General features: G+C 48.7%; 7 protein-coding genes and 1 long non-coding RNA gene across 29 annotated transcripts; 5 read left to right on the forward strand and 3 right to left on the reverse strand.

The window, feature by feature from the left end:
* Positions 1-11183: 11183 nt before the first annotated feature.
* Positions 11184-19772, reverse strand: NYAP1 (neuronal tyrosine phosphorylated phosphoinositide-3-kinase adaptor 1). 3 transcript variants are annotated; one of them, XM_019422748.2, is made up of 7 exons: positions 19615-19772; positions 18189-18340; positions 16265-16620; positions 14276-15793; positions 13138-13353; positions 12816-12925; positions 11184-12236 (listed from the first exon to the last, which is right to left on the reverse strand). In XM_019422748.2, the coding sequence occupies exons 2-7, from the start codon at positions 18254-18256 to the stop codon at positions 11979-11981; spliced, it is 2526 nt and encodes an 841-aa protein (XP_019278293.1). In that variant the 5' UTR covers positions 18257-18340; positions 19615-19772; the 3' UTR covers positions 11184-11978. The 3 variants fall into 3 exon arrangements, with proteins under 3 accessions (XP_019278293.1, XP_019278290.1, XP_019278292.1); XM_019422745.2 differs by having other exon boundaries at positions 13138-13356; XM_019422747.2 differs by lacking the exon at positions 19615-19772 and adding an exon at positions 19380-19502 and having other exon boundaries at positions 13138-13356.
* A 3007-nt stretch (positions 19773-22779) lies between these two features.
* TSC22D4 (TSC22 domain family member 4) lies at positions 22780-33290 on the forward strand. Its single transcript, XM_019422741.2, has 5 exons — positions 22780-23289; positions 23707-24740; positions 26837-27003; positions 32165-32213; positions 32608-33290. Exons 2-5 carry the CDS (start codon positions 23979-23981, stop codon positions 32815-32817), a joined length of 1188 nt encoding a protein of 395 aa, XP_019278286.1. The 5' UTR covers positions 22780-23289; positions 23707-23978; the 3' UTR covers positions 32818-33290.
* A 303-nt stretch (positions 33291-33593) lies between these two features.
* Positions 33594-38443, forward strand: SPACDR (sperm acrosome developmental regulator). The gene is made up of 3 exons (XM_019422744.2): positions 33594-34598; positions 34780-35103; positions 37997-38443. Exons 1-3 carry the CDS (start codon positions 34545-34547, stop codon positions 38228-38230), a joined length of 612 nt encoding a protein of 203 aa, XP_019278289.1. The 5' UTR covers positions 33594-34544; the 3' UTR covers positions 38231-38443.
* A 607-nt stretch (positions 38444-39050) lies between these two features.
* Positions 39051-52290, forward strand: LOC109251287 (uncharacterized). Of its 8 annotated transcripts, none has more exons than XR_008419214.1 (7): positions 39051-39105; positions 42459-42587; positions 44190-44404; positions 45717-45845; positions 48285-49299; positions 49814-50620; positions 52106-52290. It is a non-coding gene; the product is annotated as an uncharacterized LOC109251287 (long non-coding RNA). The 8 variants fall into 8 exon arrangements; XR_008419216.1 differs by lacking the exon at positions 39051-39105 and having other exon boundaries at positions 39982-42587; positions 48285-48505; positions 49199-49299; XR_002073444.2 differs by lacking the exon at positions 39051-39105 and having other exon boundaries at positions 39982-42587; positions 48288-49299.
* A 2158-nt stretch (positions 52291-54448) lies between these two features.
* On the forward strand, positions 54449-55644 carry PPP1R35 (protein phosphatase 1 regulatory subunit 35). The gene is made up of 4 exons (XM_019422739.2): positions 54449-54756; positions 54837-55089; positions 55170-55306; positions 55393-55644. The coding sequence occupies exons 1-4, from the start codon at positions 54520-54522 to the stop codon at positions 55564-55566; spliced, it is 801 nt and encodes a 266-aa protein (XP_019278284.2). The 5' UTR covers positions 54449-54519; the 3' UTR covers positions 55567-55644.
* Positions 55645-56463: 819 nt separating this feature from the next.
* On the reverse strand, positions 56464-62328 carry MEPCE (methylphosphate capping enzyme). The gene is made up of 4 exons (XM_053894138.1): positions 59356-62328; positions 57495-57713; positions 57190-57316; positions 56464-57066 (listed from the first exon to the last, which is right to left on the reverse strand). Exons 1-4 carry the CDS (start codon positions 61024-61026, stop codon positions 57014-57016), a joined length of 2070 nt encoding a protein of 689 aa, XP_053750113.1. The 5' UTR covers positions 61027-62328; the 3' UTR covers positions 56464-57013.
* A 142-nt stretch (positions 62329-62470) lies between these two features.
* Positions 62471-95075, forward strand: ZCWPW1 (zinc finger CW-type and PWWP domain containing 1). Of its 11 annotated transcripts, XM_019422729.2 has the most exons (20): positions 62471-62976; positions 64756-64802; positions 65822-65869; positions 69505-69563; positions 70306-70529; positions 70949-71027; positions 72117-72204; positions 72714-72871; positions 73053-73175; positions 80586-80702; positions 81445-81565; positions 82325-82400; positions 82829-82933; positions 83016-83099; positions 84099-84182; positions 85028-85094; positions 85533-85633; positions 93329-93389; positions 93920-94054; positions 94583-95075. In XM_019422729.2, exons 4-20 carry the CDS (start codon positions 69536-69538, stop codon positions 94909-94911), a joined length of 1980 nt encoding a protein of 659 aa, XP_019278274.2. In that variant the 5' UTR covers positions 62471-62976; positions 64756-64802; positions 65822-65869; positions 69505-69535; the 3' UTR covers positions 94912-95075. The 11 variants fall into 11 exon arrangements, with proteins under 11 accessions (XP_019278274.2, XP_019278275.2, XP_019278273.2 ...); XM_019422730.2 differs by lacking the exon at positions 64756-64802 and having other exon boundaries at positions 65822-65906; XM_019422728.2 differs by lacking the exon at positions 64756-64802.
* An 803-nt stretch (positions 95076-95878) lies between these two features.
* Positions 95879-113430, reverse strand: LOC109251071 (paired immunoglobulin-like type 2 receptor alpha). Of its 3 annotated transcripts, XM_053893928.1 has the most exons (7): positions 112740-113415; positions 112030-112419; positions 101174-101368; positions 97226-97256; positions 96649-96698; positions 96387-96418; positions 95879-96217 (listed from the first exon to the last, which is right to left on the reverse strand). In XM_053893928.1, the coding sequence occupies exons 1-7, from the start codon at positions 112792-112794 to the stop codon at positions 96080-96082; spliced, it is 891 nt and encodes a 296-aa protein (XP_053749903.1). In that variant the 5' UTR covers positions 112795-113415; the 3' UTR covers positions 95879-96079. The 3 variants fall into 3 exon arrangements, with proteins under 3 accessions (XP_053749903.1, XP_053749905.1, XP_053749904.1); XM_053893930.1 differs by lacking the exon at positions 96387-96418 and having other exon boundaries at positions 96101-96217; positions 112740-113424; XM_053893929.1 differs by lacking the exon at positions 95879-96217 and having other exon boundaries at positions 96391-96505; positions 112740-113430.
* Between the last annotated feature and the right edge of the window lie 3618 nt (positions 113431-117048).

The raw sequence follows: 117048 nt of genomic DNA on the forward strand, positions 1-117048 counted from the left end.
ATGTAAACTTCAAGTGCCAGTCAAATGATGAAGGTTGGAACTTTAGGAAGGTTTTGTGTAATTCCTCATCCCTAACAGTCTGAATTAGAAATATGAAATCTTGGGGCACCTGGGTGGTTCAGTCGGTTGGGCGTCCAACTTTAGCTCAGGTCATGATCTCACAATTAATTCGTGGGTTCTAGCCCCACGTCGGGCTCTATGCTGACAGCCTGAAGCCTGCTTCGGATTCTGTGTCTCCTCCCCTCCCCCCTCCCGCTCTCTGCCCCTCCCCTTCTTGCACTCTGTCTCTCAAAAATGAATAAATGTTAAAAAAAAAAAAGAAAAGAAACATGAAGTCTTACTGGCACATTCAAAAACAAAAACACAGATTTGTGAACGGAATAAAGATGTTAGATTTTACAATAGAAATCTCAAGGTACCATGTTCTTTCTCTCTCTCTCTGTATATGTATATGTATATATAATATATACTTTCTATTTATTATTATATAATATATGCTTTTAATTTATGATTATATAATACATATATAATTTAATATAAAATATATATTATTTTTTCAATAAGCTCTACACCCAATGTGGGGCTTGAACTCAAGAGCCCAATATGAAGAGTCACATTCTCCACCTACTGAGGTAGCCAGGCACCCCTGTCAAAGTACCATGTTCAAAGTGTCAAGATACTCTAACTCAAGGCTTCTTGACCTCAAAAGTCAAGGTTTATCAACCTCAATGCTATTGACAGTTCAGACCAGATGCTTCTTTGTTGAGAGGGGCCGTCCTGTGCATTGTAGGAAGTTTAGCAGCATTTCTGGCCTCTACCTGCTAGATGTCAGGGGCAACCTCATCCTCAGTTGTGACAACAAATAATATTGCCTGATGTCCTCTAGGGGGCAAAATCGCCAAGTGGAGAACCATGCTCTAACTACTGATTAACACACCACCCGAGTGGTAGAGTTTTCTCTTGGGTTGCAATACCAGCAGCGTTGGGGACTCGTGTCCACTGGGCCCACCCAGGGCACCAAGCATCCCTAGGTCACTTTCTAGCCAACTGGGTTCATCCCACTCACCCTTGTGGGAGGGGCTGCTGCTTGCCTCCTTAGCAGGGCACTTCCATCACTGAGCCCTGTCAGTCCTCCTCTCCGTGCACCCGGTCCAGTGGTTCTGTGCTGCCTCCTCATCTGCACCTCCAGGAGCAATGGCTGGCCTCCTTGCTGTCCTCTTGTACCCTCCTCACCCCCAACACTGTAAATTCTCAGTGGTCCCCCCCTCCTGAGTATAAAGAGCGGTGGTCTGTTGGTGGACAGGGCAGTGCCCCCTCCCTCTCCTTCAGAATGGCAAAGGAAGGGAAATGCTCCATCCACGGCAGAAGGTGTGGGCTGGGGGGCAAGTCTCTTCCAGAGCAATGATGGAGGGTGGCAAGGTTAGGTGGAAAAGAGGTGGACGACTCACATCCACACCCCAGGAGAGAATTTTAGAAGCTGACTGTCCCTCCCCAGGTCTGATTTGTTGTCAGGGACCCCCTCCCACCCTGAGCATGTGGGTTTTTCCCCTTAAAAAGTTCCTGTTAGAACCACCTTTATTCCCTTACCATAGGGCCTCCTAGCTGGGAGAGATAGACCGAAAAATGGAGAGGGAGGGGAATACTTTTCCCCCATTGACTTTCTCACTCAGCCCCAACCTCAAAATGGGGGGGAGGGGGTATGTTCTTCACTTTTAGATTTACATATCTCTAAGTAGACCAACCATGACAGTTTTATGACCCAAATACAAGAATACATTTTATGTTACTCAACGAACAAAATGACTTCAGATCTTAACGGGCAGGGAAATCAATAACACATATAATTAAAAATTTCCCTCTAGCTTCTAATTTTTCCAGAAGGTTTCCCCTCATTACTCTGAAATTTCTGGAATGTGTACATTGCACCGTCCCACCCATCCCTGGGCTTTAAGGCAGGAATGTCACACACAATCAGCATAAGGTCACCACTTGGTCAGTGGAAATTTTTTTAGATGGCGGTGACACCATGTCTGGTGCTTCCTGCCCAGGGTTTCTGACTCACAGCCATTTTTTGGTGGCAGAAAATTGCCCTGGGGCAGATGAGTCCCCAGCCAACATGCTCCTCACTGCATCCTAGGGGCAGTTTGGAGATGGCAGAGGACCAATGGAAACTAGAGCATCAGAATGGTCTGCCGCTCTGAAGGCACATGCATTACGGGCACCTGGGTCTGACTAACAAGGGACAAGAGGCCCCAATCCCCAGGACTTGTAAACTGTAGAGGTACCCAGAGGAGGCATCCAAGCATATGCAGGGAGTGTGGCATTCTTTAATACAAATGGCCCGGGCTATCTTACAAGTCAGAGTTATGGGAGCAAAAGAAGCAAAGAAAATGTGACAAATTAGAAGGGAGGAAGAACCATAACAACCAGATGCAACTCCCAGGTCTGGATAGAATCTACTTCGATAATTCACACATTAAAGCCTTAACCTCTGATGTGATAGCATTTGGAAGACTTTTGAGAAGTGATTAGGTTCAGGTGAGGTCATGAGGGTAGGACCCTAATGATGCGATGAGTGTTCTCTTAAAAGGAGAAAGAGGGGCGCCTGAGTGGCTCAGTCAGTTGAGTGTCTGACTCCTGATTTTGCCTCAGGTCATGATCTCACGGTTCATGACATCAAGCCCCACATCTCGCTCTGTGCTGACAGTGTGGATCCTGCTTGGGATTTTCTCTCTCCCTCTCCCTGCCCCTCCCTCCATCTCCCAACTCATGCACTCTCGTGCACGTGCGCTCTCTCTCTCTCTCTCTCTCTCTCAAAAAAAAAAAAGGTTAAAAAGAGAGAGAAAAATCAGACCCTGCCCCCACTTTGTTCTCTCACTCTCTTGCTCTCTCACTCTTTGATATGTATGGATACAGCAAGAAGGTGGCTGTCTGCATGCTAGGAAGAGGACTTGGACCAAGAACCAAATTGGCCAACACGTAGATCTTGGATTTCCCAGCCTCTAGAGCCCTGAGAAATCAACATCTGTTGTTTGAGCCAACTAGTCTATGGCATTTTGTTATGGCAGCCACGTTAAAACACCAGAACACTTTGGGGCACAATTAGGAAAATGTATATATGGCCTGGGTACTAGATAAGATGAAAATCTATTGATATGGAGAGGTGGAGACCACGAATGGGGAAAAGCAGCTTTCAAAACAGCATGTTCAGGATGATCTTGTTTTGTTAAAAAACATATGCATAGAAAAAAATCCTGTAACATTATACAGTAAGCTGTTAAATGGTAACCTCTGGGTGGTGGAAATATGATGTTTTATTTTTGCTTTTCAGTATTTGATAACTTTCTACAATGAATATTGCTTCATAAAAATAAAAGGTTATTTTTAATTGGAGAGAGAATAAGTTCTGGGAGGGGTTTCCTAGAACATTGGCTCCCAACCCTCATTTTTTTCAGAGGAAAATTTTTGACTCATCACATTGACTTAAAACACACACACACACACACACACACACACACACACACACACGACTTTTTATGTGGAAACTTTCAAATAGACCCAAGTGCAGACAGAACATTCATCCAGCCTAACAATGATCACCTCATGACCATTCTTGTTTTGTCTTTTCTGGCATGTACTTTTTCCATTTCCGTTCTATTTTGAAGCAAATTCCAGACCCCAAAGATTTATCCCATTAATATTTCAGGATTATCTCTCTTAGGACTCTAAAAATATATAACTGCAATACACCAGCACACTTAAAAAGTTAATAATAATTCCTTAATATCATCAAAAATCCCAAGTGGTCATTTTCCCAATTGTCTCATAAATGCAAGGACCAAGTGTTTGTTTGTTTGTTTATTTGTTTAGGGTTTTTTTTTGTTTTTCTTGGGGTTTTTTGTTGTTGTTGTTTTGTTTTGTTTTTTTTAAGTTTGTTTGATTGAACCAGGATCCAAATAGGGTCCATAGATTGCAATGGGAGACATGTCTTTTTTAGTTTCTTATAATCTACAGCTTGCTTCTCCATCTCTTTATTCCCCTGGTAATATATTTGTTAAAGAACCCAGGTAGCTTGCCCTGAGGCGTTTCCCACAGTCTCAATTTTGTTGATTGCATTTTATGGTGTTCAACGCGTTCCTGTCTCCTCTGTTTTTCCCATAATTGATGGTGGCATCTACAGGCTTTGATCATATCTCTAGGCTAAGTTTTGGGGGGTGTGGGTGAGAACACTTCATAGGTGATGGCACATTCTTTCATCAGGAGGCATGTAAAGTCTGGTTGTCTCTTATCATGTGATATGGGATGTTGTCTGTTGTTGAAACTCAACATTAAAACTTGGGATCCATTACTTCATGGTGATATTCTAAATCTAAAATTCTGTCTTCATTTATTAGCTGGGATATTTCTGTATAGAGAAGCTTTATAATTCAAAATAATGAATTGATTCTCTAACACCCTCCAAAGGTGAGAAATTTTTTCGTGTCAATATGAGCTAATGAATTTAACCCTATTTGTCTTTCATTCCATTGTAGTTTTTATCCTTCTTGATGCTCAAATTATCCCATCCTTTGACCATTGGGAGCCTTTTCAAATTTGCTCCCAGGTCTTTTTGACATGACCCTAGCTACCTTTGATAGAAATCTCTCTTCGAGCTGAAATATGATCTCAGTAGGCAATATGGACCATGAGAAATAAGGTAGAGTATTATTTCTGAAGTCCTTCTTTTCTCTCCCCTGGAGTTTGAATGTGTTACCTCTCCAGTGGGGGGTCTCTCCATGCAGCTCCTGTCTCCCTCTTGACTTGAATGCTCCCGGCCCCTCTCACCTCTGGCTGTACTGTCCTAGAGTTCCCTGCTGTGCTGGGTCTCGAAGGGTAGAAAGTCAGTGTTGGAAATGCCTTTGTGACTCCTGGAGGGGACATGTAGTCCCAGGTGAGTCCACGTGAGTTTTACCAGGTATCAGGCAGGCAGGGCTGGGTCTGGGCTGACTACCCAGGGTGTGTTCATCCTTCTATCCTTCATGTGAAATTTATATAGTGCCAGCACAGCATAAGTTCTTGAAACTGCTAACTCTTCACAGGTCTCCAATCTTAGGTAGTGTAAGGACTCACATCAGCCTCAAGCACCTGCCGTAGCTTGAGCCCTTCCTACCCTAACTCTGTTGGTTCTTGCCCCTTCCTCCAGCTCTGCTGATGTTCTGATCTCTGTCCCTACCCCTCAAGGAGGCGCATGCTATCTGAAAGCAAGAAACTTGGCTTTGAGTGCTGATCTGGGATTTGAAGACTCACATGTCAGCTCCATGAGGCTGATGCTTCATGCCTGCCTCTGCCTCTTGTCACTGAGCACAACTCCCTCAACTTCATCTTTCTTGAACACCTAAAACTACTTATTTTTTTTAATGATAAATATATTTTCTGATTTCAGAATGGAGATATACACATAAAAGCAATACAAATTTTTTTTTTTTGTTTATTTTTGAGAGACAGAGAGAGAGAGAGACAGAGGTGAGTGGGAGACGGGCAGGAAGAGAGGGAGACACAGAATCCGAAGCAGGCTTCAGGCTCTGAGCTGTCAGCACAGAGCCTGATGCAGGGCTCAAGCCCACAAACCGTGAGATCCTGACCTGAGCCAAAGTTGGGTGTTTAACCAACTGAGCCACCCAGGCACCCCTAAGCAATACAAATTTTTAAAAAGTAAATTAAGCCCCCTATCTTCTCAGACCTCAAATAATCACCATCAACTATTTAATGTATCTTCTTCCAGATCTACACAAAAATTTACAAATGATTTTTCTAAAAATTTGCAACTTATGAATAATTTTTTCTTTATTCATTTACTAATTTATTGTGAACTTTCTTGTGTTTAGAACATCAATATCTTCTGCATTCTAGTTAACAGCTTCATATTCCATTGTTACCATAAGTTAGTCCATGCCATACTGATGAAATTGGGGTTGTTTCCAATTTTTTATCATTTCAAACAATGCTGCAGTTAGCACGGTTGTGCATTTAGCTTTGAATGCTTGTGTAGCTATTTCCATAGGATAAATTCCTAGAAATGGAATCTGAGTCAAAACTATGGATACTTAGAGGCATCTGCGTGGCTCAGTTGGTAACACGTCCGACGATTTCAGCTCGGGTCATGATCTCACCGGGGTGAGATCAAGCCCTGAGTTGAGCTCCACACTGAGCATGGAGCCTGCTTGGGATTCTCTCTCTCTCCCTCTCTCTCTCTACCCCTCTCCTGCTGGTGCTCTTTCTCTCTCTCTCAAAAACAAAAACCAAAAACAAACAAAAAAACTCCAACTATGTACATTTAAAATTTTGGGGCGCCTGTGTGGCTCAGTTGGTTAAACATCCAATTTCAGTTCAGGTCATGATCTCACGGTTCGTGGGTTCGAGCCCTGCATTGGGCTCTGTGCTGACAGCTCAGAGCCTGGAGCCTGCTTCAGATTCTGTGTCTCCCTCTCTTTCTGCTCCTCCTCTCTCAAAAATAAATAAACATTTTTTAAAATTAAAAATAAAAATTACCACTGAGATGCCCTCCAGAAATGAGCCCCAGGTCTGGCTCTGTGCTGACAGCTCGGAGCCTGGAGCCTGCTTCGGATTCTGTGTCTCCCTCTCTCTCTGCCCCTCCCCTGGCTCACGCTCTGACTCTCTCTCTCTCAAAAATAAACATTACAAAAAAATTTTTTTTTCATTTAGATTTCAATAAATAGTATTAAACTGACCACCAGAAAAGCTGTATTTATGTTTACACAACGAGTGCTTGTTTTCTGCATAATAACCGGAGTGATGCTATGAATTTTCTTCAGTTTTGTCTGACAGGCAAAAAATATTTGATTATTGCTCTATTTTGCATCATATACTGTTATAGTTGCACATGTGTGTTGGTAATTTTTGTGCCTTTGGTGAATTATCTGCTCGTGTCCTCTGTTTGGGTTGTTTTTTCCTTTTCTTATCAACTCACACATCTTTCTCACATACTGAATCAATCTGTTTCATGTGTTAGAAATCTTTTCCCATGGGGTGCCTGGCTGGCTCAGTCGGTATAATTCATGGCTCTTCATTTTGGTGTTGGAAATTTGAGCTCCACATTGGGTGTAGAGATTACTTACTAATAAAATCTTTTAAAAATTGTTTATATGGGGCGCCTGGGTGGCTCGGTCGGTTAAGCATCCGACTTCGGCTCAGGTCAGGATCTCACGGTCCGTGAGTTCAAGCCCCGCGTCAGGCTGTGTGCTGACAGCTCAGAGCCTGGAGCCTGCTTCAGATTCTGTGTTTCCTTCTCTCTCTGCCCCTCCCCTGTTCATGCTCTGTCTCTCTCTGTCTCAAAAATAAATAAACGTTAAAATTAAAAAAAAATTGTTTATAAAATTTAAATTTTTAAGTTTTATTTCATTTCATTTTTTAAATGTTTATTTATTTTGAGAGAGAGAAAGCACAGCAGGGGAGGGACAGAGAGAGAGGGAGAGAGAAAATCCCAAACAGGGTCCGTGCTGTCAGCACAGAGACCTATGTGGGGCTCGATCCCCCGAACCATGAGATCATGACCTGAGCCAAAATCAATAGTCCATCGCTCAACTGACTGAGCCACCCAGGCGCCCTATAAATAAAATCTTAAAAAAAAAAAAAAAAAAAAAAAGAAATCTTTTCCCAGTTGAATATTTGTAGTTTAGTTTTGCCAGATAGAAGTTTTAGTTGAGAACGTGTTTGAACTTAAAAGTCTTTCAGTTTGTTTCTGGTTTTCATGCCATTTTAGAAAGACCTCCTCATCCCAAGGTTATAAGAATGTTCATCCACTTTTTGCTTTTAATGTTTTGTTTTTACATTTAAATCTTTTGGCGTAATGAATGAAATAGAAATCCAGCTTCTCCCATTCTCCCTTGAGTAGCTAATTGCTCAAGAAACAACCACTAGGGGCACCTGGGGGGCTCAGTGGGTTAAGCATCCGACTTCGACTTGGGTCATGATCTCACAGTTCGTGGGTTCTAGCCCCGCGTTGGGCTCTGTGCTGACAGCTCAGAGCCTGGAGCCTGTTTCGGATTCCGTGTCTCCCTCTCTCTCTGCCCCTCCCCTACTCATTCTCTGTCTCTGTCTCTCAAAAATAAATAAACACTTAAAAAAGTTTAAAAAAACACCCCTGAATAATCTTTTCCCCCATCCTTAAAATACCACCTTTATCATATATATGCTAAATTCTCGTGTGCATTTGGAGCTATTTCTGGATTCTATTCTGATGGGTGTGCCAGTCCTGTACCAATCTCAGTACACTGTGCTTTTATTTCCACTTTTAATATTTGGTAGGCCAGGTTCCCTGTTACTTATGTTTCAGAATGTTCCAGTTTTTCTCATTATCATTCTGGATGAACTTTTGCATTGTTTTGTCAAGTTTCTCAACTTATCCTTTTGGAATTTAGACACTGCATTGCATTTATGGGTTTAGGGAAAACTGACATCTTTTATATTGTGGTCTTTTCACTGACAACAAGTTATTGCTCTGCTTATGCAAATATTCCTGGTTTAAGTAACTCAAAGGACTTTAGTTTTATTTATTTAAGAAAAATTTTTTAATGTTTCTTTATTTTTGAGAAAGAGAGAGTGCAAATGGGGGAGGGGCAGAGAGAGAGGGAGACACAGAATCTGAAGCAGGCTCCAGGCTCTGCTGTCAGCACAAAGCCTGATACGGGGCTCAAACTCGCAAACTGTGAGATCATGACCTGAGCCGAAGTCAGACGCTCAACTGACTGAGACACCCAGGCATCCCAGGACTTTAGTTTGATTGATTGATCAAATATAAGTTCTGCACATTTCTTATTAAAGCTACTCCAAGATATTTTATGATTTTCGTTGCTCTTATAAGCAGGCTGTTTACTTGCATTAATTTTCTAACTAATTATTAAAAAGGTATTGAGGGGTTCCTGGGTGTCTCAGCCAGTTGAGTGTCCAACTCTTGATTTCAGCTCAGGTTGTGGTCCCAAGGTCATGGGATTGAGCCCTGCATCAGGCTCCATGATGATTGTAGAGACTGCTTGGGATTCTCTCTCTCTCTCTCTCTCTCTCTCTCTCTGTCTCTGTCTCTCAATCTCTCTCTCCCTCTGCCCCTCTCCCTGGCTTGCCCTCTCTCTCTCTCTGAGATTAAAAAAAAATTTTTTTTTTAAGGTACTGGAAATCGTGACATTTCTGTCAACATGGATGGGCCTTGAGGGCATTAGTCAGACAGAAAGGCAAATACTCTATGATCTCACTTACATGTTGAATCTAAAACAGCAACAAAAAAACCAACAAAACTCACAAACATAGAGAACAGATTGGTGGTTGCCAGAGGTGGTGTTGGCCGGGTGGGCAAAATGAATGAAGATGGTAAAGAGTACAAACTTCCAGTTATAAGGTAAGTAAGTCCTGGAGTTGTAATGTACAGCATAGTGACTATAGTTAACAAGACTGCATTGTATCTTTCAAAGTTGCTAAGAGGGTCAGTCTTAAAAGTTCTCATCACAAGAAAAAAAAATTGTAACTGTGTAGTGATGGAGGTTAACTACATTTACTGTGATGATCGTTTCACAATATATATTCACAATATTCACAATATATATCTAGATCAAATCATTATGTCAGACGCCTGAAACTAATACAATGTTATACGTTGATATATGTCAATTTAGGAAATAAATAAAAATGTAAAAAGCTATTGCCTGTTCATATTTTCTTCTTAACGCTTATCTTCATCCACACTCTCCTGTATAAAACTCAGTCTCAGCCCTGAGTATTATTTCTATATTGATGACTCCTACTATCTACAGTTTTCTCATCTCTCCCGAACTATTGTCATTTCTTCTCTAAGTTGGTGTTTCCCAAATTCCAAAATTTCTCATACCCTGTCATAATTTGCCATATTCTGTATATCATACCTGTACCATTATTTAACATTCTTCTTTAAACCAACTCATTAGAAATAAATTTAGCCTCATCTTGTGCAACAATACCCATGAAATAAATACTTTCATGTGCCTGGTTATAATTTCTCTAATAGGAATGAAAATAAATAGAAAACTGTTAAAGCTTTTAAAAAAAAAATGTTCTTCTTGGGGTGTCTGGCTGACTCAGTCGGTAGAGCATGTGACTCTTGATCTTGGGGTTGTGAGTTCAAGCCCCACGTTGGGTGTAGAGATTACTTAAAAATAAAATCTTTTTTTTTTTAAAGAAAAAAAAATGTTCATCTTCAGATTGCTTAAAAACATCTCTTGTGCCATCCACCACAATGTTCTAGCTGGTAACAAACCTTTCAGCCTGGATATTAACCACTGCTTCCAATCCAAAATTCTTCCCTCAAAGGAATCTTGCTTTGCTCTGTCAAGGTGCTCATTACCCAATCATAGGAGCTCCAAACTTGGGCTTCAAGGATCCCCCTTTGGCTCCTTCATTCCCCAGCAGGGGCTGTTCTTTCAGCTGCATCTTACAAACTGTCCCTTGCCCTCCATTCTCCCAGACACTTTTTATCCTCTCCCGTGATTGCTTCTTGAGGCTGAGCATCTTGCTTTGATGCCCATCTCTCCAAACCATCTTCATCATGGTTGACTCATTGCGCGTTGCATTATTTACACACATTGCCTGCCCCACCTCCATCTCCTACTCTTCTGCAGATAATCATACTGTGACCTTGGGACGGTCCCTCCTCCCCCTGCTCATCCAAACCTTACCTGTCCTTTTAGGCTCACTTTCCAGGAAGCCTTAGATTACTCCAGGCACTCCCAGCCCCCTTACTGCTGTAGCACTGTCCGGTGTTGTCCCAGGTGTCTCCTCCCCCTTAGTAGACTAGAAGCTGCTTGAGGGCAGGCTTCAGTCTGAATATTCCTTCTGTATGAGTGTATTGCCAAACACATATCAGATGCTGGCTCAGTAAATGCTTGCTGAATCACAGCATGGTGGCATTCCCAAAGACTTACCTCAAACTCCACCTCTCCCTGTTACTTGCCACAGCCACTCACCCCTCCCTGCACCACCTCCAACTCCCACCAACCATGGGGCAAGAGGGAAAAGATACAGGTGTAAGAAAAGCGGAGCACACTGAAATAGAAGAAGCCAGTTCTAGGATCGTTAGTCTTTTAATATATTATTCTGAAAAGAAAGGAATTAAAAAAAAGTTCCTGACATCTCTTCTGATTTTTTAAAATTTAAATAAATACCCTACCCACCCCCCACCCGCTAAAATGTCCCTCCTTCCCCATCATCCCGCCCATCCCTGGTGCTAGACCCTCACCCCAGAGCTAAATAAGATGCCTGTTTCACAGCAGGCCACACTCACTACCAAATTCTGGCCATTGGTAAGTACTGTAATGAGTCTGCGGCCCTCAGCTCACCGGAGCCCCTCCCTCCCTTCTCTCACTGGGCTCCCCACTCCAGACTGATCCCCAGCTTGGGGGTGGGCGCGGATGGTGGGGCCTTCAGGCATTGGGGAGAGCGCCAACTTGGTTCCCTTTAATTGCCCACCATTGTCTGCTCCCTGCCCAGGAGTAGGTCAGAAGGGCCCAGAATTGCCCTCCCAACTAAAATAAATAATGAAATAAATACCCCCTCCCCACTCCCGGCTCTTATAAAAGAGCCCCTCTACCTCACACTCTAGCCCCGTCCTTCACTTGACCCGCCCTCCTTCCTCCCTTCCCTTCCCTCCTCCCCCACGCTGACTTCTGGCTTGGCCTTTGCCCTCTCAGGAGGAGGAGTCTACCTCGCCCGGCTGGGAGAGCAGCGGAGGCCCTCACTTCCAACCTCAAACAAACCCTCCTCCCCCAAATCTCAGGGGGCGCGGCTGGCGCCCCAAGCCCGGTGGGCCTGGCGCACTCCCCGTCTCCGGGGGTTAGGGTGGAAGGCAGGGGTTCTCCCTGGCTTTCTCTCACCTGGTCCTTCAAGTGTCCCTCTTTCAAGGCAAGTCTCTGGCACCCCCGCCCCGCTCCCCAGTCCGGTGCCCCGGCCTCCCGGCCTCCTCAGATGGCAGTGTCCCAGAGGACCGTGTGCTGCCGGCGGCAGGGTGGGGTGCCGGACTTGCGGGGCTCGGGCCCCCGCCGCCAGCTGGGGAGGATGGGCATGCTCTCCTGCTTGCAGAGGCCTCGGTCGGGGCGGTGGCGGGCCTTGATCTCCTTGCACACGCAGCGCTTGCGCTCTATCACCTCCAGCAGCTTGCCATCGCGCTCACGGGCAGGCTGAGGCGGTAGGGGCAGCGGCAGCGGCAGCGCGGGGTGGGTCTGTGCCCCTTCCTCCCGCCGCCGGCCCGCGACGAGGGGAGAAAGGAATGAGGGGGGGGTCAAGGACCTCGGAGTGACCAGGTCCTGTCCCCCACTGCAAAGACCGATGCCTTTCCCCAGAAACAAGTTCATGTCATGCCCCCCAAGGCCTCTGTCCTCTCCCCTCTAGCTGGGGGTGGGGAGTGGGTGACAGGAACCCAGCCCTTGCACCCTTGGCCTCACAGGGTACCGGCCAGGCTGGGCCTGTCTCACCCTGAGGAATGGGCACCTTTAACAAACTGCAGAATGCATTTTTTGAGTTGGTCCCGCCCCATCCCACCCCAAGGAGACACCTTTTCCTAAATGCACAGAGGGACACTGCAGGCCAGTGGTGGCCCTGCCAGGCTGTCCATCTGATTAATACAGGCTCTTCCCAGGATCACTGCCTCCCCCCCCCCCGCCCCAACTCTCCTCTGAACCCCTATTAGACTGTGCCAGCCCCAGGCTGACCTCCTACTTTTCTTTCCATACCCAGGCTTTCTTCTCTACCTGCTCCTTCACAAATAAAAGAAAACCCAACTCCGTCCTCCTCCTCCTCACCTGGCTTGGGGCATCCCTAGGCTGGCTGCAGGGCCGGGGTGTGTGGAGCGCGGCCTGCCGGACTCCAGAGGTGGAGGCGGAGCGCCCCAGGCGGTAGCCTCCCGTGAAGTCTGAGGTGGAAAATGAGAAGTGAGGAGGGGTCGGGGCCTCCAGGTTCCCTTCCCGAAGTTCCCAGAGGGCAGCCCCTTCCAGGCCGCCCAGGACTCAGCAGAGGAGAAAAGGGAATTGACATGTGGTGGTAAAATGGAGGGCCCGGGGCATGGACCCAGAGAGATTTCCCCCATCCGGCCCCATCTGTGTCCGGGTGTGGGAAGGGTGTCACCTCCATTGCGGTGGCAGGCAGGAAACGTCTGGCAGGGTATGGGCAGCGCCGTGCGGCTCCCTCCTCGGTCCCCTCCGTGGTGGATCCTGGCCAGCAGGCCCTCTGCCCCCTGACTCCTCACCGGGATCCCTGATGCCATAGGGCCCCTGTCCTCACGCTCCACCTTGCCTGGACCCTCGGCACTGCCGTTCCAGGCCCGGGCACCATCCTCGAGCTCTGCTGGGATGACAAGGGGAGCTCAGTGCCTACACATGAGAAGGGTCTTGCTGTCCCCCCAGCAACACACACCATGGCATGCAGGGACCAGAAGTAACTGCCCCTTTGGAAGTCACAGCTGGGAAGGCAGGGACGCTACCTCACACTGCCCAACACACACACACACACACACACACACACACACACACACACACACGAGGGACCCCATTACTGCCACTTTCCTCTCCACCCACTGGTACCATCCCTGGGCTGAGAATCAGATATTTGCTCTTGTCAACCCCTTTTCTGTGGTCAAAGGGGACTCCCCTGGCCCAGCTTTAGCCCCAGAGCCCCTCCTGGCCTGATAGGGCCAGAATGACCACCATCTGAAACAGAGACCAGGAGCCCTGGTCTTCCCCAGGAGGGGGAGATCCCAAATCCTGAGCCAGGAAGTGGGAAGGGGGAGGTTGTTGGGGGAAGGGCTGCAAGTGAACTAAGCTCAGCTCCGAGAGGAGGCCTGGCAGAGCATTGCGTTGCCAGGCAACGGTAGGGGCCTCCCTCTCCTCTCCCTCCTGTCTGGATGGGTTGCCATGGCAACAGCTGGGAGGCAGCTGTGTTTAGCCCTTCGTGTGCGCACACTCACAAACACACACCCCTGCAGCCTAGCAAAGGGAAGGGCAGGGAGTAGAGCAGGACCGGGCAGGAGGCTACTCTTGGGGCCAGATTCCAGCCCCTTCCCATTGCAGATCTTCCTTGCCCCTCCAGTGCACATGTGGGGACCCCCTCCCCTCAGTCTCTTGCATGCCCTTATTCTCTGGTCTCCTTGAAAACTTCCCACTTCAGGACAATGGGTTGTGGCTTCCAAATAACCCTTCCAACACTTCCCTGAAATCATCACGGGCATCCCCAGTCCCCCACCCCCAAATTCCTACCCCTCACTCACTGTCCAGCTCTTTTGCCTTCCTCCCTCCATACAGGACCTTCCTCTGTAGAGCCCAGCCTGCCCCAAATGTCGTGGCGCCCATCTCCTCTTCTTCCTCCTCTGGTGTCCCTGCACTGGCGATGACATGGGCGCAGGAGATGCTGGCAAAGGCACCCCCATCGGTCCCTTGCTCCTGAAGCTGGATCTTGACCATGGGGGATGGGGCCCCCATTCCACAGCCCTTATTCAGCACCCCCCCAGCCTTGAGGCTCTCATAGGCAGGGGGTCTCTTGAGCCCAGCTGCTGCAGCTGGGTAGGTCCAGAGGGGAGTCAGGGGGCCTGCGGTTGGGTCCGGAAGGCTGTGCGGGGAGGCCAGGCAGCCACGATGGTGGAGGACCCCAGCTGCTGCGCCCATGGCCCCACTGTGGGGGCTGGACTTCCCAGGCACTGGGGGCCTCGAGCTGGTGCACAGCATCCCATGGAGGACTGAGATCTCCTTCTCCGTCTTTGGCTCCCCAGCACCCAGGGGCGGACCAGCTGGCAGGACGGAGTGCGTGGTCACCTTGACCGCCGAGTACACCATGGTGTAAGACACAGCCTTGTCCTTGGGGGGGCCAGGGAGCAAGGCGGCTGGGGCAGGAGAGGCTGCCGGCGCCCCTGCCGCCTTGGGGCAGATCATGCTGTGGGAGTTGGGGAGCTCCCGCTCCCCCCGGGGCTGGCCAGAGCCCTGGGGTGGCAACGGTGTTGAGTGGCTCCGGGCCCGGCCTGAGGGTCCCAGCAGCAGCAGGTTGGCAGCAGGAGGCGGAGGCGGCGGGGGAGGCGTCTCCCGCTCCCGGGCAGGCACTTGGGGAGCTGGGGTGGAGCCCGCTGGCTCCTTCGAGTGGCAGAGGACCGGTAGCCTTGAGACCCCATCGCCAGGGGTTCGGGAAGCAGGCTTGGCTTGGGGGAAGGCCAGGAGCGGAGGACGGTGTTGGAGGAGGTTGGGGAAGGGTGGGGGGATGTCACAAGGAGTGGTCTTGGTAGGTGTCCCATCCCTCCGGCTTGGGAGGGCTGAAGCTGGCCGGCGGTGGGTGTGGGGCTGCAGGGCCTGAGGCTGGTGTGGCGAGGAGGTTGCGGTCAATGGAGGGGCCCCATTGGCCCGGCCTTCCCCTGCCTCCTCGGGCAGTGGGTACTTCATCTCCTCGTATATAGCCTCGCTCTCCTCCGAGTCCGAGTCGGCACCAGCTGGAGGGGTCGGGCCTCTACCCCCGAGAGGGGGCCCAGTCAGGCCCCCTCCACTTCGCCCTCCTCCCCTGAAGACATCCCCCACCATCTCAATGTACACGGGCTCCTCTTCCTGGGCACCCACCTCAGGGTCCCCAGCTACGCAGGACCCCCTACTGAGGCGCTGAAGGGGCAGATTCCCCCCTCGAGGAGAGGGAGCTGAGGGGCAGGACTCATCAAAGGAGACAGAGAGCTGAGTGTTGGGGCTTCGCCTGGGCTTCTGCGGAGGAACCTTCCGGCTGGACTCTCGGCCCTCTGGGGTTGGCTTCTGTGAGCCTGGGCAGAATGGGAAAGAGAAAAATAAACTGGGCTCTTATTGGGGGAAGGAGATGGGCAGACCCCCTCTCATCTCTTACCCCATCTGCAAGGACATATCTGCTTCTTTATTTCCCCCACGTTCCTCAACTGAAAGCACATAGGTTCCTTTGCTACCAGCCAGCTCTATCATCCTTCCAATGAACTCCCTGGAATCTGCAGCTCCCACCCTAAATTCTGTTCCACCTTTACGTGTCCCTTCCAGGCCACCCCCTCCCCAGGAATGGGCTTTTCAGGGAGCTTCCCCTACCCTTGAATGGTTCATCTCAGGCCCTTCCAAAAAGAAACAACCCTCCCCCCACTCCCTCTGAGAATGGAACCTTCCATTCCCTTGGTTCTTCCCTGAATGGACCCTCCCCTGTAGGCCTCTCTTGGCCTGGAATGGATCCTCCCAGCTCCCCCAGCTCCCGGGAATGGTTGGGGGTATCTCACCTGCTTTCTTGCCTGGGGGCATGTCTGCCCCCGACCCTGCCATGCTGAGCTTGGTGCTAGGATGTCTCCGGGGCTTGGCAGGGGGTCTTCGGGCACTGCTGTCCTCTGTGAGACCCCCACCTCCCCCCCCAGGCCCAGCCCCAACACTGTCCATGCTGCCCACTGAATGGCAAGAGAGTGAGCGTGGGGCCATGGCGCTGCGGCAGGGGTGGGGGGTGTGCTCCTGGGAGGCTGGCATTGTCATGAAGCCCATCCTGAGGGAGCGGCGCAGCGAGGCGATGTCCCGCACGCGGACCCCAGGCCCTGGGCCGGCCCCGGGCCCTGCGGAGCCTGCAGGGGCCACCTCCTTACTGGAGCTGGAGAGAGAAAGATGGAACAAAGGTTGGGCCTCAGGCCTGGGCCTCCCCCTCCTCTACCCTAAGAGGGGTGTGCAACCCTGTGGCCTCCAAGGAGGAGGAGGAGGAGGAGGAGGAGCCTCGAGGAGAAGGAAGAGGAGGAAGGGGCCTGGGGTGGGGATGGGAGGCTGCCCGAAGGTCCAGGGCACTAAACTAGAAACGTCAGGCAGAATCCCTAGGCTTTAAAAAAGACAAGGAGATTGGGGAGGAGAGGCGAGCAGGGATGAGAGAAGGGATGAGTATGTGTGCAGAGGAGTATCGCTGGAGCTGTGTGATCCCAGCCTGGGCATATCTGGCACACGGCACTCGTGTGGACGGCTTCATGCACAGGTAGAGAGATGCACACACAGGCAGCACAGCCCTGTCTGGCACATACACCTGCCATCACGGCCCTGCTCCTCCCAGGCTCACGCTGGCCCACACCTGGTCTCTGGCCTCCCGTCACGTCCGGCTACCACGGCCTGTGCTCCCACACCACACCGCGCCTCCATTCCCAGATGAGGGCCGTTCAGCCGCATCAGCCTCCTCCTGCTGATCCTTTTCCTCCCTTCCCCTCTCTCTTCCTCTCTCTCGGTGCTGTCCTTTCTGTCAACCTCCCAGGCTCACCTCCATTCCCTTTCACTGTCCCTGAGCTTCTGTGTGAGTGAAGGGAGGGGCGGCTGGCAGGGAAAAGGGGAGAGCCACTGTGGGGTGGGCTCTCATTAAGGCCCTGTCTACTAACCCTTCATTAGGGAGAGATCGCTGTAGTCATAGCTCTGATTAATCTAATTAACAAAAAGAATTAAACTCCACAGTTTCAAGGAGGGAGAAGGGAGCAGGGAGGTGGCTCTGACTCAGGCTCCAAGAGGCTGTGCAGTCAATGGGAATGAAGAGAGAGGGGAGCGAGAGCGGAGAGGCCAGGATCCAGGTCCCTGGGAGGGCAAGGAGAGAGGGCAAGCAGGGAGAGGTCCCCAGCCCTGGCTCTTCTGCAGGACCCAGCCTTCACGTCTCCTACCACACACACACACACACACACACACACACACACACACACAGACACACACACAAAACCCTGTCGCTTGGCCCCCTCATCTCCCCCAGCAGAGGAGGCTGGGAGGGAGGCAAATGGATCTTCTCTGGTGCCCCTCAAATGACTCAGTCCCTGGACCATGAGGGTAGCAGGGTCTGCCCCTACCAAGGTCAGGTGACAGGGGCGCCTGGAGCCAGCCCCACATAGACAGAAAGGAGACTACAGGCCAGAGGTGAGTCAGGAAGGGGTGACTCGGGCCTCCAGGGGTGGGGAAGAGCCAACAGGGTGCTCCTGAGCCAGAAGCCCCCCATGAGGCCAGGATGAGGGCTGGAGCCAGGAGCCAGGAGCAGGGTGGGGACAGGGTGTATGCAATGCCAGCAATTCTGTACTGAGCATAGACTCTAAGATCAGACTCATGACGAGGCTGTTGGAGCCAGGAAGGGCAGAGGGATGTGGTCCAGCCACCGGGGAAGCAGAGGTGTGGGACAGCCCAGAGGGCAATCTGGGTCCGCAGCCTTACCTCCTCTTGGCCTCCTCCTCCTTGTGCTGCCTCCACTCCAGCTTGGTTTTTCGGTAGAGGAGGTTCATGTCGTGGGGCAGGAGGTGGGGGCTGGGGGGCCCTGCTCAGCGCCACCAGGCCCGGGGGGCGGCCCTCCCTGGGTCCCGGATCCACTTGGTGGAGATGAGAAGGAAAAAAAGGAAGATGTGGGGTGGGTGGGGGCCAGGAATGAATGAGAGAGAGAGAGAGAGAGAGAGAGAGAGAGAGAAGCGGAGATGTGACTTGGGTCCTCAGAGAGTGGAAAACAGATGGAAGCACAGAAAACCCAACACTGCCTCTAGGACCCGTAGACAGACAGACATAGGAGGACATGTGTACACAGAGTCACACACCCTGACAAAGATGTCCAGAGCCACAAACACACATTCTGGAGAGATCAGCTCGACACAGATTCCCATCCTGTAAATACATCCTGATCTACCACACAGGCCCCACAAATGCACAGCAACCCCACAGCCACACAAACACACATTCAGACACACAAACCACCAGGCCACAGAACCCATATCTACAAACAGAGGACCAGACACATAGATCGGCATGGGTAAACACAACCTAACATCAGGCAGACACACACAGACATAAACACCCCCGACACACCCACAGCACACAGAGACCTCCAGACACACACAGATCGGCTACACAGAACTGGACATACCTACAGACAAGGAGTTATACTGGGGCCTATTTGCGTACATCGCACCCCACAGGGGAAGGGGGGACAGTCTGAATCCCCACCCCGTCTTGGGCCCCGAGGCAGGGGGTGTCATGAGGGCAGGGTGGGGATGCTGGGGAAGGGGTGGGGGCACTCCAAGTTGGGTATCTACAATACTACCCAAACATCTATTTCCATTCCCTGCGGGCAGGTTCCCCCTTCCGGTCCTCTGCCTGGGCCCGGGCCTCGGTCCACCCCTATTCCTGCAACACTGGCCCCTCGGTGACCGTCTCCACCTCTCTCCATGATGGCCCACATCACCTTCTTCCTCCTCCAGGATCTGGGAGGCTCCCGGCTTCCCTCTTCCAGTCCCTGCCCTCAATCCCACCCGCGGGGTCTCTAGTCTGGCCCCACAGCTACCTTCTGAGCTGCGGCCTCCATACCTGCTTTGGTTTCCCTCCCCCCAAACACACTCTCCTTTTCACCGTCGGCCTCACCTCTCCTCCTAGGCGCCCCTCCTCACTGCCGTCCTCTCCCTTCCCTGTTTGTTCCAAACCTGGCGGCTTCATTCCCCTCTCCATCCAAGGGCCCCAGGTTCCCGGGCACCCCTCCCCTTCCCCTTGTCCTGCTACCCTGGGTTTCTCCGTCTCTCGCCCCGCCAATCCTCACTACTCCCTGTCCCCCCATCAAACCTCCCCGCACCAAGGCTCCCCAATTTCCACATCACCGTACCTGGCCTGCCGGGCGCCGGCCCCCCCATGCCGGGCTCCGCCCGGAGCAGGAGGAGGGAGGAGGAGAGACAGAGAGAGACCGGGGGGAGCCGAGCTGGGCCCTGCCGCAGAGACAGCCCCGCCTCCGGGTCCGCCCCCAGACCCGCCCCCGGCCCCAAACCCACCCTTCCACACCCTCCAAGGACGGAGTGGGAGCGGCCGCGCCGCGCTGCGCCGCCAGGCTGGGGTGGGAGGCACGGGGGACGCCGAGCCCGCGGAGGCTGCGGGGGGGACTCGGAGAAAGGGCGCGGGGCGCGGGGGACCTGGCGCCGGCCCGCCCCCGCTTTGAGGCGTCCTCTCTTCGTCGCCCCTCTGCCCCTGCACGGCCGGGCGGTGTTTGGTTCGGTGTCCAAAGCCCCGGCGGAGCAAAGTGGGGCGCAGCGCGTAGCGGCGCCCCCCGGTGGCAGCCCGGGTCCTGCACCCCCGCGCGTACCCCGTGCGCGCTCGGCGCTTCCCGGGTGCGCACCCCGCGTCGGGCCGGGGCGAGGCTGCGGCTGCGTGGCCCTGAGTGCAGTGGGGTGACGAGGCCGGCAGGGGGTGCCGCTTTCCAGGCCGAGGGGCTCGGAGAGTAGCGAGCCCGACCCTCCGAGTCTCTGCCCAGCAGGGGGCGGGCTCCCTTGGCTGCACCCCATCTTCCTGCCGTCCTCCCCCCCCCCCCACCCCAGGTGCGGGGAGGGCACCGGAGCTGACTCGCCTATCCCTGAAGACTCCCGGGCGCCCGGACCTCGTTTCACCGCCTGAGCTCAAAGGCTTACTCCAGTCCGCCCCCGGAGCCCAAATCATCCTTCCCCAGTAACTTTTGACTCGGCAGCGGCGCCCGCCAGGTCCTGGGTGCCCCAGGGGTCGACCTTTGACTGGGACCACCGTAGCAACGGTCCGGGTGCGGACGAGGCGGCCGTTCAGGGTAGCGAGCTCGCGCCCACTTCCTCAGTCCCCCATCATATTTCTCTTCAGCTCGGAGGAATGCTCCCTCGGAAATCCCTTTGCCAACACATTAGCTGCAAGAAGACCTGGGTTCTACCCCTAAGTGGCTGAAAAAGGGACCCCCGAAAGATATCCACCCCTAATTTCCGGAACGTGTGCACGTTACCTTATATGGCAGATCTTTGCAGATGTGCTGTGTGGCTTTGGGCAAATCACACAACCTCTCTGAAAGATGCCTCATCTCATATTTACCTCCATAAAGTTGTTGGGGCAGCAAAAGAATTAATACAAGGAGCTTTGTAAGTCGTAAAATACATTAAAGGGCTATTATTGCCCCCCCCCCCCAAAAGGTAACCCATTAAAATACATAACAGCCCTTTCACATTTACACCTTAGTGTGAATGAATTTTTATGTATTCATGCAATAAACACTTGGCGCCGGGACCAGCAATGTCCCAGGGCCTGTAGACGCGGAGGAGTCCAAGTTGAGGCTGAGTGTCTGAGTTGGTAGGACGGGGAGCGTCCAAAGATAAATTTTGAATAGTTTGTAGCGAGTCAGCGCTGAAGGAAGGAGGATCTGGGGGCGGAGCAGCAGGGCGGTGTTCTGAATATTGCCAAAGGGGAGAGAGTTGAGGAGTGGGGGGTTTGTGTGGGCGGCTGCTTCCTGGACCTCAGGACTTGGGAGGACCTGGGACCTGGCTGTGGTAGCTATTGTTACCATGGAGGGATAGAGGCAGAGTGCAGATGCATTTTAATAAAGAAATACAGAATAAATATATAAACGTGGAGGCAGGAGGCATTATTTTTTTTCCCTAACCCTGAAGAGTGGTTAAAAATTTCCATGAGCTAAAGCTGAAGAAGAAGGGGATGTGTCAGCCAGTCCTAGTCTCCATGCCATCAAATACTAGCTCCCAGGCCTAGGGCAGATAACCGAATGCCTAGGAGCCCCAGTTACCTCCGCAGAAACACTGGAGCTAAACCCTGCAGCTCAGCCCAGGACTGTTTTGAAAATCCATGAGATAACTATGTAAAGCCGACCAATATGAGGAATTTTTAATGTGCTCAAGAATAGTTCTATTTGACCAAAATGATTCAGAATCCATTTCCTAATGAGCCCAAGAGTGAAGGCAGTTGTGGCCTTTAGACACTGCTTTTGCTCAGATGGTTGATTGAGGGTGCCAAAAAAGAGAAAATGGCGGTTGGGGGGGGGGTATTTTTTCACACCGAGCACTCAGTAAACCCTTCAAGCCTGTGTGAGGATTCTCCATGGCAAAGGAGGGAGGGGATGGGAGAGGTGGGGTGCTTTAGGTCCCCTGGGTTTGTCTTCAGGTGCATCTGTGTGGGTGGCTGTGTGTGCATACGCACACATGTATATGTGACCACGGTTGGAGAGAAAGTGCAAGTCCAAGTGGGCACCTTTCTGAGCACATCTTTGTTTCTCCACGTGAGGGCCAGACAAGGGCACACCTGAGTGTGCAGAATGTCCCAGCTGCACCACCCACAGCCTTTCTGAACCTCCAGGGTCTCAATATCCACATCCAAAAAGAGGAATACTACACTGCTTGGGGTTTGGTTCAAATACTCCAGCACAATGCAACAAAAGATATTGGGAGTATAGATGAGCAAAGGTTGGTTGTGAGTTGATCATTGTGGAAATTGCATGATGGGTACCTGGGACTTTATCACATTCTCTCTACTTGGGGGCATGTTTGCAGATTGTCATAATAATCCACTTTTTAAAATAAGGACAGAGAAGGGTAACGGGACCTTCCTCATACCGTTACTGTAGAAACCAGTAAAGATACATTAACAGCTGCAGCAGCACCCAAACACTGACTGGGTGCTCATGGGGTGGCACCCAGTAGAGTCCCGGGTAAATTCCTTCCCACTCTTCTGTGGATCGGTAGGCCAATGGCAGCAAGTGCCTACAAGTAAGGGAATCCCTGGCCTACCCGCAAGCTCCTCCCCTTTCTCTCCGCCCTCCACAGCCCCTCCCTCCGAGGAAGCGCTGGGCTACGGCCCAGCAGGTGTGGGGTTAAGCCGGTTCTGGGGGCCCCGGGAGCAGCAGCCGCCGCCGCCGCCGCAGCAGCAGCAACTCCACCAGCAGCGGTGCTGGCAGGCCTGGCCCCGGGCCAGCTGGCCAGGAGCCCCAGGAGGCAGTGAGGGCGGAGGAAGGGGAGGAAGAGGGGAAGGAGGAGGAGGAGGAGGAGGAGGAGGAGGAGGAGAGGAGCAGTCAGCAGGCCCGAGGAGGCAGGACTTCCTGGTGTGGGGGTTGTCAACAGCCCAGAAAGAGAAAGGCAGAGAGACAGAACCGACCGGAGCCGAGAAGCGAAGAGAGACCCAGCCGTGCCACGCGGAGGAGTTTTGGGAGACCCACTCGCCCCAACCACCCAGGCTGCTCCACCTGGAGGATCGGGGGCGGGGGGCGGGGGGGGCAGAGCCGCTTCTTCCCGCACCGGTCTGGAGACCCTTGGGGCTTCAGAGGCCGCGCCTGGGTTCCACCAAGGAGGCGGGGGATCCTTCTTTTCCGGAGAGCAAACTTTTTACTGAGATGCCTTGTGGGGCAAAGTGCGGTCCCCGAAGAGAACTGGACAGCCTCTGATTCCCGCCTGCGCCCCCCGCGCTGCTGGAGCCAAGAGGCCCCAGGGGAAGGACAACCCGACATCTTAGGCGGCCGGGACCCCCGGCCCAGCTCGGTGGCCGAGGCCGAGAGGTATGGCTCTGGGCTGGGCGGGGCGCTGGGGCAGCGGGGCAGGGCCTGCCCCAGGGATGGGGGAGCTGGGGTGCGGGGGCCCGGACACCCGGCAGAGGCCTCTCAGCGGCGGGGCCAGGCTGAAAAACTGCTTCACCCCTGCTCAACCAAGGCCCTGGAGCCCCCCGCCCTCGGGTAACTGGGTCTTGCGAGTTTGAATCCCAGGGAAGAAATGCCCAACTTTGGGTCTGGGCTGCCTCTTCCTACTCTGTGGAACGGCTGGGATCTCCTGGTCTCTTTCGTCTCTGTCTCTTTGTCTCTGGGTCTCTGGCGGTTTCCCCTTCCTCCCCCATTCTGCTCCCCAGAGAGGAAGCCCCAGAGGTGGCCTGCCCACACCTTTCTCACAGTCTCTCTCTCTCTCTCTCTCTCTTTTTCCAGTTTGCAAACTCAGCTCTGGAGTTGGGCAGCGCCAGTGGCAGGAAAAACCTGCCCCTGCCCCCACCTCCTGCCGCCTCCCCTGCCCTGTGCTCCCTTCACCAACCCAGCACCCCCAGTTCCTGCAGGGCCCTCCGGCCATGTCGGACCCAGATGTCCCCAGGGGCCCTGATGCCCCCGCCATGTGGCCCCCCTGTTCCAGGGGTGCCTGAGCCCCTTCGAGGAGCCCCAGCTGCACCCCCGCCCACCTTGGCCGAGTCCTAGCCCCAGGGACCATGAGTGGGGGCAAGAAGAAGAGTAGTTTCCAAATCACCAGCGTCACCACGGACTATGAGGGCCCAGGGAGCCCAGGGGGTTCTGAGCCCCCTGCCTTGCCCACCCCCACTGGGCCCCCACCCCGCCTGCCTAATGGGGAGCCCAACCCTGAGCAGGGGGGCAAGAGCACCCCCCGGAATGGCTCCCCACCGCCTGGGGCCCCTGCCTCCCGTTTCCGGGTGGTAAAGCTGCCCCACGGCCTGGGAGAGCCTTACCGCCGAGGCCGTTGGACGTGTGTGGATGTTTACGAGAGAGACCTGGAGCCCCCAGGCTTTGGCCGGCTCCTGGAGGGAATTCGAGGGGCCTCAGGAGGCACTGGGGGCAGATCTCTGGATTCCAGGTTGGAGCTGGCCAGCTTGGGCCTGGGTGCCCCAACTCCACAGCCAGGCCTGTCTCAGGGCCCCACCTCCTGGCTCCGTCCGCCCCCCACCTCCCCTGGACCTCAGGCCCGCTCCTTAACCGGGGGGCTGGGCCAGCTGGCAATGCCTGGCAAGGCCAAGGTGGAGACACCCCCACTGTCAGCCTCCCCACCCCAGCAGCGCCCCCCAGAGCCCCGGACTGGGGATAGCGCGGGCCCATCCCGGGCTGCCACGCCCCTGCCATCCCTGAGGGTGGAAGCGGAGGCTGGGGGCTCAGCAACAGGGACCCCTCCCCTGTCCCGGTCAAAGGATGGAGCCCTGCGGCTGAGGATGGAGTTGGTCACTCCAGAGGAGATGGGGCAGGTAAGAGCTGGGTTCTGGGGTGGGGGAGACACCTGAGGGGTGGTGCTTGCCCATCTCAGCCTGGGCCTTCCTGCCTCCACCTCCATGCCACCCTCTCCCCACCTGTCTGTCCCATCAGATAGCCTCTCTTTTCTCTTCCTGCCCTTTCCCTGGGAAGCCCATCCTTCTCCCCACACAGACTTTCTTTTCTTTCTCAGGCTCCTTCTTCCCCTACATTCTGCACCTTCTTTCTTTCTCTTTAGCCTTTAATTCGTTACCTTTGGCCCAGGTCTCCGTTTCCTAATAGCCCAGTCCTGTCTCTCCATCACAGAGATGTGGCCTCCTCACTTTGGCCCTTACCTTCTGTCTTAGTTTCACCCCTTCTGGCTTCAGGCATTGAGGGTGGAGGTCCTAGGTGGGGCTGGGTGCTTGGGCCTCTGGGAGCTGCCGAGGTTGGCAGGGAGGGGTAGAAAGTGGTCATCCCACAGTCTCCCTGGCTGACTTGTGTGTCTTGGGACCCTGCATCTAGGCCTCTCCATGACTGATAACTGGGGGTGGCCACTGGGGAATGGGAGAAAAGCAGGAAGCAGCCCAGAGAGAGTTAAATCCTTTGCTCTTTCTGCTTCCTGTCTCCAAAAGAGGAACAAGTCTGGGCTGGGGGGCAGGATGCTTGGGTCTCTGGGGTGGGGGTGGGCAGCCAGGGGTGTGGGGGATGGATGTGTCTGTCCTGAAGGAGAAAATAACACCTTGGACTGCAGAAGAAAAGGCAGGGAGTGTGAGAATGAGAACTTTTCCCCCTTCCTGGCCTTGGGCACAAACCACAGTATAAAAATAACCTGGGACTGGATGTCTGGGCCCTGTCAGGACCGGTCAGGACCGGCTCCCCCACCCCCTCCTGGCCTCAAGCTCACATCTCTCATGCTGCGCCCCCTACTTTTCTTGAGTCAGTTCTTACTCCAGGGGAGAAGATGCTGTTTCCTTTACTGGTCCCTGTCCCCATGCTGTTACAAAGCAAGTCCCCTTTGCCCCAGTCCCTCTGTCATTAAGCCCTGGCCAAGCTTCCCTTGGACCTGCAGACCCTGCCCATCTGTCCTTAGTGCCCCCAGACCCCTCTCCTCAACCCACATCCTGTGTGCACGTGCCCCGAAGTCTGGCTCCTCTCTCTCAGGAGGGAGGCTGGGAGAGGGCGGGGGGACACCACCTGGGCCCCCTTCCTCTGCTCTGTCCTTCTAACCACTCTGGACTCTCTGTTCTTGGCTTTTCCGAGAAGCAGGGGCCTCCTGGGGCCTCACAGAGGCGTCTTGTTCCTGTGGCCCCCGCCCTTTTGCAGCCACCCCCAGCGCCTGTTGGGCTGTGTGGGTCCATGCCCAGGCTCCACCTCCCCCCCCATCTCCGCAACCTAACCGCTCCCCCCACCCCCAGGGCCCAGTGCAGGAGCAGAACCTCACCTGAATCTGAGAAGTTTGAGAGTAGAGACTAGAAAAGATGGGGGGGGGGGGGGCGGGGGGAGGACCAGTTTCTGAGGATTCATTCATTCTACAAATAGTTATTGAACAAACTATAAGCTCTACCCTCTAGAGCTTACCTTTTAGTAGCAGGGAGGCAAAAATACTTTAACTTCAGATACTATTAGGTGCTATAAAAAAACAAACAAACAAAAAAACACACATAGAACAGTTCAGTGGAATTCACTAGTCCAGTGATGGGGAACTGCCTCTCTGAGGAAGTGACATTTGAGTTGCTTTAGTAAGTCAGATGACAGAAGGCCCAGACACTCTCTGACTAGCCTCTGATTGGGGGGTCCTGGTTCAGCTGGTGGAAGGGTACTGGAGTGCCTGTCAGACCCCCTCTCTAGTACTCTAGTACCCCGTGAGCCACTTTTTGGAAGCTGCTCACACCCAGTCTTAGGGATGCACACTGTTTCCCTTGCCTCTGATACCTGCCTAATGCCTCCACCAGACCTGGGCGCGAGAGAAGGGCTTTGGGTCAGGTCTCCTGGGTCCTCGGAAGAGAACGGATGTATGTGGGGAGAGATGAGGAAGACTACTAGGCAAGCTGTAAGGTGGCCGGTTCTTTTCTTGCGCTTGATGTGATGATTCCTACCTCTCTGCCTCCAGGTGCCCCCACTCGACTCTCGCCCCGGCTCCCCAGCCCTTTACTTGTTCCCCGATGCCAGTCTGGTTCACAAGTCTCCAGACCCCTTTGGAGCAGCAGCAGCCCAGAGCCTCAGCCTGGCCCGCTCCATGCTGGCCATCAGTGGCCACCTGGACAGCGATGATGATAGGTAGGTGGGCTCTGGATCTCCACCCAGCACCTGGGCCAACTGCATGAAACTGCCTGGTAGGTGTCCTTCCCCCAAGTTGAACTTGGAGAGGACCTCTTCAACAGTGAAACCTGGCCTGGGGACAACCACTGGGCAAAGTTGATTTGGGACCCACTCCCTCTCTGTGGAGAGAGCTGGGTGGGACTCCCTGGCTTAGGATTGTCAAATCATAGACTTTTTTTTAGAGTTTGAAGGGAGTCATTGTTGTCAAATTCCAGAGCTCTTGCAGATTTAGCGATCATTTGGCCAACCCTAAGAATTTACTGGCAAGTGCGCTGGAGAGGCAAATAGGGAGTGGGTCTCCTCCGGGTTCCCACCTCCTTCTCCCTACTGAGGAGAATGGAACGCCAGCCTTTGGAGGTAACATCCTTAGACACTGTGTACACTACTTTAGGATCCTAGGACTTCTAGTGCCAAGAAAGCACGTCCCTGAGGTTCTGCTCTCTGCACTCGGAACACCAGGAGGGCTGAGTCCTCCCTGCAGCCACCAAGCCAGAGCCTGGAGAGGATGGCTGTGGGGCACAGGGGAGGCACAGGAGAGCAGGATCTGCAGGAGTTTGCCCTTCAGGGGAGAATGTGCGTTCAGTTTGGCGGCACGGTGGGCAGAACTTCCTGTTTCGAGGGCCAGGTTTCAACATAGGAATGTCAGCAAGCTGAAAAGGGAGGAACGAAATTGCGAGTCAGATAGGCACGCAGCTCCCTTCTGGCTGGGGACTGATAGAAAGGCTTGGGAGTCACCACTTTTATTTTGGAGGGAGGAGTGGGACTTCCTGTTTGAGGCTCTGGGGGGAGGGACTTCCTGTTTGGAAGGAAATAAGGGGTGGGGCTTAGCCTTGAGTTTTATGGGTGATGGGGAGACCTATTCTAGAAGGGAGTCTCTCCTGCCTGCTTGCGTCTTTCATGGCGCCATCCCACCCCGAATCAGGGACTAAGTCTCACCAAAGAAAAGGGCTTGTAGCCTTGGGGAGAGGCGGGAGGCAGAGAGGAAAGAGAAGGGGTGGCCAGGAGCCAGTGGGATGGAGGGCGAGGGGCCTGGTGGTGGCTCCTCCAGAGTGAGGGACACAGTGGGGCAGGGCATTGCTGCTTCTGGGCTCCCCCGCTCTCAGGAATGTGTGAGGTGAGGTGTGAGGTTGGCCAGGGCCGGGGAGTCACCTGCCCCCATGGCTGCTATTCTCAGAGCTTCCCACCCTTATTCCCTCCCACTGGGAGGTTCCCTGGCATGAGGGCTCCCTGTCCCTCCCCACCCATGTTGATTTCAGAGCCAACCTCCTACTTCTCCTTCTTAGAGGGCTCTGCCTCCAGGAGCGTCCTCAGCTCTATTCTTTTGGCTTGTCCCTCCCTCCCTCTGTCCCACTCCCTCCCCACACCCCAGTCTGACCGGTCAGGCACCCAGGCTTCACTTTATCCTGCTCCACTCCAAGCCTCTGGGGCTCTGGCCCAGCCCAGCCCCTCTCCTGCCCCACCCTGCTGGGCCAGTAGGATTGGGTTGGGCCATTCCCCTTGGTCCCCTGGGATGAGCCATGTGGCCCCCACCTCACCTCTCTGGTGTGCCCAGAGCTGGCAGGAGAACAGGGTCTGAGTGGCATGGAATCTCCCTTTCAAAGAGAAAGTGGGCTGGGGAGTTGAGTGCCTGGATCTCAGATGGGGAATGGGGGACGCCTGCCAATCTCAGAATCTGGGGATGGGAGAACAGAGGGTGCCTGGTGAATTCAGACTGCTCATGTACTGCTGGGTGGCAAGAACCATCGTGTCCACAACAGGGCCTGGCAGTTGGAAGGTACTTGAATAAGTGGATAGATGGATAAATAGTTGGGTGGATGAGGGAATGTGTGGGTAGATGGCCAGCATGGGGATTCCAGGCATTATAGGGAATGAATCCCAGGGACTTGGGAAAGAAAAAGTACATTTATTTATCTAGTGCCTCCGTTGGGTCAGGTGCTACCTCTCACCTCACTAAAGCAACCCCATGATCCCCACTTTCCAGATGAAGAAACTGAGACTCAGAGAAGAAAGGTTTTAGAAACCTGCTCAAGGTCACCGAGCTAGTAAGTGACAGGACTGCATTCGGAGCCTGGGTCTGACCCCAAAGCCACATTCTCCACTCTCCTACTGGGATGCCTATGTCCCAAGAGAAGAGGAGGAGGCAGCCCTCTCTAGGATGCCCTTTCTCTCCAGGACAGAGGCAGGGACAGCTCTCCCAAGCTGGGCAAGGAGCCAACCCCCCTGCCCCCCCGCCCCCCCCCCCCCACACTCTGGCCTGGCCCCACCCCAAAGGCACCACAGATCCGGGAGGGAGTATACAGAGGGCAGCCGGATGCCACTTTGTTGGCCTCAGGCCCATCCCCTGCGGGCTCCTCCGAACATAGCTAGGGAGTAGAGCTGGCCCTTGTCCCCAGAATCAGAACCTTTCCACCTCTTCCAGGTGTCCCGCTTCTTCATCTGGTTCTCATTTTGAGGATGTTTCATTTGACCTTCAAAAAGGAAGACCAGCCTCTAGGGCTGTCCTTGCCCCAAGACCCAAGGGTCCCACAGAGCCAGAGTCCCCAGTTGTGCATACCATGCATGCACAACCCCAGGGGGCGCCACTCACATTTGAAATCACTGTCAAAACTTGGAAGTCATGTGAGTTTTCTGAAAGATGGCACTAAGTGTCTTGAAAAGGGGGGCATTTTGTTCTAATTCACACGGTCGCCTTTTGGGTTTGCGGTGGGGGCTGATCCCACCCAGCTAACTTCAAGCTTCCTGGTCCTGGCCCTGCCCAGGGATTCCGGCACAGTGCCTGCAGCTTGCTTGCTCTGGGCGCTCTCAAGGGGAGCGTTTGGGTTGCCGGCCAGAGTCCTGGTCCCTTGAAGTATTAACGTTAGAATGTGACAGTGGAAAGTGCTGTCAAAAATTCTCCTGCACTAGACAAACAGGAGATAGTCATCTATCAGCCAACAAATGTTTATTGTTGTATTATTCCTTTATTTCTGGCAAGAACAAACAACTTACTTGGCATCTTTACCTGAGTGTCCGCCAAGCAAGGCCAGGGTTCCTATTCCTGTGAATCTTCCCCTCTTTGGTCTCTGTGTGTCTTGTGTGTACTGGGGAGGGGGGCAGGGGGCGGTGACCTGTGGTGGCCCAGGCTCCACCCAGGTGTCTCAGATTGAAATAGCTTGAAAATTGCCACTGCTCTCCAGCTGGCTGGCTCACCCTCCACTCTTAAACTTGTCCTGTCCCCCCAACCCCAGGAGTCCCTGGTGTCCTTCGCCCATCCCACCCTGTCCTGCTCTCTCAGGCCCTGTCACCCCCTTGGTTACTCCACCTGTCAGCGCCTTCTGCACCCAGAGCTTGGACAGGAAATGGAAAATTCCCAGCTCCCTTGTGCTCCCTTCCTGGCTGCAGGGCCTCATCCAAGGGTCACCTTGAATTGAGTGCTAACTCCCCCCACAGGGAAGTGAGTTGGAACCGACCATCAGGAGAAAGGGGAAAGGGCTTGCAACCGGAGCACAGGAGTGCAGGATGCCGCATGTTGAGATCACCCACTCTGAGGGGGGCAAAGCTGAGGGCTGGAGGACAGGACCATGGGTGATCCTGCAGCACGAGGGGGGGCGGGCCTGGGTGTAGAGGTGGCCCCAGGGCTGAGGTGGCTGAGGGAGAGGTTGGTCAGGTGCAGGTCATGAGCTAGGGCATGAAGCAGGAGGCTGAGACCCAAGTGGTGACAAGAGGGAGACTTGGGGGATAGGGCGAGGCCGAAAGGCTTGTGCAGACTCTTGGCCTCCCTTGGCCTCAGAGGGGCAAGACTTGCTTGAGGGATCCTGAGGCCGGCCCTGGAACCGTTCGGCCGGGCCTGAGTCGACCTCTGGTGGCCGCTTAACAAACTGCAGCCGGGCCTGCTCTCCCCTATCATTGGCTCCCAAGGGCCTTCAAAACGCTTGCTCCAGTTCTCCATGTCCCATCTCCAGCCTCACTTTCCCACCTCCCCTCAAGTCTTTGTTCCCTCCAAGACCCCAGACCCGAGACCCCGGTTCCAGATCCATAGGCTGTGCTTGTTTATCAGGGCTCTGTTTTCATTGCTTTGGTAACCTTTCCATTCTTCTCCCTCAGAGACCTTCTGGCCAGGCCCCAGGGTCACCCATGATGTGGGCTTTGTGTCTGGAGCAGGGGGTGCTTACAAGTCCAAGGAAGATGACAAGTTAATCCGAAACACCACACCACCCACCCCCATCCCAGCAGAGTGGAGCTGAGGGCTTGAGGGAGACCAGTGTTAGTTCAGAGGGGATGGGATGGGTGGAGAAGTGGGGACGTCTCCCTAGGCCAGGCTGTCCCTCACCCTTCACACCCCTCTCTGACCCAAGCCTCAGGCCCCAGAGTCCCTCCCCCGACCCAGCCCACCAGCTGACTTCCCTCAGCCTGCCCCCTTCCCTCTGCTCTGGGATTGGTGCCAGGGTGAGAAGGGGACATTGGCACTGACCGTGTCTGGGAATTCCCGCCCACCATGGAGGTTGGTGGGAGGGGGTCCCCGTGTCCCTGAGGAGCCAATAGCAGCCAGGCTTTGCCCTGGGGGGCGGTGTATATCTTTCAGACCAGCACCCCCTAGGCACTGTCTCCTTTCCGCCTGCCTGGCACCAGCCAGACCCCGCTCTGCCCCGGGGGGCTCTGAGCCCCCCAGGCAGTCCATCTGATACAGCCCTCTCCCTCTGGGGGTTGCCTAAAGCCCTTTCCCTTGGGAATGGCCCAGCCAGGCATCTCTGTCAAGTCCCTGGTGTCATCGTATGAGACCCGAGTGGTGGGGATGGCTCCAGGGCCTCCCCGGAAAAGGGGCTGTGTCTCCTCTCCTTGCTCTCCTCGGGGAGCATCCCCCATCCGAGGGGCATCTGCACCCCCACCTCACCGGGGCCTGGGGGGGCCTGGACAGCGGCCCTCACCCCGCCGGGGGATGGACAAAACCCTCCTCTCCCTGATTCTCTACTGTCACAGGTACAGACAGGGGTGTGGGTGGGAGGCTGCAGTGAATGGGGCTTGTGGAGGAGGCCAGAGCCTGCTCTGAGAAGGACCCGGAGGGCAGCTGGCTGCGGTGTCCAGGCACCTGGTTTGGCACCTGCTCTTCCCCCTCACCTCTCATCTCCCTGTGTCTCCCCAGCGGCTCCGGAAGCCTGGTTGGCATTGACAACAAGATCGAACAAGCCATGGTAAGAGAAGCCATCTTGGTCCCAGGTGGTCCCAGCTCATGTCCTGCTGCCCGTCCTCTGCTGTCCTCATTAGGGAATACTAACTCCCAGCTCCTCATCTGACTCCCAGCTGGGTTCCCTTGGGTTCTTCACCCCCTCCTGTCTCCACCTGAACTCCTGATTTCCCTTGGTCTCTGACCCAGCCCCCATCTCTGTCTTTAAGCCCTAACTTTGTCTCTGTCCCCTCTTTCCGCTCAGTGCCCCCCGCCTTCCCCACCGCTTCCCTGCTTTGCTGCTTCTCCTGTGGTCCTTCATCATTTGGGAGCAGGGGCATCTCTCACACCCAGACCCTGGAGGCACTGGGCAATTGGGGTGGCCTGGGACCCCTGACCTTTTGCCTGTCCCGGGCCCCCAGGACTTGGTGAAGTCCCACCTCATGTTTGCGGTCCGGGAGGAGGTGGAGGTGCTGAAGGAGCAGATCCGAGACCTGGCCGAGCGGAATGCCGCGCTGGAGCAGGAGAATGGACTGCTGCGTGCCCTGGCCAGCCCCGAGCAGCTGGCCCAGCTGCCTTCCTCGGGGGTCCCACGGCTTGGGCCCCCTGCGCCCAATGGGCCCTCCGTCTGAGCCTCCCTTCCCTCACAATGTGCCTTTGGGGGCTCCCACAGCTGCCAGGCCTTGTGCCAGCTGCCTGCCCCCTCTTCCTATGCAGCTTTAATGCCTCCTGATCCCTGGGGATGGGAGTTGAAGGCTCAGAATTGGCCTGTCCCCGCCCCCCACAACTCTTCCTCAATCTCCCCCTAGTGCCCAGGGACTGAGCTGCGGCATCTCCAGGCCTTGAAGGAGGAGGGAGGGCTTCAGGATGGGGTGTTAGATGGAGCCCTCCTCCCTCCCGAGGTGTCAGTGTTCTGGGACCCCTGGCAGTAGATGGCTGGGGGCGTTGGAGTCTCCCTGGCAGACACCCCATCCCCACCTCATTCCCTCAAAGTACCCCCTCTCCTCTGCCCAGGGGAGGGCATATGGACAGTCTGCGAGTTCTGGGATTCAGGTTGTTATTAAAATAATAATTATAATTAAAAAAAAATCCGAAGAAACTTGAATCTGGAGGTTGGCATCTCGTTGCTTGTGTCCAGATGGGGCCTGCAGTGGCATTTCCACTCGTGGGGGAAAGACTGAGGCCGTGGGCTCCCTTAGAGATCTTGTGCAGACTGGGAAGGTTTGAATGTGGCTCAGACAGAGTGGTCCGGAAAAAGAGTTGTGGAAGGGGGTGAGGGGAGGGTGGGGAAGCCAGTGGCCTGGGTCCTGGGAAGGGGCAGGCAGGCAAGACAGAGGGAGTGGAGGGGGGAGGAGGGGGGCGTCAGCCCACGTGCTGGGGGGGGGCAGGGAAACAATGAGGCCTTTGGTAATTGTGCAGGATCCACCCCCAGCTTCCCAGCGTGTCCCCTCTGCGGGCTGGATCCCGGTGGTGGCTTGGGGGCGGGGCCGGGGGCCCTGAATGGGCCCCTTGTCTCAGCGCTGGGTGTGGGCCAGGCTCCCCGGGCACACGGTGCCCTCGCCAGGCCTGGCTGGCCCTCTGTGGCTTCCACCCCCAGCTGGCTGAGGACGGGCCCTGTGGGTGAGCAGGCCCCTCCCTGAGAGCCTGGGCTGGGCTCCCATCCCAGGCTGCAGAGACAGGTAGAGAGAAGGACCCCATCTAGTGGGGAAGGGGGAGAAGCAGCAGCCAACTGTCTCAGAGCACCCTGACCCCAGACTAAAGGGGACCTGTGGAAGGAGAGTGGGACACTGGAGGCCGACCCAGGTTGGACTTTCCACCCTTTGGCTCCCTGCATTTATGACCTTGGGCAGGTTCTTTGTTTTTTTCTGAATCTCAGCTTCCCTACGGGTAAAATGGCTCTGACAGTAATACCTACTGGAGGGTTGCTGTGATGATTGCATGACATCATACCTGGGAAATGCCCAGTGAGTATCAGGTGCTCAATAAATGTTAGCTTCCCTTCCCTGGACCTGGGGGAAGGAGAACTGAGGGCTCCGGGATTGGTTCCGGGGATCCTGGAAGGGCCTCGGGGGGTGGGGTCAGGGGTAGGTAGGCTCTCACAATGGGCTAGAACTCTGCCTTCCTCTGAGTTCTCATCCACTTTGACTCCTCTCCCTGTCTCAGGGAGGGGAGGAAAGGCTTAGGATGAGTTGTTGGTGAGAGTTTTCCCCCTAGATTCTCCATTTCTTTCTTCTTGGCTGCACTTGAAGCTTCCAAGAGACCCCTTAGGTGGTGGCCACTGGCCTGCAGCCTGGTCCCCTCCACCCTTTGTACCAAATGCTTGTCCTGCCCCCTACTTGGTGCTTGTGTATTGGGAGAAATGACGGTGGTTATGAGGTTCTTCCGATGGATTTGGCGAAAGATTACTTGCTGGGTGAGTTTCAGAGAATGCTCCATCCTCATGACATGCTGGGGTTGGAGGTGCTGCTCCTGGAGGTCACGGGAACCCATCTGGGGAGGAGGCCGGGACACCTACTGCCCCTTTCCTTCTGTGCTTGCCTTTCTGCCGACCACTGTGCCCCTCTTGTCTTTCCTCTCCCTGTCTTGGTTCTTAGGTTTTCTTCTGGAAACAAAAAGCTAAGTCAACCTTCTTGGAACACCATGATTCCCAGAAAAGTGTATTGAAGGTGGAGAAGACTCCCAAGGTGGTTGAGACTTTCAAGTTGGTTGAGCCCTGCAAAGAGGCTAAGATTTCCAAGATGGAGGAGTCCCCCGAGGTGGCTGATGCCTGCAAGTTGGCCAAAGCAACAGATAGGGCTAAGGTGGAGCCGGGTCATAGGGCCCGATCCCTGCTGCAGCTGCCCCGGACAGCTGTCAAGTCTGTCTCCATGCTCATGGTCTCGGCCCTGCAGAGCGGCTGGCAAATGTGCAGCTGGAAGGTTAGCACCATATTTCCCTAGTTCCCAGTGGTCCTCCCACCCTCCCAGAGCCCCTATGATTCATTCCTCCCTCCCATCACTTGTTCAGCATTTATTTTGTGTGCCTTTCCTAAGTGCCAGGCACTGAGGCAGGCAACCGAGGATACAGGGTGGACAGGACTAAGGGAGCCAAGGGAGCTACAGACAAGGTCATAGGCGTTGGGGGTTCAGTGTCTTAAGGGTGTGACATGGGAGGTCAGTGGTCTGCGGGAGCCCAGGGAAGGGACATCTCATCCAGACCTGGGAAGTCAAGGAAGGCCTTCCTAGAAGAAGAGAGGATGAAACTGAGGCCTGAAGGATTGGGCCTGCCTCAGGTGGGTTGAGGAGGGAGTGGGGGGAGCATTCCATGAAGACAGAATAGCAAGTGGGCTGGGGTAGGGAGGTGCTGGCCCAAGGTGATGGGTATGGGCAATCCTAGGGCCAAGGGCCAACTTGTGCAAGGCAGAGTGAGTGGCCATCTGTGGAGTTTGGCTTTGACCCTAAGAGCAATGGGAGCCCTTGTACGATCAGATTTTAATTTAGAAAGCTTGCCTGCTGTCATATGTGGTAGCTATTCTGGAAACGGTTGGATAGTTTCTTATGAAACTGAACATGTAATTATCTTATGCCAAGCAATTGTACTCTTGGGCATTTATTCTAGATAAATGAAACTATGTGCACACAAAAATCTCTACATGAAAGGTTCCTAGCAGCTTTATTTATAACAGCCCAAACTAACCCCAGTGTCCTTCACTGGGTGAACGGTTAAACTGTGATATATCCATACTGTGGACTACTTCTCAGCCATAAAAAGAAATAAATTATTGAAGTAGATGAGTCTCAGGAATTAGTCTGAGTGAAAACAACCAATCCCCAAAGGTTATAGCTATACTGTATAATTCTATTTGTATTATATGTCACTCTTGAAATAACAAATTGTAGAAATGAAGACTCAATTCCTGGTTTAGTGCTTGCCAGAGATTAGGGTTTGGCAGTGGCGGGGGGGGGGGGGGGGCGGAGGTGGCGGGGAGGTAGGTTGTTTATAAAATGGCAACATGAGGAATTCTTGTGATGATAGAAATGTTCTGTATGTTGACTGTGGCAGTTCGATAGGTGAACCTGTGTATGTGAGATAAAATCAGGTAGAATTCAACACACACACACACACACACACACACACACACACACACACACAAATGAGTACAAGCAACAGGTGGGGGAGCAGGTGTGTGAATAAGATCAGTGGACTATGGATGTCAGTATCCTGACTATGATACTATACTGTGGTTTCGCAGGATTTTAATATTAGGGCAAACTGGGTAAAGAATATTATGAGGACTCTGGTATTTCTTGCAATTGCATGTGACTATAATTATCTCAAAGTCAGAAACTTAACTTTAAAGAGGGAAGTGCCTGTGGGCGCCTGGGTGGTGCAGCTGGTTAAGCATCCAACTCTTGATTTTGGCTCATGTCACGATGTCATGTTTCGTGAAATCGAGCCCTGCATTGGGGTCTGAATTGATAGTGTGGTGCCTGCTTGGGATTCTCTCTCCCTCTCTCTGTCTGCCCCTCGTCCCCCAATAAATAAATAAAATATTAAAAAATAAAAAATAATAGAAAGGGAAGTGTCTAGATCACTACCAAACCAATTTATTTTGGCCTTGAATGAAGTATTACAGCATTTAATAATAATAATAATAATAATAATAATAATAATAATAAAGTTCACTTGGCTGCCCTGTGGAGAGAGCAGGTCAGAAAAGGACTAGAGGAGAGGCAGGATATTTAAGAGGTAGAACTGTTGGGGTACCTGGGTGGCTCAGTCAGTTAAGTGTCTGACTTTGGCTCAGGTCATGATCTCGTGGTTCTTGAGTTCAAGCCCTGCATTGGGCTGTCTGCTGTCAGCACAGAGCCTGCTTCGGATCCTCTGTCTCCCTCTCTCTGCCCCTCCTCTGCCTTGTACATGCTCTCTCTCTCTCTCTCTCTCTCCCTCTCTCTCTCAAAAATAAACATTAAAGATTTTTTTTGGGGGGAGCACCTGGGTGGCTCAGTCGGTTGGGTGTCCAACTTCCACTCAGGTCATGATCTCACGGCTTGTGAGTTCGAGCCGGGCATCGGGCTCTGTGCTGACAGCTCGGAGCCTGGAGCCTGCCTCAGATTCTGGGTCTACCCCCCCCCTCCCCGCTCTGTCCCTCCCCCACTCATGCTCTGTCTCTCTCTGTCTCTCAAAAATAAATAAACATTAAAAAAATTAAAAAACAATTTTTTTAAGAGGTAGAATTGTTGCACCAGCTGGTTGACTGGATGATGGTGAAGGGAGAGAGACAGAAGTCAGAGCAGGCTGGAGCCATTCCCTGGGATGGAGAATGAAGGAGCAAGAGCACACAGGGGAGCAAGTAAGTTTAGGGCATTGGGACAAGATGAGTTGAGATGCCAGTAGGACATCTGCACGGAGGTATCTAGGAGGCAGTGGGATATACAGGCCTGGAGGTGAGGAGGGAGCTCTGGACTGGAGATAGAGATCGGGTGCCATTCTGACCTTCATTTGAACACAATCCCCATGAAGCCCTAGTGAGGACTCCAAGGTGAGTCAGACATGGTCCCTGTCTTTCAGGAGCTCACATTGTAGTGTAGAAGGCAGACAGGTGCACAGAACAAATAGTGTACGAAATGCCACAAGATGGGCCAAACATAAGGGTGGAGACAAAGACCATCCAATGCAGTCTGGGAAGGCTTCCTGAAGGAGGCAGTTCCTGAGCGAGGTCCGATGGAGGAGGTGGAACTAGACAGGCGGTTGCTGTTTATCTGGCAGTGCTTCCACCAGCGGTTTCTCCCTAGACCAAGCTACTTATGCACATTTCTCTCTCTTTCATAGTCATCTGTGAGTTCTACCTCCATTTCCTCCCAAATGAGGTCTGGGTCCCCAGTGGATACGTCAGAAGCTGAGATGCTGCGGGAAGTGTACCTGATACTGTGGGTCATTCGGAGACAACTGCGACAGCTGGCCCGCAGGCAGGAGAGGCGGAGGCGGCGCCACATCCGGGCCCACACTGGCTCCCAGCCTGACACGGCTCAGGGCCTGAAACAGGATGCCCGGAGTCCCCTTTAGGGGGGAACCCCACATCCTCAAAAAGCCCCACCTCAGTCTTAGGTAAGGTTGATAGGAGAGGTTAGGACAGCAGGCCAGGAGTTGTGTGTGAGAAGTTTTCATACTGTCACCTCTCTCATCGGGAGCCTAAGCCCAGGTGTGGGGTCCCACTTATTCCCCTTCATTCCATTTATTCAATTTGTAAAAAAAAAAAAAAAAAAAAAAAAAAAAAAAAAAAAAATTATCAAAAGTTGGGAAATAAATATCAGATATTTCTGAGTAAATGGAGAGTGTGTTTGTGGATAGCCAGAAGCAATGAGGGGAACTCGGAGGGGGCACCTCAGGTCCTGCCCCAAATATGCCAGGGAGAAATTTGTGGGCTTGGGGGAGGGGGCTTTGGGGGGGATCAACACATCCAGGCCCTAGGCCCAAACCTACCTCCAGGGGCTGAATTGCCTTTGGCAACCCTGCCAGGCCCGGAGTGCAGCAGCACCCTTTACAGAGACACGCCACCTCGCATCAGGTCCTGAGCCCATGCTCTCCCGGGCAATCTTACAAGATGGGTGTTTTGCAGAGGTTAAGTGGCTTGTGTAAAGCCGGAGGGCAAAGATCTGCTGGAAACTGCCGGCTCCAACGGCCAGCGCACTGACGAGCCCCTCTGGCGCTCGAGGGCTCCGCCGCAGCGAGGGAGCCGGACAAGCGACGGTGGGGAAGGCACGCAGGCCCAGCTGGCCGCGCCCCGGCCGAGAGCGGCGCAAAACTACACCTCCCAGGGTTCCCAGCGGCGCCAAGGGCGGGGGGCGGGAGCGCGGGGACGCAGGGGAGACCGGGGGGGGGGGGGGGGGGGGTGCGGCCGCCGGGCAAAGGCGCCCCAGGGCCGAGAGTCCTGCTTCCCGGTAGGGTGTCAGCCTGGCGCCCCGGGGCGAACGGCCCGGCGGGAGGCCGAGGCGGTTGGAGGAGGCTGGTGGGGGGGTGGGGGTGGCGGGAGGCAAGAGGAAGGAGACCGTGGAACCGCAGGTCCCCTCTCGGACTTAGTCCGCCCTTTTGCTGGTCCACGCGGAGGCGCAGAGGTGGCTCCCCAAGGAAAAGCAGGGATATGTCACAAGTCTGCAAAATTAGGGGATTTCAGTGTTCACGGGCCTTGGGGGTGGCTTGGCGAAGGAGGAAGGGATGACAGCAGAGGCCCCGGGGCGGGGTGGTAGGGGGGAAGGGGAGGAGGAGGGAGGGTGCGGCTGGCTGTGTTGCTGGGCCTTGCTCACGTAGAGGTTAGTGGTGAATAGGCGGTGGGCGTGAGCAAAGCGGGGATTGGGGGATAGGGGGTGGGCGGGGGTAATGAGGAGCAACGGGGAGGGTTGCTGGAAGCGCCCAATTCACTAGAAGAGTCAGCAAACTACTCCCCTCACCGCTTCCCGATCCCTCACTGCTCTGGAGGAGTTGGGCCCCCTTGCTGGGAATCCGGGGCATCTTTCCCAAAAGTCGGGAACTGCACCTGGCTGCCCAGTCCTATAGCTCTGCTACCCTGAGCCTATTAGCTGTCCACCGCACCTCAACCTTTACAGCCACAGTGATACCAGCCACCACTTATTAAGTACCTATGGCAATTATTTTTTATGTCCTGTTCTAAGTAATTCTCATAGCAGCTTTATGATGAGGTATTATTGCTTCCGTTTTTTGTAAGAGAAACCAGGGACAGAAGGGTCATGTTTAATAAGATCATGCCGTTTTCATTGATCCAATTAATGAGTCCAGCTCAGAGGGGACATGTAACATACATGTTAAACATACACACACATACCTGTTACACTGCAGGCGTTCAGTGCATTAAGTGACTTCACTGGGAATCTGTCTTGAGTTTAGTTAGCACGAAGTCAAAACCTGTTTTCAGGTGTGGCCTCAAAACGGGCTGATACACAGTGGCTCATTTCTGGAGCTTTCAATTACCAATTATTCCTCACATCTCCCTATGTGCCAGGAACCATTCTGGGCCTGAATGGCATTGGTACAGGGTCTGTGTCCAGAGGTTGGAATGGTTGCCTCACTGTTTAAGATTCAGGATCAGCCCCTCCAAGTCCTCTTCCTACTGGGGACCTTAAGGTTTCAGTGAGAGGGTGGTGGAGCAGGGTTAAGGGTGCCCCTGAGGGTCACTGGCAAATAGCCTTGCAAGTAGCTACAGGCCCAGGAGCCATTCCAGCCTTGAGCCTGTGGGCTTGTGGGAAGGAATACTGCTCTCATTTTTCTTTGGCTTCTTTAACATCCTGGGAGTGGGAGGGGAGGAAAGGAAGAAGGTGAGTTCAGCCAGCAGCCAAGGGAGCTGTTTGCACCTCCCACCACTCTCTCCCTCCCCAGACATGATGGAGTCCTGTCTTGACTTGGCCAAACAGGGGAACAGAGACTTGCTTGAGAGAAAGGGGCGGGATGGAAGACAAGTCCACAGGACTTGCTTTTCCCAGATGTCTCAGTGCACCCAAGTGGCTTCCTTCCTCCAAATCCTAAATAATCCAGCCTAGAGCCCTGGAGAGGAACTTCCCAATGGGGAGGGAAGCAGAAGTAATCTCCTGGGGGTAGTGATTTGTGGGGAAGGATGCTTACTCACCCCAGCCCTCTCCTGGCAAAAAGAAGTGTGGGACAGAGTGACCTCCACAGAAATCGGCCTCCTGATGACAGTCTTGTGAAAAACTCCCACCTTGGACACCCTCCCCTCCCATCCCCATCAGACCCCAGGCCCTTCTCCTCCATCAAATCTGTTCCACCCCATGAGGCAGATGTGGTAGGACTAGGGATAGTCTGAGTTGGGACCACCGTCCTTCTTTCTTTTCAAAGCTTACCCATCCTATTAGAAGGGCCCTGGGAATTTGGGCAGCAAAATGAGAGTGCTGGTCCCACATGCTCTTGTTCTCTGCCCCATCTCCCCTTCTCCTCCGAGATCATCGGATTTCCTGAAGATTCCAAATCTTTTGTCCAGCTCCACCACACAGCAAAACGTGTCACACCCCTGCAGAAACCTTCCGGTAGTTTCCAATCATTCTTGGAAGAAAATCCAAACTGTTCCCTTTGTCTAAAATGCCCTTCTCTCAGATCTTGGCACGGTGGGCTCCTTGCCAGTCTGGATTCTGTACAAATGTCACCACGTCTTCAGGAACCCTTTCCCTGACAACCTAGAGATCAGGAGAGACCCACCGTTTGGCCATCTTCTGCCTTTCACCATGCTTTATCTTTACCTAGTACTTAACAGTATCTGAAATTATATTTATTTACCAGTGTACTTGCGAGGCAGCTGTGAAATGCATGGGAAGTGGTTTAAACTAACACTTCCTGGATGTGTAACCTTGGGTGAATCTGTTAACCTCTCTGAGCCTTGGTTTCCTCATCTGTAAAATGGGGAAAGCAGTTGTACCTGTATCACAGGGTTGTCATGAAGATCCAGGAAGTGATGCTCAGCACAGTATAAGGACTCAATAAATGTAGGCTGTTATTATTATAACAGTTAAGAGTGACAGTGTACGGTTACTATCCCCATGGCCCAAAACTGTACTGAATGAAACAGAAAGTAAACCTTCACCTATTATGTGGGAAGCACACTCCCACCAGCTGTCTTGTGGGCGCCATGCCATTTTGGAAATGACCAAGAATGCCATGTGCAGCGAGTACCAGGAAGAGCACTTGACAGAGAGTCAAAAGCCATTGGTGCTGGACTCAGTGTTGCTACCACTTCACCGCAGGACTTGGGCTGGTCACCTTTCTTCACTGGGCCTCAGGCTCTTCCAAGAAAATAATGGATTGAAGCAACTGATTGCTGTGCTCCCTGCCAGCTTCCAGGGGTTCTGCTTTGAGTCCTGTGCTCTCTTTATCCACCACATAGCCTTCAGGGTTGGGGAGATACATGGTGCCTTCAACTTCCCTCAACCTTGTTTCCTAACAGGCCAAAGCTGCCGCGAAGAGAGTTGAACTCAGGGAAAACATTCTTGGTTTAAACCTTTGAACCCAGAGACAAAAATCTCAGCCCTGGACACCAGATCTTCTTTTCACCCACGTCACTCTCCCTGCTTCACCCTCATCCGCTGTCATATCTGAGCCCTGAGGAGGGAGAGCCAGCCCTCACTTCCCCTACAGGCACGAAGGCTTTGGCCTCAGTTATTCTCAGACATGCAGACAGGGTGTGTGTGTAGCTGCATGTACACAGATGTGTGTGCCTGTATGTACTTGCGGGTATCTGTAGCTATATTTTCACTTGTTTCCATTTTTCCCTCAGGAGCGGCAAGACTGAGATTAACTGAAGGAAAAGATTGTACATCCCAGGGCTGAAAATGCTGTCTGCCCCTTGCTGGAGCTGCCTATCTGCCCCGTGGGGTCATTCTGGGGTGCTGGGAATGGCCTAAGGGTAGGAATCTCCTCTTCCCTTCTTAGACCTCTTTGTTTCACGAGTTGAGCCCTCCTGTCCCACACCTGTCTGCCCACCTCACCTGGGATGCTCTATCCCTGTGAAAGCTGAGTCATGGCCTGTTTCCCTTTCCCTCAGTGCCTCCTGCAGTGAGTGGCTGTAGAGGGGCGGGTTTTGCAAGACAGGCTCAATGTTTTGTGTTGAAGGAGTCTGTGCAAGGGCACAACTGAGGTGTGACAGTGGCTGGCCCAAGCTGGGACAGACGAGGCCCTAAGAAGGCTGGTCCCCAGGATGCAGGGGCAGGTCTGTACTACCCTTCTCTGGCTTTCTCTCTGCCTCTACATTTACCCATGTGGTAAAAATAGGCCCAGCTGTTCTTCCTTTATTTATATGCTCCGACAGGTTTTTCGGCTGGGTTATGGGTCCTTTCTAGAAGCCCACAGAGTTTAATATCGAATTTAAGAGCCTTCACTCTGGAGCCAGACTACCAGGTTTTAAGTCCTGGTATGGCCTTGGGCAAGTTACTTGACCTGTGTCTCAGTCACCTCATCTGCAAAATGGAGGTAATGTAGGAATGTTGTGAGGATTTAATGAATTAATGCACAGAAAAATCTTAGAATAGTACTTGCCACATAGTATGTGCTGAATACGTTTGTTTTTATTATTATTTCTTATTGATATCTAGAAGCTCTTTATATATGAAGGGCATTAAGCCTTTCTGTGATATGAGTTGCAAATGTTTTAACACAATCCTCTTTTTTAACTTTTTATTTTGAAAGAATGTGGATTCACATGCAGTCATCAGAAATAATATAATATTGAGTGCCTATATGCCATTTATTCAGCTCTCCCACATAGAGGTGGCACTTTTTAAAAAATTACTTGACATGTATTTAATTTCTTAAAGTTTATTCATTATCGATGTGAGATCTTATGGTATTTGTCTTTCTCTGACTTATTTCACTTAGCACAATGACCTTAAAGTCCATCCATGGTGTCACAAATGGCGGGATTTCCTTTCTTTTTGTGGAATAATATTCCATCGTATATATTGGATGAAATCCAATCCCCTTACCTCAGCTGGTCCATCAGTGAGCTTCAGGTTTCTTCCATGTCTTGACTATCGTAATGTTATGATGGGGGTGCCTGGGTGGCTCAGTCAGTTAAACATCCGACTCTTAGTTTTGACTCAGGTCATGATCTCACGGTTGGTGAGTTCAAGGCCCGAATCAGGCTCTGCTCTGACAGCATGGAGCCTACTTGGGATTCTCTCTCTGCCCCTCCCCTGCTCACTTTCTCTTTCTCAAAATAAATAAATAAACATGAAAAAAATAATGTTATGATGAACATGGGGGTGCAGATACTTTTTGAGTTAGTGTTTTTGTTTCTTCTTCAGATAAATCTCCAGAAGTGGGATTGCTGGATCACATGGTAGTTCTATTTTTAATTTTTGAGAAACCTCCATACCATTTGCCATAGTGGCTGCACCAAGTGACATTCCCACCAGCAGTGCACAAGTGTTGTGTTTTCTCCACACCCTCACCAACACTTATAATCTCTTGTCTTTTTAAAAATGTGTTTTAATGTTTATTTATTTTTCAGAGAGACAAAGAGAAACAGAGTGTGAGTGGGGGAGGGGCAGAGAGAGAGAGGGAGACAGAATCCAAAGCAGGCTCCAGGCTCTGAGCTGTCAGCACAGAGCCCGACACAGGGCTCCAACTCATGGACTGAGAAATCATGACCTGAACTGAAGTTGGACGCTTAACTGAGCCACCCAGGAACCCCTCTTGTCTTTTTGGTGGCAGACATTCTAACAGGTATGAGCTTATTTACTCTTATTTTTCACCAAACAAATACAGTTTTGAAATTTTATATGGGGTTAGAGAGATCTTTGCGGTGTAACTTGGGAGTACGTCGTCTCTTCATGTAAGTGCTTTTCAGGGTGTCCTGTAGCCCTTAGGATGAAATCCAATCCCCTTACCTCAGCTCCTGGCGGTGGTCCCTGTCCACCTGCCTGACCTCATCTCTCTGGGTTTCCCCTTGCTGTCACTTCCAGTGTGCTTGGTTGGTTTCCATTTATTTCCTCCTGCCCCTGGGCCTTTGCAGATGCTGATTCTTCAGTTTTGAAAGGTGTTCCCCCACATTCTTCACCTGGCTTGCTCCCATTCCCCCTTCAGAGCTTCTCTCCCCCTCCCTCAGAGAAGCCTTCCCTGAGTCCCCGCCCCCTCCCTGGGCAGTGTCCCAGGGTCCCAGGCTTACCTTAGCACAGTGCCCCTCACGCAGAGGTGTTCAATGGATGTTTGGGGTAGGGAAGGCTGACTCATTGGGAAGGCACTACTTGGTCCTGGCCTGTCCACTCGATGGGCTTCAGGGTTCAGACTCACTCCCTTTGGGGTCCTGCCTTTGGCTCCCTGACTCTGCTCCCCTCCCCAAGAAAACCTTTAAGACCCAGAAGCAAGCAGGGAGAAACACAAAGCCTGGGGCTGGAAGAGAGAGCCAGGGGAGATTAAGCACTGTCCAGACGGGTTGTTGACTCCTTGTCTCGGGTCTACCCCACAGAAAGCGGGGGTTCAGAGGTGACCGGGGAGAAGCCCGGTGTGAAATAGACAGGAATTGGGAGTCACAGATGAGAACTCTCCTCGTCCCTAACAGCCTACTCAGATTTGTTTTTTCCCTCACCACACTGTCCTTTACCTGCTCTCCTCTCCACCCCATCCACAGCTGTGGCTCCACTTGTGTGTCCCTGCCCCTGAGGACAGGCTGCCACCCAGGACTTATTGGGGCAATACCTCCAGGCAGTACCGCACAGGTGCCGGGGCACCTGTGCGGCACTGCCTCTCCTTTCTCCTCTCTGATGGCCCTGACTCCATCCTTTTCTGTGTCCTTCCCTCCTCCCATTCCCTGGTGAATGTCCAGGAGACTCTGGAGCCAATCAGGGAGAAGTCAGGACCTTCCACTCTCGATGTGAGCGGGAGCAAAGGAAGTAGGGGTCAGCACCACACAAGGTGGCTTCTCAGTCCCTTCCTCATGAACTCTCTGAGCAGAGAACCTGGCACCCAGCAAAATCAGTCCCCTGAACCCAGGGCAGTGTGGGAACGGGACTCAAAGCCCTCTCCTGTACCTTTTCAGGCTTCACGGAGTGCCGGGGTTGACTTCTAGAGACAAGCAAAACCCTCAGGGGGCAGATAATTAGCAGTGCACAAGAGATACAGCCAACTCAGAAAAACCCATCCTTCCTGGCTGTGTGACCTTGAGCAAGTGAGTTAACCTGTCTGAATCTTACTTTCCTTATCTGGAAAATACGGTAAATACTTAATGTCACACGGCTGCATGAATGTGAAGTGCCTTGCACAGGGCTTGATACATGGTGAATTGGCAGCAGGTGAATAGGTCTTCTAAACACACCAGAGAAGTGGTTCTCAGGGTGTGGTGCTAGACCAGCTGTACTAGCCGCACCTTGAAAATGGGTAGAAACGTAGACTCTCAGGCCCTACCCCAGACCCACTGAATCAGAATCTCTGAGGGCGGGGCCCACCGATCTGTTTTAACGAGACAGATGAAGTTTGAGAACCACTGCCATATTGAGCGGGAATGCAGACTATTAGATTCCGAAGCTTTCAGACACATCAGAATCACCTGGGAACTCGTTAAAAATACAGATTCTGGGGCACCTGGTGACTCAGTCTGTTGAGTGGGCAACTTCAGCTCAGGACGTGATCTCCTGGTTCCTGAGTTCGAGCCCCACATGGGGCTCACTGTTGTCAGCACAGAGCTCGCTTCAGATCCTCTGTGTCCCACCCCCCCCCCCCCCCCCCCCCCGCCTGTCTGCCCCTCCTCTGCTTGTGAGGGGCAAAATAAATAAACATTGTGGTGCCTGGGTGGCTCAGTCGGTTAAGCATCTGACTTCAACCCAGGTCATGATCTCACGGTTTGTGAGTTGGAGCCCTGCCTTGGGCTGTGCTGACAGCCTGGAGCCTGCTTCAGATTTTATGTCTCCCTCTCTCTTTCTGCCCCTCCCCCGCTCACACTCTGTCTCTGTCTCTCTCTCTCAAAAATAAATAAACATTAAATTTTCTAAATAAACATTAAAAAGGAGAAAAATAATACAGATCCCTGGCCTCAAAGCCAGGATTGAAGTGAGGCCTGGGAATTATATTTTAACCTGAGATGGGTTGGACTGGGGGGGGGGGGGGGCCGTGCACCAGAAGCTGCCCTGGGGAAAGGTCATGGAAGGCCCCTTGGGTAGTTGAAGGCTCCAGCCGGGGGTCCTGGGGACTTCCTTTGGGTGGGAAAGGTGATATAAAGCTGGAAACTGAAGGAATTTGCACTTTACCCTGAAGTCACTGAGGAAAGGATAGGAAGGGTACACAATGAAGGCAGTGCGTGCCAAACCTGGCCACCGGCCCAAGCCCGTGACGTCACCCCACAACCCCTGAGGCCCTGGCCGCCCCGGGGGTCTCTGCCGCCTCCTCCCTCGGTCCAACTGGTGTAGGTGCGGGGAGACCCGGCCCCAGGGCACCAAGCTCCGGGTGGGATGTCCGGGTGGGACGACAGCGCGGCACCACGCCGGCCGCCAAGCTGGGGGACCTGCGCGATCCGCCACCTCGCTCTCCTGAGCTCCAGGTGGCGCTGGCGTGCGCGGACGCCCGATCCGCCGAGGCTTTGCCACCGCCCTCTCGCCGCGCCTCTCTCGGCCCCAGGGTAGGAGCTGGCAGCGGCCTGGAGGGGCGGCGGCCACGGCGGCGGAGGGGCGGGAGGGCCTCCTGGCAGTGTCCGCGAACAGGGAGGCGTCCCTGTGTGAGCCTCAGACCCGAGCCCCTGCCCCTCCTCGCCGCGGCCCCTACGGAGCCCCTGCCCCGTGTCCTCGGGGTCCGCCCACCGTGGTAACTTCGGCCGTTGGACACTGGTTCCACCGGACAGTTAATTTCTAGTTAAAACAATTCCGGGCTTGGGTTGAGCGTCTTGAGGCTTGATTTCGGCTCAGGTCTTGATCCCAGGGTTCTGGGATCGAGCCCCTCGCTCCAACCCCCCACCCCTCCACACCCCCAGCTCTCTCTCTCTCGCGCGCGCGCGCGCGCTCTCAAATAAAGCCAAAACAACAACACAACACACACACACACAGACACACACCCCCTTCTCAACAAGCTAGTGAAACCTGTCCCCTGCCCGGGAACAGCTAGCCTCTCTCGCCCTCTTGCTCTACTGTTCTTGCTGCCATGTCCACCATCACCGGAGCTCGCACTTCATGCCTAACAGAGCTTTGCATCCATCACCTCATTTAGTCCTGAAGGCAGACCGTCTCTTAGGCCCTAAGGCCATCACTGCTGGTTTCCAAATCAGTAAATTGTGGTTTAGAGGAGTTCAGTAACACCTCTAAGATCCCACAGTTAGTGATATTGGATGTCACTGATCACTGCTTTCCCCATTTCCCTGACTGAACCTAGGGGCCCCTCCTCCTTCTCTCTCGAGGAGCCCCCTCCTCCGTCCTCCAGGGCCAACGGTTACTGTTGTGTAGGTTGTGCACTGCACAAGTCTACAATCAACAGACATGTATGGAACCATTAGGGCAATTTTTCACCACATAGCAGTAAAGGGCTTCAGGAAAGGGGCACATTTTTCTAATTTGCACAAAATTGCCTTGTGGGCTGCCCCAGTGTCCCTGCACCATCTCTCCAAGTTTGTTCCTCCTCTTCCCAGCAGGTGCATCTGCCATCCTACACCGGATTTGGCTTTCTACAGGACCATGGGGGTCTTCATAGAGCCTGGCCCAAGGGATCTACTCTCTTCTGATGGATAGTGCTCTGTGACATGACCTGATGCTGCTCCTCAGTGGGACCTGTACCTGTTAACAAGTACATGCTTACATGTGTGTGTGTTGGGGGTCACCTCATCGGCCAAAGCATAACTACCCCTTGCAGGTGAGAGTGTCTTGTAAGCAAGATGAGATTTTCCTGGTGGGATTTCTGGGGAGTACAGGACAAGTGGATGAGCCCTATGAACCAGGCATGTTGATCCTCCAAGCTGATATTATAAGGGCTATAAAGAGGACTCCCCCCACCCTCCCAGAACCACACTGGGCACCCTGCAGATTTGAGGGTGGGCAGAGAAGATCTGGAGAGGATGGATATGGTCTCAGGAACATCCAGCTCACTGCATGGATGCCTCCAGCGCCAAGTGGGGCAGAGATGATGCTGGGAGTGGAGTGATAGAAGCTGGCCTAGGATCTAGAGAAGAGGAAGAGAAGGATATGGAGGACCAGTCTCTTGGAAGTGGAGGAGGGGAGAGATATCTAGGCTGCATTGGGTAAGGGGGAACACCCTGAGCTGGGGCCACTGGCCTGAAGGTAGAGAAGGAAGAGGAGATTTTGATCAGATTGGGGAACCCTGGTCTTGGTGCCCAATGTCCCAGCTTAGCTTCGGGCCATGTGGGGCTCTCTTGGAATGATGGCTTCCCATTCCAGGGCTTCTCCTGTTCCTCCATTTGACCTGTGCCCTGTGTTACCTCAGTTCCTTGCTCGCTGGATGACTCCCAAAGCACGGAGCTTGCTCCCGGCAGGAGATCTGACCTGCTCCACCGCTCCAGCTCTCACTGCACCCACTTTCTGCTTCTAGGGTTTTCTCTTTTGCCAAGAAGCAGTGGATCTCCAGCATCCATCCTCAGACCTGCCACTTTTAAGTTGCATCAGGATACTCACTGCTTCCTGCGGTGCCTGGTAGGCCTGGCTGGTCGGACACATCTATCCAGTCATCCTGAATTGCCACTGCTGGCTGGGGGCTGGCTGGGGAGACTGCCATGGCTGGTGGGGAGGGGAGATGCTAGAGTCCTGGGGAGAAGTGAGAGTCTTGGGAAGGAGAGAGGAAGGGGCTGGTTGCAGGAGATGCCAAGGGGAGGGGACCATCCCCTGGGTGGTGGCAAAAGACTGAACTGTGTGTGTGTGTGTGTGTGTGTGTGTGTGTGTGTGGTGTTTGGGGGAGGGGATGTACTGCCTGGAACAGAAGCTGCTCAGAGATCAACTAATATAGTACCTCCACCTTTAATAATGAGAAGACTAAGGCCTAAAGAGGAAAGAGATGGTGTTGCTGGAGGGGGTGGGGGTGGGGGGGAGTCCTTTGGCTTCTGGACCCAGGCTCAGTCCTCTCTGGGATGTGAGTCCCTCCTATTCCTCTCTCTGTCCCCAAGCGTGGACTATGGACCTGGGGCAGCAGATGTGATATCTGTGCCCACAGGCACATCTTTGGCGACAGCAGTGTGGAAGGCCTCTTTCTCTGCCAAGTTCACTTCCTGCTGGACTACCTGGTTCCTGCTTGTGGCCCCTCAATCCCTCCAGCCTAGAACCAACCCAATTCCAGATCTTTGCTCAGCTGATTGGTGCCAGAGCAACACGCCTTTCTTCAGCCTAGGATGCAGATAGGAAATGTGCTGGACATTTGGGGGTTTTCTTGGGGTAAGGACTGACACAGTGCATGGCAGAGAGGAGCTTGTCAGGGGTGGGGTGTGGGGGCTGGGTCCTAATTCCTAGGGCTCTGCTAGCAGCCCAGGTTTTGGTCTCCTAAAACTCAGTGTCTAAGGCCTCAGTTTCTTGAGCACGCTTCCTGGTTGCCATGGTTGCCTGATACTTTGGACATGATCAGTGACCAGCTGTGTGGCCACTCCCTGGACCTTGAGATGTTGGAGGCCGTTGGATGGGCATTGCTGGACAGAGACCCTCACCATTAACTTCTTCACACAAGACTTCCCCTAATGGCCCCTCCCTCTGTGCTGATATGGCCCCCATCCCTTTCCCTACATGGAGGGACCCCAGTGAGTCATTCCTCTATAATGCCAACACCAGGCTTCCCTCCCCAGTGCCTCCAATACACCACCTGTCTGTCTCCCGCGTCCCACTCTTCCTCCTCCTGTCTTTACCTGTTTCCCTTGGTAACTCTCTGGAGCCTGGGGAAGCCTTCTCAGGACAAGATGGTCCTTCATGACCAGATCCTTCTCACCAAGGGGCCTCCAATCTCAGCCCTCCAAGGGATCGGGATGCTGCCAAGGTGAGAGTGTGGGTGAGATCCTGGGGAACACGGTGACCCAAGCCCGAGGTGCTGCCCAGACTTTTCCCCCAACTGTATTAGTTTTCTGGGGCTGCCATAACAAGTTACCACACACTCAGTGCCTTAAAACAACATAAATTCATTCTCTCATGGTTCTGGAGGTCAGAAGTCCGAAATTAGTTTCCCTGAGCCAAAATCAAGGTGCAAGGAGAGCTGTGCTCCCTCCAGAGGCTCCGGAGGAGAATCCATTCTTTGCTTTCGTCCAGCCTCTGGTGGCCACTCTGATCTCTCTCACATTGTCTCCTCTTTGCTGCCTCCCTCTTTTAAGGAGACTTGGGATTGGGTCTCATGTCTCTGGGAGGTCATTATTCAGCCTCCTACACCACCCTTCACCCAAATGCACACACTCACAGTTGTTGATCGCTTGGTCTAGGAGCTGTGGAAATCAGCCAGGAAAGGAGTTGAGAAGTAGGAGAGGGCCCAGGACTAGCCCTAGGCCAAAGGCTCAGTAGCTTCTGGGTGGGCCTACCTGGGAGTGGGAGGGGGGAGCAGCAAAGTCTGGGGGGAACTGCCACATTTCTCCCCAAGTTGTATATCCCAAATAGTATTTGCCCAAAGACCTCTTTTATGCCACCTGCCCCACTTGCAGGTTGGGAAGCACTAGGGGTTATGGGTAAGAGCCTGGGTAGTCAGGCCCTGGGGCCGAGGTAGGCTGAGACATCACCACTTACCAGTTGTGGTTCTCAAAATGTGGGCTAGGGCCAGCAGCATTAACATCATCTGGGAGTTTATTAGAAATGCAATTTCTTGGGGGGAGCGCCTGGGTGGCTCAGTTGGTTAAGCGTCCAACTTCGGCTCAGGTCATGATCTCATGGTTTGTGGGTTCAAGCCTCGTGTCAGGCTCTGTGCTGACAGCTCAGAGCCTGGAGTCTGCTTCAGATTCTGTCTCCCTCTCTCTCTGCCCCTTCTTGGCTCATGCTCTGTCTCTCTCTCTCTCAAAAATATATAAACATTAAAAAAAATAATAAAATAAAAAATTTTAAAGTTCAATTTCTTGGGCCATACTACAGACCTACTGGATCAGAAACTCTTTGCTGGAGCCTGGCATTCTGTGTTTTAACATGCCATCCAGGAGATTTTGATGCATTTTTAAAAATGTTTATTTATTTTTGAGAGAGGAGGGGCAGAAAGAGAGGGAGACACAGAATCTGAAGCAGGCTCTAGGCTCCGAGCTGTCAGCACAGAGCCCAATGTGGAGCTCAAACCCACAAACCGTGAGATCATGAGCTGAGCTGAAGTCGGATGCTTAACCGACTGAGCCACCCAGGCACCCCAGCTTTTATTATAATTTTTTTGGCTCAGCATAACCTAGCTAATTCATCCAAGTTGTTGTGTACCAATAGTATGTTCCTTTTGATTGCTGAGTAGCATTCTATAGTATGGATATACGATAGTTTAACATTTATTTGTTTGTTTGTTTATTAGGCTGATAGCAGACAGCCCAATGTGGGGCCGAATTCATGAACCGGGAGATCACTACCTGAGACGAAGTTGGTCACTTAACCAACCGAGCCCCCCAGGCACCTCCGTAATTTAACTATTTACCTGGTGAAGGACATTTGGGTTGTTTCAAGTTCTTGGCTATTATGAATAAAGCTGCTATAACCATGTATGAGTTTTGAAGTGCTCAGGGCTATGGAATTAGCTACCACATTCTGGGGGCCATGGGTGCTTACTGGGTCCATCATTGTTTCTAACGGCTTTTCAGTGGACAGAACTAGGATACGCTTTTCAATTTAAACTACAATATACCAGGGGTTCATAAGATACTTCCTAAATTCAATATGGCAGATAATTTGCATGACATCATTGATTTTATATATGTATCTCTTTTCTACTAGGTGAAAATTCCAGTTCTGATACTATTAACATAAGTATGTTTTGTCCTACACATTTTTACCTATTTCCCACATGACTACTGAATATAACTTAAGGTTTTAGGGCAGGTGTTTTTTGTTTTTTGTTTTTTGTTTTTTTTTAATGGCAGTTAATTTTGTCCTTAGGGTAGATCTTTGGGATGTACAGTTAAATTTATGTTTTCAAGTCATTCAGAAAAGCTCCCTTCCGTATTAAGTTAGGCCACCATGTAGAAACACATTTAGGTTCATTTATTTCATTTTACTTTCAACTTTTAGGGATTTTTAAAAAATATTTTTTATTTTTTGAGAGAAAGAGAGCGAGCATGAGCAGGGGAGGGGCAGAGAGAGATGGGGACAGAGGATCCAAAGCAGGCTCTGTGCTGACAGTAGAGAGCCGGATGCGGGGCTTAAACTCACTAACTGTTACATCATGACCTGAGCCGGAATCAAGAGTCTGACCTTAAGGGACTGAGCCACCCAGATGCCCCATAGGGGCTGAGTTTTAAAAATTAATTTTTGTCATATAGCTATGGAAAACATAGGCTTCAAAGTCAAACACACAAAACAAAGTATATCAAAGTCTAGCCTCTTTTGCTTTCATTTTGTTCGCTCCTTCTTACAAAGTTTTTGAGTTATATTTCCACTTAAAAAAAACGCAGGAATTTACATTTGTACCTCCCCACTCCCTGTCACAAATGAATAGTAGAGGAATTTGTATACTTTCCTGCTGAAGACAGGATAGCCTCTAGTGTTTCACCCCTGAGATCCTCAGAAACATTTTTTTCTTTCTTTTTTTTTAATGCACGTAGCTATCTATGCCTTCTTCCACAGCAGTTTTCAGTACGATAAAGCATGTGAAAACACTCAAACTGCAAAGTGGCACACAAACTGCCTGTTGACGGAGTAATAACCCATCTGGGGAGAACCTCAAGAGTCATGAGCCCAACTTAGCACATTTCACACAAGACAAAAGAGGCTCACAGAACTGAGAGGACCTGCCCCAAGGAACACAGGAAACGGGCAAGCGATCCAGTCTCCTGCCCTGCAATCCCCCGAGCCTTTTTTTTTTTTTTCTTTTTAAAAACTGTACTCAACATACAGGTAACTATTTTTATTTATTTATTTTTTATTTAAGAGAGAGAGAGAGAGAGACTGCGCGAGGAGGGGAGAGGGGCAGAGGGAGAGAGAGAGAATCTCAAGCAGCTCCACACTCAGCGGAGAGCCCCACCCCTGCTGGATCCCACAACCGTGGGATCATGACCTGGGTCGAAATCAAGAGTGGGTCGCGCCCCTACAGACACCAATTTTAAAGAGACGAATATTTTAGAGAGCCCTCGAAGGGGAAAAAGTCACAAACGGCTGCAAGGCTGAACGAGGCAGTTCTTGCCGAGGCAACCATGAACGCCCAGAGTCCCGGGAAGAAGCCGGGTCTGGGGGGTCAGAGAGCTTCTCCCTCACTCATACTGGGAAGCTCCCGTCGCAGTTGGCAGGCGACGAAACACACGGAGATGCCGTGAAGGCACCGAGTAGGGAGGGCCGACGTGAGGGCGCCTGACCGTTCAGTTAAAGCTGTCCCATTTGGCATAAAAGACTTGACACACGCACACTCCGGCTTCGAGCAGAAGTCAGATCAAGACTGCAGGAAAAAGACGCCACATCCAGGTTTCCAAAGAAGAAATGGTCCTCGTGAGGACCCGTAGGGCCTCCGCGGGCTCCAGCTCTGAAACTTTGGCTTAGGGGTGGGGCCGAGGTTTTGTGGGCGGAAGGCCTCGGGGAGACAGGGAGGGGAGTAACGGAAATGACGCTTAGAAGAGCCGATGGGGTGGGGCAGGGGCTGGTCTTTCCGCCCCGTTTGGGTAGGGGCAAGCGGTTTCCGGTAGCGACGTCTGGAAGGGGAGGCGGGGGGGGGAGAGGGGCGGTGAGTTTGTGTTCTGTGACCCCTGGCCTCCAGAGACCTTGCACTCTGGTAGCCAGACCAAGATGATGGGCTGTGAGGAGCCAGGGCTGGAATTGGTCGAAGGGGAGGAGGCCGTGGCGGCCCCAGGGCCACCCCCGGAACCCCGCGCCCCGGAGCCCAGAGCCCCTGTTCCCGAGCCTGGCCTGGATTTGAGCCTGAGCCTGAGCCCGCGGTCCGAGACCCCCGAACGGCCGACCTGCAGCCCTGGGCGGCGGAAGGGGCGGGCGGACCGGCGGGGCGGGGCCCGCAAGGGGCGGCAGGTGAGCTGGGGGAAGGCCTGCCCGCCAGCCCGCAGACGAGCCCGCGCCCACCTCTTCACCGCCCCACTCTCTGCTCCCAGGTACGCTTTCGCTTGGCACCGCTCTCCCCTGTGCGGTCCGAGCCGCTGCTGGCCGCCGCCGCACCCAGCGAGAAGCTCTCGGCGCCGCAGGACCTGGGGGCGCCCGCGCAGCAGAGCAGCCTGGCGTTGAGTCTCGAGTTGCAGGCCGCGCGGGCTGCAGCCGAGGGCCAGTTCGATGCCGCGAAGGCCGTGGAGGAACAGCTGAGAAAGTCGTTCCAGACCCGCTGCGGCCTGGAGGAGAGCGTGGCCGAGGGTGAGAGAGAGAGACGGCCGGCGGGGCGCGGGAGTGGGGTTGAGAGGCGCCGCTCACCTCCGCTCCCCCTGCGGTCTCAGGGCTGAACGTGCCGCGCTCCAAGCGGCTCTTCCGAGACCTGGTGAGCCTGCAGGTGCCGGAGGAACAGGTTCTGAACGCGGCGCTGAGGGAGAAACTGGCGCTCCTACCACCGCAGGCCCGAGCCCCGCCCCCAAAGGTGAGGGACCTGGGCTTGAGGTTCGGCCTTGTGCCCTCCTCCCCTTCCCGAGTGTAACCTCACTTTGGGCTCCCAATTCCCAACAGGAGCCACCTGGGCCAGGGCCAGACATGACCATCCTTTGTGACCCAGAAACATTATTTTATGAGTCTCCACACCTGACCGTGGACGGTCTGCCTCCTCTGCGTCTCCAACTCCGGCCCCGCCCTTCAGAAGATACCTTCCTCATGCACCGGACACTGAGGCGATGGGAAGCGTAGACGTGAAGGCTCCCGGGATTGCTAGTTCGTATATTTGTGTCAAAAACTTTTTCAGAATAAAGTGGCTTTGCTAACAAATGGGACTCTTCTTGGGAGCCTTAAAATGAGGTCAAGCCTCAGGTTGGAAGCTGTCTGGAAGTCAAGTTTTTGGTCTTTTAGGAACTCGGTAGTGCTAGCAAGTTAACACTGTCCCACCCTCCCCACCCCCTTCAGTCGCAGACACTGCATTTGTTCCTTTGCGCTACTTATTTCGGGTCACTTGAACATGTGGGTCTCAGTCTGTAACCCTTTAGGGAGGCCTTCTTCCCTAAAGGCTCAAGGAGCCTGCAAGGCAACTAGCCATTCACACCCAGTTATTTAAATTAATTCCTTGCTTCTGCCTCTTAGAGCCTTCTCAGCTTGTTTCACCACATCCACGGTTGCTCAGTAGTTGTTGAATGAATATTCCAAGTTCCAGAAACAGCTTGACAAGCTGCTAAAGAGCTTCATGTTAAATTGCCTATTCATCTAGTTGCACATTACAACACAGGTGGGTGGGTAATCCTGGAGCAGGTGGGCAGTCTGGTCCATACTGCCTTTTTTCTAGTTCTACTTCAACTCCACTGTTCATTCTTCCTAAGTTGTAAATTTGCCTCTGTCCAAAGCTCCCACAAAATAATTTTTGTCAGTGAGATTTTTTGGGGAGGGGAGATGGCCTCTTTTCTCAATTTCCACTTAAGAATTCATATTATACCCCTTCTTCCAGACTAGAGTTCTGTGTGTGGATGTCACTAGCATTCAACACTCACTGAAAACTCTGTCCTCTTCCTTGTGACTCTAGTTTGGGCAGAGGAAGCACAGGTTCTACTGGGTGGCACCATCCCTTCCCCACCAGCTAGAAAGTGCCAGAAACCAGTGTGGGGGCCACTGCCCTGAACATCAATTTATTGTGCTGTTCTTACATTCCAGACCCAACCCCCTCTCCCAATGGGGGTCAGCAGAGGGAACGATTTTCACAGTACCTGCATGCTTCCCTGCCAAACTTCCCCCTCTTAACCCTCAGTCCATCTATCTGTGGTCCACTGAAACGCAGCTAGGGACAAGGGCTGAGGAGAAATGGGAATCTCCTTTGGAGAACAGAAGGAAGAGGCTAGAGAACTTGATACCCCCCACCTCCCATACCCGAGGAGAACAGGTCAGCAAACAGTCCATGCCATCCAGCCCAGTAAGCTGGGGGGTGGTGGGGAAGGGTGGAGATGAAGATGTCGGTAACTCCAGCACGGATGGGCTTGCTGCAGAGGTGGAGGGAGGAGGCTGGGGCAGCAACATAGGAGAAGCTTTCTTTGCAGATCCGAGAAAGGAAACGATTTTTGGAGCCAGAAAGGAAAGACCTTGGGGTACTTTCCTTTTCCCCCAGGTCCTTAAGAGCAGTGGGTAGCTTCTTCACACTTTCTGTTCAGGGGGCCACTTAGTGGCTGGGGGAACGGGCCTTGTGGAACAGGTACACAGAACGCTGGAAGCCTGAGGAGAGAGTATGCAATTAGTAGGGGTTGGCAGGACTTCAAGACTCCACAGGGTCTGTAGCTTTCTTTCAGGGCCAGCCTCGACATCCCTCCCCATTCTCACCAAATCAGCCAACCTTACCTCTGGAGGTGTTGTGGGGTGTAGCCACAAGCTCATAGCTGGAGAAGCCCACCTCTGGGGAGGTCAGGTAGGAAGTGAACTGCTCTGGCCTCAGCTGGATTCGATAGTAATTCTTATAGATTGTTTCCTAGGGAGAAGGGCAGGGGACCACTTTAGTTTGCTGGCTTTTCCCTGGCGTGGAATGATACCCACCCAGGGGGCCTATTCACCTTGTTCAGAAAGTACTTCTCTTTCTGCTTCCTTGAGGCCTTTCTTGTCTCAACTAAAGGAAGGATATCCCAATTTCCACCAAAATCCCAACTCACCGAGAGAGTCTTTCTCTTGCCATAAGATGACCAAGGTTGGGGTTCTAAGACCAGGATGCCCCCAGGACGTAGATGCCGGTAGATCCTGCGAAACATGCGCTTTAGCCCCTCATCTCCCCAATTCAGGTGCACCCACTTGGTGAGGCTGAGGCAGAGCACGACATCATACTCGGGTGTTTGGGCCTCCACCAGCTCATCTCGATCCAGGACATAGTTACCCTGAGGGCAAGAATTGGGAGCAAGGTCAACAGAGGCAATAAAAGAACCACTGCCCCCACACAACCCACCCTGTAGCCTCTAAGACAGAAAGTCCTACAGCCTCACCTTAGCCCTTGGCCACAATCTTCTCTGACACTTGTGAGACTAACTCCCAAATGGTGCCCTCTTTGAGTCTCATTTTCTTTTTTTCTTTTTGTAAAGTTTATTTATTTTGAGAGAGAAAGGGAGGGAGAGAGAGAGAGAGCGAGCAGGGAGGGGCAGAGAGAGAGAGAGGGAGAGAGAGAATCACAAGCAGGTTCTGCACTGCCAGCACAGAGCCCAACACGGGGCTTGAACTCACAAACTGTGAGATCATGACCTGAGCCAAATTCCAGAGTCAGACTTTAACTGACTGAGCCACCCAGGCACCGCCCCCCTCCCCAAGCTTTTTTTTTTTTTTTTTCTTTAACTTTAGGTAGGCTTCACGTCCAACATGGGGCTTGAACTCACAACCTGGAGACCAAGAGTCCCATGCTGTATCGACTGAGCCAGCTTGGGGGCCCCAAGTCTCATTTTCTTGCTTTCCACCCTCCTGCCCTTTTCTGTTGGTGGTAAGCCAAACATAAAAAAGGAGCCTGAATAATTTTAAACTGAGCAAATTACCCACAAGGTCCCCAAAACTGGTGTGAAACTTCACAGAAAAAACACAGGTTCTCTGGAGACCCCATCCAGTACTTATTCCCACCCCACAAACATTGATCTGGGAGACCACTCAAGTCAGCTGAGTGACTCAACGTTGTAAAAGGACCTAACTCAGGTTTGAAAGGGAACCTGTAGTTCCTTCCCTGTAGTTGAAGCTGGCAGAGTTCCAGGCCTGTTTCCTTTCTCTGAGAGAAGTGAAGAGCCCCATCCCTTAGGAAACCTTTTCTAGATGATAAGCTCATCAACACCCTCTGCAAAGTCCATTCTTGCAGGCTTAACCCAACACACTGCCAACTGTTCCTGCAGACGGCCTAACTGGAATGTTTTATGGAGAGCTATGTGCAGTCAGGAGACAGACACTGAAGACACAATACCCCCCTCCTCCTGCAGAGGACTTTGACTCTTCCCCATTCCACCATCTAGGGTCAACATGAGATGATCTAAGGCCAAGACACTTAGGGTCCTGATCACCAACACTCTTCAACCAAATCTGGATCTAGGTCCCTCTCAAAATATTAGCCACTACCCTCCTCCTCCTCCCACCCCAAGACATTCCATGTCTGACACCTATCCCTTCATGCACCTTCATTCAGTGGGTTGGAGAGCAAACTTTCGGTCTGGACCAAATCTTCTACTAGTGAGCATTGGCAATAGCCCTCAGGGGAAAGTGGACTGGTCTGGATTACAGGCCAGGCCGGGAGCAGGGCAAAAGGAGTCAGACCCCATCTTGGGGCCAGCAGTCATGACAAAGGAGCCCAGGTAGAGCCCCCAGCTTTCCAGATTATAGGAAAGTGCCACTCGGCAGAGGCAGTCACAGATTCAGACCCCTCTCTTGATCTGGTTCTCCCAGCAAGGAGTGCATGCAGAAATCCCTCTGGGTCATAACTTTCCTCTGTTTTGTTCCTATTTAATCTCATCTTCACACCTGGCCCCTATCCCAAGAGCCTTCAGACCCCCTTACCGTGACGAAGACAACATTGTTGGGGAAGACTGATGTGTCTGCTCCATCCAAGGGAACTTGGGGTGCAGCAATGGGACCCCGGCTAGCTGTCAGTGAGGCTGGGAAGCAGCTTCTCTTTCGGACGGTTGTGGTCCCTTCCTCACTCTCTGCCCCTGGGTCCCCCTCAGAAGTCTGGGGTGGCAGACGCAGCTCCTCTGACAGGTAGTGTCGGATGTTTTGGCGGGCAGAGTGGATGAGCCGGGAATCGATATCCAGGCCCACCATGAGGGATGGGCCCCACTTACAGGCAATGCTCAGGGTCAGGTGGCCCACATTGCAGCCCAGATCTAGGACGTCCCGACCCCGAAACCACTCAGGCTTCAACACTCGCAGGCGCCCATCCTCACAGGAAGGATTGCGGTAACCATAGTACTTGCAATAATTCCCATACTGGAACTTGCACTGTTGCTTTTTGAAGATTGCTGCAGGTAGTGGGTAGAGGTGGTGGTGGTGGCGGCCTCCCCCACTCCCCCGGCCCTTTTCCTTGGGAACCTGGCCTCCACCCCTGGCCCCTGCCTCTGACTTGCTGGAAGTCCTGCGACGTTTGCGATGTCGTGAGGAGGAAGACGGGGGTGCAGAGGTAACTGAGGCAGCTGGAGGGGCTGAAAGGGAGCCTGAGGGACCCTGTAGGGCAGATGGAAGGGGAGACACGACCTCATCCCTGCAGTTGATGGCTGTGTTGAGTTCATAGGGCTGGGGGGCATCCCGGTTCTGGCCCCTATGCCGCTGCTGCTGTGTGGCGCCCTCCCCATGGAGTGAGGGAGTGAGGGGGGCTGTGGGAAGTACAGAGTGGCTATCATTCCCTCCAGATGCCTGCTGCTGCTGGTGGTGCTGTCCCCGGTGTCTATGCCGCTTCCGACCAGTCTTGAGTGGCGATGCAAGTACTACCTGGGCCTCATCAGTGCAAGTATTGAGACTGAGCGGGTCAGTAATATCTTTGGGGATGAGGATCTCCACTGGATCTCGCCCCTTGGCCGGAAGTGGAGATGACTTAGGGGTCTCTGCATTGAGTGCGCGGCTCACTTCCTCATCCAGGAGACTATTCAGGTTCAGTGGATCAAAGATATTGCCTCCCAGGAGAAAGTTGGAGGGTAACACAGAATCACAGTCCGAATTAACCCGCCTGCGCCTCTTGAAGGCTGGATGTTTGAAGCCTCCACCACCCCCTCCTACATTACAACTATTTCTCCTTTTGCCCCCACCTCCCCCAGGGGGCCGGTGGGGCTGATAGCCATTACGGGGCCGAGGAGGGGCAGGGGGACCCAGTTCTGTTCCGCCCCCTCCCCGTCGCTCCTCCCCGACGTCAGGGGGAGCGGCTCGCCCGTGGGGATCGGACAAGCGGGCCTCCCCGTGCGACTGCGCCTGGGGGCTGTCCCCTCGATGCTGCTGCGACTGGCCTCCCCGAGTGGATGTAGCCCCAGGACTCTCCTTGCCAGCCCCAGAAGCCGGGGCCCCCGCCGAATGAGCGCGCGGGCCCGGCCCACGCTGCGTCCCGCCGCAGAGCTCCCCGGAGGCGGCCTCTCGGTGCGGTTGCACCGTGGGGCCGCCCCCTCCGCCCGACTCATCTTTGAGCGGCGGCGGCGGCGGGGCCGGCACCAGAAACGGCTCCTTCTCCGCCGCCATCTCGATCATTTCCTCCCCTTATTCCGTCCCAGGCGAGGGCAACGAAGAGGGGACTAGGGGGCTTAACCCCCTCCCTAGAGCCCGCTCTCTTCCCCCCCCCTCCCCAAGTGCGCGCGCAGCTCTGCTCTTCTCGCCTGGTCTCGCGCCTCCCCCGAAGCGCGCCCCACTCGCCCGCGAGACCAAAACAAGATGCCCGCGAGAACGGAACAACTCGAGGAGTCAACCGCGCGTGCGCCGAGCTCTTTCTCCTCTACCACTACCGCTTCGCCGCGAGCGCGCACTGCTAGAGCGCGTTCCTCTTGCCCCTGAACCACGCATGCGCACTCCGCCACCACCCTGGTTGCGCGCGCATCAGAGTACGAACCAACTTAACGGCTCTGGGAGTTTAAATATAGCCCACCTCAGCCCTCCCCAAAGCCCACCACCCCAAATTGACACCCTACTTCCCTTCGCAGCTATGTCCGTCCCTACTGATATCCTTTGTCTCTGCCGCGCGATCCCACCCACCGTAGGCGGGGGACGGGGAGCTGGTGTGAAAAGGTCTCCTTGACACCCGACCCTTGTTCCTGAGGAATGAGTCTCAGCGGTCTCCGCCCGGCTCTAAACCCAGCAACCTCCCTACCCCGCCTCCTTCCTCCCCCTGGCGGGCAGCGCCTGCGCACACCCTTTGGGCTTGCGCGGGTAGAAACAGCACGTGCTGGAGATGACACCCCGCCCTCCACCCTAGAGGCGGGAACTGTTACGTCGCTTCCTCAGATTTGGTTCACGCAAGCGCGTCAGCACGATCCGAAGGGGCGTGGCCAAAAGAGCGGGGCGGACCTCATGAATTATTCATATTTGGTCCCCCCCACCCCTCCCGCCTACCTACTTAGAAAGGCTTCCGAGGGAACGGAGGGGGTAAACCTAAAAGTAGAGGAAGAGAAGGAGAGGAGCGTACAGACGGTTTTCCTACAAACTGTCCTCAGCGAAATACAATAAGTCATTGTAACTCACCCCCCTGAGAAATATTCTCTGCTGAACTGAAAAAAAAAAAAAAAAAAAGGCACTAAAACAGCCGATGTTGTCCAACTTCCTCTTCCCCCGAAACGGCCGAGTCGTTCTCTCGCTCCTCCGCCTTCCCCCAATCGCGATCACCTGAGGACACCACGCCCTCCTTTTCGCCTCCACACTTAACAGCCCTGGCACCAACACCCCCTCCCACCACCCAACGCCTGTGTGCGATCCCCCAGCCCTCGGACTGCGACCCGACGCCCACCACGGCCACCAATAGCAGTACACCCCCTACTACCACCGCCACCTCGCACGCAGGCCTTCCCAAGCACACGGTGTCTTCGTGCAGCCTTATATAAAAACGAGTGTGGGCGGGGAAGAGGGTTGGTCTGCTTTGGGCCCCCTGCCTCGGCCAATGGGGAAGAAGCTATTCGGCGCCCTTTCCACAGGTTGCGCGTTCTCCCTGCCGCCAGGGCTTAGGGAGCGGGTCCTGGTGGCAGAGAAGGCGGGAGAGGCGAGAGTGGGCTTGCGGATAGTCTCAACTAAAATATCAATATAGGGCGTGGAGGAAACTAAAAGTTAGATTAGGAATCAAGAAACGAAAGGAGGAAGGAAAAGGCAGTATGGGACAGACGGAAAAGTTAGTAAACGGAAGGTGTGCTTCACGAACGATCAGGCGCTGCTCCCGTCGCCTAAGAAAGTGAGGCCACCGAGGATTATGGGATTTGTAGTTTTACGTGTCATCTGGTTGGAAGATGGCGGAAATGACAGCTGCGCAAACGCAGAAGCAGCTTCAGCTGCGCTTGCGCTTCAGTCCCCGGACCACTCCCCTGGGGTGGGAACGGTGCTTGTGCGTGGCCTCGCGCCTTTCCTTGTTGGCGGGAAAACTGAGCCGAGGTTGGGGGGCTTGCAGAACTGCTGCAGTGGCTCACTCTGCTCCTCGTCTTTAGGCCCTCCTTGCTCCAGAAGGTAGCTGGCTCTTCTCTGGTTGTAGATGAAAGGGCTGGGCTCTGCTAGTCCTCTGTCTTCTGAGGAGAAGTTTTCTGTTGAGGGCGACAACGAACTCTTACCCCTCCTTAGCATCTCCACCCACCCCCCCCCCCCCCCCCCGCCCGCAAACCTACCCTCAACAAACAAAAGTAATCCAATATCCTGGAGGGCAAGGACGGAGTGAGCGGGAATGAGGATCCTGGTGCTTCCTCCAGGGGTGGGGGTGCGGGCGCAGGCGGGAAGCTGAGGGAAATAATCTCCTGGGGCGGGGTGTTCCTGAGGTGGAAGAGAAGCTAGAAAGGTACTGTTTTACCCATTGAGGGGAATCAGGGACTTTTGACTCTGGTAACTCCGATATTAATTGCTGCCCTTAAGAGAGAATTGGTGAGAGAAAAGAGGGAAAATGGGGATCACCAAGAGTTCTAACCGCTGGTTTGAAAGGCGGAGTTAGAGTTTCAGACCTTGGCACCCATGTGAGGGGAGATGGAGCGGGGATTTAGGGGTTCCTGGGAATGTGAAAACAACACACAAAGGCGGATGTGAGGTGGCTAAGGGGCACCTGTGGAAGTGTTGCCGTCGGCAGAAAGCAAGGTTTAGAATATCAGCACTCAGGAAAGAAAGCCTGTGTTTTGGTGCGTAGTGGCCATATCTTTGTGCTTCTTTGCCCTTTGAACTAATAAGCTTTAGTTCACCATGAATTTATTTTTTAAAGAGCTTATTTATTTTGAGAGAGGGCATGCGTGGGCGCATGTGTGGGGGAGGGGCAGAGAGGGAGAGAGAATCCCAAGCAGGCTTGAGGTGAGGATGGGGAGGTGGGGTGGAGGGTGTTTGAATCTCATGAGCTGTGAGGTCATGACCTAAGCCTAAATCTAGAGAGGGGGGCTTAACTGACTGAGCGACCCAGGCACCCCCCCCCCCCACTCCCTCATTAATTTATTGATAGGATTCTGTACAAGGTTTAGTTCAGGTAGTTACCACAGCAAATATCTTGTTATGTTAGGTATGGGTAGTGAAAGTAGCTGGAATCCTGTTTTTACACTCTTGTGAAATCATGCTTGCTGAGGAAGAAGAAAAAGGAAAGGCGGGGGAAGGAAATAAACTCTATGGTTCTTTTTTTTTTTTTTTAAATAACTATCATTCCTTTTTTTTTTTTTTCCCCAACGTTTTTTATTTATTTTTGGGACAGAGAGAGAGACAGAGCATGAACGGGGGAGGGGCAGAGAGAGAGGGAGACACAGAATCGGAAACAGGCTCCAGGCTCCGAGCCATCAGCCCAGAGCCTGACGCGGGGCTCGAACTCACGGACCGCGAGATCGTGACCTGGCTGAAGTCGGACGCTCAACCGACTGCGCCACCCAGGCGCCCCTAAACTCTATGGTTCTTAATGGTGACATGAGTTGCCTGACTAGCTCAGTTGATAAGAGTATGAGACCCTTAATGGTGGCATGAAAGTAAGCAGGAGTCCACGTGCCATTAGACATTACTGCCAAAAGGAAATCAGACTCAGCATAAAGGAGATTAAAAAAAATTTTTTTTTATGTTTATATTTGAGAGAGACAGAGCATGAGTGGGGGAAGGGCAGAGAGAGACAGAGACACAGAATCTGAAGCAGGCTCCAGGTTCCAAGCTGTCAGCAACAAGCCTGAGGCAGGGCTCAAAACCCATGAACCTCAAGATCATGAACTAGAGTTGGAAGCCTAACTGACTAAGCCACCCAGGCGCCCAAGCATAAAGGAGATTTTAAATATAGTTTTCTAGGTTCATGGAGTCTGTGTGGACTGTGTGTCTGAGGACAATTCTAACAGGTTTGCTTTTATTCTCTTCAACCAAGGAGTCCAGGAACAATATAAAGAGGGAATAACTGGGTACTTAAGAGAGAGAAATTTGTGAACACATTCTAAGTGGGGGGAGGGGGATTAATGGTTTTGGGAAAATATTGACAAGACTGAATTGTTGTTTAGCTAGATCAGTTCTCAAGCTTATTGGTCTCAGAACCCTCTTGTGTTCTTAAAAGTTACAAAGGACTCCAAAGATTGGTTAATAGCTATGTATCTTTTATTTATGTTGATATTAACATATTAGAATAAACGGGGAAAATTTTAAATTATTTTAAAATCATAAGTTATAATTAATAGTAAATGATAATGATATGTTGACCTAAATAACTTTATGGAAAACATATTTTTCCTAAATGAAAGAAAATTTAGTGCAAAGAATGGTGGTGTTTTACAGTTTTGCAAGTCTCTTTCATGTCTGGCTAATAGAAGACAGCTGGATTTTCATCTGTTTCTGATTTCAGTCTGTTATGATATCTTGTTTTGGTTGAAATGTATGAGAAAATCCAGCCTAATACAGATAAGCAGTTGGAACAGGGAGGGGGGCCCCCAGAGGTCTTTGGATCACATTTTGAAAACTGCTGAAGGAGATGATTTCAACTTAAAATCACCGATGGCTTTCAGTGTTCTAAGCGAAAGAAAACTTACTCTTTTTTGGAACACCTCATTCGCCTTACCTTTGTTCCCTTCATTCATTATTTCTAAGTTCTTTTTCTGTTCTTATTCATCCTCCTTTCTTACGTTGAGTGGTGGATCTGACTTATGGAACGTTCTTTTACTTTCATACTTAAAACTTTATTGAATTTTCTCCCTCTCTGTTTCATTTGAAGTAAAAACAAAAACAAAACCCCTCAAATGTTCTAGAGCCCCCAGTTATTTAGTAGCTAGTCAGAATGAAAGTTGGTGGTATTTTGTGTGCTTATTAACTGTCTGGTTTTAAAAATATTTCTCTCTCTTTGTGCTTTGTTTTAATATTCCTTATGTGGAAGGAGAAAATTCATCTGGAACAGAGGACCAGAGACTTGAGTTGTCATAAAGTGAGTGACTCCTGGCTTTTCCTTCTCTATTAACCAGGTTAGAGATTTTCTTTAAAAGTAATGTTCTTCATCACATCCTCCACTCTAGATTAAGGGGAACTATTATGTATCACTGCTTATAGATTTACTTTATTTTGTTAAGGATCCATGATTTTATCCAGTTGGTTGGAGCTCCAGTAACACACTTTGGCCTAGAGAGGTCAGTATAGGTTTAGATAATGATTTGAACCTAAATACTGGAAAATTTTTGCATTTTTAGGTGGATCAAAACACTCTATTTAAGGAATTTGGAGTTTAAAAAAAAATCACTTTTGAAGTGGTAATATAGGCATGTTACAAAATGCTAGAGATATAGAAGGGGGTGTATTAAAAAGCACCCCCAGCCACCCAGTTCTACTCCCTAGAGGTTAGTGTCTTGTGTATTCTTCCATAGATAGTTTGTGGATAAGTTTAAGCATATTAGGTAGATATACATTTAAAAAAATCAAATTTTGTCATTTCAAATACGCTAATTTTCATTTTGCTTTTCCCCTTTTAGTATAGCTCATCTTGTAATTTATATTACCTTCATAGGGACTTCTCATGATCTTTTTTAGAATTCTGGAGTCTGGAAGAAAATGTATTTGTCATTTTTGATCAAATTAATATTCATTTTCAGCCTAACTGTATTCAGTTTTTAGCTTCTATTTAGAATTATCAGAAAGAAGACCAATTTGCTGCAGTGTTTCTTCCTTAATATGTCACTCTCCTTTTTTCCTAGAGTAAATAGACTTAGGGGGTTGGTGGTGATGAGTTAAGATGGAAACAATGAAAAAAATATGTTGCCCTCAATATATAGGAAAGGTAGTTGCTGCAGAACAGCACATCTGAATTATTCACATTTATAGAAGTAAGACAAGGAACAAAAAATATCAAAAGATAGTTTGAAAATACATTTAGCCATGCTGTGGACACACTAAGTCAAGCCCCCAGTACCTTTTGAATTCACCTTGGGATCTAGAGAGAGGAACTCTATACCCTGAGCAACCAAATGTTCACTATAATTTGGTCATTTGAAGGTCTTAAGTTTTTCACCTTTAAAGGGACATAGATAGATAGATAGATAGATAGATATCTCATATATAAGATCCATTTTATGCTACTTTTGTGTCTGTTTGTAATGGGAGATGATAGAGTTGGAAGACTGAGTTTCAGGTCCAGGGCCTTCAAATTACTCAAAACCAACAGCCAGAAATAAGATCATTGAGAAGAATAGATGTGTTATTAGTAGAATTTAGAGGCAAAAGTCTGGGTTCATCCTGTCTCTACCATGTATTAACACTGAGGCTTTGGGAAAATCACTTAACTGCTTTTTGCCTATTTTTTTTATCTGTAAAAAGGTGAATTGGCATTTTATGACCTCTGAGGACCCTCCCAGAGGTACAATGCTTGTTATAATTGTTATAAAAATAAGAATGGCTTATATGCTTTAAGCCTAAAGAAAACTGGGTAGAAGAGTTATAAGAAGTTTAAGCTGATAAAACAAACATATTTTCCTTCTAATTAGTAGAAATAGTATTAATAGTGGAAGTGTAAACTGGAAAAAAATGTATAAATTATTGCAACTTCACAAGAGGAATCTTGGCACTCTGCTGGGCCACGAATGGCTCATAACTGTGTGGAGACAAATCTCTTCAGACTTTTGTGTGACTAGATGTCTCCCCATTCCCAACCCTCAGTTGTCTATCACTGTGAAAGGCCTGGTCCTTAAATCCAAAGTATCTGGAAACAGAATTTTCTGTGTATTTCAATGTGTACTTTAAATGTGTGCTTTCCACATGTGCTATAATATCAAAATGGTTGTGAAGCACTGAATTAGACTCTTGGGATATAGCATACCATAGTTAATAGCGTAAACTTTAAAATCAGGAGGGTTCAGGGGCGCCTGAGTGGTTCAGTCTGTTAAGTGTCTGACTTCGGCTCAGGTCATGATCTCACGGTTCATGGGTTCAAGCCCCGCATTAGACTCTGTGCTGACAACTCAGAGCCTGGAGCCTGCTTCGGATTCTATGTCTCCCTCTCTGACCCTCCCCCGTTCATACTCTGTCTCTCTCTGTCTCAAAAATAAATAAACGTTAAAAAAAAAAAAAAATCAGGAGGGTTCAAATCCTGAATTACTATTTATCAGTTACCTATTATCTCTAAGTCCCTCTAAGCCTAAATTTCTCCAAGTGTAAAAAAGTACCTATCTCATAGATTTACTGGGAGAATTAAGTGAGATGACATATGTAAAGGATAAAGAATATGGTTGATGCTCAGTAAGTGTCACCTATTATTATTAGTCACGATTTTGATGGTGATAATGAAGCATACTGATGTAGCATAGAACATCTGCAAGTAGATAGATAGTTTCAGGATATAGAGTGGAAAGTATTAGATGCCTGTGACTAGCTTCTCTGGGGATGGCTGCTGGTTACCAAATATTTCTGAGCCTTGAATAGGGATTGCTAGAATCTAGCACATTGGAAAATTTATTGGACTAGAAGATCTAAGATTATAGTGATGTTAAAAAAGGGGTTAAAAAGGGGGTTCTTTATGCATAGGGACCTCTGAATTAGGTCAGAGAATTGCCAGATTATTTGTGTTTTAAGTGTTTAGGAAAACCTTGTGAGATGAGTTTATCCTTTTGAAGAACACTCTCACTTTTTAACTCTCAGGACTGTTCATACTGCTGCTGCTGCTGCTGCTGCTACTACTACTACTACTACTACTTTTTATACTTCCATCTATTAAAAACAGGCCCAAAACTCAGTTGGTTATGTTAAGCCCATGTCACCAAACCAAGACTAAACAGTTTTGGCTCTCCCAGAAATAGAATTTTGGTTTATAGTCAATCAGGAATCACTTGATCAGCACTATTTAGGTAATCTGCCTAATAGACCCCTATCATCTCCTATAGGAAAGTAAACTTGCAATAGGTAATTTGCTTGTTTGCCTAGTGTAACTTCCTTGTTCCAGCTCCCTTCTGCCTGTAAAAACTCTTTCATTAAAAAAAATTTTTTTTTAATGTTTATTTTTGAGACAGAGCATGAGCGGGGGAAGGGCAGAGAGAGAGGGAGACACAGAATCTGAAGCAGGCTCCAGGCTCTAAGCTGTGAGCACAGGGCCCAGTATGGGGCTCTAACCCACGAACCACGAGATCATGACCTGAGCCAAAGTCGGATGCTTAACTGACTGAGCCACCCAGGCACCCCTAAAAGTCTTTCATTTTGTACAGCTCCTCAGAGTTCTTCCTATCTGTTAGATCAAACGCTTACCAATTCATGAATCACTGAATGAAGCCAATAAGATCTTCAACATTTACTCAGTGAATTTTTTTTAACATATCACTACCACTACTGACAAGTGCCTGCCTTACGTTGGACATGACTCTAGGCACTTAAAACATGAAGGAAAGTTGCTAATCTTTAAAAGAGTAACTCTCATTATCCCCTGGCATGTGATTGGCACTGCTGAGGAGGTAAAAGTACAAGAGGGCAGAAAATGTAGTACAGCAGTCCCAGGTAAAGATCCTAAGCCCAACAAGACAGAGAGAGAAGAAAGTTTAAAATCAAGTTCAATCAAAGTCACAGCAGTTAATTTCTTTTTTCTAACAGAGGCACAAAGAAAGTGTAGCTTCTGAGCTAAATGATGGCAACGTTGCAGAGTAAAGAAGGTGAGTCAAGGATGAGGGAGATTCATTTTTTTGTACATTTCCCTCATTTTTTCCTTCTTTCTCAGTCCCTGGTAATGTAGATACACTTCCCACCAAAGGGAAGCTCAGTCTATATATATTTGGTATACACTTTGCTAAAGTTACTACTTTTCTAGAAACTTTGAGTGAAATATATACAACTTAGAAGCAGTCTAGCTCAAGAAATATATGAACTCATAGGGAGACAAAAGACATTTAAATATCTATAATACAAATTCGAATGTGATAAATGCCAGCAGAGAAGTATTAAATGTTATGGAAGCTCAGAAGAAAGAGATACTGTTTATACCTGGGAGGATCAGTGTAATTTTCATTGCACTAGTTTTTTTTTTTTCTTTCAACTTCCTGATTTTCTGTAAAATTTTCTTTAAAGTTAAATGAACAAATTTTTAAAATTTCACATTTGAATAATTCAGCTTTCTGTATGTTTATATTTGTCACCTTTTAATTACTCAGTAGTTCGTAAACTTGGCTGAATAATCTAGGTGGCCTTGCAAAATGACAGATTCCTCAGCCTCACTCCCAACTGTTTATTTAGAATTTAAGGGGTGGGGTGGGGTGGGAAAGGAGAGGCCTAGTAATCTGATTTTGTTAAAAGCTCTCTCCAGGTAATTCTGATATGGCCAGTCAATGGGCAGTGCAGACACTTTCTGTGCTAGACTCTATGTTTCATAAATCCATTTGATGATCAAATTTCTTTCAGAACATGGGAAGGGGTCAAAGAAAACCTTCGCCCCACCTGTACAAAAAATGCATAGCCTGATGTGCTATAGCCCTAACTCACCCAAGGAGGAGACCCTGGGGATCAGTTCCTCAAAGGACAGGTTAGAGAAGAAGGAGGAGAAAGCAACCACAGAAAATGGTCCAAGCAGTGGCCAGGAGAAAAAAGGAAAGGCTCAAGACAAGCAAGCAGAGAAGAAAGAAAAGGTATCAGTCTCATTGATGGGTTCTAGTGGGACAGTTTCTTCTAGACATCCAGTCTAGACAGTCTTTTCATGTAGGGGAACTTTACCCTGTACTTTAAGTTTTTTTATTCCTTTCTTGGGGGTTCTATTTTCTTAAAGAGGTGAAAAATATTTTGAAGAAAGCCTTTAGCTGGAAATAATAGGTGGGTAGGGATTGAGGTGGAATGGAGGTGAAAGTAAATGTGGTCAGAGGCTTTATAAAATTTTCCTTTTCTTTGATTCCTTTATTCCCAGGAAATCTGAGACAGAGTTTATAGAATCCTTAGGGACAATACCTTCATGCTCTCAGCCTTGTGAACTTACTGGCTGATCTAAAGGCTGGTCAGAGAGGAGACCTGGGAAAAGATGAATGGTTTTCCTTCTCTGCCCTTATCTCTGCAGGAAAAATTAAGTCTCACCAATGCAGAATTTGAGGAGATTGTCCAGATTGTGCTACGGAAGTCCCTCCAGGAGTGTTTGGGTATGGCTTATAGTGAGAGAAAAAGAGTTTCAGTTAGACAAACTGTTATCTGAAGGGGTAGAGTAAATTGACAGCTTTTCTCCTTCCCTCCAGTTTCCTATAAGTAAGGAAATATTAGATGTCTTTGAAATATATATTTTTTTTAATTTTTTTTTTTAACATTTATTCATTTTGGAGAGTGAGAGAGACAGAGCATGAGCAGGGGAGGGGCAGAAAGAGAGGGAGACACAGAATCCGAAGCAGGCTGCAGGCTCTGAGCTGTCAGCACAGAGCCCGACGCGGGGCTTGAACTCATGGACTGTGAGATCATGACCTGAGCTGAAGTCAGACGCTTAACCGACTGAGCCACCCAGGCGCCCCTCTTTGAAATATTTTTAAATATTTCATCTATCAACAGGACTATAGCTAAACTACCTTATGGGGTACAGACTTCTAGAAAAATAGATTAAGTTGAAATAGATTACGTTGACTTCAGAATATAAATACAGTCTCAGATAGTTTTTTTAAGTGTAACTTAAATTCACTTTCACATGTTTACAATATACTTAGAAAAGATAAATTGTATTTACTAGATTTGAAGAACTTAGTTTCCATCTACCCTTGTGTATTTGTTTCCAATACTTTTTTAACATATGCTCAGGGATTTGATTTTTGGAATAAAGAACTCTACAGTGTACACCCTGAGGATTTTGCCATATGTCCTGAGGCTAAGGAGAATAGTCTGATGTTTTCGGCTATTCTTAGGTGTACTTCTATTCCAAGAGAAAGTTTGAGGAACAAATGGTCTAAAACACATTACATAAGATTTCTTTTATGTACACAAAATAAAATTGACATTACTTGGCTATCCTGGAGCAAGGCGGATCAATCTGGAAAGACTTGCCAAAAGATACAGATTTGTAGTTTTTCCTGAGAATTTTAAGGCTTAAAGGTCTATGATCGGACAAAACTCCAAAGATGGACTCTTCTAGGCATCATTTTAACGGAAGGTTGCAGTTTAGAAATAATGGAGTCATTATTTTCTTTAATTGTTTCTCTGCTTATAGTATTTTGTTTTGGGAGAGATGGGATCTAGCCTTGATTTTTCAGAGACTTCCTGTGCCCAGCCCATAAGACGTGCCCAATTAGACAAGGAACCAGGAATTGCTTCTTCTACTGATAATGATAATGCTGATGGGTAAGTTTATCCCAGTGAGGCAAGTTGATCACAGGGTAGACTTAGCATTGGTAAATGGTTATCTATCTAGTCATTTTCTTTATATTTTATTTTATTTTTGAGAGAGAAAGAGAGAGCGTGAGCAGGGGAGGGGCAGAGGGAGAGGGAGACACAGAATCCGAAGCAGGCTCCAGGCTCTGAACTGTCAGCACAGAGCTGGATGCGGGGCCCAATCCCACAAGCCATGAGATCATGACCTGAGGTGAAGTAAGACACTTAACTGACAGCCACCCAGGTGATCCAAGTCTATCTAGTCATTTTCGTATCTCTATGGATTTCTCTCAGCTCAGGACAGATTCCTGTTTGAACTGGGAAGAGTAGGCAAATAGAGGGATAAGATGGCCTCTGGAGGCTGTGGAGAGCCTAGGATTTTTCTGTACTCCTGACTTTTATCCTTGGGTTTTTTCAAACAAAGGTATGACAAATGGCTCCTTTTTGCCTTTTCATTAAAAAGAAAATCTTATTTTCAGAGAGAAGGTAATGGTACCTCATATTCTAGAGATTTCAGCCACTAAGGAAGCTGGAGTAACCTCTGTGATAGAGACACCTAAGCCAGGCCAGCCAGATCCTCCACCTTCTGAGAAGAAATTCAATAGATTCTCCTTAAGCAAAGGAAAGAAAGGAGCCCGTAAGTATAGTCAGATATACTTTGACATCTGGCTCAAGTACTTATTCCACAAAATTAGGGAATGGGACAGTGGGCAGGCTGAAAATTTTCGACCCAGGTCTTGAAACTATTAGATTATGATCCTTCTTCCTCCTTTCACTGGCCCTCACTATCTATAGAATGTTTTGTTTTATCTTCCCAGAAGATGAGAAAATGGAGAAAGCCCAAAGTGGACGTGAGCCCAGACAGAAAGCTCAACTGAAAAAAACAGTTCAAAATCATTCTCAGATCAGAAACCAACAAAAAGGAGAAGTCAGTGGTTTTGGTGAGTTCAGCATGATTTGGAAAACCTACCTGGGTTTGAAAATTGGAGATGGAGGACAGAGGCAAGGGTTAGGTAGCTAGAGGAAATTCTGCAAACACAATAATTTATCTCTCACAGCTACTTGTAAGAGATACGCTGCTGTGGAAGAGAAGGCTTTCATTTATTCAGTTATTTAGTCATATAATCCATAGTTGTTGGATGCCTACTGTGTACCAGGCATTTTAGGATGTGCTGAGTAAATGTAGAATAAATTAATATATGCCTGTTGGAAGGGAAATAGGCTTGTGAGGAAGGCAAAAAAGAAAGCTACAAGGTGGGAGTAGACTTGAAAAAGTTTCCAAGAAAGGATACTACTTTTTTCTTTTTTGATTTAACTTTATTTTTTATTTTTTAAAATTTACATCCAAATTAGTTAGTATATAGAGAAGCAACAAGAAAAGATACTACTTGAGCCATGTGTTGAAAGTATCATTTAGTAGGGTGAACTGAGGTGGGGATGAAGGTCAGAGTGATATTTATTGGCAGAGTTATGGAGGAGAGCTAATGATTGTAGCTTTTAGGTACCTTGGGGGGGATAGAATGTTGTAGGGGGAGATAAGGTTATAGGCATGCAAGGGCCAGATCATAAAAGGCCTTACATGCCAGGTTAAGGAATTTGAATTTTATTTTAAAGTTTTTTTTTTTTTAATGTTTATTTATTTTTGAGACAGAGAGAGACAGAGCATGAATGGGGGAGGGGCAGAGAGAGAGGGAGACACAGAATCGGAAGCAGGCTCCAGGCTCTGAGCCATCAGCCCAGAGCCCGACGCGGGGCTCGAACTCACAGACTGTGAGATCGTGACCTGAGCTGAAGTCGGACGCTTAACCGACTGAGCCACCCAGGCGCCCCTGAATTTTATTTTAAAGGTAAAGAGGAACCATTGACCTCTTTAGGGGAAAGTTGGTAAGATTTGTATTTTAGAAAGCTCACTGTGCCACTGGCATGGGAGATGGATTAATGGGAGCATGACTAGACCCACAGAAATAGTGATCTAAACAAGGAAGATAGGCAGTAACAGTGAAGAGGAAGAGACACATTTGAGATCTTTAGGAGGAAAGATCAGTATGATATGGTTACCAGTGGGATCTGAGGATGATCCTGTTTTCTGACCTAAGTGCTTGAAAGAACCATTATTTGAAATGGAGAATATAGAAGAAAGGGCACATTTTCAGACAGTGAATTAGCTTTGGACAAGTTAGAGGGTCTGTGATGAGCTTTTGCATCTAAGAAAGAGGTCTGGGCTGGAAATACAGGTTTGGGAATCATCTGCATCAGTAAGAATGGATGAAATTTTCTAAGAGGAGGGTGTGGAGTGCAAAGAGAAGAGCAATGAATAGAAAACCCATAATGTTTAGGGGAAACATAATGTTTAGGGTTAAGCAGAGGAAGAGCTGCACAGGAAGAAAACTAAGAACTAAGAGAAAACTCAGAAAGGTAGAATCTAGGAGAGTATGGCATCACAGATGCCAGGGGAGGAGAGAATGTCAAGAAAGAGGGAGTGTTTAGCCTTGTGCTGCTACAGAGACATCAAAGAGGATAAAAATTTGAAAATGCTCAACGATATTACAGTTAGGAAGTCATGAAAAGTCAGAAAGACGGGACACAGAATTTGAAGCAGGCTCCAATCTCTGAAGTGTCAGCACAGAGCCTGATGCAGGGCTTGAACTTACAAACGGCAAGATTGTGACCTGAACTGAAGTCAAATGCTTAACCAACTGAGCCACGCAGGCGCCCCTAATTTATTTTATATTTTAATGTTTATTTATTTTTGAGAGAGATTGAGTGAGGGAGGGGCAGAGAGAAAGGGGGACAGAGGATCCGAAGCGGGCTCTGCGCTGACAGCAGAGAATCTGATGCGGGGCTCAAAGTCATGAACCGTGAGATCATGGCCTGAGCCAAAGTCAGATGCTTAACCACTTAACCGACTGAGCTACCCAGGTACCCCTTTAAGCTTTCTTTTAAAAAAAAAAAAAAAAGGGACTTGGCCTGTGTGTCATGAGCATATGAATAAGTTGAGGGAAAATTATTTATAAAGGAGGAGAGAGTAAAGGGAATGAGAAGAGAGCCAGAGGGTTTATTCTTACTCAGAAAGGACACCTTAGCCTTTGACATTGGATGGAGGGCAGATAAACATGGATATAGATTTATTTATTCTTTTAACAATAGTTATTAATGCCTTATGTTCTATTCCAGGCATTGTGCTAGGTACTGGAAATATAGTGGTGAAAAAAATAGATAATCCTTCCTTTCATAGAATTTACCATTTTAGTGTTTCAGGTGATAAACAAATATAGAAAATAACCATGGTAATATGGGGAAATTTTAAAGTGTTTTTCTTTTAAATTTTATTTATTTCGAGAGAGAGAGAGGGGGAGAGAGAGTCCCAAGCAGAGAATCTCTGTACTACCAGCACAGAGCTCGAATTCACAGTGAGATCATGACCTGAGCCAAAACCAAGAATTGGATGCTTAATTGACTGAGTCATCCAGCTGCCCCAGTATTGGGAAATTTTAAAATGAGAAATAAAATATATTAGACAATATGTTAGTAAGTTTAAAATTTTGAAAATAAATACACTTAACAATCTGGGGGGAAACAGGCTTGCACCAAAAACAGGCTTGTGCATACTTGAAAGAAAACTCTAGGAAGACTATGTAGACATCACACAAGATAGTCCAAGGCAATAAACTACTTTGTGTGTTATAATAACATGGTAACATAAGGAGCCAGAGATGTACGTCTAATTTGGGAATTGGGCAGCCTGGGTGATGCCATTCCATCTCTTGAACCTCTTGGTATGAGGGCAAGGATTGGATTTTTCACTGGGAGATGGAAAGTCCACTCCTTTGGCAGTGCTTGTTGAGTCGAATGTGATTGTCGTGAATGTGTAAGCCTCTTGCTATAAATGAACCACTCTTCGTGTTTCTTACAGTTGTCAGGGAGAGATGAGTCCTCCCACAGTAGGAAATAGAAGGGGCGGTATCTGATAAATACAATCAGTTTGGGGGAAGTGAAGGAAAAGAATGGAATGTCATGGCAGGAAATAACAGAGACCTAATCAAGATTGGGCCAGTCAGGGAACACACTTGTAAGGAAATGACATTTAAGCTGAAATCTGAAGGAGGAGTAGGATGCGGAGAAAGAATTTAGGGAAGGTGCAGTTTGGCATATTCCAGGTTTTGAAAGGAAGCCAGTATGATTGGAGTTCAGAGACCAAGGGGAAGTAAGGCAAGAAAGTGGCTCTGGATTAATGTACAAAGTAAGAATTTTAAGTGCATTGGGAGCCACTGATGAGGTTTTTTTTTTTTTTTTTTTTAATGTTTATTCATTTTTTAGAGAAAGAGAGTGAGTAGGGGAGGGGCAGGGAGAGAGGGGACAGAGGATACAAAGCAGGCACTGTGCTGACAGCAGCAAGCCTGGTGCGGGGGTCAAACTCACAGACCACGGCCTGAGCCGAAGGTGGACACTTAACCAACTAAACCACCCAGGTGCTCCGAGTGGGGCTGACATCATCAAATTAATGTTCTAAAAGACTCCCTTTGTGATTAATTGAAAAATGAAGTATGTAGTGACAAGAGTAGACAAGTGAGTCCTAGGATTAGATACTTTGGTGGCTTAGATGAGGATGTTGAAAGTGGAAACAGAAGTGGATGGTTTTAAGATATGTGTTGTATGTAAACTTGTCAGAACTTGGTAATGAATTGGATATGGGGGGAGGTGAGAGAGAGGCAAGAATATGTTAAGATGATCAGTTTCTGGCTTGAGCAGTTACTTGAGAGGGGTGAGGAAAAGTAGAGAAAGAACAAATTTGTGAGATAAGATCAAGCACTTGGGTTTGGGCCCATTAGGTTTGAGCTCTTTGTGACACATCCAAATGGTGATTTCAAAGAGTAAAGTGGCTGTAGGAATCTGGAACTCAGAACAAAAGCTAGATGTATCATTCATCTGTATTTGGTCAGACATGAAGATGGGTTTCAAACCTATAGGAGTGGGTGAGTTTGCTTCAGGAAAAGTGTAGCATGGGGAACTAAGGCCGTGACTGGGCTTTGGAACCCCAGGGTTTAGAGACGGAATGGAGAATGAGGAGGGAGCTGCCAGAAAGATGGGGGGAGTGGGGAAATGAAGAAGGGGGAGATCATAGAACCCAAGGAAACTGGTGTCAACTGAAATACTCGTAGTTTGTCTGTGACATCAGTTTTCATTATCATAGAACTGTGTCATGAGCCTCAAGCAGTTTTCTGGAGCACATCATCCTCTCTTCTAAGTTGTTTGAGGGGAAACTTTATTTTATTTATGTTTATTTCTTTATTTATTTTGGGAGAGAGCAAGTGTGTGTACGTGCAGGAGTGCAGAGGAGAGGCAGAGAGACAGGGAGAGAGAGAATCCCAAGCAGACTCCGATTAGTGCAGAGCAGGAGGTGGGGCTCAATGTCATGAACCATGAGATCATGACCTGAGCAGAAATCAAGAGTCTGACGCTTAACCGACTGAGCCACCCAGGAGCCCATGAAAGGAAACTTTAAAGAATTGTGTGTTCTTTTATTGGAAATTTTATCTCAAGCCACAAATCCTTAGTTCTACATCATTAGGATTCGTTTTTCCTATTCATTTTCTCAAGAATATTCATTCTTTTCACAACCAACCATTTATTTTATTGATCTGTGTTTACTTTTATGGTCTCTGGCCCCTTTTCCCACTCTTTTTTTCTAGTCTTGGTAGAGCACCTCTATAAACATCAAAAACAGTTACTGGGAGCTGTTTTTTGTTTTGTTTTGTTTTGTTTTGTTTTTTGGACAGTGTTGTTTTGCTTTTAAGTATACAAAGTTTCCAGACTTATATTTATCATATCAAAGATACAAGATGCCAGCATGTAGTGACCAGAAGAAAACCAGGTAGGAAGCCAGTACAGAATCTTCCAGTGGACCTGGGCCAGTTTGGCCAGTGCAGAGTCCTGCTGCCACTTGTCTGTCCATTGGTCCAGAGGCAGGGCTGGTGGGTGGCTTGGTGGCCGCCCTCACAGGAGGCCTGTGCATGAGTCAGGTCCCATGGGGGCTCTCTTGGGTAGCCCAGCGCATTAGCTTCCAACTCTGAATCATAGTATTTCTGTCTTGGTCCTTGATCAACTTTCTCTGGTTGCTGAGGCAGAAGGTACAGATCTGTTTGGGCTGGATGTTCTTGCCATCTCGGGTTGGGGCAGCAGCGTGGAAGAAGGCAGGCCTGGAGTGACACAGTTGGCTGCCGGTTGCTGCAGGCCTCGCCTATGAGCAGCCTGGGAGGTGCGGGTCTCCGTGGCCCCCAGTGGCAGCTGTGGTGCTGCACGCATGTATGCATCCCGGGCTGGACAGCTGTCTTTTCAGACTAATGTATCACTCTCAACCAGTACTTTTTTCTTCAAAATAAAGTAATTCAAAACCTTAAATATGAGATACTTTGAAAGGACCCAAATGTAAGTCAGCTGCTTCTCTGAAGGATGATTTCAGTGGAATGGAGGGCATCCCTTATGTTCAGGCATTTAAGGTAAAACTTGACAGCGGGAGAGTGAACTTACGTGGAGAAACATGTTGGTTGGTGTTGTTAATTATGATCCTAGGGTGTATACCTATGTGCATGGTTATGCTCTGCTTCTTTAGCAATGCTCAGTTTCTATGAATGTAGGCACAGAAAAGGTAGCATGTGTTCATTCTGGGTTGTGTTTGCCCAGCTGAGTGGGAGGAAAAGTGGAGGGCAAGAGAGTTGAAGATGTCTGCACTAGAATCTAAGGAGTCAAACCTGAGTAAGAACAGAGTGAAGAAAGGAGGTTGCCACTAGACTGGCAGGAAGTTAGAGGCCAGTAGATTGGTGACCTGGGTAAAGTGAAAGTTGCTATAAGGGTATTTGAGCAAGTGAGATGGGAGACCATGCATTTTCATCAGAGAGGAATGTTTGGATCAGTGCTTCAGGGGAGTGTATGGTTCCTAAGGATGAGTGGATGGGGCATGCAGGAGGGGGAGTGCACCACTGAAGTGGAGTGCGTTACTGAGGTGGCATAGAGGAAAAGGTCAAGGAACTCAGAGAATGGGGTGCTTTTTGAGTTACTCCTGTGAAAACAGTGGCTGTCTGGAATGAGGGCAGGAGGTGGAAGGAGGAGGAGAAGGCTGAACCAGATGCCAGCATCTTTCCAAGGGAGATGAGAGGGTGGCATAGTCCCATGGCATAGATCTCAAGGGAGGGAGGGTTTTTATGGGAAGGATAGTAAAGGTCTGGAAGTGGTGATGAGGAGTAAGGATGATGTTGACCCCACTCTCTGGCCTGGGGTGTGTGAGAGGGAACAGACTCCACTTAGAGAGCTGTGGGTGGGGTGGAGTTGGGCAGGGGCAGTGTCATTGGTGCATCACCAGGTTTCAAAAAGCAGGTGGATGTTCAGAAAAGTTGAAGATATGTGGACTTTTTGTTGCTCTTGTCTAGAATTCCAAAGAACATAGTGGAAAGGTTTGGGATGGAGAGAGGGGAGGCTGTGAGGAAAATTGGGTCAACTTAGAAGATGTTGGTGGGGATAATGGTTTGGAAGGTAATAGATAAAAGGAATGCTTGGCCTTTGATCAAGGCCTGAAGTCAATAGTTGATTGAGTTGATAGACTTATCTCTGTCTTTTGGAGGAGGGTAATCTCAGGACTGTTGGTTCCAAAGACTGCTACCAATCACTGCAGTGATTTGGTGACAGGTAAATCAGTTGAGATTCAGATAGGAACTCTGGATGTTGTACACGAAAGATGCTGGTTAGCCCTTCAAAAGAACTTTCCAGTAGTGACAGGCCAGCGGAGAACGAGGCACGAGCCAGAAAGATGCCAGCCAACCTTTTCAAGAACTGTTAATACATTGGGGTGCCAGGGTGGCGCATCAGTTAAGTATCCAATTCTTGGTTTCGGCTCAGGTCATGATCTCATGGTTTGTGGGTTTGAGCCTTGCATCGGACTCTATGCTGGCAGCACAGAGTCTGCTTAGAATTCTCTGTCTCTCTCTCTGCCCCTCCCCTGCTCACTCTCTCTCAATAAACAAACAAACAAACAAGCAAACAAACAAACATTAAAAAAAAGAACTGTCAATATGGAAAACACTTGCTTTTTCCCCTGGGGGGAAGGAGAGATGATAGTATGGTATAGGAGAAAGATTGAGATGTGAGACCTGGGATCCAAGTTCAGCTCTGCCACTGAGTTAGATTGATCTTCAGCAAGTCAATTATCTTCTCTGAGCTTAGTTTTCCCACTTATAAATCTAGGATTAGACTATTTGACCCCTAAGGCTCTATGATTTTAGTGAAGGTATATTGATTTTAGTTGGACTGAAGAAGGAAGAGCATATTTTTGTCTCACTTTTTTTTTTTTTCTGTTGCAGGTCAGTGTCTCGTCTGGGTCCAGTGTTCCTCCCCAAACTGTGAGAAGTGGAGGCGGCTTTGTGGGAACATTGACCCCTCAGTGCTTCCAGATAATTGGTCCTGTGATCAGAATACAGGTAGAATGGACTGGAGAGTTTTTTGTTTGTTTGTTTTTATTGTTCTTTCCTTTCTTTCTCTGTATGTATCCCTTAGATTAAATATGTCATAGATGTAGTTATAATCCCAGGGGTCCTTATAGTGTTTGAGAGAGAGGAAGCGATCTTCCTTGTCATATCAAGATGAATCTGGCATAATGGGCTAGAAGAAGACACCCTGAAGAGTTATATTGTGGGAAGGGCCTGGAATCTAAACGTACATTCTAAGTGGATTCCATCTTCTTCAGCATTAGTCTGACCCTGCTGGTCCTGATTAGGTTATTGGTGTTGGGTTGGTGGATAAGAAGGGATATGGGATCCATGGGGAAAAGTGGGTGAGAGAGACAGCCAGTGGTTTAGAATTCTAAAATGTTTGAAACCACTTGGAAGAGTATGATGATCTAACCCAGCCCAGTTATTTTAAGGATGAGGTAACAGAGTCTCAGAGAAATTGCTGTCATGATGTTATGTAGATGGAAGCAGGGTCAAATAATGTGGGTCAGGCAGAAGTTTGGAATCTCTTTCTGTAACATACATGGAGGCAGCACTCTTATTCTAGCTGTAGCTGCATTTCCTCCATGGGTCTTTGTTCTTTGTCCATACCTGTCTCCCAGTGCCCTTTTGGTCCCACCTGGTGCATACTCTTGTCCTCTCTCCTGCCCTCGTCTAGATTTTTACCTGATGAGGTTCTTTCCTTCCCTTCATTCCTTCTCTTTTTTGGCAGACTTGAAGTATAATCGCTGTGACATCCCTGAGGAGTCCTGGATAGGGCATGAGAGTGATGTGGCCTATGCCTCCTACATTCCAGGATCTATCATCTGGGCCAAGCAATATGGTTATCCTTGGTAGGGCACCATGGCATAGAGCATCCTTCATGAACTTGGGAGTGGTAGATTCAAGCAAAGAGGGAAAGAAATAGAAAGCATTTATAATGGAAATGGTACCTGCCTTAGAAAGAACATGGGATGAGGGAAAAGATAAAGTACCAATCTGGGAGGCTTTGAAAGAACGTGTTTTCTAAAGGTTTCACAGTGGAGGTGGTATCTCCCTGGAAAAAAGCATCTGACAATTCTACTCTGGGTGGGCAAGAAAAAGGAAGGTGGCTTTATGGAATTTTTAAAACATTGAGATATGAGAGATATATAAAGTAGAGAGGACAAAGAAGGGTGGGATAGTTTCTTCTTTGGAGATGTCCTAGTCAGAAGAATTTTTCTCAGGGTTGATGGAAAGCCTAGGTTAAGATACTCTTACTAGAGGGCGCCTGGGTGGCTCAGTTGGTCAAGCATTTGACTCTTGATCTCAGGGTCTTGAGTTCATACCCCACATTGGGGTCCATGCTAAGCATGGAGCCTACTGGAAAAAAAATATATATACTCTTACTTGGAAGATTCTGAGCTTCTTTGTATACTGATAGAAGTCACTTTAGTCATTTGGTAGTGACCACTGGGGGAGATCACCAAGGGTGGAGGTCTATTTTTAAGATCCTTTGTTTGCAAAACATATTGCTCTTTTATGTACATGTGTATTGGTGAATTTGTGTTCTGTTACTCTAAACCATGTAAACCCTTCCTCTTCTGTTCCCTATACCCATCTGTCTTCTCCAGGTGGCCAGGCATGGTAGAATCTGATCCTGACCTGGGGGAATATTTTCTTTTTGCTTCTCATCTTGATTCCCTGCCGGTGAGTTTTCCTGGCTTAGGGTATGTAGGTGCTCGGGCCAAAATAATGAACAAATCCATCCTAATAGATGTGCAGAGTTAGAAACATAGACATAGCCAGAAGACATGAGTAGAAACTGACACTTAGCTAGAGTGACAAACACAGAAACAAGTACCCACATATAGAATACAAACTTGTATCTAATTAAATATTTAGTCATTACCAGGACATTTATGATTGTGATAAATATGCTTTGGTTGGGATTCTTGATGTCAGGATGGAAGAACAGCAGTCTGAGGTGGGTGGGTCAGGTTTATGGCATCAGATGAAGCCCAACACCTCTTTCCTTGTGAATCCTCAGTTCTTCCTCCACCTTTTTGGGTTGGAGGGCCAAAGCAAAGAGAAGGACTAGGGGCCATATGAGAACCATTCTTCTATTTCTATTTCAGTCTAAGTACCATGTGACATTTTTTGGAGAGACAGTTTCTCGTGCTTGGATCCCAGTTAACATGCTGAAGAACTTCCAGGAGCTGTCCCTGGAGCTAGCTGGAGTGGTAAGCAGCCCTTGGTGGTCAGTTGTGGTACAGGTAACTTGAAAACTAAATCTGCCCTTTATTAAACCTGATTTTGTTCCAGGAGAAGCTGTGTTGGGAGAAAGTCCCATGTCTGACCAAGTGTGCAAGGGTGAGGTTATTCATGAGGGACTCTTCTTTCTATCAGGTTTGCAGCAGGATAATGACTTTTCATAGTCTCCTTCCTTGCCTGCAGGCAGGGGGCCTTCCTGAAGACTGTGGTTTTCTACAGTTTAGCCAAGGCAGGTGTGGCAGAAATGAGGACAGGTTAACTCAGATTTCTCAGCCTTGGTACTATTGACATTTTGGGACAGATAATTCTTTGTTGTGGAAGTCTGTCCTATATATTTTAGGATGTTTAATAGCATCTCTGGTCTTTACTGGTGTCTAGCCAAGGGGTGCTACTGCCCTTGGACTCAGTCGTGACAACCAAAAACATTGTCTCTAGACATTGCTAAGTATCTTCTGGGAGGCAAAACCACTCCTGGTTGAGAAACTAAAAATATTAATTAAAAATATTTCCTCCCTGTAATCACTTTGGATTCAGTCAGCCTTAAAAATGAGCAGAGGGTTACCTGGGTGTCTCAGTCAGTTGAGCATCTGACTCTTGATTTTGTCTCAGGTCATGATCTCATGGTTCATGGGTTTGAGCCCCCATTTGGGCTCTGTGCTGTGAGCATGGAGCCTGTTTGGGATTTTCTCTCTCCCTCTCCTTCTGCCCCTCCTCTGTGCTCTCTCTCTCTCAATAAATAAACTTAAAAAAAAAAAAAAGAAAAGAAATGAGAAGAGGCCTACCAGCTCTGGAGCTTTTGAAAATCAGGCAGTGAGTATTAAATCAAGCAGCTGGATCTGAAGAAACATGTGAGAAGCTCAAAAGTGGAATTACCTGAGTTCCTTTAATCTTGCCTTTTCACATTTCCATGAAATTTACTTTGGAGAGGCCACCAAAATGTTGGTTGACAATATTGCTAGGAATTGGTGAAAAGTGTGTTGGGTGATAAAGGGAGATTATGTCTCTAAGCTCAAAAGATTAAGAATAGGAGTATCATGTCAATATCAGGAGCCAGAAAAGATCATGTCTGGTGAGTAGCAGTCTGTTGGAATTATTTCTCTACTATTTATCATTGACTCTAATCTTCTATTTCAGAAAAAGTGCAGGAACAAGGATTGCAGTCAGAAACTGGGAGTGGCCCTGATGATGGCTCAGGAGGCAGAACAGATCAGTATTCAGGTGGGAGAGTGTTCAGACTACATACCTGCTCCTCTTTGGGACCTGGGACACAAAGCAAACCATATACTGTCTACTAAAGAAAAGTGGCTTGTCCTTCCCCATCATCCAGTCTTAGTCTTAGAACTAGTCTTTTCTTTCCAGAACAGATTACTTTAGCTCCTTAAATCATTTATTCTTTTTCCTACCCTTGGGCAAATTGGATCTTCTCTCATCCTACATAGAGACAGTTTGTAGTAGGGGGCATCCTACCTCCGTATTTAACTTTAGATCTCAGATGTATGAGTCTTAACCTCTCTTTTATGCAGTGTTTACCCTCAAATTCTGCCTTTGGGTGTGCAGTGGAGAATGACAATTATAAGTAAACTGGAAAAAGAGATTATTATAAGAATATATTGCAGCATATAATTATATAACATAATGTAAATATATAATATAAAAATAATGTTATAATGTATTATAGTTAATCTTCGTAAAAATTTAGATAAACAGAATATGAAATTTTAAGTGAAAATGGTATGGAATATGAATATAAAGTATGTAACTAAAGTCTTTTTTTTTTTAGCGTTTATTTATTTATTTTGAGAGAGAGAGAGCTCAAGCAGGAGAGGGGCAGAGATAGAGGAAAAGAGAAAGAATTCTAAGCAGGCTCCGTGCTGTGTGCTGTCAGCACGGAGCCGGACATGGGGCTCAAGCCCACAAACTGTGAGATCTTGCCAAAGTCAAGAGTCAGATGCTTAACCAACTGAGTCACCCAGGCACCCCCATAACTAAAGTCTTGAAGACAGAGGGGAAAAGTCATCCTTGGGAGAATAGTGGATGATGCTTTTGTTTCTTGGTTCCCTCAGGAACGGGTTAACTTGTTTGGTTTCCGGAGCCGATACAATGGATCTGACAATAGTCGGGAAGGAAAAGGTAGGATCAGTAAGAGGATAAGGATTAGTGAGGGAGGTGGGGAGAGGATGTAGAGAGGGAGATGGTCCTTCATGAGGGCAGAACTGAAACTTCATTTTATATCAGATATCATCCATCTAGTTCTGGATTCTAATAGGAGGCTCTCCATGAATGCCATTGACTCAAGTATCTGGGAGGGAGGGATGGATGGATAAATGGATGGGTGAAGAGAAGAATGGAGAGAAAAAGAGGATGGGGAGGGAGGGCACATATTAAAGAGTGGTGGGTGTTTGGAAAAGGTGGGAACCATGATAACCTAGGGCCGTGTTTTGTGGAAGAAATGCCACTGGGACATGAGAGGCAGAGTTAGAAGACTGCTTCTCTGGGATCAGCTCCATTAACTCATCATCTAATTTATTGGATAAATTCTTTAGCCTTTCTTTCCTATTCCTGTTCTAGACATAACGCTTACTGGGGCTAACAGCCCAGATTCCCGCGTGGAGAAAGAAGGGGAAGAGGCCGTGTTGGAGGAGGTAGAGGAGGAGGAAGAAGAGGAAAAAGTAAGAGTGATCTTGGGGATTCCTTTTAGGAGATTCCTGTAGGTCGTCTGGTTAGCATGGATTTATATTTACTATGGAACCATCCTATTCCTGCCTCAGGGTGGACCTGACTAGCTGGTCTTATCTTCTAGGGGTCTTCAGGGAAGGAGACCCTCTTTTTTTCTCAGTTATTCTCTCTAATGTCTCACATTTCTAGGAATTTATTTCTTGATTATCATCCCAGTTCCTAATGTAGTTTTTGGTTCTTACTAGAGCAATTTCAGAGAATAGCAGGGTGCCTCTGTTTACACTCTCTTCTCCCCTGTGTACACACTTAAGATATTCATTCACTTGTTTCCTTTGGGTATTTTCAAGCATATGAAATATAGGTTTTTAAAAAATATTTAAAGACTTTTTTAAGAGTGGTTTTAGGTTCACAGTAAAATTGAGAGGAAAGTACAGAGTTTCCATACCCTGTCTCCATACATGCATAGCCTTTCCCATTATCAACATCCACCAGAGTCATGCATTTGTTTCCAATTGATGAACTGACATTGGCACATTGTAATCAACCAAAGTCCATAGTTTACATTAGGGTTTACTCTGGTGTTGTTATAGTCTGAGTTTGGACAAATATATAATGATACATATACATCATTATAGTATCATACAGAGTATTTTCACTGCTCTAAAAATCCTGTGTGCTCTACTTATTCATCCCTCACCCCGCAGCCCCTGACAACCACTGGTCTTTTTATTGTCTCCATAGTTTTGCCCACTCCAGAACATCATATAGTTGGAATTATGTAGTATGTACCCTTTTCAGACTGGCTTCTGAGAAATATGCATTTAAGTTTCCTTCATGTATTTCATGGCTTGATAGCTAGTTGTGTGTGTATATATACATAATATATATACCTATTTACATATACATATTATATATATATATATATATATATTTTTTTTTTTTTTTTTTTTTTTGCTGAATTTTTCCATTTTCTGGATGTATCACATTTATTTATCCATTCACTTACTGAAGGATATCTTGGTTGCTTCCAAATTTGGACAATTATGAATAAAGCTGCTATGAACAGCTGCTTACAGGTTTTTGTGAGAACAAGTTTTCAACTCCTTTGAGTAAATAGCAAGGAGCTTGATTACTGGATTGTATGGTAAGAATATGTTTACTTTTGTAAGAAAACACCAAACTGTCTTCCAAAGTGGCTATACCATTTTGCATTCCCACCAGCATTGAATGAGATTTCCTGTTGTTCCACATCCTTGCTAGTATTTGGTATTGTCAGTGTTCCAGATTTTAGCCATTCTAATAGGTGTGTACTGGTATTCATTGTTGTTTTAATTTACGTTTCCCTGATGACATATGATCTGGAGCATCTTTTCATATTCTTACTAGCCATCTGTATATTTTTTTTTGGTGAGTTGTCCATTAAAGTGTTTGGTCCATTTTTTAAATTGGGTTGTTTATTTTATTTTTTTTAGTTTTAGGAGTTCTTTGTATATTTTATTTAATTTAATTTTTTTTTTTTTTAATTTTTTTAACGTTTATTTATTTTTGAGACAGAGAGAGACAGAGCATGAACAGGGGAGGGGCAGAGAGAGAGGGAGACACAGAATCTGAAACAGGCTCCAGGCTCTGAGCTGTCAGCACAGAGCCCGACGCGGGGCTCGAACTCACAGACCGTGAGATCATGACCTGAGCCGAAGTCGGACGCTCAACCGACCAAGCCACCCAGGCGCCCCATGGAGTTCTTTGTATATTTTAGATAACAGTCCTTTATCAGGTGTATCTTCTACCAATCAGCCGATTAATTATTTATTTCATGGATCATGCCTTTAGTGTTATATATAAAAAGTCATTGTCAGGGTGCCTGGGTGGCTTGGTCGATTGAGCGTCTGACTTTGGCTTAGGTCATAATCTCACGGTTTGTGGGTTTGAGCCCATGTTGAGCTTTGTGCTGATAGCACGGAGCCTGCTTCAGATTCTCTGTCTCCCTCTTTTTCTGCCCCTTGCATGTTGTCTCTCTTAAAAATGAATAAACGTTAAAAAAAAAAGTCATTGTCATACCCAAGGTCATCTAGATTTTCTATGTTATCTTCTAGGAGTTTTATAGTTTTACATTTTACTCTTAGATCTATACTACATTTTGAGTTAATTTTTGTTAAAGGTGTAAGGTTTATATCTAGATTCACTTTTTTGTGTGTGGATGTCTAGTTGTTCCACCATATTTGTTGAAAAGACTCATTGCCTTTGCTCTTTTGTCAAAGATCAGCTGACTGTTTTTTTAATTTATTTTTATTTTTTTATTTTTTAATGTTTATTTATTCTTTGAGAGAGAGAGAGAGAGAGAGAGACAGAGCAAGCAGGGGAGGGGCGGAGAGAGAGGGAGACAGAATCTGAAGCAGGCTCCAGGCTCTGAGCTGTCAGCACAGAGCCTGACACGGGGCTCAAACTTACAGACCATGAGATCATGACCTGAGCCGAAGTCGGTCACTCAACCAACTGAGCCACCCAGGCGCCCAAGCTGACTGTTTTTATGTGGGTTTATTTTTTGGGCTCTCTATTCTGTCCCATTGACCTATTTGTTCTTTTGCCAATTCCACAGTCCTGATTACTATAGCTTTATAGTAAGTCTTGAAGTTGCCTAAGGTCAGTCTTCCAGCTTTGTTGGCTATTCTGGGTCTTTTGCCTTTCTGCATAACTGTAGAATCAGTTTGTTGATATCTACAAAATAGCTTGCTTGGATTTTGTTTGGAATTGCATTGATCCTATTAGATTAAGCTGGGAAAAACGAACACTAAACAATATTGAGTCTTCCTTTCCACAGATGTGGAATATCTGTTTATTTAGTTCTTTGATTTTATTCATCAGAATTTTGTAGTTTTACTCGTATAGATCTTGTACATATTTTGTTGAATTTATATGTAAGTATTTAATTTTTTCGGTGCTAATAAAAATGGTATTGTGTTTTTAAATATCAAATTCCACGTGTCCATTGTTGGTATATAAGAAAGTGATTAACTTTTGTATATTAACCTGTATCCTGCAACCTTGCTATAAACACTTAATAGCTGTGGAGTTTCTGTCAATTCTCTTGGGTTTTCTGTATTGGCAATTATGTTATCGGCAAACAAAGACAGTTTTACAGTTGACCCTTGAATAGCACAGGTTTGAACTATGGAGGTCCACTTATGTGTGGATTTTTTTCAGTAAATACACTGGAGTACTGTAAATGTATTTTCTCTTCCTTATGGTTTTAATATTTTCTTTTTTTTACCTTTACTCTAAGAATACAGTATATAATATATATAATGGACAAAATACACGTGAATTATCTGTTATTAGTAAGTCAAAAGTAGGCTACTAGTGCTTAAATTTTGGGGGAGTCCAAAGTTATACACAGATTTTCCACTGTGCAAAGGGTCAGCACTCCTAACCCCTGCATTGTTTAAGGGTCAACTGTATTTATTCCTTCCCAGTATCTATACCTTTTATTTCTTTTTGTCTTACTGCTTTAGGTAGAACTTCCAATATGATGTTGAAAAGGTGTGATGAGAAGGGACATCCTTGCCTTCTTCCCGATCTTTGTGGGAAAGTTTCTAGTTTCTCAGCATTAAGTATAATGTTAGTTGTAGGTTTTTTGGTAGATGTTCTTTATCAATTTGAGGAAGTTACTCTCTTTTCCTAGTTTACTGAGAGTTTTTACCATGCATGGGTGTTGGATTTTGTCAAATGCTTTTTCTGTATCTATTGATATGATTATGTGATTTTTCTTTTTTAGCCTGTTGATATGATGGATTACATTAATTGATTTTCAAATGTTAAACCAGTCTTGCATACCTTGAATAAATTCCACTTGTTCATGGTGTATAATTGTTTATACATTGTTGGATTCAATTTACTAATATTTTTGGCCATCACTATGGAGTATTTTTGCATCTCTTTTCATAAGAGATATTGCTCTGTAGTTTTTTTTTTCTCATAATGTCTTTGTTTTGATGTTCAGGTAATGGTGGCCTCATAGAATGAGTTAGGAAGTATTCTCTCTGCTCCTTTTCTCTGAAAGAGATTATAGAGAATTGGCAGAATTTCTTCCCTAAATGTTTGGTAGAATTTACCAGTGAACCCATGGGCATGGTGCTTTCTGTCTTAGAAGGGTAACTACTAATTACTGATTCAATTTTGTTAATAGATACAGACCCTATTCAGATTGTTTCTTCTTGTGTGAGTTTAGGCAGATTGTCTTTTAAGGAATTGGTCCATTTCTTCTTGGTTATCAAATTTGTTTTAAAACAATTATTCATTAGTGCCTGGGTAGCTCAGTTGGTTAAGTGTCCGACTTGGCTCAGGTCATGATCTCGTGGTTCATGAGTTTAAGCCCTGCATTGGGCTCTGTGCTGACAGCTCAGGCCCTGAAGCCTGGTACACATTCTCTGTCTCTCTTCTCCTCCCCTGCTTGTGCTCTGTCTCTGTCTCTCTCTCTCAAAAATAAATAAACGTTAAAAGAATTTTTTAATAAAAAAAGAAAAGAATTATTCATAGTATTCCTTTATTATCCTTTTAATGTCCTTGGACTCTGTAGTGATGACCTCCTTTTTATTTTCTGATTTTAGTCATTTGTTTCCTCTCTTTTTCTTAGTTAGCTTGGCTGGAGGCTTACCAATTTTATTGATCTTTTCGGAGAACCAGGTTTTTGTTTCATTCATTTTCTCTACTAATTTCCTGTTATTAATTTCATCAATTTCTACTCCAGTTCTTATTATTTCTTTTCTTTTGCTCACTTTGGATTTAACTTGTTCTTCTTTTTCTAGTTTCCGAAGGTTAAAACTTAGACTGTTGATTTTAGATCTTTCTTCTTTTCTAATAAATGTGTTCAGTGCTAAATTTGCCTCTCAGTACTGCTTTCTGTGTATCCCACAAATTTTGATAAATTGTGTTTTCCTTTTCATTAAGTTCATATTTTAAGTTTTTTTTTTCAACGTTTTTTATTTATTTTTGGGACAGAGAGAGACAGAGCATGAACGGGGGAGGGGCAGAGAGAGAGGGAGACACAGAATCGGAAACAGGCTCCAGGCTCCGAGCCATCAGCCCAGAGCCCCACGCGGGGCTCGAACTCACAGACCGCGAGATCGTGACCTGGCTGAAGTCGGACGCTTAACCGACTGCGCCACCCAGGCGCCCCGTCATTTAGTTCATATTTTAAATTTCACTTAGTTCAATATTTTAAAATTTCTCTTGAGATTTCTTCTTTGATCTATGTGTTATATAGAAGTATGCTATTTAATCTCCATGTATTTGGAAATTTTTTGGTTATCTTTCTGTTATTAATTTCTAGTTAAAGTCCGTTATGGTCCAGGAGCAGACATTGAATGATTTCTATTCTTTTAAATATATTAAGTTTTGTTTTATGGCTCAGAATGTGGTCAATCTTGGCGAATGCTACATGTGAACTTGAGAAGAATATGTATTCTGCTGTTGTTAAAGTACTTGGAGAATTGACCTCTTTATCATTATGTAATGCCCTTTTTATCCCTGATAACTCTCCTTGTCTTGAAGTCTGCTCTGTTTGAAATTAGCATAGCTGCTCCTGCTTTCTTTTAATTAGTGCTAGCATGATGTATTTTTCTGTTTACTTTTATAATCTCTCTCTCTCTCTCTCTCTCTCTATATATATATATATATAGCTTTATGTTTAAAATTTTTTTAATGTTTTATTTATTTTTGAGACAGAGAGAGAGCATGAGCAGGGGAGAGGCAGAGAGAGAGCGAGACACAGAATCCAAAGCAGGCTTCAGGCTCTGAGCTGTCAGCACAGAGCTCGACGCAGGGCTTGAACCCACAAACTGCGAGATCATGACCTGAGACAAAGTCGGACGCTTAACCAGCTGAGCCACCTAGGCGCCCCTATAGCTTTATGTTTAAAGTAGACTTCCTGAGGACAACATATGGCTGGGTCTTGTTTTTTAATCCTGATAATCTGTGTCTTTTAATTGGTGCTTTTAGACTATTGACATTCACAGTAATTATTAACATAGTTGGATTAATATCTGTAATATTCGTTACTGTTTTCTATTTGTTGCCCTTGTTCTTTCTTCCTATTTTTGTCTTCCACTCTTTTTCTGCCCTAAGTGGTTTTAATCGAGCACCTTATATAATTCCATTTTCTCCCCTTCCTTAGCATATCAGATGAGGTGTTCTTTTCCTTTGGCTTCTTTCAGGGCTTTTTCTTTTTTTAAGTTATTAAATTCCAGTTAGTTAACATACAGTGTAATATTAGTTTCAGGTACACATTATTATACTCAGCACTTCTGTACATCACTTGGTGCTCATCACAACAAGTGCACCTTAATCCTCAAGGCTTTTTCTTTATCTCTGATTTTCTATAGTTTGAAAATAATATGCTTAGGTATAGTTGTTGGGCATTTATCCTTCTTGGTGTTCTCTGAGCTTCCTGAATCTGTGGTTTGGTGTCTGACGTTAATTTGAGAAACTTCTCAGTCATTATTGTTTTCAATATTTCTTGGGTTTCTTGCTTTTTTTATTATTATTATTTTTTTACATTTATTTATTTTTGAGAAACAGAGTGAGACAAAGCACGAGTGGGGGAGGGGCAGGGAGAGAAGGAGACACAGAATCCGAAGCAGTCTCCATGCTCTGAGCAAGCAGTCAGCACAGAGCCTGATGCGGGGCTCGAACCCACAAACTGTGAGATCATGACTGAGCCAAAGTCGGAGGCTCAACCGACTGAGCCACCCAGGTGCCCCGTGTTTCCTTCTTTTTTTCTTCTCTGGTATTCCCACTGTGCATATATTATGCATTTTATAGTTGTCTCACAATTCTTGGATATGCTGTTCTTTTTTTTTTTTTTTCATTCTTTGTTCCCTTTGCTTTTCAGCTTTGAAGGTTTCTGTTGAGATATCCTCAAGTGCAGAGATTCTTTCCTTGTCTGTGTTCCATCTACTAATAAGCCCATCAAAGGCATTTTTTTTCATTTCTATTACAGCATTTTTTAAAGTTTATTTATTTATTTTGAGAGAGAGAGAGAACAACCGAATGAGCAGGGGAGGGGCATAGAGGGGGTGGGAAGAGAGAATCCCAAACAGGCTCTGTGCTGTCAACACAGAGCCCGACATGGGGCTTAATTCCATGAACCATGAGATCATTACATGAGCCAAAAACAAGAGTTGGACACTTAACTGACTAAGCCACCCATGTGCCCCTAATTTACCAGGCCATGCTAATGGCCTAGCTTTATTTCCTTCTCTTGTACATAAAGCCTTGTACTGACTAATATCAAATAGAATGGGAAGAATGAACATTAAGAAAAAAATTTTTTTTAAGTTTATTTTTGAGGGACAGAGCACAACCAGGGGAGGGGCAGAGAGAGAGAGGGAGACACAGAATCTGAAGCAGGCTTGAGGCTCTGGGCTGTCACACAGAGCCCAACTCAGGGGTCAAACTCACAAACCATGAGAACATGACCTGAACTGAAGTTGGATGCTTAACTGAGCCACCCAGGCACCCTGGGAAAGATGAACATTTTTATCTTTGTTGTCATTGATTTAAACAGTATCAGGCTCACAGAATCCAATTTGATTTCCCTTACCCCACCCATCATTTCTGTAGCATCCCACTCTATTAAAAACACAATTATGTGACTTAATTTATATTTTCTTATTTTTCTCTCCCATTTTCAGGACTCAACTTTGCCCAGTCCCAAGCCAGCCAAAATTCAGACAAAAAAACCCAAGGCAAGAGGTAAGCAAGCCAGCTGGGAACAGGTATGTGCTACCATTAAGGCAGGGCAGAAAAAGCAATGGGAAGGGTCTGCAGGTCACAGGATCTTACTGCCTGTCTCAGCTTTAAAATCTGCAAAAATGGTCAAGGCTCCTACTGTGTCATCAGGGAAGCTGTCCTCTGCCAAGTGAGTACATCTCCTCGCTTCTGTGCACTGATTATAAAATATTAGATTAAAGGTGGAATGAATGTCTTATATTCTTAGCCAAGAAGGATGGCTTCCTGGAGAAGGCAGTCTATGAGGAAAAATGTAAAGAGAAGAAGATCCAGAACAAACAAACAAACAACAACAAGAGAGACAGAGAGAGAGAGAGAGACAGAGAGAGAAATATCTGGGGAAAAGGAAGGAACCAAAAAAACTCACTAGATTGAGAATGAGCAGAGGATGTGGGGCACAGACTAACTGTGGGAAGTCTATGGACCCTTGCCGAGCTGTCATTTAGAGAGAAATAAACAAATGTCCTTCATGGTTGTTGGTGGGGGTGATGCAGGCATAGCAGATGGACGAGATGGGATCCTGCAAAGGAAGACAACGAAGAGATCTCTGGGAAACGAATCTGCAGCAATGCCTGTACGCATAATGGGAAGGAAAGAAGGACACAGGAATTCAGAGCCTGACCAGCCAGGTAGGGCTGAAGTCCTGGGAAAAACTATGGGAAATGAGGTTCAAGTCTGTGTCTCCCTTCCCTGGATTGTTTCTTAACTTTATAGCTTTTTGTTACTTTTAAAAAGAACAAGAATTAAGCATCTCAGATGGTAGAGTGCAGTACACACTGTAGAAACATAATGGTTATTGGTTTGATTTGATCCAAGCACAGGAGAATGGTGAGGAGGGGGGAACAGACATTTATCGAGTATTGCTGTGGGCTGGCTAGATAGACATTTGCTGGCTCCCTTGAATCTTTCAATATCTCTGTGACTGGACATTTGCCATTTTAGAGATAAGGGGATTGAGGCCCAAAGGGTTTATAATTTGCTGAAGACCCATGACAGGCATATGACTAGCATATGGCTAGAATCCAGGTCTTTCTGACTTCAAAGCCCATTTTATTTCTATTGAGAAAGATCATATTTCCTAGAGATATTTTTGTAAATAGGAATGTAGGGGTTTGACTTGTAAAAAGCCAGGACAGATGGCCTAATAGGGCTCTCAGTTTTATCACTTTTTCATCCAGGCCCTAAGAAAAAATTTAAAGCTCCCCAAAGCAAAGCTGCAGAAACCAACTTCCCTGAGGACAAAGAAGCTAGGATGGAGCCAAAGGGCCCGACCCCACCAGCTCATCTTGGGGCTTGTCCCATGGTGGGGAAAGAAGGCTCAAAGTGTCCTCAGGAGGCTGGAAGCGTCCTCCATGACGATGAAGCCTCCAGTGACCTGGACCTGGAGCAACTCCTGGAAGATGTTGGAGAAGAGCCGGAGCAGCTGGAGGAGCCACAGTGTGGAGATGACCCTGGGGAGTTCACCACGACCTTCTTTGAGGAATAGCTGTGTGCTCCTGCCTCACCCGCTTCCACAGGAGCAGCAGAGAGAGCCCCTCAGAGGGTCCCTGAGAAGCTACTAAGTGTGGGGTTTGTTCCTCGGCTACAGGTCAATTGGCTAAAGTCACGGCTCTGCAGTTTATGTGTTAATAAAACAGGTTACCGGCTTAAGTGGTTCCATTCGTCTCTAACCACATGCTTCCCTTGGCTTCTCTCCCCGCTCCCCCCACCCCCCCGCCCCGGTCCCTGTGGCATGTCCCTGTTTCTGGTGGGAGGCCGGCACAGTACAGGGATCTGGGAAGGCAGTGAGACCCAAGTCCTGGGAGGAGGCCGTCGAGAAGGGCAGGTCTGGGTTCAGACCTGGCTCAGCCACTTACTAGGTGTGTGGCCTTGAGAAAAGCACTAACCATTCTGGGTCTTCTCTTCACGCCTCCGGTGAGTGCATCCAGGACTGTATAAGGTTGTTGGTGATGCTTACATGAGTGATGCACTTAACGTGGTGAATGTTATGGTAGCAGAAGTAGAATGGTTAGATAAGGGGGCAGAGTCTGGGCTCTGGGCTGGCTGCCAGTGTTTGGGGTCCCCCGCCTGGCCTGAAGGCGGTCACTGAACACCAGCACTGGAGGAGGGATCTCGGGTGTGAGCTACTTTTTTTTTTTTTTTTTTTTTTTAAATTTTTTTTTTTTTTTAACGTTTATTTATTTTTGGGACAGAGAGAGACAGAGCACGAACGGGGGAGGGGCAGAGAGAGAGGGAGACACAGAATTGGAAGCAGGCTCCAGGCTCTGAGCCATCAGCCCAGAGCCTGACGCGGGGCTCGAACTCACAGACCGCGAGATCGTGACCTGAGCTGAAGTCGGATGCTTAACCGACTGAGCCACCCAGGCGCCCCGGGTGTGAGCTACTTTTACAGCTCATTTTTGGCGAGAAGGAAAAGACAGAAGATGCCATCAGTTTCTCTTTAGGTGCCTTCAGGCAAATCCTACTAGTACTTTTATTTTTGTGGGCAAGGGCTGGGACGTTGAAGAGGGAATGGAAGCAGATGGCTCTGTTTCCTTCTGGTCCTTAGTGGCCTTCCACACCCACTGGCTTTTGTCTGTGTCTGGCCAGGGTTATTACTAGAAGCTGTGACCTTCTGTGCAGCTTAGTCTCAGGGAGTCCCCATTCAGTCCTGCTCACTGGGCCTTTACGATAGAATACAGGGTCTCCTGCGGGCTCTCCTTGGGAGGGGTGCAGGGAGGGGCTGCCAGTGACGAGGAGCTGGAGAGGGTGAGGGAGGCATAGAGGATGCCACCGTCATCCTGGGCTTCACCCTGGTGAGAATGAAGAAGAAGGGCTTGAGTGGAAGGGGAGCTGTCCCCAACTTAGAGCGGTAACCCCATAACTGAGTGCCCCACCAACACCACAGTTCCTCTATTCCATCTACCCCACCTTCTCCAAACTTCTTTTTAATTCCTTTAGGCTCTAGTCTGGGCTGCTTACCTTGGGGTCCAGCTTGGGCTCTGTTTTTTGTCCTAGAAAAATTCAAGGTGTGCTGGGGTCAGGTGGCATGTCAGCCAGGGCAGAGAGATGCGCGGGGGGGCCTTGGGGAGTGAGATCATCTGCTAGGTCAAGACCAGGGTCAGGCCAGAGGGATGGGTGGGACAGGGAAAGAGGAGAATGCTGAGGCAGGTGTGTGGGCAGGGGGTGTGTGAGGAAGGGCGGACCAAGGTGGAGAGAGGGGAGTGTCACAGTAAGAATTTACCTGTAATCCCGATGTTCTCATACTTCTCCTCAGTGTTTTGGACCGATTCCCTGTGTGCGAAGGAGAGGGCGGGAAGTGCATTAGAGGCTGGGCAGAAGTGGGTTCAAACCTCTGTGGGAGCTCTGCAACCCCCTGACACTCAGGTGAGCCAAGGTTTGAGGCTCTCAGGAGGCCTGGGAGAAGATTGAGAGGCAGTTTGCCGTGTAGCCAGTAGAGGTCCTGAGATTCCCTTGAAGATAGATCATCCCGGAGAAGCGGCTTTGTTGGAAGAGCCATCAGAAGTGTGGTGATGGTCTTCTGGCCGGTGCCCAGGTGGGAAGGGAGAGAGGGGAGGGAAGGGGCTGGGAGAAAGAAAGAATGGAATAGGGAAGATGGGCTGGAGGAAAGGGGAGGATGAAGAAGAGAGCTCTGGAGGGAGGGAAAGAGGGAGAAGGCCTGGTGGTGGAGGAGAGAGAGGTGAGGCTAAAAGCTAAGGAGGGAAGTGGCTGTGAGAAAAGAGGTGTCCACTGGAAGGTGAGGAGGAGAGCTGCTGTCCCCATAAGGACCTTCCTGTTTCCCAAACAGGACAAGCACTCACCTGGCTACGGTTCTGGCTTTAGTCTGCAGACCTGTAGGGGAACAGCAGCATGTCAGGGTGCCATCCACAGAAGGCATCTCTCCTCCCTGCCTTCCTGCTCTGTGTGCTCTGAGACCACCCCTAGAGAGGTCAGGGCAGCGGAACAACTCTGTTGGACCCACCTGGGACTCTTGAGTGGCACCTGCTGGCACTCTGAGGCTGCCCAACCCTGTTCCGTGGTTGTTCTCAACACTAAATCAAGAGAATCGCTCTTGCCTGCTCGCTCTCGCTCTCGCTCTCTCTCTCTCTCACCCTTTCCCTTTGCTTCCTTTCCCCTTCCTTGAATTCCTCACCCATCCCTCCACCTGCTCCTTCCACTGCTGAGCCCTGGCCCACCCACCTCCTCCTCCCCCTCCTTTGGCCCTTATCATAGACTCACAGCTCTCTCATGCCCTGATACACTGGCTTTCCATGTTTCTCTCCCCTCTCCTGAACCTCATGGCTGGAATCTGTGTCTGCGCTGCAGCCAGTTTCTCTCCACCCTCTGCCACTGAAACCTCTGCTGTCCCCCTGCCACCATCTCCCCTCCTGTCCTTCTGAGTCTGTCTACAGCATTTCCCAAGGATCAGCCCCTGGTTCACAGACATCCCCTCCACCACCCAACACTATCCTGGGAGGTCCCATCATCGACAGGGACAGCCCTCTGAACACATGGGACTCCTATGTCCCCCCCAACTCTAGTGACCTCCACTCCACTCAGCCATACCCTGGACTCCTTTTTATCCCTGGGATTGAGAACTCTGAAATATTAAATGCCAGCATCATTTTTATACTACAACTTTCTTTCCTTCCAGCTCTCTTTTACTATCAGCCTGTTTGGTATATCTGTGTTTTGACCCTCTGATAATCCACTTTCTTTTGGGCTGTCCAAGCTCCCTGATGATCCTCTACTCTCTACTCCTACCCTTTCACTAGCTCCTTGACTGCCTGTGTTCCCCTATCCTTATGCCACACTTAGCTGACACAGCTCTAATTCTGGATGTGGCTGATGGCAGAGAATGCTATTTGCTTACCTGATATCCATTCATTTCTTACTTTTTAAAAAAGATTTTATTTTTAAGTAATCTCTATACCCAACGTGGGGCTCAAACTCACAACCCCGAGATCAAGAGTCACATGCTGTAGTGACTGAGCCAACCAGGTGCCCCACCATTCATTTCTTCTTACTTAGTTACAGAACCTTGATTTTATTTGGGGTGGCAGTATGCTGCCCTACTGATAGATGTGGGACACAGGAGTACATCCTAGCCAGTAAGATTCAAAGGGAAGTTGGAGGTAAGATTTTCAGGAAGCCTCTTTAAAAGGAGGACAGACAGCTGTGGCATAGTCTTTTTTTCCTTCCTTCCTCCTGTTTCCTGTCTGGGTTCAAAAATAATGGCTGGAGTCTGAGCAGCCATCTTGGATCATGAGGCAACCTTCAGGATAAAAGCCAGTGGCCAGGACAGTGAGCAGGAAAATAGAAGTCTGAGTGCCTAAGGACAATGGCCTCTGCTATCTGTTTCCTCATCCTTTTATATAGGGGAAAGCAATAAACTCAGTCTTAGTTAAGCCCTGTTACTTTTGGTCTCTGGTGCCAGCAGGTGAACATAACTCCTAATGAACAAGTCCCAGAGGGTTCTAACCTGCATGAGGAAAAACACGCGGCGATGCTTTTACACAGTTTATGGCTTCTCATCTGAGTTGAATTCTTAAATACTGTCTTCCATTTCCTCAATGACTATGTCACATTTTTCTTCATCTCTAACCCTCATCCTGACTCTAGAGACAACCACTGTGATTTTTCCTCTGCAGAATTAAAAACAATTCCTATACCTTTGAGTTTATCAATGTTTTTATTCATGGCTTTTATGTTTATGTCATATATAGGGAGATCATCAACACTCCATGGTTATAAAATAGTCTCACATGCTTTCTTCTGGTGCTAGGGTTCTTCCCCCCACATTTAACTCTTTGATTGATCTCCATGGAATTTATTTTGGTGCAAATTATGAGATAATATTATTTTCTCAGATGGCTGTTCAATTGTTCCATCACCATGTATTGAATTATTCATCTTTCCCCATTGATTAGAAATGCCAGATTTTAACCTACTAAATTCCTGAATATATTTTGACCTGTTTTGTCCTGCCTATATTTGGGCTTTTCTCTTTTAATACATTGGTTTATCTGTGTATGAATATGACAGCATCGAATCATTTTAATTATTGCAGCTTAATAATTACAGGTGCTAGTGCTCACATAGTCCTTATTCTGTGCCAGAATCTGTTCTCAATGAATTACATTTAATTGTCGTGACAACCCCCAGGGTGAGTACTATTATTATTCTCATTTTACCGATGAGTAAGTTGAGGCACAGAGTAATACAACCACTGCACCAGAGTTTCCCCAGCCAGGATTTGAGTGCAGGCAGTCTAGATTCTATGCTGCTCACCTCTGTGCTTTAATATCTGATAGGGCTAATCTCCTCTCACTGAAATCTTTCTCTAGAGGAATTTCAAATTAGTATTGGAGGGTGTTGGGGTGTAAATAATTAATGTCTCTAGCCCTGTCCTCTCTGTTAGCTATAAATGCATACATCCAAATTTCTGATGAACCTCTAGGCTCAGATGCCACACAGGTATGTCTAACATGTCCCAAGCTAAAGAATCTGTATTCCCCACCCCCCCCCACCCTCCACCCCCAAACATGGTCTTTGACCTCTTGTATTCTCTAATTTGCTTGGTGGTTTCATCCAAGTTCTTCCCACTCCCTTGCCCCTGCACCAGCCTGATCACCAAATCCTACTGATTTTCTCTCTTGAACTCTTCCAGAGTCTGGCTCTATCCCTCCACCTACACTGTTACTGCCTTAGATTGGCCTGGCCCACCTCTGGCGCCTCCATCCCGGATGTATCTGGATGGAGAACTGCTTCATGTTGCCTCTAGGAGCAGAGGCTCTTGGGTGTGATTTACAAGGTTCTTCTCCCATCTCTAGCCTCCTCCACTGCATGGAGCTGCTTAGAGTTCTCCCACTGCTTTCCCGTACCTGCAGGGACAGTGACATCTTCACCACCCTCACCACTTGCCTGGCTAATTCTCTTATACTCTTTGAGACTTTCTGTAGTGTCACTTCCTATGGGAAGTTCTCCATGATTCCCCTCCTCTGTCCTAGACTACCACAGCTCTTTTCAAATGAGGCAGTCACCTCCTTTCCTCTCCCTCTGCCACTGAGTTCCTTGAAAGCAGGACCCACACTTTATTTACACTTGTATCTCCAATTATAAGCCAGACCCTGCAAGATAAGCCCTCAACCAATGCTTGCTGAGCTGAGTCAACTTCCTTTCCCTTCTGCTCTCTCCTTACTCTTCCAAGAGCTGACCCTCCCCTCCCCGTGAATCAAAAGATGAAGATTAGGGGCGCCTGGGTGGCTCAGTCCGTTGAGCGTCCGACTTGGCTCAGGTCACGATCTTGCGGTCCATGGGTTCGAGGCCCGTGTCGGGCTCTGGGCTGATGGCTCAGAGCCTGGAGCCTGCTTCCGATTCTGTGTCTCCCTCTCTCTCTGCCCCTCCCCCGTTCATGCTCTGTCTCTCTCTGTCTCAAAAATAAATAAACGTTAAAAAAAAAATTAAAAAAAAAACAAAAGATGAAGATTGATGATAAATGATTAAGTCAAGAGACAAAAACTAGAAAATGATCAGATTTGTGGGGCGGGACTGGTCTGGAGCAATGGTTCTCAAACTGGATCACACATAGACACCACTTGTTGAGATCTTTAAAAATGCAGATTCCCAAGCCCAGACCTCAAGGCCAGCAGGGATCTGCATTTTTAAATGCAGGATGACCTGGGGTCATTCTGATACTGGTGGGCTCTGGGAAACATTCAGTCGGGAAACTTGGGGACAAGTTGGAGGCGTAGCCCAGAACCACTTACCTTTGCTTCTCTTCCACCTGAGGAAGACAATCAGTCCCAAAACTGCTATTATGAGCACAACACCAGCCAGTGCCACCCCGACTGCAGCTCCCACACTCAGGGGTGAAGATGCTGAGCTCCCATTGTTCTCTACGACATTGAGGTCAGCTGTGATGGTGGCTGCGGTGGTGGTGCCCTTGGTGGTCGCCTGGGCAGCTGAGAAGACACGAGAATTTAGCAGATTCTCCTCTGGAGGCTTGAGGTATTTGGATGAAACTGTTACATCTCATTCCCTAGTTTGGGGAATATTAAGGGTGGGGAGGAACTCCAAGAAGAAATTAAAAACATGAATGGAATAGTCAATTCCTTAGAAAAAGTACCAAAACCAGAAAGAAGCCAGCCCTAAGAAAACTCAGAGGAAAAAATTAATGAAACCTACGTAGGAATAAATTTATTAGGAAACAGGACAACAGAGAGAATAATAAGTGCAGGGAGTGGTTATTTAGGGGAAAACAAACAACAAAAAACAAGAAAGAAATAAAACAGATAAGACTCTTGCAAACCTAACAAGAGTTTGTTGAAATCATTTGTGAGTGTATGCTCATTATAGGTTGATAAACTTAAAAAAAACTCTGAATTGGATGATTTTCTGAAACAAACAAAAATTTCTGAAAATGGAGTTAAGAAGTAAGACACTTTCACTGATAGGTAAACAAAGAAGTGAGGACTCTTGGGGCACTGGCCTGGCTCAATCAGAAGAGCAGGTGACTCTTGGTCTCTAGGTCATGAGTTTGAGCTCCACACTGGGGGTAAAGATTACTAAACAAAGTAAATAAACTTAAAAAAAAAAAAAAAAAGGAAATGAGAGCCCTATTAAAAACTACCTATCATAAAGATTCCAAGCTCAGGAGGCTGTATGGGTAAATTCTTTTTTTTTTTTTTAATTTTTTTTAATGTTTATTTTTGAGAGAGACAGACAGACAGACAGGACTGTGAGCAGGGGAAGGGCAGAGAGAGAGGGAGGCACAGATCCGAAGCAGGCTCCAGGCTCCCAGCTGTCAGCACAGAGCCTGATGTGGGGTTTGAACTCTCGAACCGTGAGATCATGACCTGAGCTGAAGTCAGATGCTTAACCAACTGAGCCACCCAGCTGCCCCTATGGGTAAATTCTTGTGAAAATTTAAAGAACAAATAATTCCCAGATGGATTCTAGAACACAGGGAAATATGGGAAAGAGGCAATTCTAATTTATTTCATAAAATGATAACATAACCCTGATGCTAATTTATCTATCTATATTTTTTAATGCAGGTTAAAACAACAAAAGGCTGGGTTTTTTACCGATCTGAGTGGAGGAAAATACCCAGTAATTGAGCAGTGGAAGGATAGGTGGGTACAACCTTTGGGAGTGCATTTGTAAAGTGTAACATACCCAGGTGTGCCCTTTGACCCAGTGCTTTCAATGCTAGAAATTTATCCTGTGGAAATGCTGGGCAAGTGTTCAAAGGCCTGTATTTAGGGGTGTTCCTTGCAGCTTTGGGATGCCCCAACAAGCTAAACATCTTTATTTATTTTTTTACTTGTTTTATTTTTTATTTTTAAAAATTTATATCCAAACTAGTTAGCATATAGTGCAACGATTTCAGGAGTAGATTCCTTAGTGCCCCTTACCCATTTAGCCCATCCCCCCTCCCACAACGCCTCTGGTACCCCTCAGTTTGTTCTCCATATTTATGAGTCTCTTCTGTTTTGTCCCCCTCCCTGTTTTTATATTATTTTTATTTCCCTTCCCTTATGTTCATCTGTTTTGTCTCTTAAAGTCCTCATATGAGTGAAGTCATTTGATTTTTGTCTTTCTCTGACTAATTTCACTTAGCATAATGCCCTCCAGTTCCACCCACGTAGTTGCAAATGGCAAGATTTCATTCTTTTTGATTGACAAGTAATACTCCATTGTATATATAGACCACATTTTCTTTATCCATTCATCCATAGATGGACATTTGGGCTCTTTCCATACTTTGGCTATTGTTGATAGTGCTGCTATAAACATCGGGGTGCATGTGTCCCTTCAAAATAGCACACCTGTATCCTGTGGATAAATGCCTAGTAGTGCAATTGCTGGGTCGTAGGGTAGTTCTATTTTTAGTTTTTTGAGGAACCTCCATACTGTTTTCCAGAGTGGCTGCACCAGCTTGCATTCCCACTAAACATCTTTAAATAGGACACTGAGTAAGTAGATACATTGTGATACATTATGGCATGGAGACACTCTGTGGCCTTTGTGTGTGTGTGTGTGTGTGTGTGTGTGTTTGTTCATTTTTGGGTGAGAATGCAAGCAGGGAGTGCAGGGAGAAGGGGACAGAGTATCTGAAGCGGGCTCTGACCTGATAGCAGCGACCCCAATGTGGGGCCTGAACCCAGGAATCAAACCATGAGATCATGACCTGAGCCGAAATCAAGAGCCAGACACTTCACTGACTGAGCCACTCTTGCACCTCCCTGCAGCCTTTAAAAAAAAAAAAAAAGCGTAACTGTACATGTACTGAACTGGAAAGATAGGGGAATAAAAATAAGTTGTAGAGCAGAATAGTAATGTGGTTTGATTCTATTTGTGTTATGTATCTATATCTGTATCTATATCTGTGAGAGAGGACATTTCCGCAGAAAGAAGTAGTGGCTGGAGAGATAAAGTGCAGAGGGAGGAATAGACTTTTCATTCGACTCCCTTCTGTATTGTTTGAACATTTTTAAAAAGGCAGCATAAGTATTACCAGTACCTTTACTATTTTCAAAATTTAATGTTTAGCAAAGTTACATAGGCACGTAAGTTAAAAAGTCCACACATTCCATAGTATATAAAGACAGCAGCCCCTGCATAAGCCTCTCACTCCCTTCCCACTCTACAGAGTCAACTGTTTTAGCACCTTTTAGTGCTAAAACCTTTTAGCTGTTTCTTTTGGCATTAACCTTGTATTTCTAAATCACAAGCATACACTGTTGTTACTTGAATGGTTGGAAGTATTGTTGATTTACTTCCTACCATTGAAATCGAGGATTTAGAACTCTCACACCCCTGTTTTCTCCTTTTTACTGGACAGTCCAGCATTCGATGTCCTTTTCATGAGATGGGGTCTTCACTTGGCTTTTGGGACACCATTCTCTTGTGGCTCTTTTCCTGCCTCTCTAGCAGCTGCTTGTTGATTCCTCCTTTTCCCAACCTATAACAGTCATGGGCCCTTCTCAGTTCAGTCCTAGGACCCGCTCTCTATCTACACGCACTTCCCAGATAATTTATCCAGTCCCATGGCATCAACTATCAGCGACAAACTGATCCCACCCAAATTTACATATCCAGTCATCTCTTCCCTGGCTCTCCTGAATCCTGTATCTCACTGCCTACTTACACCTCTGTTTATCTTGTAATGTCTCAAATTACAGAACTCTTGATTTCCTCCCAAACCTGTTCCTACCGCATGTCCCCCTCTCAGTAAATGGCAATGCCATCCTGTAAGAAGCTCAGGCCAAAAGCCTCAGAGTCACCCTTGCTTCTTCTCTCTTTCTTACCCCCCACATCCCATCATCTGCAAATCCTGTCTGCTCAGTCTTCAAAATATAACCAGCATCTCACCTGCCCTTGTTGTCACCCTTCAGGCACATCACCTCTCACTGGTGTCCCTGCTTGTGACCTTGCTCATCTTTACAGTCTTATTCTCTATACAACATCTGGAGGGACACTTGTACAATGCACATCAGCACAGCAGGAAACCCTCACTAGACTCATTACACTGAGTAAAAGTTCTTTTCTTGGCTTTCAAAGCCACACTGGACTGGCCCCCCCACTGCCTGTTCTGATCTCACCTGCTGCCACCATCAGCCTCTTTATCTGATTCAGCCACACACTTGTCCCACCTCATGGCCTCTGCCCTTGCTGATCCCTCTTGACTGGAACATTTTTCTCCAGACCTCTCCCTGACTTCCTACAGATTTGTGCCTAGGCTGGATTTTTATGCTGGCTTCTCTTAGATCCACTCCCCAGCTCCTCTCCACTTGCTTTGTGCCTTTGGAGGCTGGTCTTGGTGGACTCAATCCATGGGCTCTCTCACCAGCTGGTTCCTAGTCAGTAGCCAGTCAGAGTCACCATCCAGAGATGGAAGGAGAGAAGAGGGCAGATCATGGCATAGCCCTTGGTCCCCTGTCTGACAGGTCTTATATTAGGGTTTTCAGAGACACAGAACCAATGGGATATAGAAACAGATGTGGAGTTTTGAGGTGTTGGTTCATGTGATTATGATAGCTGAGAAGCCAGAGTTTGCTATCTCTAAACAAAAGGCCCAGGAAAGCTAGTGATGTAGTTCTAGGCCCAGACCTGTGGGTCTGAGAACCAGGGGGACCAGTGAGATTCCAAAGTCCCAAGAACCAAGAGCTCCAAAGTCTGAGAGCAGGAGAAGTGGAGATCCCTGCCCATCCTCTACTTTTTTGTTCCTTTAGTTCTCTCAAGGGTTTGGATGATGCCCACCCACTGCTAGACTCTTCTGGAAATACCATTACAGACTATCCAGAAAGAATGTCTTATCAGATCTCTGAGCATCCTGTAAGCTCACTCAAAACTAACCATCCCAGATATGTTGACTCTATCTCCCCAGAGGCTACAGCTCATCACTGGGTCCCCCTTCTTCCTACTCTGTTCCTCAGTCCTGGGGATGGTCTCAGGGGTCTCCCATCCCTGACTGGTTTCCCCATCCTGTGCCCTACTCTAAACTCTCCCCAGTCATCCTGTTTGAGCGGCTGCTTCCTGCCAGGACTCTGACTAATGTTCCCAGAGCCTTTGATGTTCCGTCTGAATAGAGTAGCACCCTTAGCAACCTTTATCCCTCAGATTCTGCTCCAGTTCCCTCCTTTTCTCTTTTCACCACCAGTGTACGTGCAGAATTAATTTGTTGGCTTTCCCTTGAGTCTTCTTGCTCATCCACACTTATGTACAAAGAGCATTGTTGTACACATGATTTGCTCTTTTTTTTTTTTTTTTTTTTTTTGCTGCTGTTTCCCCAGTGTCCAGATTAGCACTCGACATATAGTAGGTATTCAGTCAATATTTGTTGAATGAATGCATGAGATAATTTTCTCTTAGAATTTCAAGTCATTCAACCATTGTTTTCCAGCTTCCTCTGTTACTATGGAGACCGCCAAAGCCATTGTGATTCTTGAATCTCCTGCAGCCTGTTTCTTTCCTCCTTGGAAATTTGTTGGATTTTCTTTTTATCCCTGACGTTTTGAAATTTCATGTTGTAGTGTCCTGAAGTAGGTCTTTTTATTTGTAACCATTTTTCTGGGCTTCTTTGTTCTGGAACATTTCTAGAGTTATCTAGGATATTTTCTTTCAATGGCCTTATCTCTTCTCTGTGTCTGGAACTCCTGTTATTCAGAGGCTGGAGCTCTTGGGCCAATCCTCAGTTTTTCTTATCTTATAGTTTCTGTATTGAAAGGGCGGGCCTAGCCAGCCGACTCCATCTTGTTCTGTGTCCTTCACCTTGACCACACCTCCTCCCCTTGAGTAACCCCCCCCCCCCCAAGCCTAACAGGACGCGGACCCTTCCCCAGCCAATCGGCTGAGGCCATAGCCATTACCTCACCAACCGCCCCTAGGCCCCAATAAAACCTTTGTCCTTTTGAAACTCGCTCTCTCTCCCCAGTATCTCACTGCTGCGTCAGTGCAGGTAGGGGATTGAGCTCGAGCTAGCTCGAATAAAGGCTCTTTTGCTTTTGCATCGGACTCGGCTCCCTGGTGGTCTTTGGGGATCATGAATTCTGGGCATAACAGTATGACTTTACTATGGCAAATGGAAGAAATGACCACAAACTGGGTGACTTAAAACAATAGAAGTTTAGTTTCTCACAGTTCTGGAGGCCACAGGTCAGTTAGCAAGGTGTCACGGGCCGCAAAACCTCAGGAGGCTCTGGGGGAGAGTCTGTTGCCTACTTCTCCAGTTTCTCGAGGCTGCACCACTGAGTCTCTGCTCTGTGATCATATTGCCTTCTGCGATAGGTTCCCTCCACCTCCCTCTTAGAAGGAGGCTCCTGTTTGCATGTAGGGCCCATCCAGCTAATCCCAGGTTTCTTCACCTCAGAAGTCTTAGCTAAATCGTATCCCTTACCATGGAAGGTAATAATCATTAGTTTTGGGGACTGGGATATGAACACGTCTTTGTGGGGGCCGCTATCCAACCCACCAGTTCCCAAATCTGTGACTCTTTGTCTACCTTCTGCGAGATTTCCGTCAAGTTTTTCTTGCAACTCTTTAACCGAGTTTTCTATATTTGCCGTTATATCTTAAATTCTCAAGAGCTCCTTGTTTGTTTGGAAAGCTCCCTCTGTTATACAGGCTTGCGCTCTCTTAACTTTCTGAGGACGGTAGTTATCTGAGTTTCATTCTTCCTCCATTATTTTGATTTTTTCCAGGAACCCCCTCCCCCCTCTCCCCACTGCATTGGTTTTGCTGTGTATTTCATGGGGGAAGGATTCCTTAAGTGTTGAATGCAATCATATTTTTAAAAAAATCGTTTTTAACATTTATTCATTTTTGAGAGACAGAGAGCATGAGTGGGGGAGGGGCAGAGAGAGAGAGAGAGAGGGAGACACAGAATCCGAAGCAGGCTCCAGGCTCTGAGCTGTCAGCACAGAGCCTGACGCAGGACTTGAACTCACGGACAGCAAGATTATGACCTGAACTGAAGTTGGACGCTTAACTGAATGAGCTACCCAGGCACCCCTGAATGTAATCATATTTTTAAATGGCATCTCTAGCCTCAGGCATTCCAGGCACAGCAGAGACAAATGGTCAATCATCAGGACTGGGGGATTCCATGCGAGGCCAAGACCCCATCTTGCTGCCTTGGTTGCCAGTGTGTTGCCATGCTTGGTTGCCACGCTGATTGGTAGCTGTGTATGTGGTCTGGGAGAAAGTGCTTGTTAGCTAGTGGGCTGTAGGATGTTAGGCTTTCTGAATCCTTTCTGAGCCCATCAGATAGATTTCCTAGAGAAAAATCTCCTGATTTCTTGCCCATGGTAGGGTAGGGGATACCAGCTGGGCTATCCTGAGTCCTAGGAGGCATCTAAGGGGATAAGGCATTTAGGATCTCATCAGTTCACCAAGTCTCCAGTTTTAAAGACTGAACCCTTGCCCCCAGGTATGCCTAGGACTGCCCCCAGAGTCCCTCTGGTCCATTCTTTCTAGAAAGCAAATCTCCAGTCTCTGCTGGGTGGGGAGGGGGTGTAGAAGTTTCCCTGCTTCTTTTTATTGTTTTAAAACTTTTAAATGTTTATTTATTTTTGAGAGAGAGAAAGAGACAGAGTGTGAGTGGGGAGGTGCAGAGAGAGAGGGAGACACAGAATCTGAAGCAGGTTGCTGACAGCGCAGAGCATGACCTGGGGCTCGAACTTGCAGCCTGACCTGGAGCTCAAACTCTCAAACTGAGAAATCATGACCTGAGCTGAAATCAGCTGCTTAACCTACTGAGCCAACCAGCCGCCCCTCCCTGCTTCTTAAATACATTATCACCTAGTCCTCCACCTTTCCAACCCCCTTTTACTCCCACTGTCAGGGGTTCTGGGGTGGCTCTTCCTAAACCGTTGAGGGGTTTTGCAGTGTAAGAATTGCCTTTCTTTTGGCGCTCCCCACTGCCAAGATTATGCCAAGATTAAGATTATGGCTTAGCTCCCCTGGTCTCCTAAGCAGATACATTAGTCTAGGTCTTTCCAGCTTCCCAAATATTGTTTTTCACCACATAGCTCACATATTTTTTTGTCCCTGTGGATTTTTGTCTTAAAAAATTCTCTTTGGGGGGCACCTGGGTGGCTCAGTCGGTTAAGCATCCAACTCTGGATTTTGGTTGAGGTCATGATTTCATAGTTGGTGAGATTGAGCCCTGTGTTGGGCTCCATGCTATCAGCATGCTTGGGATTTTCTCTGTCCATTTCTGCCCCTCCCATGCTCTCTCTCTCAAAATAAATCAATGAACTTAAAAAAAATTATCTTTGCTGTCATTTTAGTAGGGTTTGGTAGGGAGAGGATGTAAACATGCATATAACCCACCGTCTTGGCCAGAATTTGTGCAATATTTTATAGTGAAAATTTAAAAAGATGAATATTCAGAAATAATGTTGCATATTAATAATAAAAATAAAAGATTTAAAGGAAAGCAATATCTCTTGTGAGATATTGACATGGTCTTTAGAACACACCCAAGGTTATTGAGGGCTATAAAACAGGAACCATTTCTGGGTGGAAGATTGTATATTGCACTGACTTCTGTTTTCATCAATTGCTTTCTAGATTTAATGCGATTCCAATGTAAGTGCTACCAATAGGTGTTTTCCTCAGAACCGGGCAAACTTATTCCAACATTTATGTGAAACAATAGGCCAAAACAATAATAAAGTTTTTGAGGAAGTAATGTGGTTCTGATGGAAATAGTCTTGTCAGCCACTGAAACATGACCAAGTTATAATCACTAAAACAGAGTGGTAGTGATATAAGAAAAGACAGAACAGTGAAATGGAGATGACAGACCAGAAAGGATGCTATTCTACAAAAAGCCCGGCCTAGGAGTCAATGGAGAAGAGAAAAATTATCCCATAAATGGGGTTGGGACAATTGATTCGTTTCTTGGTATGAAGATCAGTTTAATTCTTCACCTCATACCATATATCAAAATAAATTCTCACTATATTAATGTGTTTTATTGTGAAGTCATATAAAAATCAGAATAAATTAGGGGCACCTGGGTGGCTCAGTTGGTTAAGCATCCTACTTTGGTTCAGGTCATGATTGCAAGGTTCCAGAGTTCAAGCCCAGCATCAGGCTGTGTGCTGACAGCTCAGAGACTGGAGCCTGCTTTGGATTCTGTGCCTCCCTCTCTCTCTGCCCTTCCCTCCATCTGTGTCTCTCTCTCTTAAAAATAAATAAACATTTAAAAAATTAAAAATAAATTAATAATTTAAAAAATCAGAAGAAATTAAAATCTTTTCAGCCCCTAGGGGATATAGGATTTTTTGGCTAAGAAATAAAAGAGAAAATTATAAAGGAGAATACAATGAGATTTGCCTACAAAAGGAAAACATCTGTATGTAGAAAATATTGTTAAACTAGCCACAAACTTATCAGTTCTATTTGCTGCAAATATTCCTTTAGGGTGATGTCTTTGCATGGTGGCACCTCACTTGGGTTAAAAAAACGTTTCTTTTTATTACTTTCCTGTATTTTTTAAAAATATGAGTATAGATATCCAATTAATTGTATTAATTGAAAAATTAATTTACTGATGAAAAACTCATAGTAAATGTGACTGAAGTGAGAAATGAGGAAAGTTGGAGGATCAGGGAAGGAGGAAGAGGGGTGTGGGGAGAGCGAAAACCTCTCAAAAAGGCCATTTAAGGGAATATGGAGGAGGTGCCAGAAATAGAAATCCAACGCTGTCTTGCTAAATTCAGGTTGTGAGCCACTTTCTATTTGCTCTGAAACCAGCATGGTGGCCAGATGGGACAGTGGTTTACCAAGGGTGGGGTCACGGAGAGTATCCTTCCACCCAGGAGCAGTGATATGTTGTTAGAATTGTCAGTGCAAGTGATTATAAAGAGCAGACCTGGGATTTTTCGTTTTTAAGGAATTTTCTACAGATAATATCTACAGACAGTGCATCCCCTAGTGCCTACTCCTGGGAAGGGCTCCCTCCCCAACTGCTCTGGAGACCGACAAACCTAGGTTCAAGTTCCCAAGGCCTGCTGGGTAACATGGGAAGATCTGCTGCTGTAACACATCCCGTTCCTGGGTTAAAATAGGTGAAGACAGCAATAGGATCCGGTCAGCTGTGAAGCTGAGCAGCTACTAGGTTAAGAGTGGAGGCTCTGGGGTTAAATGGGGTTCAAGTCCTGCCTGCGCCATGCGTGTGGCTTTGGGCAGGCGTTTAGGCTCTTTGAGCCTCAGTTTCCCTATCTGTAACAGGAAGATAAGAGCAGTGCCTACTGTTACTGTGGGGTCGCGGGGAAGGTTGTTAACCAGGGTGACGTACACCTAGTTGTTCAACCTGACACAGTGCATGGTAAGCGGCAGCCGCCATATTTCTGCTGTCGATGGCATGTCTCAAAGGCCAGGATGGAGGAGCAAGATCGGAGTGGACAGTGGGGACGGTGCAGGCAGAGGTGGGGACCAGGGGTGGGGGGGGGCAAGGAGGGTAAAGAGGATGGAGGCAGGGGAAGAGGGGGGTGGGAAAGGAGAGGAGGGAAGGGGCTGGGGCAGGGAGCATTGTGGGCCAGGTTCCGAGGAGCAGAGCAGGAGAAGGACGCAGGGGGGACTGGGAAAAGAGGTAATGGGGCGTGGCCAGGGGACAGGGGTCTTGGGTCATAATTGGGTACCTGCTGTGTGTGCTGGGTTGAGCCCGCAACTGTGGGGAGACACAAGACTGGGGGCTGGCAGGGGCTACTCACAGGGACACAGGACAAAGGGAAGGCAGACCACGCCCTGAAGAAGTCAAGTCCACCTGGACAGCGTGGGGTGAGGGGAGGGAGGCAAGACTGGAGGCCCAGCTTGAAGCAAGAAGGGAGGATTCCTGGGCAGCCTGGAAGGTGCTGAGGCTGGGGGAGCGGGGTGGGGACTGGCTCCGGAGGGGGCAGTGAGGGGGATGGGCAAGGAAGCCCAGGCAGCCCAGGTTTGGGGAGATCCAGGAGAAAGAGTAAAGTTGGCAGAGGCCTGGGGAGGGGAGAGGGGTGGGGAGAGGAGTTTGAGAGAAGGGGTAAGCAGGAAGATTGGGGCCTGGGCCAGGCCTGGGGGATGAGGTCACCCTACAGGGTGGGTGTGGTGGCTGCCGGGCAGCTGGACTCACCGTCGGTAATGGTGAGTTTGGTCCCTGGGATGGACTGCCACACCTGTTTGCCGTCTCTTAGCGTTTCCACTTGGACCCGGCAAAAGTACCTATTCTCATCTTCTTTCCGCAGGTTCCGTATACACAGGGTGCCGGAGTTCTGACCCTCTCTCAAGTCCAGGGAGATCCGGTTCTTGAAATCCTTATGGACAAAACGCTGGGTACTGTTGTAGATGACCTCTCCATGGAAGTCTGTCCGTCTGACGGCTATACTCAGTCTGGGATCCTTGGCTAACTCCCAGCAGTAGAAGTAGGAGAAAGAGATGCAGGTGGAATCACCCTCGGGGGCTGAGAGAGACGCTGGTTGGTTGATCCCAAAGTCAGTGTTTGGACTGCATTCTTTTGAGCTGCCTGGAGGAGAGAGAGGAGACTTTGAGCCACTGGGAGAGATGAGGACGATAACCCCAGACCTTCTGGCACCCTCACTCACAGAGCACACCAAGTGTGGCAGATGGCAAGACTGGCCCTCTGGCCTGGGTGTCCCCCTTGCCGGGCTTGGGGTAGGGAGGAGGGTGAAGGGTTGGGGAGGACGTGGCACCATGGGACCAGCCCGCTGGAGCTGGGAGGCCTGGCCGGCTACCCCAGCAGACCCCTTCTCCAGCTGCCCAGCCACAGCCCTTCCTGGGGACTCCTGGCCCTCGGGGCAGAGCCAGGGTGTCCTGGACACTCACCAGCCTGCAGAGATGCCGGCAGCAGCAGCAGGGACAGCAGCAGGGACGGACCCATTGCCTCACTCTCCTCCCAGGAGAGGAGAAGCCAAGCAGCTCTGTCAAGGCCAGAGGGCAGGCCCTACAGAGGTGCCTCCTCGGGGAGTCCAGAGGAACGTGGAAAGCGTGGATCAGGTTCCTTCGGAAGAGCAAGGGAGGGTGAGCTTCCCCAAACTCGCGGGCCCCCGGAGTACCCAGCACTTCCTTTATCAATCTGGTTTCTTCTTTTTCTACATTGCAAAAGCGCCTCCCTTGTGGTCAGTGCACAGAGAGCCGTGAGAAAGGCCCCCAACTTCTTTCTTCACATGGAGGGCCATAGTTCATGGCCTTTCTTCACATGGCCATGGTTCATGGTTCTTTCTTCACATGGCCACCCCACACCTTGGCCATCTGTGGCCTCGCCTCTTCCATCTCAGCTCCTGGCCACCTCTCCTCAGGAGTCAGTCTCTGTCTCTCCAGCTCTCCTTCTCACTGGCTCTCGGCATCTCCTGGCCTCTTTCTGTCGTCCAGGTGAAAGGCTGCAGCAGGACCAGTTTGGCTCTTCCAGCCAGAGGACAGGCAGCCATGAGTCTCTGCCCAGCTAATGCCTCCCCAGAGGAAGGAGGAGGGACCCACTGGTGATCAGATGGCCTCCACCCCAGCACCAGACACCAAGGACACCCAACTTGCACCTGGCCGCTCTCCCTCCCAGCAGGGGCTCCCCTGCCCAGAACCCAGGCCTATCAGGCTCCTTCCCTCCCCTGGTCAGCTCCTTTTGTGCAGTCTCACACCATCCTTGGGGTTAAGAGGTGAGGGTGGGCCTTCTTGAGCCCATGCCTCGACCCACAGGAGGCAAGACTGGATCAGCAGGCCCCTCTGTCCTCCACTCCACAGATGAGGAGACCAAGGGCTCAGAGAAGCCCTGCCTCAGGTCATGTGACCCTTGAGGCAGGTCCAGGACTCAAACTCCAGTCTCGCTGAGTCCACAGAGCCTTCTGCTCCTTCTGGATGCTCCCACCAAGTTGCACCACACAACCTTGGGCCTTGGCTCCCTTCTGGGGGGTAAGCCCCAGGAGGCTGTATTTTTATAATGCTCCTTAGGTCATTCCCTCCACAGCTGTGAGAGCCCTGGCTAATTGGGAGCCTTCCTTGAGCAGGGGGGAAATAAGGCCCAGAGCAGTAATGAGTCACCCTCCGGACGGTCCCTGGACCGTCTCCAATCGAGGGCACTGCCAGCCTGTGACTGCTGGTGGGTGGGGATGAGATACTGGGGCTGAGACCATTGGTGACTCTCTGTGCTGGTTTTAGGAGGCTCAGCTCCCTCCCTCCCCAGAATGAGGTTGGCATTGGCTTACTCAGTAGATGGTGGGGATTGGAGAACATGATTTCATCACAGGAAGTGGCCCCATCTTCTGGAGGCCGAAGCAAGAAGACCAGCTTCCTTTCTCAGTTGCTTCCTCAGTCCTAATTTTCCCCCACACTTCTCCCAGGGCCTTCCAGGCAGCCCCTGCCCTGTCCCTGTGTCTGCATTTCTTGCACTTCCTCCTAGGCCCTAGGAGACAGGTTCTGCATTTTCATGGAATCCCCTTCTCTGAGCCAGGCCCTAAACATCCATTGCCTCATTTTCAGCCCTACGACATTGGGTGGTGGATTTGTTGTTTTCTATTTTCACCATCAGGAAACTGAGGCACCATCAGGAAGCAGCCTTAATGTCATGGAGTCCACTGGGCTGTGAAAGACATTTGGGTGAATGGTGACAGCTGGAAAGGTGGACAGAAGAGAGGACAAAGGACCGACTGCCTTTTTGGGAGTTCCTCTAGAGGGTGGCCTGCCCTGTCTGAGGGGTGACATCTGAATTTTATTCCCACCTTACCTCCCTGGCTGTGGAACCTGGCTGGACAGTCTCTTCTTTGCCAGGTCACCCAAGGAGGGGGCTGGACCCCACTAGGGGGTGCCCCAGCCCCTTCTGTTGGGCAGCGTGGCATGTTTACTCAACAGGCTCTGGGTCACTTTGGCAGAGTACCTGTCGCCCAGGTGCCTCAGGCCCTGCCTCTCCCATATACGATCTCCCTAGATGCAAGCTGCACATTCCATGCCATGTTCAAGCCCCTGGCCCCAGTGGGATCCCTATGAGACTTAAAATTAGGAGACATGATTTCTGCTCACAGATGGTGTGTGGTCTTTGTGTTTGTTCACCCTCCCTTGTCCTGGTAGCATGAGAGGGCCCTGTAATCAGCATTAAGCTGTGGCTCTACTCACAGAGGGGCTTCTGGAAGGAGGAGGGCCTGGTGTTTTGTGATTCCCTGATGGGCAGAGCCTAAATGCAGGTTTTTAGTCCAGGGGGTGGCTGTGGGGGAGGGGTCAGGAGTGGGGGAGGGGTCAAGGACAGAGTGAGGGCTATGAGCTGTGGACCACAATTTGAGAATACGGCTTACATCTTCCTCCAAGTTCTCCTAAGTTTCTGTTCTCCCTTCCTCATTGGCCACATCTGTCACTGTCCCAGTCCCTTCCCCTCCATGGCACCTCACCCTGCTCCTGCTTTTCCCCCAAGATCAGGAGTAAGGCAAAGATGTCTGCTCTCACTACCTCCATTCATTGTGGTGGAGGTTCTAGCTTATGCAATAAGGCAAGACAAAGAGGTAAAATTGTTCTGTGTTTTCTGAGAATCTGTATTTATGTATTTGGCAGTCATTCATCACATGGCAATTGTATTGACTTTTTTTTTTTTTTAATTGCATTCTTGATGCTCTGGCAGTTGTGGCCTTGCTGACTGGGAAGAGATGGCCCCTCCCAAGGCTAGCCTATTCTTAGATCTAGGGAAAAGCCTCCCAGCATGCCTTTCATATGCAAACTAACCCATGAGACCCGTACTCTAAAACACTACTTTTATCTAATTCTCACACACCAATCCAGTATTTCCTCTGCCCTGAGTCAACCCTGTCCTCGGTGCCAGACAACTAAAGATAACACTTGTAACCCAAGGCCCATTCAAATTAGTCAAACTAGCCAATCCTAAACTGGTTCCTCTTCCTTATCTTGTCTTGCCAGGGGAAAACATAATAAAGGCTGTGATCTATGCCTTCTGCTTGGTCTTGCTTCTGCCTCCTCTAGTGTTTCCCCAGGTGGCCCTCTATGGCATGGCATTTTCCTTCTCTGCAAGAAATGTCAGTTATAAAAACCTTTCAGTGTCATTACCCTCTCTGTGTCATCACTCAGTCTCCTGTATAAATTAAAACTCTGTGGGTATAAGAATTGAGCCAAAAGGCATCCAGATTGAAAAGGAAGAAATAAAAACTCTTTATTTACAGATGACTTGGTGCTTTATGTAGCCAATCCAATGGAATCAACAAAAAAACCCACTAGAACTATAAGTGACTTAAGCAAGTTCACAGGAATCAAGAGCAATACACAGAAATCAATTGTTTCCTATATACTAATGACAAAAAATGGAAGTCAAAGGAAAACACTATCACTTACAATAGCTACAAAAATATGAAATATTTAGGGGTGCCTGGGTGGCTCACTCAGGTGTCTGACTTTGGCTCAAGTCATGATCTCACAGTTTGTGGGTTCAAGCCCTGCGTTGGGCTCTGAAATGACAGCTCAGAACCTAGAACCTGCTTCAGATTCTTTGTCTCCCTCTCTCTCTGCCCCTCCCTCACCCACACTCTGTTTTTCTCTTCAAAATAAATAAACATTAAAAAATATTTTTTAAAAATATTAGGGGTACCTGGGTGGCTCAGTTGGTTGAGCATTTGACTTCAGCTAGGTCATGATCTTGCCGTTCATGGGTTTGGGACCTGTATCGGGCTCTTTGCTGACAGCTTGGAGCCTGGAGCCTGCTTTGGATTCTGTGTCTCCCTCTCTCTCTGTTCCTCCCCTGCTCACACTGTGTTCTGTCTCTCAAAAACAAACATTAAAAATTTTTAAAAAATATGAAATACTTATAACAGAATATGTGCAAGATCCAAACAGAACTAGAAAACATTACTGAGATAAATTAAAGATTGACGAATGGAGATTTCCTACGTAAGTATGAACAGTATCAATGCTGTTCAGAAGTCAGTTCTCTCCAAATTAATATGTAAATATAACACAATCTCAGTCATAGTCCCAGTAAGCTGTTTTGTAGAAATTGGAAGCAATTCTAAAATTCCTATAGAAATTCAAAGTACTTAGTACTTAGAATTCCTATAGAAATTCATAATACTCAAAGTGCTATCTCTAGTTGTCTGAAATTGAAGAACAAAAACGGAGGATTTATGTTACCTGACTTTAAGACTTACTGTAAAAC

Source organism: Panthera pardus, unplaced genomic scaffold, assembly GCF_024362965.1.
Source record: "Panthera pardus isolate Hobbes unplaced genomic scaffold, ASM2436296v1 HiC_scaffold_4, whole genome shotgun sequence".
Taxonomy (NCBI): domain Eukaryota; kingdom Metazoa; phylum Chordata; class Mammalia; order Carnivora; family Felidae; genus Panthera; species Panthera pardus.

Excerpts from the sequence above, each read along its gene's own strand:
- NYAP1 (XM_019422745.2), bottom strand. The coding sequence starts at position 18,256 with ATGAACCTCCTCTACCGAAAAACCAAGCTGGAGTGGAGGCAGCACAAG. Across the intron at positions 13,357-14,275 it reads GAAGGCAAAAGAGCTGGACA|CAGAGCTCGAGGATGGTGCC; the intron begins GTGAGTGAGGGG and ends TTGTCATCCCAG. Across the intron at positions 12,237-12,815 it reads CTAGGGATGCCCCAAGCCAG|ACCCACCCCGCGCTGCCGCT; the intron begins GTGAGGAGGAGG and ends GAAGGGGCACAG.
- TSC22D4 (XM_019422741.2), top strand. The coding sequence starts at position 23,979 with ATGAGTGGGGGCAAGAAGAAGAGTAGTTTCCAAATCACCAGCGTCACC. Across the intron at positions 24,741-26,836 it reads CTCCAGAGGAGATGGGGCAG|GTGCCCCCACTCGACTCTCG; the intron begins GTAAGAGCTGGG and ends CTCTGCCTCCAG. Across the intron at positions 27,004-32,164 it reads CTGGACAGCGATGATGATAG|CGGCTCCGGAAGCCTGGTTG; the intron begins GTAGGTGGGCTC and ends GTGTCTCCCCAG.
- SPACDR (XM_019422744.2), top strand. The coding sequence starts at position 34,545 with ATGACGGTGGTTATGAGGTTCTTCCGATGGATTTGGCGAAAGATTACT. Across the intron at positions 34,599-34,779 it reads GGCGAAAGATTACTTGCTGG|GTTTTCTTCTGGAAACAAAA; the intron begins GTGAGTTTCAGA and ends CTTGGTTCTTAG. Across the intron at positions 35,104-37,996 it reads GGCAAATGTGCAGCTGGAAG|TCATCTGTGAGTTCTACCTC; the intron begins GTTAGCACCATA and ends TCTCTTTCATAG.
- PPP1R35 (XM_019422739.2), top strand. The coding sequence starts at position 54,520 with ATGATGGGCTGTGAGGAGCCAGGGCTGGAATTGGTCGAAGGGGAGGAG. Across the intron at positions 55,090-55,169 it reads GGAGGAGAGCGTGGCCGAGG|GGCTGAACGTGCCGCGCTCC; the intron begins GTGAGAGAGAGA and ends CTGCGGTCTCAG. Across the intron at positions 55,307-55,392 it reads CCCGAGCCCCGCCCCCAAAG|GAGCCACCTGGGCCAGGGCC; the intron begins GTGAGGGACCTG and ends AATTCCCAACAG.
- MEPCE (XM_053894138.1), bottom strand. The coding sequence starts at position 61,026 with ATGATCGAGATGGCGGCGGAGAAGGAGCCGTTTCTGGTGCCGGCCCCG. Across the intron at positions 57,714-59,355 it reads ACAATGTTGTCTTCGTCACG|GGTAACTATGTCCTGGATCG; the intron begins GTAAGGGGGTCT and ends TCTTGCCCTCAG. Across the intron at positions 57,067-57,189 it reads ACCCCACAACACCTCCAGAG|GCTTCCAGCGTTCTGTGTAC; the intron begins GTAAGGTTGGCT and ends CTCTCTCCTCAG.
- ZCWPW1 (XM_019422729.2), top strand. The coding sequence starts at position 69,536 with ATGATGGCAACGTTGCAGAGTAAAGAAG. Across the intron at positions 72,872-73,052 it reads CAAAGGAAAGAAAGGAGCCC|AAGATGAGAAAATGGAGAAA; the intron begins GTAAGTATAGTC and ends TTATCTTCCCAG. Across the intron at positions 82,401-82,828 it reads CTCATCTTGATTCCCTGCCG|TCTAAGTACCATGTGACATT; the intron begins GTGAGTTTTCCT and ends TTTCTATTTCAG.
- LOC109251071 (XM_053893928.1), bottom strand. The coding sequence starts at position 112,794 with ATGGGTCCGTCCCTGCTGCTGTCCCTGCTGCTGCTGCCGGCATCTCTG. Across the intron at positions 112,420-112,739 it reads GCCGGCATCTCTGCAGGCTG|GCAGCTCAAAAGAATGCAGT; the intron begins GTGAGTGTCCAG and ends TCTCTCCTCCAG. Across the intron at positions 97,257-101,173 it reads CAGGTGGAAGAGAAGCAAAG|GTCTGCAGACTAAAGCCAGA; the intron begins GTAAGTGGTTCT and ends GTTCCCCTACAG.